This window comes from Sarcophilus harrisii, chromosome 3, assembly GCF_902635505.1.
Source record: "Sarcophilus harrisii chromosome 3, mSarHar1.11, whole genome shotgun sequence".
Lineage (NCBI taxonomy): Eukaryota > Metazoa > Chordata > Mammalia > Dasyuromorphia > Dasyuridae > Sarcophilus > Sarcophilus harrisii.
This window is the reverse complement of record NC_045428.1, coordinates 585,675,040-585,800,251: the sequence shown is the minus strand read 5'-3', so window position 1 is coordinate 585,800,251 and position 125,212 is coordinate 585,675,040. Positions and strand designations below refer to the sequence as shown.

At 39.7% G+C, this 125,212-nt stretch overlaps 1 protein-coding gene across 1 annotated transcript; it reads right to left on the bottom strand.

Moving 5' to 3' along the window:
- Positions 1–4,632: 4,632 nt before the first annotated feature.
- Positions 4,633–123,638, bottom strand: CFAP74 (cilia and flagella associated protein 74). Its single transcript, XM_031961569.1, is given in 41 exon segments — positions 4,633–4,755; positions 4,806–4,904; positions 6,595–6,729; positions 8,239–8,363; positions 8,842–8,977; positions 9,965–10,119; positions 11,198–11,327; positions 15,724–15,879; positions 17,042–17,161; positions 18,173–18,228; positions 18,443–18,552; positions 20,189–20,323; positions 21,414–21,551; positions 26,965–27,062; positions 27,891–28,167; positions 29,442–29,575; positions 30,400–30,573; positions 33,325–33,412; positions 46,664–46,792; positions 55,285–55,406; positions 56,416–56,538; positions 57,788–57,885; positions 59,814–59,961; positions 70,110–70,274; positions 72,396–72,485; positions 73,271–73,337; positions 78,102–78,220; positions 79,981–80,154; positions 89,629–89,781; positions 90,467–90,686; positions 93,337–93,494; positions 94,647–94,749; positions 95,589–95,699; positions 99,977–100,150; positions 105,631–105,735; positions 106,821–106,919; positions 108,659–108,802; positions 110,724–110,805; positions 114,658–114,783; positions 123,173–123,242; positions 123,348–123,638. Coding segments are annotated over 39 exon segments (5,046 nt in total). The 5' UTR covers positions 114,731–114,783; positions 123,173–123,242; positions 123,348–123,638.
- Positions 123,639–125,212: the final 1,574 nt, after the last annotated feature.

The following is a 125,212-nucleotide window of genomic DNA, read 5'->3' as shown; positions in this document are numbered from 1 at the left end:
TGAGTCTGAGAAGCAACTTGCTCAGGTGTTTCTAAGGCAAGATTTGAACCTGAGTTTTTTCCTTAAGTTCAGTGTTTTCTCCCCAAGGTTGAGCTTCCTCTTGGAAGATTCCAAGGATTGCTCTGTCCTGCAGTGGCCAGAGCCCAGTTGAGATGAGAGCACATAAATTTGGGGTGGGCAAAAGTTTCGGCTTTGCGTTGGACCCAGCAGTGTGCCTTTCTGAGACAGTGAGATGCAAAAGAAGCCAGAGAGAACAGCGGGTAAGGGGAGCCAGAGTGGGGCTTTGGCAAAATTTGGTTGTCAATAGGAGGAAAGGAAAAGCAACTCAGAGGAGAAGGTGTATCACTGAACTGGTCAACGATAGGGTCAGTCAAGTGTGGTCAAAGTTAGGGTGACCCATTGGTGGGATGCTGGGAAGGATGAGTAGGTTAGGAAGGGCGAGACAGAGGGCTCGAGATGGGACAGGAGGATATCTAAAATTCAGAATCATGGAGCATACTTAATGCTGGGATGTAGGAGGTGACCAGACTCTGGGGTGTGTGACTATGACTCCCTTGCTCAAGAAAACTCAGTGGCTCCCTAATAAGCCCTAGGATCAAAACTCATTTTTTCCCATTGGTGTTTAAAGTCCTTCACAGTCTGACTCTAGGATACTTTCCCAGGTTTGTTACACATTTACTTCCCTTTTAGTACTGAGTTTCATCCAGACTAACCCACCTGCAGTCCCTTGAAAGTGTTTTCTCTCTCTCTCTCTCTCTCTCTCCTCATTTCCCCCCAAAGTTCCTTGTTTCTCTCTGGTCCTAATTTACCCGGACCTGATTTGTTGTTTAAGAATGGGATGGAGAAAATGTTAATATTGCCGACTAAACCTAAGAGTATATCCTGAGCACACTGTCCCTCCCACCTTCCCCCTGACCCCGGAGAGGTGGCTGTTAAAATGTACTGCCACACATAGGGAAATATCTTCCCCTAGTGCACCATCTGGACTCCTCTTTGCCTCAGGATCATAGATTTAGTGTTGGAAGAGACCTCTGAAGGCCCCCCCGTTCAATTCCCTCATTTTACTCATTTACAGTAAACTGAGGTTCAGAAAGGCTGAGGTCACAAAGGTAGGATCAGTTTAAAAGACTTCCAGTAAAAATCCTTATTATTAAAGTACTTTGGGGGAGCTTCTGCTAGGGACACCAAGATTTAAAGAACCAGAAGGCCAGACTGCTGGGGGCCAAGTGCTCCAGGCTCCCCTAAACTCAGGAGATTCTTCAAGTCCCTCTAGGTCTGCCGACTCTGGGAAAGACTTTCCCAGGCACACATCATACCTGGGAGATCCCACGTTCCTGCAGATGCACTCTGGTCCATAGTTCCCCTCTTACCCCCATCTGTCACAGGTAGGGTGAAGGGGGGGCCCTGGGTGTGAGTTACCTCTGGGGGCACAGCTGTACATCCACAGTGTGACCTGTGTAAGCCTTGGACAGAACGCCCATTCACGGGGCCTCAGCACCTGGGGAAGCTTTCCCCAGGAAGTCCCTTCTGTAACTTACCCTTCAGGTTCAGGTTGCACCTTGAGACCAGAGAGGGAGGGAGAGGGGCTGGGTGGGGAAAGCCACAACCAGGCGAGAGTCGGGGAACTCCCTGGAGCCCGGGCAATCCTGGGGCTTCTGGTTTCCTTTTGGTGAAAGGGGGTGCCAGAGCCCATAAAGACAACTAACAATTTTTTCTAGATACCATGTGCTGCAATGAACAGAGTCCTGCTCTCAGGTGATGTGACCTTGGACATCACTTCTCTGGGACTCAGTTTCCCCATTCATCAATGGAGAGGGTGGGATTGATTGTCTCTTTCAGCTGAAAATCCTAAGGATTATTATTTTTTTTAATTTTGTTAATCCTAGGGATTATTAATCCTGATTTAAAGGTCAAAAAGGGGGATTCCCAAAGCCAGGTCTTAAGGCCAGGGTCTCCTGCCTCTATACTTAGGAACTCTAAGGCTTCCTCCCTAAACCCTCACAAGGCCTTTTCATACCAGAGGCTGTTCTGTTGGTTTTCCCAGCACGAGGAAGATTTGCCTCATGTGACACAGCTAGTCCATGGCAAAGCCAGGGTTCAGATGGAAGGCTCCTGTCACTCCAGATGCGGAGTGCTTTCACGGGCCCCAAGGTTCCACCTCTAAGAAGGAATGGAGCTCATTACTTTCTGCCTCAGGTTGGTTTAAGGTGCCCCCCAGTTGGAGCCTGCAGGCTCGTATTGGACAAAGCCCCCTCCCTCCTTCCTGGGTTCCCAGCACTAGAGTGGGCCCAGGTCAGCTCTCTGGGACTTCTGCAGGGCAGCCAGTTGGGGTAAGGGATTCAATCCTTGATTTCATCTTATAACCATTTGCCTGTGAAAATCACTGTTTTAGGGACTGACAAAAAATGCAGCCCTGCCTTCAGGTTACAGAGCTAATAAAAGGGAGAGATGGGACTTCTGGGTCCTGGGGGCTCCGGATATCATTAAAAAGAATTTAGGAAGGTTCTCCAGGCCCTAGAAACAGCCGTGTGTGCTGGGCTGATGGCAGGGGGGAGCGGGGAGAGGCTTGCATTCCAAGCCAATCTCGCTGGAGGACTTTTCCTACCCAATGGAAAATTAAACAGTTTCATAGCCAGGTATCTGTCCGGTGACGATGCTCTGGAAGCTGGAGATAAGTGTTTGTGTGTTTTTCCGGGGTTGGGCCCTAGCTGTTGGTAATCTGATCTCCCTTTGCTCCGAGGTGGGGCTCAGGCAGCCCAGCTCAGTGGAGTTGCAGCCCTGGGGTGGAGTGGGGGGAATGGCGCAGGGCGCTCCCAAGGGGGAGTGCTCGATGGATGCTTAGGGTGGGACTAGGGCCCAGTCCAGGAAGCCCACAGCCCTGAGGTGGAGCAGGGGGAGTGGTGCAGGGTGCTCCTGAGAGCTGCTTGGGCTAGGGTTTCTGCTGGAGGGAGCCCAGGAATGACCCACAAAGCTCACACCTACATCATTGTAAAGCTGAGTCTTTTCACAGGGACTTCTTGTCTGTATCAAGTTCTTTGCATGTTATTTCCCAGCCTTAGAATGTCCCTTGAGGGCAGGGATCCTGTTTTGTAAATTTTGTCTCATTTGATCCTCATAACCACCCTGGGAAGTTGAAGCTTTTATTATTCCCATTTTATGGGTGGAAAAACTGAGGCTGAGAGAGGCTAAATAACTTAGTGTTTAGTAAGTTTAATGTGTTTACTCATAGACCTCTAGAGGCTCACCTGCAGGGTGCTGAGGTAGGATTTGAATTCAGGTCTGACTCCAAATCCAGCTCTAGCCTCCTAGCAGCCTCTAGTGGCAAATCGGTCAACTAGCATTTAACTAAACATCCTGCTGTCGGTCAGCTAGGTGGGTCAGTGGGTAGAGAGCTGGGCTTGGAGTCCTTTCTGATGCAAATCTGATCTCAGACACTTCCTTGCTGGTGACCCCGTTGGTCTCAGGTCCTCCTCTGTAAAGTGGCCTGGAGAAGGAAACGGCCAAGAGTTCTCGGATCGCTGCTGTCATGGAGAGTCAGGCAGGACTGAATAATGACGAAGAGATCCAAGCAAACAAGACAAATGGGAAAGGGTTTCACAGGGAAGGCACTGAGGTTAAAGAGGCAGGGAGGAAGAGGGAGAAAATTCAAGTGCAGTGACAGCCTTGGAGTCATGAGACGAACGGAATAATTATTCAGAGGGCTTTAAAAGTCCAAGGATTTTCTATTTGATCCCGGAGGTGATGGGGAGCCATGGAAGTTTATTGAGTGAGGAACCGGGGGTGTGAGCTGGTCAGACTTGGGACAGCTGAGTGGAAGTCGGATTTGAATGCTTATTAAGTCCCATAAAGCCTGAGTTCCCAACTCTCAAATATTTCCTACTTGCTGACTTTGCAGTCATGTCCACCTCTTCATGACTCCATTTGGGTTTGAGCAGCCATTTCCTTCTCCAGATCATTTTACAGATGAGGAAACTGAGGCAGCCAGTGTCACCCAGCTACTAAGTGAGACTGGATTTGAATACAGGTCTTTTTGACTTCAGGTCTAGCACTCTAAGCACTTAGCCAATCAGCTGCCCCATTTCTCCCTCAGCATCTGATCTCTGCAGGTCCAGTTTTGGTCCCTGTTCTCCTGGGCTCTGGATTATTCATTCATTCATTGCCATTTCACCTAATTTGCTCATTTCACCTGGGGGTAATTGGTTTCCTTGACCATTGATCCGGTGGCAGCTTTGGGTGTCCTTGAGGTTGCCCCTTTGGGAAGTGGGCATCGCCTGGGATGGGAGGGGTCTGCTCAGTGGGAATTATCCGTCCACTCTACCAAGACCAAACTTCCAGAAAATCCTGCTGGAAAGCTGGATGCCCAGCCGAGTTTTGGGCTCTCCCTCTCCCCAATACTGCCCAAAGCTCCAATACAGAAGGACACATCAAATCATGGGAAAATCTGTGGCCATTTTATTTTATTTTTTTAATGAAGGCTCTGATCTCCATAGAAACGCCATAGCAAAAAACATAGTAAACTGGAGGGGGGAGGGGGGGGAAGGTAATGGTGGGGCTGGACTGAATTGCTTTTTCTGATCAGCAGCTCCTGCTCTAGGGACGGTGTCCTCCTGGGAGCCTCTGAAGCTGCATTTGTCACAAAAACTGATCGTGGGAAGGACTCTGGTGGGCAACTAAGTCCAGCAGGACAGGTCCAGAGCTCCTCTGAGCACACTTCTGGCTGACGAGGGCCCTAGTCCCCAGTCCCATGCCGATGACCTTGAGGGGAATCATCAACGGTATTCCTATTTGAACAAATTATCCAGAACCTACTCTGATACCACATGGACAATGAAGACGATCCTGTAGATCTCCCTCACGTCTCCCCGGAGCGTCAGGAAGGTGGTGAGCACCAGTGGCTTGTCAGGCTGCAATAAAAGCAGTAAGAAGAGTTAAATTTGGGCTCCAGTTCTGGGGAACGCAGCAGCTGGACTGGGGGGCACCAAAGAATATTCCTCTAATAATAATTCCAAATCCGGACTAAGGAGTGCAATGGAGAAGCCATCTTCAGCCCTACTCATAAGCAGAGCCTTTTTTTTTTTTAGAATCTGTGTCCTTCCCCCTGTTCCTTCCCAATCCTTTTCTCCAGAAGGACACAGATTCTGACATGCTGGAATCAAAGCTTGGCCTTCATGTTTCCGTACGAGAGCATTCCCAAACCGGGACGGATCACCTGGATCTTTACTCAGGCCCTCCTACATGGGCTAAGAGGATCCCATCAGCTGGGATGTGCTCAGGTACTTATAGCCTAACAAGAGGGATTGTATCAAGTCTGATACAAACACTATTACTTGGAACCTATAGTTTAAAGCAAATCATAATATTTATAAAATATATAACATATATTTAATATTCATATTAATTAAATAATATTTAATGTGATATGTATAAATAAATATTTACATGCTAATCTGGACATGAGCCTTAGTTAACTTAATCTGAGTCTGTTTCTTTATCAGAAAGATGGGGACTTTAAATTCTTGAAAGATGGCTTAGCCTTAAAGGGTAGCTGTGAAAAAAGTATTTTCTGAACCTTAAAGTTTAAAGAAATGTGGTGTTTATTAATAATAATAATCATTATTATTAATTATTATTAGATACAAGTTCTGGAATTAAAGCTAATGGCTTGTAGACTATTGAGTCCAACCCTCAGATTTTGCAGATTAGGAAACTGAGGGCCAGAATCGGACTGGTCACATAGGAAGTGAGTGGTAGCGAGGCTGGGATTTGGCTCCTGGATTCTGGCCGACTCCCCTCCCTTGGGGATTTCCCTTTCAACTGGTTCAGCCTGTGTTGTGGGGTTACTGGATCCTTCTCCTTGGCTGGATGCGGTACAGGGAATCCTCCTCCTGCCTCGCCTGGGTGTCAGTGCGGGGCGCTCTGGGCCCGGGCCGGAGCCTTTCAGAGTCCAGGCTGAGAGCCCTTGGCTCGGCTCTCGGACAATGACCACCCGGGGCAGCCGCTCACCTCTGGCCCAGTTACGAGCATCTTTTGTGTCTGAAAGGAGGATGTGCTTACATTCTGAACTGAGTTCAAATGGGGCAAAGGCCGCTTTGGGTCTGACTGGCTCAGGCAAGGAGTCTCCACAAGCTGGGAGGGAGAAAAAGGAGGAAAGAAAAAGGGGAGGGAGGAGAGGAGGCGGAAGGGAGAAGAGGAAGAAACTGGGAAGGAAAGGAGGAAGGAAATGGGAGAGGGGAAGAAAGGAGGGGAGGGGAGATGAAGGAGAAGGAAAAGAAGGAAGGAGAAGTAGGGAGAATGGAAAGAGGGTGAGGAGGGAGAAGAGCAAAGAAAGTGAAAGCAGGGGAAAAAGGAAGGAGGGGAGAGAGAAAAAAGAAGGGTTGAAGGGAGGAGAGAAGAAAGGGAGTGGAAGGAGGAAAGAGAAGAGAAGGGCGGGGACCTGAGGGAAAGGAAGGAGAGAAGAAAAAAGAAGGGGAGGGAGGAGGGAAGGAAAGCAGGGGAGCTGCCTGAACTGGCTCATGGATAAATATAGAAACCCCTCCTGAGGACGACATGCTTTGGAATGAAAGGAGCCCAGCCCTGGAAGCAGGTTAGACATACATCAAAATCGGCCGTGGGCACCCAGGACACGGTGATGGTCTTGGTCTGGCCGCGATCCACGGTTCCTTTGTAGGGCTCCACCGTAAAGCCCTTCTGCTGAAGCAGCTGGATGTTTTCCATGCTGAACTCGATGTTCTGGAGAAGCAAGAAGGAGTCTCATCTCCAAGGGATCCTCGTTCCTTAGACCCAGGGTCAGCCCAGTCCCCAGGGGGGGCCCCCCAGTGCCCAGGGGTTGGGCCCCAGGGTTGCCTCCTTATCCTCAGGGGTTGGTCCCTTGTCCCCAGAGGTTGGCCTTGTCCCAGCGGTTGGTCCCCAGGCCCCAGAGGTCGACCTTATCCTCAGGGGTTGGTCCCTTGTCCCCAGGGGTTGGCCCTTGTCCCAGAGGTTGGTCCCCGGGCCCCAGGGGTAGGCCTGGTCCCCAGGGCAGCACTGTAATTCCCCATTGCTACCCCCCATCCTGTAGTTCTGGAAAAGGGGCTCGGACATTTTTTCCCATGGGGACAGCTGCTGTTTTCTTCACGAGTCCAATAGAATCAATCCCTGGAGCCCTTGAAGCCTGGTTTGCCCTCCCCTCCCTTCAGCCTCTTGTAGCCCCTTCCTCTTCAGGAAGTTTCCCTGGGTGAGACTAGTTCTGTTCCACCCATGATTATTGAGCCCCTGCAAGGCCCAGGGCCTGGGGACACAAGGTGGTAGCCAGGACAGTCTCTGCCCTCTGGAGGCTTCGGCTTCGGCAGAGTGAGACAGCAGCACAGGCCTGGAGAGTGCAAGGGCCCAAGCTATGGACTCCAAGAAAGGGGAGGGAGGGAGCACTAGATGGAGGGATGGAGGACTACCTGGAAGGAGGAACATTACCATGGGAAGGGAGTACCACTACAGGGAGGGAGCACCATCACAGGGAGAGAGCACCACCACAGGGAGAGAGCATCACATGGAAGAAGGGAGTACTGCCTGAAGTGAGGGAACACTACCTCAAAGAAGGGAGCACTGCCTGGAAGGAAGGAGCATTACCATGGGGAAGGAGCACTGCATGCAGGGAGAGAGCATCACTAGGGGGAGAGAACATTATCATGGAGAGGGAGCACTGGCATGGAAGCAGGGAGCACTACCATGGGGGCCGGTTGTCCAGGAAGGTCTCACAGAAAGACCACACCTGAGCTGAGTGGAAGGAGACACAAGTCCTGCTCTGGGAGTGGGAGCGTGGGCTGTCTTGGGGAGGAACCAAGCTAAGAGCCAAGCAGCCTTCACAGCTGAGCTATCCCATGTGTGTGTGTGTTTTGGGGGGTCTCTTTTGTCTAAAACCTGTGGCAGTTTAGGGTAAAAACCTATAGAATTGGGGCTCTTAACCAGGGTCTGTGAATCTCCATAGGGAAAGGGAGACGTATATTTTCACCCACTTAAAATGAGTATTTCCTTCAGTTATGAATGTAGGCAACACACCCGAGAAGGGGTCTGTGCAGACTATCCTTAGGAGTGGGGGACACATCCTAGAATTTCTTCAGAGAACCTGTCCCTTCTTAAAATCTTATTCCTTCTGGAAGGCTTGGTGGGGAAAGGGGACCCTGAGAGCCGGGGAGCTCTGGGGGGCCTGAGAGTTGGGGAGCTCTGGGGGGCCCCGGGAGCTGGGGAGCTCTGGGGGGCCCTTACCTTTTTCTGAGTGGGCTGGGTGGTACGGATGCAGCCCACTTGCAGTTCTCGGGTGGCCGGAGTGAATGCAGAGTCCTGCTGCATGTACTCAAGGGTCAGGATAAGTGCCTTCATCTCTTCTGTATCTGCAGGGGGCACAGTGACCGGTCCCCTGGTTTCTCCTTCACCAAGGGCATGGAGGGGCATCCCCAGCCCCTGCCTGTTGGGCAGTGGGGAGGTGAATGGGGATGGAGAGGGCAGGCCCTGGGCCCCAGGCCCTGACCCCTTTGCGACCCCTAGATCAGAAGCCTGGGAAAAGGGCAGGGAAACCTTTCTCCACCTGGCAGGGGGAGGGCAGCCGGGCAGTGCCAGCTCTTTCAGAGAGCAGGAAACCTGAGGCCGCCTTGGCGGTTACAAAGTGTTTACCAGGGCGCATTATTTCCTGCTACCGGGTGAGTGGGGGACGGGCCTGGATCCTAGATTTCCAAGGGCCTGGGGCAGGCTAGGGAGGAGGGAAGGGCGAGGACTGGGAGGATGTCCTCCCTGGCTCCCAGAGCCTGGCTGCCGTCTGGAAGAGGCCCTCCCACGGGTGCCCGCAGGCCCAGTCCCTGCCCAGCCACTCACCTTCCCTTTTTTCCTCCTCAGACACCAAGGGGATTATGGCCAGGGACTCCACGGTCACATCCAGGGGGTCCCCTCCTTCCACAAACATCATGTGCTCCCGTGCAGCCCCTTTCAAGAGGATCTGATGGGAGATTCTCTGGGACAAGATAAAGGGCAGGGATCTCTCACTGGGGGGCCCCGTCTCAATTCTCCCACCTTCCCCAGTCAAAGGGGTCCCAGCGCTAGCCCACCTGGCAGGACTGGGCCGTTCCCCCGGGAGAGGCCCCCTGACCCAAGTTGGGGAGCCGAGATTCACGGACATGTTCTCTCTACTGGGAAAGCAATCTGGACACTGTGTGCCCCTAGAGAGAGCCAAATCTGGGGGGTCAACAGGGAAACCTTCAGAGGCCCCGGGGGAATCAAGGATGATGGGTCTGAGAGATGGGGGGAGGAGGGAGGAGGGGAACCAGGGAAATAAAAGGGGGGGAGGACTAAGGGCGTCATCCCTTAAAGGTCCAGAAGGTGCCATTGCTGCCCTGGGATGAGGAGAGGGAGAGCTCCAAAACCCAGGTGAGGCTGGCTCTCTACTGGGGAAGGAGAAGTGGGGTGCTGGGGGCTGAGTCTGGGAACTTGGGGAATCTCAGGGCTTCTCCTAGTCCCAGTGCCGGGGGCTTAGGATTGTGTTCTTGGGGGATGGCACCCTCTGGAGTTCAGGCAAGCAGGGCGTCCGAGGGTCCGCAGGGAGGCCAGATTTTATATGTCACTCGGAGGCTGGCAAATCTCATTGCAGATAGTATCTCCCTGGGCAGCCCTGTGAAGTAGGTGCTATTCCAAACCCTACTTTACAGCTGAGGAAACAGGCTGAACCACAGCTCCAAAGCCCCTGAAATAGCCCCTGAACCCAGCTTTTCCTGCTCTGTCCATGGCACCAATTAGTTACAATTCACCACACCATCCGACTGACCCAGTGGCCAAGCGAGCAAGGACACTGCCCTGTGGAGGAAGCAGGGAGGGAACTCGGGGACCCTGCTTTCCTTTGGTTTCCACCTTCTTTGGTGCCCTTGAGGCACCAAGGGAGCCATCTGGGAAATAGCAGGGCTGCCACGGAGTCTGTCGGGCAGGATGGCTGCCCTGGCAGAGGTACCTTATTGAACAGCACCACCTGCATCCTGTCAGAATAGTAAAGGCTCTCGTGGTCTGGGCTGAAGGTCAAGGTGAAGTCCTGAATCTTGCCCGCTTCCATGATTCCATCTGTTGGGGACACGCTGAACACACAATGGCCGTTGTAGTTCTGGGTACCTGTGGGGACAGGGGAATCGCATCAGAGCATCCACATGAAAACCCACTCAGAGGAAATGCCCCTTTTCTTTTCCTCTCCCTACTATCCTCTCATCATTACTAATTTTTTAAATAATAGCTTTTTATTTTCAAACATGCAAAGATAGTTTTCAACATTCATCCTTGCAAAGTCTTGAGTTCCAAAATTTCTCCCTTCCTTCCCTCATCCCCTCTTTTAGACGGCAAGTAATCCAATAGGTTAAACATATTATTTTTTTAAATACTAACTTTTTATTTTCAAAATATATGCAAAGATAGTTTTCAACACTCATCCTTGCAAAATCCTGGGTTCCAAATTTTCTCCCTCCTTTCTCCCACCTCCTCCCCTAGGCAGAAGTCATCTAATAGAGGTTCAATTATTAGTTTTCCCCCCACTGCATCTTGGGATTTCTTTTCAGTTTATCAACTGTGATGGCTCAATTGCTAGGTCTGTTTGCTCCCCATTTTTAGTTCCATGAAAGAAAATGTCTATTTTTGTTCTCAGGGAATACAATTGATTTATTCATCTTTCATCATAATAAAATCATAGTAGAGGAAACAATTCCTGCCCAACTTTAAACTTCTCAGAGAAGCATAGCTTTTGCTCTAGAGAGCTAGAAGGTATCTAGTCCAAACAAGTCCTTTTTATTTTTCAGAGGGAGCAACTGAGTCCCAGTTCACCTATGGGTTACCATGATCCACCCAAGATCTTGCAGGTAGATTTCACCAAGGTCTCCTAGATGATAACTAATTTTACTAGTTTAGACTAGACTAAACTAGACTGCCTCGGAGCAGAGACAGAATCTTAGACCTTCCTCTTTCAGAAGAACAGAAGATGCTGAAAGGAGAATGGGTTTGCCCAAAATTATAAGTTCAGTTAGAGTCAAGGCCTGGGCTAGAAGCCACATTTATTGACTCTGATCAAGTGGTCATTTCTCCTACCACCACTCCTCCCTACTACCCTCCCAGACAGGACTTCCAAATTGATCCAAACTTTCCCTTTCTGGAAGCAAATGGCTCTTAAGGAGATGGGATGCTCCTGGCTCGAATCAATATTTACCAATGATATTGGTCTTTCTTTCCTTGTTACCGATGAAACCCGGCATCTGCAGCTGCTCCTTATTTCTCATGAGGGAGAGGCTGTCCAGAACGATGGAATATTTGATAGGGAGCGTCGAGCTGTTCTGAAGCTTTAAGAAAACAGATGTTAGATTTGATTTTTCCACATGTCTAGATCACATAGTAGGGCAGAAGCCCCCCAGAAAAATCACCCATCATCTCTAAATGACTGTCAGGGCAGAAGGAGCAACTGGGAGAATCTCTTTTCCTCTGGCTGGTCCAGTGGAGAAGCAGGACGCTGGGAGGGATATCTAGGTAACATTTGTGAATGATTAAAACATTTTGAAGGTTTTATAATTTTATTTATTTATTTTTAGCAGAGTATAGCTGCCGTGCCAGCCATATCTGATTCCACACAATCTTGGATAGACTATTGTCTAAAAATATTTCAGTCTTAATGTTTTTCCCACTATCCCTCCCCTCTCACCCACAAGTTCTCCTTCCCTTTGATTAAAGCAACCAGATATCTACAGATCAAAAATCTAGCTGGGTCAGATCCATGCTGCAAGGTCATTTTTATGTTAGAGAATAAAATAGGACAGCTTAAAATGCTGGGTTAAAGCTCTCTCCAGGAGGACTACTTCCAGCATTATTCATTCAAACACTTAAGTGAGCACCAAATGTGCATTATGACATACCTATCTTTGAAATGCTTACAGGCTAGAGACATTTATCTGCATGAAACAGTTCAAAAATTTTACACAGCTACTGCATCTCCTCATTCCTTAGTGATATAATCTGTTCTTACTATTTCTTTGTAGATGACTTCCAAACTCTATGTATTTATTATGTATTATATACATATGTATGTGTGTATGTATTTATCCATCTATTGATTTATGTATTTTATCTATTCAGCCATTCATCTATCCATCTGTCTAACCATCCATCTATCCATTCATTAATCTATCAATGTATCTATCTATCCATCTACCAATCTATGTCTTTTTCTATCTAACCATCTATTCATCTATCTATTTATCTATCTATCAATCTATGTATTCTTCTATCTAGTCATTCATCTATCTATCCATCTATCAATCAATCTATGTATTCTTCTGTCTAGTCATCCATCCATCTAACCATTAAGCAATGTATCTATTCATCTATCAATCTATGTATTATATCTAGTCATCCATCTCTCTCTCTCTCTCTCTCTTTCTCTTTGTGTCTATCATCTATCTATTCATCTATCCATTTATGCACTCATCCATCCATCTATTCATCCATGTATGTATGTATCCATCCATTAATCTATCTATCCATCCTACCTACCTACCTATGGACTGATCTATCCTGAACTCCAATCCTGAACAACCAATGAAATTTACCACTAAAAGTATTATTAGTAAACCCAACCCACCTAAAGTGGAATCCATCATTTCCCATTTACTTGACTTTTCTCCAAGTTTCTCTTTTCTTATTGCAGACAGTAAATTTACAACAGACTCACCCTTTCTTCATATATTTATTTGCCAGTTGTCACGCTCTGTTGATACTATCTCAACAAGTCCCAAACACCATCCCTTCTCTCCATTTCCATGACCATCATCCTAATCCAGGTCCTTCTAGGTCCTTGCCTGGATTATAGGAATAGCCTCCTAAATTATTTCTGTTTCTAGTAAATTCCCTTGACATTTCTTTCTCATGTTATTATCGTCCAGTCGTTTTTTAGTCTGTTCTGACTCCTTGTGACCCCATTTGGTATTTTCTTGGCAGAGATACTGGAATGGTTTGCCATTTCCTTCTCCAGCTCATTTTACAGATTTTTCATTGTTTTCTCTTTTTTTTCAGGTTATACATGTACAATAATTTTTAAATACACATTTCTTTATGAATCATGTTGGGAAAGAAAAATTGGAACAAAAGGGAAAAACCACAAGAGAAAAAAAAAACAGAAGAAAAAGAAAAAAAGTGAAAATAACATATATTGATTTACATTCGGGCTCCGTAGTTCTCTGGCTGCAGATGGCATTTTCTATTCAAAGTTTATTGGGATTGCCTTGGATCACTGAACTCTGAGAAAAACCAAGTCTTTCATGGTTAATCGTCACATAATCTTGCTATTACTATGCACAATGGTTCTGCTTGTTTTGAGCTCATTTTTTACATCATTTACATCATTACAGATGAGGGAACCAAGATACACAGGGTGAAGTAACTTGCCCAGAGTCAAACAGCTAGTAAGTGCCTGAGGCCAGATTTGGATTCAGTTTTTTCTGACTCCTGGTCTGGCACCTTATCCACTTTGCCACCTAGCTGCCCTATACAGTTGCCAAAATAAACTGCTTAAGGCACATGTATGACATGTCATTTCCATTTTCCAAAATCTTGATTGTCTCCTTACTGCCTCTCAGATTCAACATAAACCAATCTGGCATTGTAGGCTCTGCCCAACCTGGCTCTATCCTTCTTGTTTTCTTCTAGTCTTCTTTTACTCCTGTTCCTGTGTAATACTCCTATATTCCAACCAAACTGCTACTCCTGAATTTGGAATTGTATCTCCTGTTTCTGTGCATTCACACAATGTCTGCCCTCTCCTCTGCTCTGTCTGTGAGAATCTTTAGCTTTATTTGAGGTTTGACTCAGGACCATCCCCTAGGGAAAGTCTTCCTGGATCTCCCAGTTGCTGGTGGTCTTTCCTGCCTCAAATTACCTTGAGTTATGTGTATGAATACATATATGTATGCAGGTGTTATATATAAATGTATGTGTGCACAATGAGTTGTAGAGATTTCCCTTTTTATCTTGATATATTCAAATACTTGGTGATTTGAATTATTGACTAGAAATGATTGTTTTGCGGATCACTGAGTATCAACACTTAAAGGGTGCTAAAATAAATGTTATGTAATTAAACAGTTTAAAAGAAATGAATATTTAAAATAAATAATTTTTATTTATTTAATTTAATTATATATGATATATAATTTATATTATTTATTATATAAATAGATATTATTTAAAATAAATAAAATAAATGATGTAGAGAAGGAAGAGATTGTTCTGGGCTTTCCTTTCTCTTCTCTCTCCCCATCATAGAAAAAGCAATATGGTGGAATCTACCACTTGGATGAACTGGGAATGACCAAATTATCTCCCAGGATTACCAGGTCTTAGCATCCATTCTGCCATGACTTCTTCTAGACCCACAAAGACTGTGCTCTGACCTGGTACACACCTTAAGGACCTCTGGGCCTTGCCGGCCACCTTGGTTCTGAACCCTTAGGCCAGGAGTCCTCAAACTACAGCCATAGGCCAGATGCATCAGCTGAGGACGTTTATCCCCCTCACCCAGGGCTATGAAATTTTTTTATTAAAGGCCCACAAAACAAAGTTTTTGTTTTTACTATAGTCTGGCCCTCCAACAGTCTGAGGGACAGTGAACTGGCCCCCTATTTAAAAAGTTTGAGGACCCCTGTCTTAGGCCTTCTAGATCTTATCATGCTGTTTGTCCTTAGGGTCAACTCTTCTCTAATTAGAGTGGAACCTCCTTGAGAGTAAGAATAATCTCTTTTTCTTCTTCTATTTATATTTTATATAATAGCAAATAGCTACTTCAAAGAAAGCTTAATAAATGATTTCTCATTTGTTCGTCAGAGAAAGCTTTGTGACGGAGGTGAGACAGCTGGGTCTTCAAGGAGGAAAAGGTGAAGAAGAAAAAGTTGGGGCCAAGGAAAGATCCCAGATAGTAGAGGCCGGATCTCTTTTCTTCCCCTAAACTCCTCTTTCTAACTAATGCTCGTAGCATGAAACCCAACATGCCAGCATTGGCTTTTTAATTTTTATTTTTATTTTACCATCTTGATTATTCTCTGGTCATCTTACATAGCTATCTATCTTTTTGCTCTAGAACAGTAATTGAACTGCTGTTGGATATCACATATAAGATCCATAACCTTTAAAAAAAATACATATACTTCAATCACCATATTTCATATAATTGGTTTCCTTTGAATTGTACATGTCTCTTTTTTAAAAAGCTTTTCATTTTCAAAACATATGCACAGATAATTTTTCAAAATTGATTTTCCCCTCCTTCCCCTCACTCACTCCCCTAGATGGCAAGCAGAATTGTCTGTCTCATACATTTGAAAAAATTATTGTGATGGAATCTATAAGCTCATCAGACTCTCCAAGGAGTGTGTAAGCCCCCAAGAAACCATTAAGATCCTACGGTTTAGGGAGTAAGTTCTTGGGAATACTGACGACTTGTGCTTTTTTTTTTTTGGCCTGGTCACAGGGATAGGTCCAAGTCCCAAGGACAGGATCCATAAAAACTCAGATTTCTGGACTTGTATCTTCTGAAGATTTAGAGACTAATCAGACTATGGCTGGCCTTGAAGAGGCTTACATTTCAGAGGGAATCCTTCTGAAGATTTAGGTAGACTAATAAGACTATGGCTGGTCCTAAAAAGGCTTGTAATTCAGAGGAAATTCAAAATAATTGAGCTACAGCTAACTTACTTTAAATGTCGTTGTGGCACTCTCTCCGGCAATAACATATCCCATATTCAGGACATCTCCTTCAATAGAGCAGGTAATTGTGGATGCTACTCCTTTGCCCAGCATCCTCAGAGTCAGGGTCCCTTTCTTTGAAATGATTTCCAGGTTTTCCAAGAACTAAAAAAAAAAAAAGGGGGTGGGATAATAATAGGTTGAAAAAGTGAGTGCGCAGTAGAAGGAAAGCATTGGCTTAGATGGGGCTAAGATTATTTTCAATTTTAAATGTCTGAATCTTAGGTTTGAAATGAAAATATGAAGAATTTTTCAAAATGGCTTGTCTTGATTTTTTTTTCAGTCATCAAATTATATAATGAGAGAGAGAGAGAGAAAAGGGAAGGGAGGGAGGGAGAGAGAGAGAGAAGGAGGGAGGGAAGAAGCAGGAGAGAGAGAGAGAGAGAGAGGGAGGGGGGAGGGGGAGGAGGAGGAGGAGGAGGGAGGGAGGGAGAGCACCTTCTGACTCTCTCATTTGTTATTTAATAGGAATCTGGTGCACCAGAATGCCCTGGCTACATATGATGGGGAAACATAAAGGCCCCAGAGGGTGACAAGCCACCAATAAGAATTAGTCCACAGCATACTCTCTAGGGAAGGAAAGACGATGAAAGGTGGGTCTTCACAGAGCACCAAGTCCTCAGGCCCCTTCTACTCTGCCAGGCTCCCACACCAGCCCCTGCCCCAGGTCCCCTTCTCGAGCTGCAGAAGGTTAACAGGAATGACTCAAGGTCAGTGCTACAAAAAGAGATTTTTCTTGTTTTCCCTGAGGCAATTGGGGTTAAGTGACTTGCCCAGGGTCACACAGCCAGGAAGTGTTAAGTGTCTGAGGCTGGATTTGAACTTGGGTCCTCCTGACTCCAGAGTTGGTACTCTACCCACTGCACCATTTAACTGCCCCAAGAAGAGATTTTTTTTCTATGAAAGCACAGGATGAATCTCATGGCCTACTTCTTGGTGGCCCACAGATTTCCCCAGGGCCTGGGATTCTGACAAAGCCTTCCTTTCCAAGCTGGGCTGCCCCATATGTCTCCCCTGCAGCAGGAGCATGGGGTTTTTAGAGGCTAGTAGGGTTAAAAAAAATCAGAAGGTCCCACTGTGGATTTATTAAACATTTCCCCTTGTCTTCCACAGAAGGACCAGACTCTGCAGTCCTCCAGCAAAATGGGCTTGTCCTCCTCCCCACTGATCTCGTTGCCTGAACTTTCTCTTTACTTCTGAGTGAGATGTCAGGGCTAAAACAGGCTGGAGGTCGGCTGGGATTGGCCCCTTAACCGTGAGGGCTCACCGTGTTACTCTCTCGGGGAGAGAACGATACCACAATGTCCTGGCTCTCATTGGGCTGAAGGCCACGACAGGGACACAGTAGTATGAAGGGGCCATAGGGATTCAGAAGAGAGAACTGCAGCTGGGGAGAGAGTGGTCAAGGAGACGGAATAATAATAATAATAATAATTGATGATGATGATGATAGTGGTGGTGATGATGGGGATGGGGGTGAAGACGGTGATGGGGTCAGGGATGGTGGTGGTGATGATGATGATGGTGATGAAGATGATGGTGATGGTAGTGATGATGGTGATGTGGGAGTGGTGATGATGATAATGATGATGATGATGGTGATGGTGGCAGTGGTGAAGAAGATGATGATGATAGGGGTGGTGATGAAGATGATGGTGATGGTAGTGATGATGATGATAGCAACCAGCATTTATATAGAGCTCTGAGGTACATTAAGTGCTTTACATGTAATTTCATTTGATCTTCATCACTACAGCCATGGTAGGCAGGTGCGATCACTGCCCTCTTTTTCAGATGAGGAATCTAAGGGCAGGGGGGAGGGAATAAACATTTATGTAGTGCCTGCTATGTGCCAGACCCTGAACCAAGCATTTTTATAACCACTTCGATAGGGAGGCTATTATTACACTCATTTTACAGTTAAGAAGGTTGAGGCAGAAGGAATTTAAGTGATTTGTTCAGTGGTCCACAGTTAGTATCTATGTCTAGATTTGAACTCCAGTCTTCCTGACTCCAAGTCACCAAACTTCTACCACCTAGTACATGAGGGTCCTTAGCCCAAGGATGAAACAGAGCAAATACTGGATTCCTCCAACTTCCACAGGTTTCTTGCAGCTTAATGCATTAAAAGAAAAAATACAGGTCACAGCCAAGGAAAGGAAGCTCATAGGAGCACAGATTTCGAGCAAAGACTCCTCGGTGGTCCCCTCGCTTGGCGGAGGAAGTAACAGGTGTGAAGAAGTTGGGGGATTCCCCCAAAATCCCAAGTGGCAGAGGAAGGATTGGAGCCTACTCCCCAAAGCCTGATCTACAATCCCTTTCTCAAACAGATGAACAAGATGGGCCAGCGGCCGGATCGTGTTGGGGGCACCCGAGCAGCGGTTCTGTGGAAGGATACGTCCAGGTATTCTGAGCAAACGTTCTGGATTGTGATCCTTTTGATCCCCCTGTGCCCTGAAACAAACAAACAAACAAACACCAGGTGGTACAGGACCTGTGGGCCAAGGCAAGGCAAATTTATTCTGTGAGATTGGGGGTGATTAGAAAAATTTCAGGTGAAAAGGAACCATGCATTTATCAATGCAAATGATGTACTGGGGGAGCAGATTGAAGAAGGGGGAAAGGGCAGAGGTCATAAGAAATTGAGAGCCCCAGGGTCAGATCTTACCAACTGCAATGTCTCCGAAGTTGAACAAGGTTTTCCCATCGTCTGAAGCAACTATGACGGAGGGATTCACCGATGGACAATATAATTCCAGGTACAGTATGTTATAAGGACTAGGAAATTAAGAGAAAGAAAATCAGAGAGGGAGGGAGGGAGGGAGGGAGAGAGAGAGAGAGAGAGAGAGACACAGAGAGAGAGACAGAGACAGAGACAAAGAGACAGAGAAAGAGAGAGAGAGACAGAGACAGAGAGAGACAAAGACAGGGAGAGACAAAGATAGAGACAGAGAGACAAAGACAGAGAGAAAAGAACTTTACCCAGGAGAAGAAACAGCATATTTACCATCAAATTTTCTGTTAGGAAATCAGGGTTTGACATTGGGGAATGGAGACCAGTCTTGGAGAAAGGGCAGGGGATTTAGTATGGAAAGAAGATGCTGATCAATGGGAAAAGTGAGGGTCGTTGGGAGCAGAACTGGAGTCACTCCTCACTCTTACTACCAAGGCAAAGTGCCATGTAGATGGTCTCCAAGAAGCCCAGGGTGTTGGGTAGCCCCCAAGGGAACACCGACAACTCTCTGAGATCAGTTCATTTGGAGATAGGATGCAAAAGGTGGGAGAGCAAGATCCTAGCACTGAGAAGTAACAATCTCATGAAATCCAAAAGACCAATTTCTCTTTTGCACAGAATCTCCCCTGCTCTCTGTGGATGAGCAAATGATCTTCCCTCATTAGGTCTCCTGGAAATTAGCAGAGCAATTGTGACCACCCTTGGAATAAGGGACCACACAAGAAAAATTTAAAAGGACATGGGACAGTGAAATCATGTGGAAACATGATTATTTTCTGCCAGACCCTCAGCCTTTCCTTGGCATCCCTTAACTTTATAAGAATGGCTGGGCATTCTCTGATAAGGCCTCATTTTTCAAATATAGAGAGAAATGAGTCAAATTTATTAAAAAATAAGAGCCATGCCCCAGTTGATAAATGATCAAAAGAAATGATCTATGCCCTAAAGGCTATAAATTAATGCATACCCTTTGATCTAACAATACTACTACTAGGCATGATTCCCAAATTTTAAAAAAGAAAGAGAACCTATATGCACAAAAATATTTATAGCATCTTTCTTCTCAGAGCAAAAAAAATTGGAAATTAAGGTGATGTCCATCGATTGGAGAATGGCCGAATAAATTGTCATATGGGATTAAAGTAGAATCTTATCATTCTATGGTAAATGATGAGCAGGATGCTCTCAGAAAAAACCTGGAAAGTCCTCCATGAACTTAAGCAAAATGAAATATACTGTATATGAACAGCAATGGTCTGGGATATCTAACTATAAATGACTTGAGTCTCAATAGTACAATGATCCATGACTACACTGAAGGATTTGTGATGAAAAATCCTATCCATACCCAGAGAAGAAACTGATTATATCTGAATACAGGTTGAAGCACTCTCTCTCTCTCTCTCTCTCTCTCTCTCTCTCTCTCTCTCTCTCTCTTCTCACTTTGGTTGATTTTTTTTTGGGGGGGGAGTTATTTTTTTTTCATAAGATAATTTTTGTGGAAATGTTTTGTATAACTTCTTAATGGGAACTGAGGGTGAGGATAATGGAAAGAATCTGGGATTCAAAAGTTTTTTGAAAAATTAAAAAATTAATGTTTTAAATGTAACTGCAGAAAATAAGAAATTTAAGAAATGAGAATGATTGGGCATCCCACCCTGCATGAGCAGGGTTTCCTACCTGAAGTACATTAATTCTGTTTCTTTCTTTTCTTTAATATCTCCACTGGCAACAACACATGGTATGACATATTTCTTAAACTCTTCTTGAAAATCCTTAGACAAGGTGGCTTTGGCAATTGCATATTCTTCTGAACTAGAACAAAACAATCCCGACATATAAGAGACTCCCCAGCAGTCATGAAGAATATCCCCTGTAATAGCTCGCATTTAGAGAGTCCATGGCCCAGAGTGATCAGTACTGGAGCATAGCAGGGATGGGTACCTGTGTTTATCTTCCCTGACTCTTGTGTCCATGACAACAGAATGGCCTAGGCTCTGGTATCACTTTATTAATGCTCATTCCAAAAGTTCAGGGTCATGATAGAGGGAAAAAAGGTAGAGAGAGACATGTGGAAAAAAGAGACAGACTATTATTACACTCAGGGTGATATTCCTCACAAATTATTTGAGGGGGACATATAGTAGTTTGTGATGACTATTTAGAAAATTGTCCACTAGGGACAACAAGGAGTCTTTGGAGATTTGGGGGCGTTCCATTATTGAGCATGAGGAAAAATTATTTTGGTAGCTGTATAGAGCATGAATTGCATATGAGAAACAGAAGACTGAAGAATATTTAGGCTGTTACAATAACCCAGGGGGGAGATGGTGAGGGATTGAACCAGAGGGATGACTGAGTGAAGAGAGCAGAATCAATGAAAAAGCAGTTGTGAAAGTGAAATTGAAAAGATTTCGCCCCTGATTGGATAGAGGAGAGTAAAGGGAAAGGTGGTGGTGGTGGGGGGTCAAGGATAACTTCAAGGGTCTGTGAAACATCTCCTGTCAACTGTGAGGGACCTGGCTCTTTTCAACAACGTGGTGATTCAAGACAATTCCAACAAGCTGGGGATGGAGAGTGCTATCACATCCAGAGAGAGAATTACAGAGATTGAATGTGGATCAAAGCATAGTTAATTCTCTCCACTTTTTGTTGTTGTTTGTTTGCTTGTTTTTTTTTTTTTCTTTCTCATGTTTTTCCTTCTGCTTATCTGATTTTTCTTGGGCAGCATATGAGGTTGCCCAGCACTGATTAGCATCAATAATGCTCTTTTCTTGAATCCACGCCAACGGGGAGAGGGAAGGTATGGTTGGTTCCTTTTTATATCTGTTGCCAGACCATGTAGAGTAATGCTTTGCTCTAATATTTGTTGAATTAAATGGAAACGACCCTTTGGGGAACTTACTCTGTCTTAATTTTTTCAGGTTTGCGGCGTTCCTTTTTGTGAGGAGAGCGGGGTTTGAGCCACCTGACAGCTGCCTTGATGGGAGCGGTGGACAGCATCCTCAGTGCCCCTTTCTTTGCGGATGTATCCTTTTTGGACTGTGAAAAAAAATAAGACAATGAGAAAAAGCCCTCTTCTTTCTGTTTATAAGTAGAGCAAGTGCAAATGCAAAGGAGCTGTAAGGATGAGTGGCAAGAGATTGAGAAGCAAAGTTGGAAGTCACTACAGCCCTAAGGAGGAAGACAGAGTCATTTAGTCTCCAGCAGCTTTCCAGGTTCCATGAAAGGCCCTCACTCTGGGACAGCTGGGTGGTGCAGTGGACAGAGCATTGGCCCTTAAGTCAGTCACAAGTTCAAATTCAGCTGGAACACTTACTAGCTTGTGTGACCCTAGCAAGTCACTTAACCCCAATTGACTCAAAAAGTTTAAAATAATGTTCCCAAATCCTGAAGTATCTCGACACAAATGGGCCAGTCTCATTCCAAACTGACAAGTTCAATGATGACTTAGCCTTTTTAATTGCAAACACATTAAATACTTATATCCAGAAGTCTTACCGATTGGGAATCTGATTTTATCTGTTATGGTGTAATGGACAGGAAAAAAAAAAGTTGTTCAGTTGTGACCCTGTTTTCTCAGCAGAGATATTAGAGTGGTTTTGTTATTTCCTTTTCCAGCTCATTTTATAGATGAGGAAACAGAAGTCAAAAGATAATTAACTTTCCTAAAGTCTTATAGCTAATAAGTGTGGGAGACTGAATTTGAACTCAAAACTTCCTGACTCCAGGTTTAGCGAGCTATTCATTGTGCCATGTGGCTGCCCTCAATTTGGAACAAGAAGAACTCATAACATATTAATGTGATATGTGGATAGTCTTATACCCACCCCCCTTCCCAATTTGGTTCTTTGCTTGCTTATACTCCTAATAGGAACCACTCATTGCAATCATATATTAAAAAAGTTGCCTAGCACCAACTTAGATTCCTAATAAGCCCTAGAGCTCTTCTCTTTAAAAATAACCTTGTCTCAATTCCTCATTTCTCCTTTCTACCAAGGGCACCCCTGGATTTTTTTTAAAGCACTTGGGTTCCCAACTTGGAACAAACCTTTATTGTTCCCTCTTCCCAATCCAAATTTCTAATTAGTTCTGAATAAATATATAAAAATATCTATAATATATAATTATATATTTATATAAATATACATAATTTTATATAATATTATATATTTATATATAAATATCTAAAAATAATTTTGCCTCTGCAGCATCTTTTGTTTTTGTTCCCTTTTCTCCAACCTTCTCTCTAGCTCAGGCCCACACAATTTCTTGTCCAGACTTACACCAGCCTCCTAATTGGTCTTCCTACCTCAAGTCTGCCTCCCCAACCAACTTATTCTCTAACGTTTCTAAAATGATGCTTTTTCTTCTTTTTAAAATTTTAATTTTTTAAATTATGTATTTAATTCATTTTTTACATATATCCATATGAATCATGTTGGGAGAAAAAAAAACAGAAAAGAGAAAAACCCCCAAAAAAGAAAAAAAAGGAAGAAAAAAATAGGTGAAAATAATATGCTTTGATTTAGTCTCCATAGTTCTCTTCCTGCATGTGGATGGAATTATCCATCCAAAGTTTATTGGAATTGCCTTGGATCACTGAATTGCCAAACAGAGCCAAGTCTGTCATAGTTGATCATCACACAATCTTGTTGCAGTGAACAATGTTTTCCTGGTTCTGCTCGCTTCACTCAGCATCAGTTCATGTAAGACATTTCTAAAATCAGCCTGCTCAAATAATATTCTTTAATTGCAGATGTGACCATCTAACTCACAGGCTCCCAAAATTCCCAGAGTTTTCCATTACCTCTAGGATCAAAAACTCTTTCGGGAAGTATTTAAAGCCCTTGAAAATCTGTCTCTGCTCTACCAGGCTTGTTTATATATGACTCCCACTTATGTGCTTGATATTTTAGCCAAACTGGTCTTCTTGCTGTGACTCACAAATAAAATTCTCTGCCCTCTCTGCCCCTTTGCCTGCCTGTGCCCCCTGCCTGAATGCATTATTCCTTTCAGACCCAAGTCTCCCCCCTGGGAGCGGGGAGAAGGGAGAAAATTATCTTTCCCTTCTGTAAACTACTTGATGTCATCACAGAAAATACAAGTTAATGTTTTAAAGGAAATGTAAAGACATATTCCTATTATATCCTTACAAAGTATGAATATTTCCCTGATGGAATTGGAAGGGTCATCACTGGCTGGCTCTGATTCTGGTAGCTTTTAAAAAGTGAAGCTTGCTGTGAATGACTTGGCTATTTTCAGCAATATAATAATCCAATACTCTAAAGGACTTAGGATGAAAAATGCTATCTGTACCCAGTTTGAATACAGATTTTATTTTTTAAACTTTATTTTTCTTAAGGATTTTTTGGGGGCTTGTGGGAGAGTGAAGTTTTCTTTCGAAACATGACTTTTATGGTTTTTCACAACTTCACATGTGCTTTCTTTCTTTTGTTTTTTAATTGAAACTTTTTATTTTCATGGATAATTTTTCAACATTACCCCTTGTAAAACCTTGTGTTTCAATTTCCCTCTCCCTTCTTCCCTGGATGGCAAGCAATCCAATATCCAATGTATGTTAAAAATAGTAGAAATATCCCATGTGTCTTCTCAATGGGATTGGAGGGGGGTGAGAGGAAGGGGGAGAATTTGGAACTCAAAGTTTTAAAAACAAATGCAAAAAAATTTGTTTACATGTAACTGGGGTAGGGGGAAAGATGTCCTATAGGAGGTACCATGTCAGAGCCTCGAATCCCTTTCAAAGCCACTTCCTACATAAGGCCTCTTAGTATCTGCAGCTCCCAATTCCTCTGAAGTAACCTGTATACATCCTAAATACTTTTATAATTTTTGTATGACTTTTGCCATATTGAAAGTCCCTTCCTTCAGGATGGGGACTCCTGGTTTTTTTCTCTGAATAAATACTTGTTGATTGATTTGGATAAAACTTGTAGTGATTCCCTATGGACTAAAGATTAAATTAGGCAAATTCTTAGCCTGGCGTTCGGGGCTTTCCACAGCCTGGTCCCTTTCCCAGCCTTATTATATAGAATTCTACCTTGATGTCGATAAAACAGAACTCTAAGCCTCCCGCTTAGCCTCCCATTTCCGCAGGCCGAGGCTCATACCAGAAATACCCCCTCTTTTCCTGGTTTGGTCTCCCCTTCAAGGCTCCGCTCAGATGTCCCCTTTGCTGTGAAGTCCTCTCTAATTGTCTCTTATGAAAGGGAGCTTCCCTTCCTCAAGTTATCCTGGACTACTTTGCTTGGACTTTTCCTTTAGTCCCATCACACCCTATTCTCTCTCTTGTTTTTTCTTCTCCCTCTTCTTCTTCCTTTTTTCTTTTTTTGCTGTTCCCTTTTTATTTTCTTTTTTTCTGTCTCCTTGTTTTTTGTTTTTTTCTTTTTTTGTTTTGCTTGTTTCTTCTTTTTTTCTGTCTTTTCTTTCTTTTTTGTTTTTCTTTTTTCTTTTCATTTTTGTTTCTTTTTCTTTTTTTTTTTCCTTTCTTTTATTTTTGTTTTTCTTGTCTTGTTTTTTGTCTTTGGGGGAATCAGATAGAAGAGACTTTAAAAAAAAATGTTAACAACAAGGAGAAAGGGGCCCCGAAAATCCTTTAAAAGCATTAAACACATTAACCTGTTAGGGGGAGGGGGAAAAACTTGGAGCACAAAATCTCGCACAAATGAACGTGGAAAACTCTTTTAGCTGCATCTGGAGAGACAAAGTACTAGTGAAAAAACCGAGAGAAACAGGAGGGGCCGTGAACGAGGCTCCGTTTTCTGCCTGGTCCTTTCTTTGCCGTTTTCCTTCTCTGAGGTGTCCCCTTATGGAAGAGGACCTGAGGGAGCGGGGTTAGGTGACCTCCCAGGGGCACCAGCCAGGAAGTGTCTGAGGCTGGATTTGAACTCGGGGCCCCGCGCGCCCCCCCCCACCCCCCCCCCGCGCTCTGGCGCCCCCGCGTCTCTTTCACGCCGGGAACAGCCTGAGCCTCAAGGCAAGGGCGGGGGGCAGGCAGGGGCCCTCCTCTTCCGGTGGGACAGGCGGCCGGGCGGCGCAGTGGGGCCCTCCGGCGGCCCAGGGTGGGGCCCGTGGGTCCAGCCCATTTTCCCCTCTGGCTAGGGCTAAGTGCCTCCTGGTGGCTCCAGAAACACTCTGGTTCCAAACCACCCCTTCCCTGTCTCCCTTCCCCTTCCCCTCTCTCTCCTCCTCTCCCTCCTTTCCTCTCTTCCCTCTTCCCTTCCTTTTTTCTTTTACTTCTTCCTCCCTCCAATCCCCGCTTCTTTCTCTCCCTCCATCCTTTCCTTCTTTTCTCCGTCTCTTCCTCCCTTCCTCTCTCCTCCCCTCTCTTCTTTCTACCTTTCCTTCCTCCTTTCCTCCAGTCAAACCCTTCATTCCCTTCCTTACCCCCTCCTTCCCTCCCTTCCTCTATCTCTCCTTTTCCCCTCCCTTTCTCCTTTCCTTCCTTCCTCCAATCTGCCCCTCCTTCTCTCCCTTCTTTTCTCCTTCCCTTCCTTCCCCTCAAAGAGCTTACATTTAGCCAATCAAGAAATATTTATTAAGGACCCACAAGAATAAGCAAAAGTCCGTTTCTTCTCTTGAGGAGTTCCTAGAATACACAAGTGCTCACGGAATGTGGAGATTATTATGGAATTTATATCATTCTGTACATTTGATATATTTATCATTTATTATATATATAATTTATATTATATCATTTTATTTATATATACATTTATATTATATTATATAATTTATATTATAAATTATTACATTTATTTATAAATATATAATTTTATTATAGTATATTAATAACTTATATTAAGTGTATATATCTATCATTTGTCTTTCTCCACTCACCCATGCATCCATCCATCTATCCATCTATCCACCCACCTACCTATATCTGTCTGTCCATCCATCCGTCCATCTATCTATCCATCTATTCGGATATCCACCCACCTACCTATATCTGTCCATTTGTCCATTTCCCATCCATCTTCAAGTCAATAACTGATAATGCAACTCTGGGTTTAAGTCAAAAAACTTCCGCATTTCTGTGTGACTCTGGAACTTTTAAACCCTTTTTCTATTTCTTAGCCTGTAAAATAAGCTGGAAAAATGAAATCCTCCAATTCTCAAGAAAACCTCAAAGAATCCAAAAGGATCAAGTTTAAATATATATATATATATTAATTATATATATAATTTACCACACACACACACACACACACATTATAATTTTATATAAAAAATTGGTTGTATATAATTGTAAGGGAAATATATAATTTTTTTATTGAAACTTCCAAATAGTAAATACCCAACCCCAGTCTTTAGTTATAAAAAAACCAAATAAAAATTTTTGGGTTTAATTATAATAAACCGGCCTTTTGGGTTTTAATTTCATTTTTGTTTGACGCCTTTTTTTTTGGTTTGCTTTTGGTTTTTACCGGTTTGTTTTTACTCCCAGCTTTCTGTTCCTCATTTTCACGACTTCTGTTTTGATTGTTGTCTCTGAAATCTCCGGTTTGAAAATCACTTCAATCATGCATTTCTGGGAAAGATACAGAAAGAGCAGAAGTTTGTGCTCAGAGGGCAGTCACAAGGAAGGTAAGCGTCTTTAAAAAGCTTTTTTCTTCTTTAAACTAAAAATATGAATGGGAACATCAGAGCCCATCTCAGTTTTCTGCCTTCCTGCTGTAAAAAAGAGCTCAGAGCCTGGTGGGCACTTTTAATCCCTAACTATTTTGAGATGGGATGATTCATTGAGCAAAACAAGTGACTTCCAGGGGCATGAACTATAAAAATGCTTCCACTTTCCCCTCTGTCACTTTCTTGAGGACGATAATCACACTGACGCTAGATTATTCTCCTTTTTGTCCATAGAACAAACAAAAGTTTTAGAATTAAGAAAAACATATTGTCAAGTATTTGTAATAATATAAACAAGATGCTTACAAACGTTCAATAAAAATTATCTCTTTAAAAAAATTAGGAAAACCAAGTCCCAGAAGGTTAGAAAGCCAGATATGGAGTCAAAGGAGTTATATCACTCTTCAGAGATGACTCATTGTACGGGGTTGGATGAGTTTGCTCTCTCAGAACCTCAGTTTCCTGATCTGTAAAATGGGGAGATTAATGCCCTGCTGCTTGTCGGTTTACTGACTTTGCACATTGTAAAGCTAGCCCATTTGATCCTGGGATCAGATGCTTGGTTGTAGCACTTAGCTTAGTGTTTGTTATGAATCAAGAATAACGTTCATTCATCACATTTATTCCCATTCTCTTTTGAGAATTGGGGAGCAAAAGGGTGAAAAACAGATCGGTTCTTATGCCCAAGCTGAAAAGTCCCTCTTTTTTCTTCTCTAGGGTCCCCACTCACCTTTCCCGGCCACACGGTTCCAACAGAGGGTATGATCATGAGGGGGGCCTTGTCTGGCAAAATGAACTCAAAAGACGTGGGTCCCACCGGCGCGATATCTCCAGTACCAATGCGGGGGACGGCGTGGGTCAGGGAATTCATATTGGTGTGGGAATTGATCACATACAGGGTAGCTGCCGACATGTCAAACAAAGGAGTGGCTCTGAACTTGATTCGGTAGTGAGACAGCTCCAGAGGGGGGTGGACGCCAATGGCTTTGATGGACAGTGGAAATTCTCTGGAAGGCAAACAGAGATCAGGGTGACTTTCCAAGTCAGCTTTCCTGAGGTGGACCCGAGAGCAGTCCCTCCCTTCTTAAACTGGGTCTACTCTTCCGAGATGCCATGGTACGAAACCAGACCTGTGGGCAGAGATGGTGAAAATGTCACCAGAGAGAATGGAAAGATGCTTTTCTTATAAATAGGAGAGAATCCAAATAGCAAGAGAGAGAAAGGGGAAAGTGATTAAAAAAGAAAAGAAAAGAAAAAAGGCAAAGATTATTGCCTTTTAAAACATTTTCTTTATCTAATATTTCCCCCAGTTACATACAAAACCATTTTTTCTATTTGTTTTTGATTATTGAGTTCTAGTTCTCTCCCTACTCCCCACCCACCATTAAGAAACCACATGGGAAGTTGTGCAAAACATTTCCATAAAAGTCAAGTTGTGAAAGAAAACACAGATCTCCACCCTAACGAAAATAAGAAAAATTATTTTTTCTGAAACAAATGACACTTCTATGAAAATTTTCATTTACACAAAAACCTATGGTGGCTCCCGGTTCTCTTCCTTTCCCAATATTCCTTCTTTTTTATTTTATTTTTGTTTCTTTTTGGGAGGCAATTTGGGTCAAGTGACTCGTATCAATTAAAAATTAAGTTAAGAATAGAGAGAGAAATGAGAATGCAAAAGTTATTTCTAAGCCAGCAATGTCTAGATACCCCGTGTTGCCAGCAAGTTCAGGACTCGAATCCTAATGATATTTGATCGAGCAAGATGGAACGGAGCACCCAGGGCTGCCTGAGATACTCCTGGAGGAATAATGAGAGGGGGAGAAGGACACCACCTCTTCTGCCCACCAGGTTCTTTTTCACCGAGCCCTGTATTTTCTTTCTTGCTCAGAAGGAAACTTGAGTTACCACCTTTTCTTCAGCTGTCTTGGCAACTGGGATGGAGGCTCCAATGGGATTTAAACACAGAGTCCATTTAAAAGGTCAGAGGACGTGATGGCCCAGTCATCTGCAATATACTATTTCTCTCGTTGGAGGTGGGCAGCTGCCAAGGGCAGATTGCTCATCCACTCCCCCAAAGGTTCACTTAATCTGGGGTAAGGTCTACTGGACATCAGTGCTCTGAAGGCCTTAATGTTCAAGCCCAGGCCAGATGGCTCTCCCTATGGATCATGGCCATTTTAAATGCTAAGAGTGTAAAACGAGGGTGGTACAGGCCCCAGGGATGCACTTGGGAGCCTGCCCACCTTCTAGGGTTCCTCTAAGGAGGTTCCCACCTTACCTGTTAATTTCTGAAATGCAATTCAGTTGGAAGTCATATTCCTTTGCTCTGATGGGTTTAAAAATGACATCGAGAGGCAAAGATTGCAATGGTCGTATAACTCCAAACCCATCATTGGGCTGAATTTCCACAAACTTGAAAGAAAAAAAGGACATTTAATAAATGAAAGAAAGCTGCCAATGATCCTTCTTCTTCTTCCTCCCCTTCCCTCCTTTGCTTTTTCTCCTTCCCCCCTCACTCCCTGGTCCTAAACAGCACCCATCTTAGACAGGAGATGGGATGAGGTGTGAGGGGTATAGGGATAGGAATATGTGTTACCCCAGGGGATCTTGGGGAGGCATTTAACTCAACCCCTTTATTTTTACAAAGGAGGAGTCTGAGGAATTAAGTGATCAAGGTCACCCGGGTAGTTCAGTAGCAAACTGGGGAGCCCTGTTTCCTTCATCACACTCCCTTGGGATTTAAAATAAACCCTCCCCCTGAAAAAACTAAAAAGCTAGCCTAGGGGCAATTAGATGGCACAGTGGGTAGAGAAGTCAGGAGGACCTGAGTTCAAATCCAGCCTCAGACATTTAACACTTCTAGTTGTATGACCCTGGGCAAGTTACTTAACCCCAATTACTTCAGCAAAAAACAAAATAAATAAGTAAATAAATAAACAAACAAACAAATAAATAAATGGATAAATAAATGAATAAACAAATAAATAAATAGGAATAAATCAATGAATAAAGAGATAGATAAATAAGTAAACAGATAAATGAATAAATGAATGAATAAGATAAAATAAAAAAGCTAGCCCAGCCTGTTGCAGCATCCTCATTCTTGGGTACAGAACACCACCAGCTAGCAATTCCTGAGGCAGCTTTTGGGAGCCACCAAAGGAGGGAAGCTTTAGGTACAAGGGTAGCCCAATAACATGACATCTGAGTGATTAGGCTAGCCAGGAGACAGGTACCTTTGGGACACTGATAAATCCAAACTCTTGAGGGAGGAGAGATTTATTCGTGAGAGTAATGGTGGTATAAACTGCTTCATAGATAGTGACGTATCCAAAATTCAGTTCTTTGGGTTCAATTTCCAAATCCGATGTTGTGACGATGGCATGGACGGTGAATTTCACAGGCCTTTTCTGAAAAGGAAGAAGGATACGTGGGAAAGGGAAAGAGCAGCTTCCTTCCATCAGGCACCTTCTGTTAATTTAACTCAATGTTTTTTCACTGAGGATTATTGTTAGTTTTGTTATTGTTGTTAATGGGAGCCATTGGAGGGAAAGATTATAAATACACATAAAAATAAATGATTTTATTTTTGAAAACCCAAAGAGAATGGGAAATGTCTGCCATTCCAAAGTATCTAGGATCTTCTCAGTGAGAGCATTCCCTTCAATACAGAGATCATGTCCATCCACACTTGCCCCTCTGCTTGACTCTTGTCCACTTCATCCCACGTGTTTGCCCACAGGGGGTTCCTGCCCAGTAACTTGTGGCCTTTCTCATGGAAGATGCTGATGATGTTCTCTGCTGATCCCTCACTCCCAGACCCAACCTCCAGAGATTAAATGAAAGGAAGGGTAGTATCTCATGGGAAATGTCACACAATCTGGGGACTGGACTGTGTAAGATTTGGCCAGTTCTAAGAGTTGGAGAGAAATGAGGGGATGTTGTAGAATCTAGGAAGGGGAAAACCAAAGGACAATGGTAGCTGAGGTGGATGGTAGCACCAGGGAAGCAATTCTCCTTTCTAGGGCCATGGGGAGAAGATGGGAATTCAGTGATGATGTTATCCGAAAGGTCACTTTCCATTCTGGCAGCTCATTTGCGTGACTGATTGGACAGTGAAGAATGTGGCAGAACTCTACTGTCCATAACTCAACTCTCTCCACAAACCGGAGTTTTTCGCTAACAAGGTTATCATTTGTTATTTCCTTTTTTTGTCATCCCCTTTATACCAGAGGTTCTTAACATTGGGGGTGGTGGTAAGGAAGAGTGATTTGTAAATTTGCATGGGAAAAAACAAATGAGATCTTTGTTTTTTAATAACCTTCTTTGTAATCTGTTTTATTTTATTTTATGCATCTAAAAATATGGTTCTGAGAAGGCGTTCACAGGCTTTGTCGGACTGTCCATGAAGACCACGACACAAAGAAGGTTAAGGACGCCTCTTTTATTCTCTCTCCATAAAACTTTGGACACCTAAGAGGTATATATGCTAGATGCCTTTAGCTGGGAGAAGGCATTTGGTGGTTATATTATATTAGTTAATTATAATTATTAGTGTAATATCAACAATAATATAATATATAATACAGTAATGTAACATAATAATTAATATATTAATAATACATAACATTAATTATATGATATATAAGTTGGAAGTTCTCACTTCTAGCTCTGTGTGTGGGTGTATATTCCCTAGGGGTATATATTCCCTAGGGACTTAGCAAGTTACTGTTTAGTCTTATGTATGGTTCTATAACTCTTCAAACAAGCATAACTTCAAACTTGAATTTGGGATTCACTTTCTTTTCCCCTAGAAGAAGCAGAGTTGGGGCTCTCAAGATTTGAGAGCATGATTACAGATCCCTAAAACTCTGACCTTTAGCTGGGAAGAGAGTGTAAGACTATATGGTTCTTTCTTCAGGTTTCTTTTGGGTTTCTGGACCCGTACGATACATAACGACACTTAGAGATCACATTTCTTTAAAGTACTATACACCAGGGAGTCTTAACTTTTTTTTTTTTTTCATATCGTGGACTCCTTTGAAAGTGAAACATACTCATACATAAGACATTAAAGTTTCTCAGAATTAACAAGTAGAAATAACTGGAAAAAACATGTAGGAAGCTACAGAACTCAGACAGCAGAAGATTTACACGTGAAAAACCAAGCAGTGGTTTCAATGATCAGGAATCAAGAAGAAAAGAGACAAAAAATAAAAGACCGGGAGAAGATAGCACTGAAATGAAACATGTCCTGCTTCATTTTTATATATAGACTTTGCTTAATTAGCTTTCATGTTAAATATATGTATTATATTGTGAGATGTTTTTTTTCCTGTGAAAGTTTAATAAAAGAATCAGGGTCAAAAAAAAAAAGTGAAGCTTATTGACCCCTTTTTCAAAATGATGTTTTCATTATTCAAAATAATACAATATAAATATTCAAAATGAAATTATGAAGGAAGCCACTTCTGTGAAATACAGCTATAAAACTACTTTTAAGAATCTCTCCTTTCTACTCTTTTTCCCAGGTCAGTCTCCCATGTAGTAGAATGTTCATGCCCACCATGTCTCTCTCTCCATTGACCTTTTTCTCATTCCCACTTTCTGCGTCTTGGAGTTATTGTGTTCCATCTCTAGGAGAATACTGGCAGGAAAAAGATTTTCCCCCTTCCAGGCTTTGTACTATTCCAGAGGCAATCCAATTATTCCCCCCACTTTCTGTTCTGGGGCCAGCTCATTTTCCACTTGCAGTATCTGTCCACAATAATGATAAATGAACTATGGGTAGTCCATTCAATTAAGTACCGTGGCTTGGACAATAGGCGTACTTTATTCTCTCTCTGTCTCTCTCTCTGTCTCTCTCTCTGTCTCTCTCTCTCTCTCTCTCTCTCTCTCTCTCTCTGTCTCTCCTTAGATCAAACTTTTGTAAGTGACTATTAATTGATCCCAGGTTATATAAACATCAAAGGTGGATGAAGAGCCCTGAGAAGAGTTCATTCAGCAAGCCCTCCCAAACACCCACAAACCCTGTTTATTAAAACAGTAATGGGAGAATGGTTACTCTTACCAGCTCTGATCAAAGATCAGCCTAGATTCACATATGTTTGAGCCTTGGACCTGTAATTTAGCTGACAACATCAATCGATTGTGTCACTGACCTGATCAGCGACTCTTATTGTCATGGGGGCTTCCAGGACTCTAGTCTCTGGGTCAAAATACTCTCCTGCATCTTCTGGAAGAGAGAGTCTGAAAGAGAAGGGAAAAGAACTTTAACACATCTTTTCTTTATGTTTATCAACATATTAGTAATATATGTATATTATATAGCTAGTGGTTATCGACATGTTATTTTATAAATATATGTGCATAAATATATTGTAGATACATATATATGGCTAGTGGTTATCAACTTATTAGTTTTATATATATAGGCATATACCTATTATATATATGACTAGTAGTTATAAATATATTAATTTTATATATATATGTGCATATACATATTTTCTATATGGCTAGTGGTTATCAACATATTTGTTTTATATATGTATGTGCAAATACATAATATATATTTTATATATATATATATATATTATATATAGCTAGTGGTTATGAAATCACAGGACATTAGAAACATGTTAGAGTAGATATATTATGAAAAAAAAATTCTGTTTAGAACTTCCCCATCGCACTCCCCACCTCCACAGGCTGTGATATTGCTAAAGAGCTTGGCAAGTGCATTCATTCTGTGGGTTTTTGAGATCAATGAAGATCCAGTTCTTGTCAGGTAAGACTATGGTCCAAGGAGACTGGTAGCCTTCTGATAGTTACAGGTATCAGTTATTCACAAAGTTTTGTTGGAATTAAATATTTCTAATTCAAATCATAATCAAGAGGCAGCTAAGTGGATAGAGTTCAAACTTTTGACCCAGGACAAATGATTTTACTCTTTGACTGCCTCAGTTTCTTCAACTGTAAAATAGGGATTAAAAATAGCACCTGTTTTGTAGGATTGTTGTGAAGATCCAATGAGATAATCTTTGTATAGCACTTTTCACGATTCCTGGACACAGTAGGTGTTTAATAAATGCTTATTTCCTTTCTTTACCCCATTCCCCATTGAGGATACAGTAAATAAGGTTTGGGGAGAATCCTTTCATGACCACTAGAATATAATTTATCTGTGATACGTTTTCATTGTTAACTATGGTATGAGGCTTTCTTAAATCAAGGTTCATTTGGACATGATTTGAGAGATCAGTTGGTCAATAACTATTTATTATATGTCAGGTGTTATGCTAAGTGCTGCAGATACAAAGAAAGGGAAAAAACTCAGTAGTCTGCCTCAGGGAGCTTCCATCTAATGGAGGAAACATGAAAAACTATCTATATATGAGATATACAAGGTAAGTGGAAAGCAATTTCAGAGGAAAGGAGTTGGGGGTGGAGGGTGGGAGAGATCAGAGATTCCAGAATCCAGGGAATCCAGGAGGCAGGAATAAGAAGAGAGAGTATCTTAGACGTGGAACACAGCTAGAGATGGAGCATCCTCTGTAAAGCTGGTATGATTGGATTACAGAGCACATGGTGTAAGAAGGTTGGAAAAGGCTTTAAAATGCAAGCAGAGGCTTTGATATTTGGAGGTAATGGGTTGCCATAGCATTTACTGAGAGGTAGAAGCATCCAAACGGTCAAAGCTGAGCTTTAGGAAGGTCCCTCTGGCAACTGAATGAAGGGTGGATTGGAGTGGGGATGGGTCAAAGAGAAGGAGGGAATTGGTCCAAGGGGCAGGTGATGAAGGCCAGAGTCAGGCAGTGGGTGAATGAGCAGAGAGAAGGGGATGTAGATGAGCAATATTTAAGGCTAGGGATGACAAGATTTGATGACAATTTGATTCTGGGGGTGACTGAGAATAAAGGGTGGGGGTCACAAACCTTGGTGAGGAGGAGGATGGTCATAGTCTGAACAGTTATAAAAAATTGGGAAGAGGGAAGGTTCCTAGTAATGACTTCTCTTATGGACATGTCGAGATTGAGATGCTTACTGGACATCCAATGCCTGGAAGATGTCCAAGAGGTGGTGATGGAACAGGAGATTTCAGGAAAGAGCTTAGGGATAGACATGTAGATAGATCTGAGAGTCTTGTTCATAAAAATGATAATTGAATACAGGGGAACTAATGAGATAATCAAGTGAATAGTGGAGAGTCAGGATTGTTCAACTGGAATCCATCCATGAAAGCCCAAGGGGACTGTGGATCCATTTCAGGAAATCTGTGAGCTCCGATGGGAAAAGGAGGGAAGCATTTATAGAGCACCTACTATATACCAGGCACTATACTAAGTGGTTTACAAATGAAATTAGCTGACATCTGTCATGCCCACAAAGCCAGAGGAAGGTCCTCTCCATCACACAGTTTTTCTATCAGCAAATGCACAATCTCATAATACTTTCATCCAATTCTCTCGTGAGTCATGGCAAATTAAGCACGTAAAGAAAAATAATACAGCCGTATCTCACTTCAGGAAGGACACATAATCTTGAGCAGCTGCTTGTAAAAATAATTTAATTATATAATTAGTGTGGCTCTAATTATGTCTTAATAAAATTGAGCTTGCTATTTAAAGGCATCCTACAAAGAATCCCTTTGAAAAAGGAACAATCAACTAATGACTTACCTATGATGTAAATCTAAATTTTCATCGGTTTAAAACTGAGCCCCTTTTCCAAGTCTTTTGCTGGGAAGTGCCCTTGTTGGGTTGGGCAGCCTCAGTAACAAGTCAGGGAAATGGGCTTTTATTTGACAAGTCTCCAAAGAGAAGGACAGAATAAAGGAGTTGGGGAAAGACATTTAAAGACCATGATAACCAGGAGATCAAGAATTTGTTCCCTTTAGTTAGGGACTTGGGGCTCTGTCCTTGTGGCACAGATTCCTCCAACTGCTAGTATGCTTAGTGACTGATTCAATCAATTTAAGGACAATTGTTAGTACAATCTGAGCTTTAAGGAGAGGTTGTTCTCCCTTGCTGGCAAAGTTTCATACTCCAATTTAAATCCTTGAGTTTGTTTAGTGCTGCAAAGGGGCAGGACCAAGGAAGTCATCTACTGAGCATCATTTTCCCAAAATGCTGCCATCCACCAATCCCTAAAACACTCTTGTCAGGTCCCTGAATAAATCCAGTTGTTTTTGTCTTTCTCAGGGAGCCAGATGATCACAGGAAAGACTATTTATTGACCAAAAGCCAAGATAGCAGCAAATGCTGGCTGGAAATGACTGATTTTTCTAAACTAACCATCTGGTGGCAACTGAACCTGAATAACCAAACAGAGACTTTGTATCTCAGAAAAATTGAGTAAATGAGGCTCTGGGGTTTAAAAAGGGGGACAATTATAATCCTCAAATGAGAAATTTTGTTCCTCTAGGAGTCTAAGTTTGCTTCTCAGACACTCATAAATATTTCTGATGATTTTTCCGGATTTAAAGTCTGTAGTGGCCAAAAATATCAATCCTGATCATGGAGTCTGCCATGCACCAATCCCATCCTTCCCCATCTCACACCCCTGAATAAACCTAAGTCTGATTCTGTCTCCTCTCAGATAAATGGAACTGAATACTCCTCCCGATCAGTTTTGTCAAGGGCACCTGGGTGGCAGTGGATAGAGCCTACAGCCTGAAATCAGAAAAATTCAAATTTGATTTCAGATACTTCCTGGCTGTGTGATCCAGGGAAATGCACTTCATCCTATTGGTTTCCTAGCAAAAGCACTCTAGTATCTCTACCAAAAAAACTTCCAAATGGGGTCACAAAAAGTCGGACATGAGTGCAATGACTGAGTAATAATAACAATTTTGTCAATGAACAAATAAGAAAATTTATTAATTGCCTACTGTATGTGCAAAACACTGTCAAGAAAAATCAAAAGAAAAATAAGTCAATGGAATTGAATGGCTAGAAGGAAACTGTTCTTAAAAAAAAAAAAAGTCCTCATGATAAAAGTTTAAACTTCCTATGTTCACCTGAGGCAGAAGTTAGATAGTAAATGAACAAAAAGACTGAGCCATGTGTTCTTTCTTTTCAGTGTCTTTTGTTAAATATCAGTCTCTTTGAGTTAAGAACACACAAAGGCCACCCTACCAAGTTGGGTCTACCCAAGATCAATGGCGTCCTTTCTCACCGCAGACCATATTGTTTCTTTGTATATAACACAATGACATTTCAAAGAATTGTAGATACATCACCACCGGGGGTCTCGGAAATCATTTGGTCTAATGCCCTCATTTTGAAGTCTAAAAGGGGAGCAGTTCATCACTGGTCTTAGTGAAATGCTTGGTACACAGTAGGCCCTTAATAAATACTTGTTGCCTGAATGGCTGACATGGATAGTGAGTAGCTGAACTGGGGTTCAGCCCTCAAACTGCCGATCCAAGATCCAAGACTCTTTCTTCTAAGTGAATCCCATTTTTCAAAGATTTTTGGCTCTGCCCCCAGCAATCCCATTTACACATTTCCAGCGCGCTCAACACAGGCGTTCACTTGAAATACCGATGTCCCTATTTATAACCCCCAGAACTGAAAGCAGTGGGAGTAAGTCTCCCCCACACCAATTTCCACAGTGATTTGACTCCCACTGCCTGATTTCTATGGAAGCTGAAGGCAACTCTCAAAGCTTTATAACTAACTGCATTCAGACTGTTTGATTCCCTCAGCCCCTTGAATGGGATGTCTTTGAAACTGGGACAGTCGCTGTTCATTATTCCACTGGAAACCATTTCCAAGAATAATCATCGAGGTAAAATTCTGGATGAGACTATGACTCTAGTTGGGCGCCCCAGACTGAAATCTTGTTTCTGAGGAGGTTTCTTTCATTTCCAACAATCTTTTCCTTTGAGTTCTAGTGAACCTTCCCATAGTCCCTATCCAAGAAAGGAAATGAATTTTGGAGCCTATTACTATGAAGATGTCAATAATAAATACAAAAGAGATTCAGAAATTTCAATAGGGTGATATACAATTGTTCCTTTCACACTGAAACTTTCATCATTATGATTTCTATATATCACAAGTTGGCATAAGAAATCAAATGGGAATTTTGGGGGAGTTTTGCAAGCTGAGGATGGCATACAAAGGCCAAACAGAAAAAGTTTAGAAACTCAGAAAGGCACAAAATATATACATATTATTGTAAAAATGAACATATTTTATCTTTTAATACCATAATAATTCAGATTTCTTATGGTATGAAGGGAGGACCAGAAAATCTTATATGGATATTCTAGATTGCAGGGGTGCTATACCGCTAATTCCCATGATATGGAAGGGATTGCTATAATGATTGGCTAAATATTCCTTGTACCTCTTTTTTTTAATTGAAGTTTTTTATTTTCAAAACATATGCAAAGGGGCAGCTAGTTGGTGCAATGGATCCTAAAGTTCAAATCTGGCCTCAGACACTTAACACTTTCTGAGTGACTCTGGGTAAGTCACTTAACCCCAATTGTCTCAGCTAAAAAAAGAAAAATAGAAAAAAAAAAAGCAAGGATAATTCTTCAACATCGATCCTTGCAAAACCTCGTGTTTCAATATTCCCCCCTCCTCCTCATGGCAAGTAATCCAATATATGTTAAATTCAACATAGGCATATATTTTTATACAATTATCTTGCTGCACAAGAAGAATCAGATCAAAATGGGAAAAAATGAGAAAGAAAATAAAATTTCAAGCAAACTACAACAAAAAGAGTGAAAATACTATGTTGTGATCCATACTCGATTCCCACAGACCTCTCTCTGGGTGTCGATGGCTCTCATCATGACATGATCATTGAAACTGGCTTGAATCAATTCATTGTTGAAGAGAGCCACATCCATCAAAATTGATCACTGTATAATACTGTTGTTGCCATGTACAATGATCTAGTCCTGCTCATTTCATTTAGCATCAGTTCATGTAAAATCTCTCCAGGTATCTCTGAAATCAGTCTGCTGATTGTTTTTTTATAAAACAATAATATTCCATAACATTCATATACAATAATTTATTCAGCCATTCCCCACCTGAGGGGCATCCACTCAGTTTCCAGTTTCTTGCCACTATGAAAAGGGCTGCCACAAACATTTGCCCATGTGGGTCCCTTTCCCTCCTTGAAGATCTCTTTGGGATACAGGCCCAGTAGGAACACTACTGGATCAAAGGGTATACACAGTTGGTTAGCCCTTTGGGCATATTTTCAAATTGCTCTCCAGAATGACTGGATCCATTCACAATTCCACCTATTAGTGTCCCAGTTTTCCTATGTCCCCTCTAACATTCATCATTATTTTTTCCTGTCATCTTAGCCAATCTGAAAGTTGTATAATAGTACCTCAGAATTATCTTAATTTGCATTTCTCTGATCAATAGTGATTTAAAGCACCTTTTCATATGACTAGAAATGGCTTCAATTTCTTCATCTGAAAATTGTCTGTTCACATCCTTTGGCCATTTATCAATTGTAGAATGTCTTGAATCCTTATAAATTTGAGTCAATTCCATATAAATTTTAGAAATGAGGCCTTTATCAGAACCCTTGAATGTAAAAATGTTTTCCCAGTTTATTGCTTTTCTTTTAATCTTGTCTACATTAGTTTTGTTTGAACAAAACCTTTTTAACTTAATATAATCAAAATTATCTATTTTGTGTTCAATAATGAACTCCAGTTCTTCTTTGGCCACAAATTCTTTCCTTCTTAACAGATCAGAGAGGTGGATTATCCTTTGTTCTTCTAATTTGCTTATAATATCATTCTTTATGTCTAAATCATGAACCCATTTCAACCTTATCTTGGTATACGGTGTTAGGTGTGTGTCAATGCTTGGTTTCTACTATATTAATTTCCAATTTTCCCAGCAGTTTTTGTCAAATATTGAGTTTTTATCCCAAAAGCTGGGTCTTTGGGTTTGTCAAACACTAGATTACTATAGTCATTGACTATTTTGTCCTGTGAACCTAACCTATTTCACTGATTGACTACTCTATTACTTACCCAGTATCAAATGGTTTTGATGACCACTGCTTTATAATATAGTTTTAAGTTCTGGCACAGCTAGGCCATCTTCATTTGCTTTTTTAAATTAATTCTCTTGAAATTCTTGATCTTTTGTTCTTTCAGATGAACTTAGTTATTTTTTCTAAATCTGTAAAATAATTTCTTGGAGTTTGATTGGTATGTCACTAAATAAGTAGATTACTTTAGGTAGTATTATCATTTTTATTATATTATCTCATCCTACCTATAAACACTTGATATTTTCCCAGTTGTTTAGATCTGACTTTGTGTGGAAAGCGTTTTGTAGTTGTGTTCATATAGTTCCTGACTTTACCTTGGCAGATAGACTCCCAAATATTTTATATTATGACAGTTATTTTAACTGGAATTTCTCTTTGTATCTGTTGCTGCTGGACTTTGTTGGTAACATATAAAAATGCTGATGATTTCTGTGATTTATTTTATATCCTGCAACTTTGCTAAAGTTGTGAATTGTTTCTAGTAGTTTTTTAGTTGATTCTCTAGGGTTCTCTAAGTATACCATCATATCATCTGCAAAGAGTGATAATTTGGTTTCTTCATTACCTACCTCAATTCTTTTAATCTTTTTTTCTTCTCTTATTGCCAAAGATAACATTTCTAATACAATATTGATCAGTAACAATGATAGTGGGCAACCTTGTTTCACCCCTGATCTTAATGATTCCCTGTACCTCTTGACAAGCTTCTCATACTCCATGGGAATGAGTCAGTCCATAAGGATTTATTATTATACTTTGCTCTAGGCACTGCGCTAAGCCCTGGAGTTACAAAGAAGAAAAAACAAAAACAAAAAACAGACACTAGCTGTGTGACTCTGGGCAAGTCACTTAACCCTGCCTGGCTCAGTTTTCTCATCTGTAAAATGAGCTGGAGAAGGAAATGACCATGAAAACCCTAATGGGTCATGGAGAGTCAGTCAAGTGAGAACTACATTACAAAGAATTGAGAAATGAGTGGGAGGTGAGGAAATGGAGGCAGTGAGCCCAGAGGATTTTCTCCAGGAATTTGGCTTCTAAAAGGAAGAAGAATCTTAGGGAAATAGAGTGAGGATATATAAGAGGCAGAACAAAGCTTTGGAAAGAGGAGGGAGATTTTTCCAGATTCAATTCTCTCTTCAGAAGTTCTAATTTCCAGTCAAATTGGGCTATGCTGTTGAAGGGAGCCCTGAAACTCTAAAACTCCTTGGAAGAGAGATCCTCCTTGGACCCTGAGTCTGTGGGACCCCACCCGAGGGAAACAAGATAAACGGCTTCATTCTGTTATCTAGGTGGGACCAGTTGAGTCAGGAGTTGGAGATTCCAATCCTATTCAGTTGAAGATTTTCTATTCAATTCTACCTCAAACTTTACCCACCAGCCTCACTGGGAGGGGAAGCAGGCCTTCACTTGTAGCCAAAGGCTTTTATTATGAAAACAGCAATTTTAGACCCAATCCTTGCAGAGGAGCTAATATGCCAAGGAAACTCTCTCTCTTCCTGGGCTATTAGAAAACTCTGCCCACTGGGATGATATTCTCTCTCTCTCTCTTTTTTAATAGTCTTTTATTTACAGGTTATATGTATGGGTAACTTTACAGCATTAACAATTGCCAAACCTCTTGTTCCAATTTTTCACCTCTTATCCCCCCACCCCCTCCCCCAGATGGCAGGATGACCAGTAGATGTTAAATATATTAAAATATAAATCAGATACACAATAAGTATACATGACCAAACCGTTATTTTGTTGCACAAAAAGAATCAGACTCTGAAATATTGTACAATTAGCTTGTGAAGGAAATCAAAAATGCAGGTGGGCATAAATATAGGGATTGGGAATTCAATGTAATGGTTTTTAGTCACCTCCCAGAGTTCTTTCTCTGGGAGTAGCTGGTTCAGTTCATTACTGCTCCATTGGAAATGATTTGGTTGATCTCATTGCTAAGGATGGCCAGGTCCATCAGAACTGGTCATCATCTAGTATTGTTGTTGAAGTATATAATGATCTCCTGGTCCTGCTCATTTCACTCAGCATCAGTTTGTGTAAGTCTCTCTAGGCCTTTCTGAAATCATCCTGCTGGTCATTTCTTACAGAACAATAATATTCCATAATATTCATATACCACAATTTTGGGATGATATTCTCTTCCAGCATTACCCTCTCTTTATCTCCCTCACCTATTTCCCTAACCAGACATTATGCCTCTCTATTGGGATTTCTCTACTAGAAACTTTACTCCTCTGCCAGGACTCCTCCACTACTTTACTCTCCTATTGGGACCTTACTTTATATCTCTCTGTCAGGACCTTGCCACTAAGGAATTCAGCCATTCTATTCATTCATAGCAAAGACTGACTTCCCAATGGCAGTAATAAACCTCTCTTTATCAGTCTAGCTTTTTGGATTTATATATTCCTTTGCGAAGGACCTCTGTGCCACCAGAAGGGGGTTCCCACAACTCCCTGCCTTGCACTGAATCCTAAGGGGATTTAGGGGAGCCAAAACCCCTGAATCTGGAACCTGCCACTAATCTCATCATCTAACTTCCTGAGCACCAGGAACCCTAATTTCCTCATTTGGTTCCCTGACTGGGAATCAAGAGGAGACTATCCTGAATCCAGACATCATCACTAGGATGAAACATGAACATGTGTGTCCGACGATTGGCACATAGTGTGCACATAATGCTTGATGAATTGCACTGCATGGCATTTATGGACTGAGAAAATGCATGATGAGAAACAGAATTTAGTAATGCTTTTAAAGCATAATCGCAACTATTTTACACATTTCAACCAATAAATCAACCAGTATTTATTTGGTACCTTTTAAATGTTAGGAGAGCCAGCCGTGGTGCATAAAGCACCTGGAGTCTGTAAGATGAGTTTTGATCCAGCCATAGACACTTATTAACTATATGACCCTGAGCAAGTCCCTTAACCTTTTGTGCCTCAGTTTCCTCATCTGGAAAACGAGTCAGAAAAGGAAACGGCAAACCGCTCCCGTACGCCCGCCAAGAAAACTTCAAATGCGGTCATGAAGAATCGGACACGACTGCAAATGACTGAACAACAATGACATGAAGTGCTAGACACTGTGGCTAGAAGTACAGAGAATGAAACAATCACTTGCATTCCAATGAGGGAGACCAAAAATTCGCATATAAATATAAAGTAACTAAATACAAAAACATAAAAAGTCAACAAATATGTTAGTTTGGGAGACAGGGCCCCAGTAGCGGGGGAGAGGGGAGCTCAGGAAAGGCTTCTTGCAGAATATGGTGCTGGAGCTGTCTCTTATAATAGAAAGAGAGGGATTCTGTAAGAAAGAGGTGGTAAGAAGGGAGTGGGTTAGGTATATCGGATGGTCAGTAAAAAATTGTGCAGGTAGGAAATGAGGGCTATGTGAAGAGGTAATAGTAATGAGAGAGAGAGAGAGACTGAGATGGACAGAAAAGAAGGAGAGAGAAAACAAGAAAGAAGAGGAGAGGGAGACACAGGGATAGAGAGATTTACAGAGAGATACAGCCAGAGAGAGAGAGATACAGAGAGAACACACACACACACACACACACACACACACAGAGAGAGAGAGAGAGAGAGAGAGAGAGAGAAAGGCAGACACAGAGACAGATAGACAGCGAGAAAGACACACAAATAGACAGACAGACAGACAGAGAGAGAGACAGAGAGAAAGACAGAGAAACACAGAGAAAGAGATTATTGAGTGTACAGATATTATGTTTGCTAAATAATGAAGATATAGGGGCTCCTTTTTGCAAAACTCTTCCTCTCTTCCCTCCCCTCAGATGACTCGGGCTGATTTATTTGGAAACATGGTCTAGATGATCTCAAGGTTTCTTCTAGTTTTTCATGATCTAGTTTTCATGATCATGAGGTTTACCTATTTCTTTTAAGAGTTCTGAATGATAAGAAACAAAGATAGGTAATCAATATGGTAATCAAAGGAAAACTGGACTATTTTCCCTCTATTTTCCTCTATTAAAAAAAATCTTTTTTTGATCTCAGGGATTCAGCACTTGCTTAGTTAACATTTTGCTAGAGAATTTATGGGTGGGTCAACCTGATAGACATGGATTCTGCAGGAGAAATTCAATCTAGCACTTAACTCTAATAATATTTGTTGATACCTGTGGAGTGCAGAAGGATCATGATGGGTGAGGCAAGATCAAGGTCAAAGAACCAGAAACTACCATCCTTGCCCCTCTGGGGAATGGAGAGATTAAAAAAAAAAAAGCACATACACAAAAGAATGATGGACACTTAGAAATGTATTTAAAAAACACTACAAAATGAATTAAAAGGTATTTTTCTTCTTAGGACATGTGATTATGTATATTCTCCCAAGAATTCTTTTTCTTTTAAAATTACTATTTTTTTGTTTGTGGCAGCCCTTTTTGTAGGGGCTAAAAACTGGACACTGAGTGGCTGCTCATCAGTTGGGGGATGGCTGAATAAGTTATGGTCTATGGATGTTATGGAATATTACTGTTCTGTAAGAAATGATCAGCAGGATGATTTCAGAAAGGCCTAGAGAGACTGACAAGAATTGATGCTGAGTGAAATGAGCAGAACTAGGACATCATTGTACACGACAACAAGAAGACTATAAGAAATTCAATTCTGATGGACATGGCTCTCTTTAACAATGAGATGATTCAGACCAGTTCCAATGATCTTGTGATGGAGAGAGCAATATACACCCGGAGAGAGGACTGTGGGAACTGAGTGTGGATCACAACATAGCATTCTCACTCTTTCTGTTGATGTTTGCTTGAATTCTGTTTTCTTTCTCAGGTTCTTTTTTCCTCCTTGATCTGATTTTTCTTGTGCAGCAAGATAACTGTATAAATATGTGTACATATATTGGACTTAATGTATAGTTTAACATATTTAACATATATGGAATTACCTGCCATCTAGGGGAGAGGGTGGGGGGAAGCAGGGAAAAATTTGGAATAGAAAGTTTTGCAAGGGTCAATGTTGAAAAATTACCCAAGCACATGTTTTGTAAATAAAAAGCTTTAATAAAAAAATTAATATATGTAATTTATGCAGACATTCCCCAACTGATGAACATCCACTCAATTTTCAGTTCCCTATCACTACCAAAAAGGGCTGCCACAAACAATTTTACACATGTGGGTCCTTTTCTCTTTTTCAAGTATTTTTTCTGACACTAAAAAATAGACTATTTCCTAACACCAGACTATCTGTGCAAGGGTCCAAAGATAAGTATTGGCAGAGCAGTACAGCATCTCTTTAAAGATAGTTAAAGAGCCACAAGACCTAGAAGCTATATCAACCCAAATTTACAGTGAGCTAGAAGTTTAAATGTATATATTTCTAGGATCCATATACTTAACAAAGGATTGCTGAATTGATCTGAGCACAAGATGGCCCAGGATGATACACTACCAATAATAATGACAGCTTACTTATATAAATTTTCCTGGCTTACAAGACTTTGTCCCACTAAAATGTATTTTGTTGTTGCTGTTGTTGTTGTCTGTTTTTTTTCTTTTTTTGTCCTATCTGATAATTTGTGACCTCGTTTAGGATTTAAGAAATATTGGAGCAGGGCAGCTAGGTGGTGTAGTGGATAGTGCACCAGCCCTGAAGTCAGGAGGACTCAAGTTCAAATCTGACCTCAAACACTTAACACTTCCTGGCTGTGTGACCCTGGGCAAGTCACTTAACTCCAATTGCCTCAGCAAAAAAAAAAAAAAAAAAAAAAAAAAAAAAGAAATATTGGAATGCGGTTTGCCATTTCCTTTTCCATCTCATTTTACAGATAAGGGAACTGAGGCATACAGGGTGAAGTAGCTTTCCCAGGGTCACACAGCTAATAAATGTCTGAGGCTGGATTTGAACTCCCGAAGAGGATGAGACTTGCTCAAATGCAGCTGGAAAGGCCCCAGTAGCAGCAGGCAGAATATGCCCAAAGGTGACCCTGAGAGTGCAGCTTTATTTCAAAAGCAGGGGCTGTACAATGCCTTATCTGCGCAGGAGGAGCTGGACCACCTATCCCTATATGCCTTCTTGCTCCTTCTTCTGTAGTCAAGCAGAAAAAGAAGGTCCTTGAAACATCCATCCAATAACAGCAGGAATATTGATTCCCCAGCCCCTTGACAAAAGTGGAATATCCCACTTGCCCCTTCTGGACATTTTGCTCCGGGGACATTCTCCAAGGGGCCCCAGCAGTGGGTTTCCGCTCAGGTTTGAGGCCCTCCTGCTTCCCTGCAGGAAGAGTACCGCAGCCTTTAAAGGCAGCTCGGGCCCACATCTGCCTTGGCCTTTAGATTCACGATTGATCAAAGGGAAGAAGGGTACCCCCAGGTATGCTGGAGCAGAGACTCATTTGTCCTGAGAAACCATTAGGGATGGCGGCTGGACCAGTCAAAAAAAGGCTTGTGCTAAGGCGACTTACTTGGGCAAGAACTTGAGCTGGACACTGAAGGAAGACTGAGCTTGGATGTAACCTGTTTCTGGGAGGAGTTCGATGTGTTTCTGCAGTTCTGGGCACACTTCAAACTTCAGCCGCAAAGCAGCTTTGGATCTGAAAGGAGAGCAAGGGCAGAAGCTTACTCTTGGGCTCCGGACTTGGATTCATCCCCTCCTTCCAAAGAGGAATGAGTGTGGGAAGAGTTTCCCCTCTGGGGGAAGGAGAGGTGTGTTTGGTTCTAGGGATGTGATGATGATGATGATGAAGAAGAAGAAGAAGAAGAAGGAGGAGGAGGAGGAGGAGGAGGAGGAGGAGGAGGAGGAGAAAGAGACAGAGACACACACACAGAGAACAAGAATGAGAGAGAATGAGAAACACACAAGAAATGGAGATAGAGAAACAGAGAAAGATAGAGATACACAGAGAGACACACACAGAGAAAGAAGAGAGACAGAGACAGAAACACACAGAAAGAGAGAAGAAAAAGAAACAGAGACAGAGACAAAGAGAGAGACATGCAGAGAGGTGAGGTGAGGAAAGTATCTTCAACTATCTGGGAGGAGACCAAGATAGAAGGGGAGCTATGTGGGGTGAGAGCTCCCATAGGAACCCTTATACTCAGAGCTATTAATAACTTGAAGGAATTAAATATGTCTTTGGGATTAATAGTCACTCATTCAAGTGTACTTTTCTTTTTTAAAATAAGTCTTTTTTTTCTCCCCTGTTCAAAGGTATTTAATACCTTTAAGGGGGAAACTGGTCTCAGGATGCACTGATGGGGGAAGGGTTTTCCCAACTCTTAGGGGTTTGAATTAAGAGTACAAACATTCTCTAGAAGTATACTTGAATCCTTCCTGTCACGAGACAATTTCTATCATAAAGGTTCTCAAAAGTTGCCTATACTTTGAGGCATTTCGGTGTTTCAAGAAATAAATTTCAGACACGAGCAGCCACACGATGAACCTTCATGCCTTCTATAGGCCTAGCACCTATTATTTAGCCATTAAAAGGTCACCCTTTAAAATCCAGCTTCCTTAAGTTTTACCCTCACCATAGTGCCCTTGAAATAACTCATGAGACAAAAACAAAAATAGAGCAAAACAGCCCCAATCAGTGTAATTTTCTGGGAAGAACAAAGCCCCTATTTTGGAATTATCAGTTCTCAAATTATATTACAGAGCAGTAATTATCACAATGATCTGGTATTGGATAAAAAAATAGAAAAACTGTTCAGTAGAATAGATTGGATAAGCAAGACTCAGAAGGGAATGCAGAGTGGCAGCCTAGGCTTTGATAAATCCCAGAAGAACATAAAGTACTTTGGGAAATAAACTTTTTATTCAACTATAACTGCTAAAAAAACCTCATGGTGATCAGGAGAGAATTAACTTTAGACCAAGAGTTTATGCCATATACATAATAAACTCCAAATGGACAAAGGATAATGTTACAATATTAAAAATTAAGAGGGAATGAATTAGGAAGAATTAATAAACCATTGTAATGTAGCAAATAGTATAAAAGACAAAAACTGACAACTTTTATTTTGGAAAAATAAAAGGCATTTTACAAGTAAAATAAATATAGCTAGAATTTAAAGAAAAGATAAGGTATGGGGAAAAAAAATCTTTGGATGAAACTTCTTTGACAAAAGGCTGATTTAAGATCCTCAAGGAATTGATACAAATCTCTAAGAACAATTTCCCAGTAAATAAATGGCCAAAGGATATGGACAAATTCATGAGAGAAGTAAAATAAGGAATCAACTCAAAATTGCAAGATATATCTGAGATATCAACTTTGCCATCAAACTGACAAAGATAATAAAAGATGGAAATATTAACTTTGAGGCATTAGTGGGATGTAGAAAACAGACACACACTAATTCATAACTGTTGCAACTGTGTATTGATCCAACAATTTTGGCAAATAATTTGGAATTCTGAAAGAAATGTAACAATTATGTTTTTATCCTTTGACCTAATGATCTCATTCTGGGGCTTATAACTCCTAAGGAGATAACTGATAGTAAGAGAAACATGTCTATGAAAAATATGCATAATTTTGGCAAAGAATTTGGAATTTTGCAAAGAAATGTTACAATCACATTTTTATCCTTTGACCCAATGATCTCATTCTAGGGCTTATAACTCCCCAGGAGATAACTGATAGTAAAAGAAACATTTCGATCTATGAAAATAGGCATAATTTTGGCAAATAATTTGGAATTCTGCAAGAAATGTTACAATCATGTTTTTATCCTTTGACCCAATGATTCCATTCTGGGGCTTATAACTCCTAAGAAGATAACTGGTAGCAAGAGAAATATTTCTATCTATGAAAATACTCATAGCAGCAGTGTTTATAAAAGCAATAGAAAATAAGTCTAGCAACTGGAGAAATTGTGGTGTGTGAATGTAATGAAATATTACTGTACCAAAAGCAGTAACAAAAGGGAAGAAATTCAAGGAAACAGAAGATGATTTATGAAATGACACAAAATGAACAAAAGAACAAGATATGAAATTATTGTAACTATGCAAATGAGGAAATTCTAAGTGACAACAGAACTCAGACAAAAACATAATGTGCTACCTTTTAAATCACATATGCATTCCTTTAATGAGTGGAAAACTACTAAAATGTTAGGTTTTATGTTGTTGTTCAGTTGGGTCTAACTCTCCATGATTCAATTTGGGGTTTTCTTGACAAAGAGATGGAATGATTTGCCATTTTCTTCTCTGGTTCATTTTATAGATGAGGAAACTGAGGCAAACAGGATGAAGTGACTTGCCCAGAGTCACAGCTAAGAAGTGTTCAGAAAGATTAATCTTCCTCACTCTGAGCCTGGCGCTCTATCCGCTATGGCGCTCCTTAGCTACCCCTAGGTAATATGTACTCAGTTGTAATCACTTTTATGTTATTTAAATATTGTCAGGGATTATCCATTACAGAAGTAATTAAGAAGGATGCTAGAAACTTTTATGGAGAAAATGTGGCTAGTGGGAAGAGCTCTGGATCTAGTGTTAGAGCGCCTGGCTTCAGATCCCACCAGTGCTATGGCTTGTGTCCCAGATGCTCAGTTACTCCCCAAGGGCAAAAATGCTCATTTGTCCTTGAGGATTTTATCTTCTCTCTTTGGAATAGTCTTCTTGGACTGATTTGATAATCTAAGAGCAATTACCTCTATCTCTTGGTAAAACCATAAAATGGGACTGATAATGCATCCCACTTAAACCACATATGCCTATGTATACATACAGCTACTAATATTTTCCAAACCTTGTTATTATTGCTGTGTTGACTTGGCGTAGTGAACTGGATTCTTTGATTACAACTAATAATTTCTTTTGAACTGTGTCATTCAGACATATCACCCAAGGCTCCTTTTTAAAATTTTTAATGGATCCTGAAATGAAAATATCATGGCTACATGGAAATGTGGTATCTAAAATCAATGTTTCCTGTAGTTATTAGAGAATGCTTTTATGTTTGCTTTGCTTTAAATCAAATTCAAATTGGCTTCCCAAAGCAAATGATAAGAGTGAATTTAGCTATCATGTGAATTAATTAACTATACTGCTTTGGGGGGAAAAATGGTTAAAAAAACCCACAACTCCAGTTTCTTAGTTTTCTGACTTATTCAGGAGAAACACAGATCATCTACCAAAGCAATGAGACACAGAATCACAGAAACTCAGAATTGAAAAGGGTCTCACAGGTCACTTGATCTGACCTAGATCTGAACAGAATCAGCTAAATTCCTGGAGGTTACGCACTCATTTTTGTGTCTGAAGTCCCAGCACAGTTCCTGGCACATTGGAAGTGCTTAATGTTTGCCCAGTTTAATTTAACTGATGAGTAATTCTCAACAATATCCAGCCTTTGCTCAATCACTCACAGTCAAGTCAGTACCAAAAGTAGACACAGTGCTAAGTGCTAGGGATTCAAGAAGAAGCAAAAGAAAATTCTTCCCCTCAAGGAGTGATTGGATGGGGACCTCTTGCCTTCTGAGGGAACCCACTCTTTTTTGGATAGCTTCTAACTGTTATTGAGTTTTTCTTTATATTGAACTGAAATTTATTCTCTCCCCCATCCATTGTTTCTGATCTTCCCCTCTGGGACCAAGGATATAATTCTTCTTCCAGGATGTGCCATAGCAATTTCTGAATCTCCCCTCTCCACCCCGTATTCTACTAAACCTATGCCAGGGTTAAACCTCCTTAGTTATGGCAACTGATGTTCAGACAGCAGAGTCTTGGACCAGTGTCTCCCTCATTGGAATTCCATCTGGCGCATCAATATTCTATCTCAGGCCGCCATTTTGAAACATTCAAATTTCTTCAAATTCTAATTTAAATGTCCAATGACATTTCACTGGTCTCTAGGAGTTGGTAGTTTCTCTGAAGGATGGGAATCCACTCAACAAAGCTGTTGAATTTACATGTTCACATGTAAACCTGTGGAAAAATGAAAGCTACCACACATCATCACCTTGGGTCCCTGAGTTTGGCTTCTGGAGGTTATAAATTGGCATCTTTTCCTCCTTAGATGAATATTCAAGTACATCAGAATGGCCCATTCTTAACAATAACCATGGTGCTCTGGGCACTGAGATCTGGTTTCCTTTTTCAGACAAAGATGTCTAGGGTATATCACATAAATGACAAAGAAATTCCATTTTGAGTAAAAGGACTTTAAAGAATTCTAGCTCTGGAATTGGAAGGGACCCCAGAAACCATCTAGTCCAACTCCCTCATTTGTCAGATGAGAAAATTGAGGCAGAGGGATGTGAAGTGATTTGGCAATTATTTTGCCTCGCTAAGAAATGCATTGAAGGGAGTTAGTTAGCAGAGTGGAAAGAGTACCTGCCCTGAACAGAAACATGATGTATAAAGCATGATGTGATCCTTGTCACTTGACCCTGCTTATCTAAAGTTTCCTCATCTATAAAATGAGCAGGAGAAGAAAATGGCAAACCACTTTTAATATCTTTGCCAAGAAAACTCCAAATGGGTCACGAACAGAGTGAGACATGACTGAGTGACTAAACAACAAAAAATACAGTCATGTTGTGGTCTCCAGCTTTTTAGTTTTGAGGGTTTGTGAGTAGCTGGGAAACTTCCTGCCCTAGGGGAAAAAAAACATTTTATCACTGATCAACAAACATTTATTAAACATCCAGAATATTGTATGAAAGAGAAAGATAGCTCCCCTCTTTTAAAAAAGTGAAAAATAACCTCCCAAAGGGGAAAAAATGGTTCCCCCACTCCCCTTCTCAGTTCTCCTGCGCGGGAGGAAGGCTGCTGGAGGCTGTATCCAGAGAGATGGGAGCCTGTGTAATTATCGATATGAACTCATATTTTCCTCTGGAACAAAAATAAATACTGTGGCTGCTGAAAACGCTTTGAGAATGCCAACTTGAATCCAATTTTAGTTCTTCAGCATTACCTTTCAAAAAAGATGGGTTGTGGAAGTACTTTGGCTTGCAAAGACACTCGACTTTTTCTTTCAGGTTTTTACAGATAATGCCCACCATAGTTTGTCTTTCCACAAGGTAGTGTGGAGGCATTTTACAAGCATTTCTGTTAGGTTACTTAACTTACACAACATATTGTAATTCACTTCATTTTTTCCTCTATTATTATTATTATTTTTGCTGAGACAAAATGACTCTTTATGACCCTATTTGGGTTTTTCTTGGCAAAGATACTGGAATGGATTGCCAGTTTCTTCTCCAGCTCATTTTACAGATGAGGAAACTGAGGCAGACAGGGTGAAGTGACTTGTCTAGGATCATCCAACTAGTAAGTGTCTGAGGTCAGATTTAACTCAGGAAGATTAGTCTTCTTGACTCCAGATGGCCACACTACTTATCTACCCTGTAACACAGGGATAGGAATACTTAAATGGTTATGATTTAGTCGTTTTCAGTTGTGCTGACTCTTCACTTTTCAAGATCCCCTATGGATTTTTTTTTTTTTTTTGGCAAACATACTGGAATGGTTTGCTATTTACTTTTCCAGCTCATTTTACAGATGAGCAAATTGAGAACAAGATTACATGATTTGCCTGGAGTCACATGACTAGGATGTGGCCGAATCTGTATTTGAACTCAGTTCTTCCTGATTCCAGATCTGAGGTTCTGTGGACTTTGCCACCTAGTTGGCTCATTAGAGTCATTAAGGAAGGAACCTATACAGTTAAGCTATTATTTGAAATTATATACTTTCTTAAGGACTTGGTCACTATTTGAAAAAAAGTGGAAACTGTATTTAGAGCTAGTTAAAAGTCATACAAAAAAAAATCATGCTTCTTTAGAGTTAGCCAGCCCTCAGTTTTTATGCCCAAATAATAATCAATCAGCTTCCAGGTCTGGAAAAACTTCAGAGCTGCTGCCAAAGATTAGAGGTATCTTTGGAGAACCAAAGTATTCTGCCACTGAGGAGATTGAAAAGGATGCATTTCCACCAGTGGTATTAGTCTGCAACTGGATAAGGTGACAACATCCACGGGATGGATAAATAGAATGCAAACCACCCCTTACTTGGGGCGGCTAGATGGTGCTGTGGAATTAAAAAGACTCATTTTGCTGCATTCCAATCTGGCCACAGATACTTACTAGCTGTGAGATCCTGGGCAAGTCACTTTACCCTATTTTCCTCAGTTTCCTCATCTGTAAAATGAACTGGAGAAGGAAATGCCATACCACTCCAGGATCTTTGCTAAGAAAACTCCAAATGGGGTCATGGACAAGACCGAAAAACAATTCAACAATAACAAAGCTACTTAGTAGGGATAGCTTCACTTGTGTATTTATGCCTTAGTATCTGGTATATAGTGAGCACTTAATAAATATGTGTTGATTTAACTGATGGATGGGAAATTCTGATTTATCTCCTCTCCCTTTTCCTCCTCCCGCTCCTAACGTACGTAGAATGGTACATTTCCTTTCAAAAAATAAATTTGGTAGGTTTTGTTCACATATCAGTTATGTTTTCTAATATTAGCTCTCCTTTCTTCCTCTCTTACATATCCATTCCTTCTAACAAAGAAGAAAAAATATTAAAAAAATAGTCAGCATTGAAAAATTCTTACATTATATGCAGTGATCCATACTTCCCACCCCCTACCTCTGCAAAGAAGCTGGGACTGTGTTTTTCTTTTTGGGGGAGAATAATGATCATTGTTTTGATTGTTTTTCAGTCATGTATAACTCTTCATGACCCCTGTGGGGTTTTCTTGTCAGAGATACAGGAGCACTTTGCCCTTTCCTTTACCCAGCTCATTTTTACAGATGAGGAAACTGAGGCAAGCAGTATTAAATGATTTACCCAGTATATGAGGCTGGATTTTGAACTCAGGAAGATGTCTTCCTGACTCCAGTACCAGCACTATCTGCACTATGGCACCATCTAGCTGCCTTATACACACACTGGAGATTGTCCAAAAAAAAAAATCATCTCATTTGAGCTATTCATTATATTTTTTTCCCTCTTGATCCTCCCTTCCATATGTAAGTAGGCAGCAATTTTTTAAAATGTAGATTTTCTTATAGCAAGTGAACATGTTTTGTTTCAGGATTGTTGTTTTGTTTTTGGTTAACATTATTGGAGAGGAATATATCTTTCACATCACCCAAGTGGAATGTTTATTCCTTGCAGACTTGGTAGATTTTAGTTTTACCACTTCCAAGCCCACAATGGGCACTGAAGCAATTGTTGAATTGAACCTCATGAAAGTCATTAAGTAAAACTTTCTAACCACTCTGATATATACTAGCATTATTAGTATTACTAATTTTGCCTGAAAAAATATAGAGACAATTGTGAATACCCATCAAGTGGAGAATAACTGAAGAAATTTGAATGTTGAATTAAAGAGAGATATTGAATCCTCAGAAACAGTTAAATGTGAGTTAAAAACCAGGCCTTAAACCAAAACCATTCTGATTCTAATTGGCCACCAGTAGGTTTTAGGCCAGGCCTCATTTGGTCATTGGATCCTGATTGATTTAGATTGAATGTAAATCCCAATTATTTCTGCTTTGATCAGAAACCCTGAGGGTCTTCCCCTCCCAGATTCATTCATTCATAAATTTATTTATTTAGATTTTTTTAGACGAGGTGAAAGAGGAGATTATTTGCCTTAATTTCTATCCTTAATTATGGAATGGATCAAAATGAGATTTGTTGAAGACCTTAGCTTAAAAAGCTGCATCCCAGGGCTATTTCCAGTCATCCTGATCTATATCTGGCCACTGGACCCAGATGACTCTGAAGGGGAAAGTGAGGCAGGTGACCTTGCACTTAAATCCAATTCATTTGCCTGTCACGGCATTATATTTCTGATGTCATGTTCTCTTGGAGAACGAAGGACAAATAACAACAACTTGATAAATATTTGTTAACTATTGACTGCCTCCTGTTCCATGTATCCCAAGGCAGAGAGCACAAAAATATATTTACAATAGAAACATTGGACTCATACAGAATAAGTTTCATTTCATTTGGCCTGGCTGCCTGACTTCCTTCAAACCCAAGACATGGGATGGAGATGAACATCTATGGGAGTGGATTCCATTCCTTCCCTGATGGGTGGCTCACCTGGTTTGAATGATGACAGCATCTTGATACAATCGATCATACATGCAGATCTTCAGATCCACATTTGGTTTTGGAACCCAGACAGGGACAATAATAGCAACCCCAACGGCTGTGAAACATAACTAGATTCGAAAACATAAAATCAACAAAATGTATATCATGAGTCAGTAAATTTATTAAATCCACTTATTAATCATCATCAAATGAAAGGAATTTCCATGGGCTCTTCTTCCGAATCCCTCAGAGTTCTTCCTCAGTCTACCCTTTCCTCCAATAATCTCCTTAGCATTGGAGCTGACCTGGCTGATGATGGAAAGGTGAATACCTCAAATGCTCATCACCAGGCAAATCCCAGGACTCCACCCAACCTTGCCTTGACCATTAGGCAGGAGTAGAACTACCTGGCTTCTAGTTTACTCTCAGCTCCACCTCCATCCCTCAATCTAATTTCTATGTCTTATTTATCAAATCAACTTTACTATTGCTACTTTTGCAGGGTATAATCAATCTCTTGTCTTAAAATAAGTCACTGACTGCACCTCAGTAAAAGCTTCCTTTCCTAGTCACATTTTTCTTTCCCTCAAACAAGTGATATTTGAATGCTTTCATTTGAAGCATCTGTGCCCCACCTTTCTGTTGTGCCTTCTGGAATACTTGTTCCATTATTAACAACTCCACGCTAAAACTGTATCTTTCCACCAGCATGACCTTTGTAGCTATTTTGTATATAATTTTCTATCTGCATTATCAGGGAATTTTATTTTTATAAACTCAGTGCCTTGAGTGAGATCATTAAGCAGAGTATGAGAGTAAGCGACATGGTCAGATCTGTGCAAAAGGAAAATCATTGACAGTGATGTGGAAGATGGAGACACTTGAGGTGGAGGACCAAGTAGGAGAATATTGCAATGGTCCTGTTGCTTCTCATCTATTTTATGAGGTTTCTGAACATCCTATGACTTAGTTCCTTCCCACTGATTTTACTCCTCACCTCCTAGCTCCATCACTTCCTCCTCTCTATGTTCCCTCACTCCTGCCTCCCACCTCCCACATCCTGGACCATGAGCTGTCCATTCTGCAGAAAAGAATCCTTTGTGTGTGAAGAACACCACAGGGAATAGTGTCACTTACCGGAGGGCAATCGGGGTTCTTGAACGTGAGTTGAAACCTGGCTTCTGAAGATCCTGGGATTACTGGGGTGAAGATTATGGGAATTTTGACAGAGCCGAAGGGCTCAATTTCACTGGTTGTTATCTATGCAGAAAGAGAAGTCCAAGAGGAGTTAACCAGTCTTGGGAGAAGCGGGCTTCCTTTCTTAGAGCTTAGCACAATACCTGGAGTATGTTGTTATTCCATTTTTATCTGACTCTTCATGACCATCCGGAGTTATCTTGGCCAAGAATACAGGAATGGTTTGCCACTTCCTTCTCCAGCTCATTTGACAGATGAGGAAATTGAGGCAAACAGGGTAAAGTGACACAGCTAGTTAAGTATCTGCAGCCAGATTTGAATTCAGGAAGATGAACTTTCCTCACTGCAGGTCTAACACTCTACTGTATCACCTTGCAGCCCATTTTTTTTAAGTAAATAAAAGAAAATACATATGATAATAAAGGAAGGAGAAAGGAAGAGAACATATATGAATTATGCATTTTGCAAACATTATTTCATTTGATCCTCATGACAACCCTGGGAGAGAGAGCTATGACTATTTACAACTGAGGAAATTGAAACAGAAATTAAATGATCTGCCCAGAATCACATAGCTAAGTGTCTGAGGCTGCATTTGAACTCAGGACTTTCTGAAATTATATTTGTAATAAGGATCTGGACATGTTGCATATGGAAATACAATGATCAATTTCAGATTCACATTTCCTTGATTCCGATACCATGCAAACTATATGATTTCTCTGCTGTCCTCAAGGTCAAATACGACCAAACTTATATTGTATGGATGTCTTTGGACCATTGCAATAGAAAGAGACCTCCTCCAGATTCTGGAAGCCAGGACCCTATCAGCACCCAAGGAATTGGGCTAGGATCAGACTCACTTTGGGAATATAAGGAATCAAATGCCTTTTTCTTGTTTAAAACTTGGTCAAAGTTAATGAGGCAGCTAGATGATTCAGCGGATAGAACACCTGGCTTAGAGTTAGGAAGACATGAATTCAGATCCAGCCCCAGACAATAGCTTGTGACCCTGAGCAAATCACATAATCTGCTTGCCTCAGTTTCCTCCTCTGTCAAATGAACTGGAGAAGGAAATAGTAAACCCCTAGCTGTGTGACTTTGAGCACTGTCTGCCTCAGAAAGGGTAAAGCATTCCAGTATCTCTGCCAAGAAAACCCTAAGTGGGATCATGGAGAGTCAGACACAACTGAAATGACCAAACAATTAAGTTGTTAGCAATGAAATGATCTTGCATTAACAGTGGGGATGATAAAGGATATATTATCAGTTTTGCAAAAAATGGGGGCTCTGAGCTTGGGTTGCTCTTTACCTCTCCCAGTTTGATTTCTGTTTGGTCTTCATAGTTAATGTCTGTTCCTTCATATGCATGCTCGTTGATTGTACTGATGTTTTGTTCTTGTTTTGGTTCTGGAAACAGAGACAGAAGGACTGAGATGCTGGAAGGCAGAGACCCCAGCTTCTCCCCTCATGACTAGAGCAATATTATAACACAGTACAACACTGGGCACGTGGCTGGTGTGCTTATGGTAGACTGGTTGTATTGGAGGTAAATCTAAAAATGTTCTCTTACTGTCCTAATGAATAAAAGGGGAAAGCTAGAAGCTGGAACTGAGACTCTGCTGTGCTCATGGGGGTCTGAGTCATATGTCTATTGCTTTCTTCTGAACTGACCCCTTCTCAGTATACAGTATATTAAGCTTGCTTCTAGCACAGACTGAAGCAGGTTTAGGAATTAGGGACCTAGAAAAAGTCTGAAGTTCTGTCATTTCAAACATTTCAAATATATGTGAACAAAGCCTCAAAGAAAAATGTAACTCAGGCAAGGATTCAACTAGAATTTTCAGAAAAGATGAAAGAGAGTTAAAAATGTTTTATCAATGAAATGAGAGCACTTGAAGAAAAAGGAGAGATATGGAAAGGAAATTAATTAACAGCTTAGCATGATGATGTACAAAACCTTGCCTGAGCAACAAACTCCATGAAAATTAGAATAGATCAAATAGAAGCTAATGACTCCGTGAAATGATAAGAAATTTATTTTAAAAATCAAACTACTGGAAGAAAATAGAAGAAAATGTAAGGTATCTCATAGCAAAAACAATTGATCTGGAATTTTAAAAAGGATGGAAGAGAAAACATTTAAAACTTGTTGGATTACATAAACACAATGATCCAAAATTAAGAGATTGAATATCATATTTCAAAAAATTATAAAAAAACCTCTAATTACAGAAATGCAAAAATATTTAAAAGAATTCCAATTAAGGAGGGACAAAAATACTTATAGATTTTCCTGAGGTAGCAAAGAATGGGAATCAGAAGGGATGGCCATCATTTAGGGAAAGGCTGAACAAGTTACAGTATATAAATTTGATGGAGTATTATTGTGCCCTAAGAAATGATGAAGGAAGTGATTTCAGTGGAAAGTCTCATTCATAAGAATAGATGCAGAATGAAGGAACAGAGTCAGCAGAACATTTTATAAAATAAAAACACTATGGCAAAAATAAACAACTTTGAAAGACTTAGGAACTCTGGTTATATTATGAACATCCATGATTCCAGAGGACTCAGGATGAACCATATATCTACCTTCTGACAGAGAGATAAAGCACTCAAGAGTGCAGAATAAGATATACTTTTCTGGACATAATCAGTGTGTTTTAGTAGACTATTGTGTATGGATCAGGAGTTTTGTTTTTCTTTCATTCTCAGTTGAGGGTGGGATGAATACAAGGGAGAAAAGATGCACTTTTGCCAATTGAAAGAAATGTAATTAAAAATGAAATTAGACAAGGGTCCTTGAAATATTCCACACTGGTTAGAAATGGGTTGAATCCCTCTCTGCTTTCAATTTATCCCAATCCCATATCAATCAGGCACTGGGTAAGAAGAGAAACAAAGGGAATGTTCCAAGAAAGAACCACCTGAAAGAAAATTTGATGACTCTATAGACCGTGGCACTGAAAGGAAATCTTGGGAAGCCTCTGAGTCTCTTCTTAGAATGTTTTTTAAATGTATTAGATAAAATGCACAAGATTACAAAGGAAAATGCAAGTCCCAAAAGTCTTAGTGTAAGCTAGTATATATAGCTTCCGTAGTATAAATAATGAACTGTTATTTATTATTTGCATATTATGATTTTAAACATTACTACTTAAACTATTAAAGCTTAGAATTCCACTAAGACTTTTGTGATGTATTCTATTGAGATATAATGATCAAAATACATTTTTTTAACAAATTCATGGACCCTGGGTTAAATTTTTCTAGTCTGGGATTTACTGAGCCGAGGACTTAGTCGCAATGCATACTCCACATAACGATGGTCTTACCTTCAGAGAGGTTCTCGGAGGCTTTAGGGCTTGCACTTGGAATGATATCTAGGGAGGGAGGACAATAGGTCTCACTTTGGGTATTATCCAGGAAGCTGGGGATCATTTTCTCTTCCATAATTCTATCATCCATTGAATATAAAGTGCTCTAAAAGGTAGATCGATAAAAACAAAAACAACAACTTCACTTGGTTTTAAATATATAATTATATGTTCAACTGAATGTAAATACTTTGTGAATAGTGATTCTTTTCATTCTTTGTTGTTAATAGTGTCTCACACAACACATGACACACAGTAGGCACGTAATGCTTGGTGATTGACTGTTAGAACATTGTCATTTTTAGGGTTTCATATTCAGCCTGAAGACCCATGACTGTAGGACACGAAGCCAAGGGACAGGCTTTGTTGGTCTAAAGGACTGCTTAGCCTGTGTGGAACTAGTAATGTGCATGTTATTTCCCCCATTAGGAGAGCTCCTTGGGGGTAGGGGTGATTTTGCCTGTCTTTACATGTCCAGTGCTTAGTGTTGTGCCCGCTCCAAAGGAAGTGCTTAATAAACGCTTGTTGACTGACCGACCAATTAGCTAATGAAATAATTTGCTATTTAATTGATGCCCTGTAGGAGGCAGCATCAGGATGTTCACTAAACAGACCCTTTCATCATCCATTATTTGATTTAAATTTATTAATTGATTTCTTTTTAAAAAAATATATTTATTTTTAACATTTAAAAATATTTTGAGTTTGAGTTCCTCTTGCCTGCCCTTCCCATACTTGTTGAGAAGGCAAAGGAATATTAGCATCAATTATATATGTGAAATTGGGCAAAACCTATTTCCATATGAGTCATGTTGTTGTTTTTTATTTTTTTTTAAAAAGCAAGAAAAAAAAAAGAAAATGAGAAAGTTATACTTCAATCTGCACTCAGATTCCATTAGTTTCCTCTTTGGAGATAAATAGAATTTTTCATCACAATTCCTTCAAATTGTCTTGGATTACTTCAATGATTAGAACAGCCAAATCATAATTGATCACTGTACAAAAATTTCTGTTACTGTGTATGGTGTTCTTTTAATTCTGTTTTCTTCACTTTGCATCAGTTCATATAAGTCTTCCCATATAAGAATTCAGAACTATCGTTCTTGTCATTTCTTAGAGCACAATAGTATTCCATCACAAACATATGCCAGTTTGTTCAGCTTTCCCAGCTGATGGGCATCTCCTCAGTTTAGTTCTTTGCCACCAGAAAAAGAGCTGCTATAAATATTGTACATATGTGATATTTATATTTCCTTTTCCTTTGATATCTTTGGGATACAGACCTAGTAGTGGTATTGCTGGGTCAAAGGATATACACATTTTTACAGCTCTTTGGGCATAGTTCCACAATGCTCTCAGAATGGCTGGATCTGTTCACAATTCCATCAGCAGTACATTAGTAATCCAATTTTGCCACAACTTTGACAGCATGTCATTTTCCTTTTCTCTCATGTTAGCCAATCTGATAGATGTGAGATAGTACCTCAGAGTTGTTTTAATTTGTATTTTTTCCATCTAAGTTTAGGTCGTTTTGATTTCTTCTTCTGAAAATTACCTTTATATTGCTGGACCATTCATCAGTTGGAGAATGACTCAGATTTTTGTAAATTGGACTCAATTCCCTATATATTTGAGAAATGAGACCTTTTTTAGAGAAACTTGCTGTAATTCCCCCTTACCTCAGCTTCTTGCTATTTTTCTAATTTTGGCTGCATTCATTTTCTTTGAATAAAAGCTTTTTTAATATAAATAAAATTATCCATTTAATTTCCTGTGATCTTTTTTATCTTTTGTTGAGACATAACATCCTTTTTTCTCCATAGATATAATTAGGTAAAGTTTCCCATGATTCTCTAATTTGCTTATGATATCACCTTTTATGTCTAAATCATATACTCATTTTGACCTCATCTTGATATATGGTGTGAGATATTGGTCAGTAACTAATTTCTGCCAAAACTGCTTTCCAGTTTTCCTAGAAATTTTTGTCAAATAATTATTTTTTACCCCCAAACCCTTGATCTTTGGGTTTATCAAACATTAGGTTACTATGCTCATTTACTACTATGCATTATGTACCTAATCTATTCCACTAATCTACTCTGTTTCTTAGCAAGACCATATTGTTTTGATTATTTGTTTATGATAGAATTTGAAAACTAGTACTATGACACCACTTTTCCTATTTTTTCCTTTGATTCCCTTGGTATTCTTGACCACTTGTTCTTCCAAATGACTTTTATTATAATTTTTCTAATCCTATAATTTTTGGTAATTTGAGTGAAATGATAGCAAATAAATTAGGTAGAACTGTTATCTTTATTATATTGGCTTGACCTGCTAGTATTTCAATTAATGTTTGTCCAATTATATAGATTTTTCATCTGCATGAAAAACGTTTTGTAATCATGTTCATATAATTCTTGGGTTTATTTTGGCAGGTAGGCTCCCAAGCATTTTAACTTATCTGCAATTATTATATATATATTTTTTATTTTTTGCTGAGGCAGTTGGGATTAAGTGACTTGCCCAGAGTCACACAGTTAGGAAATGTTAAGTGTCTGAGGTCACATTTGAACTCAGGTCCTCCTGACTTCAGAACTGGTGCTCTATCCACTACACCAACTAGCTGCCCCCTCTGCAGTAACTGTAAGTGGCATTTCTCTTTTTCATGATTTATGTGTGTTTGTTTAATGCCCTGAAACTTTACAAAATTATTGTTTCAATTATTTTTTAAGTTTCTCTTAAGCATCTTATCATATTATCTACAAAGAATGATAGTTTTGCTTTCTTGCTGCCTCTTCTAATTTTTTTCCTTTTTCTTGTGTTATTTCTATAGGTAACATTTCTAGTATAATATTGAATAACAGCGCTGAAATTGAACATTTTGCTTCACTCCTGAGGGAATCCCCATTATAGATGTTTGTTGATGGTTTTATAATTATATAATTTTAATTTATAATTTTAAGCAAAGCTCCATTTATTCCAATCCTTTCTAGTATCTCTTTAATTAGGAATGATTGTTGCATTTTGTCAAAAGCTTTTTCTGCATTTAATGAGATAATTATATGATTTTTGTTATTGATATGGTCAATTATACTGATAATTTTCCTAATATTAAATCAACTCTGCATTCTTGGTATAAATCTCAACTAGTCAATGTATGATCTTTCCCGTAATCTCCTTGCTGCTATTTTATTTGTGTTTTTGCATCAATATAAGGAAAATTGGTCTATAGTTTTCTTTCTCTGTTTTTGCTCTTCCTGGTTTGAGGTATCAGCACCTTATTTATGTCATCAGAGGAATTTGGTAAGATCCTTTTTATTTTTTTTGCCTGTTTTCTCAAATAGTTTATATAGTATTGGAATTTTTCTTCAAATAGTTGATAGAATTCACTTATGAATTTATCTGGGGACTTGGGAAATTTTTCTTAGTGAGCTCATTGATTCAATTTCTTTTTCTAAAATGGGGTTATTTAAACATTTAATTTTTTTCTTATGTCATTCTGCTTTATTTAAAAATATTCATCCATTTCACTTAGATTGTCAGACACACTGGCATATAATTGGTCAAAATAGCTCTTAATTGCTTCAATTTCATCTTCATTGGTGATGTATTCACCCTTTTCATTTTTTATACCAGTATTTTGGTTTTCTTCTCCTTTTTCTTCATCCTCATCCTTATCCTCATCATCAAATTAACTAATGGTTTACCTCTAATTTTGCTTCATAAAAGCGACTTCTAGGTTTAGTAGTTCAGTGTTGTTTTTTTACTTTCAATTTTATTAATCTCTCCTTTGATTTTCAAGATTTCCATTTTGGTGTTTAATTGGTGACTTTTAATTTGTCTTTCTAGTTTGTTTGTTTATTTGCATGCCTAATTTATTGATCTTCACTTTCTCTATTTTGATAATGTAAGCATTTAAAGATAACTTTTCCCCTAAGCACTGCTTTAGCTGCGTCCCACATATTTTGTTATGTTTTCTCATTGCTGTCAATCTCTTTAGTGAAATTATTAGTTTCCATGATTTGTTTTTTAACTTACTCATACTTTAAGATTAGATTTAATTTCCAATTATTTTTATTCTGTTTCCATAACCCTTTATATGGGATCTAATTTTATTACATTACGGTCTGAAAAGAATGCATTTAATATTTCTGCTTTTCTACATTTGTTTCTGGGGTTTTATGCCCTAATATATGGTCAGTTTTCTGTGAAGGTGCTATGTGCAGCCGAGAAGAAGGTGTACTCCTTTCTATTGTCTTTTCAGTTTTCTCCAGAGGTCTAGCATATCTGACTTATCTGGAATGCTATTTGTCTATTAAATTTCTTTCTTATTTATCTTATTTATACATTTATCTAGTTCTGATAGGAGTAAGTTGAGGTCCCATAGTAGCATAATTTTACTGTTTATCTTCCCGTAACTCATTTAACTTTTCCTTTAGGAATTTGGATGCTATGCATTTGGCACTTATATGGTTGATATCCATTTTACTTCATTGTCTAATGGTACCTTTTTAGCAAAATGCACTTTCCCAGATTCTCTCTTTTAATTAGGTCTATTTTTGCATTAACTTTTTCTGAAATCATGATTGCTACCCCTGCCTTTTTTTTTTTTAAACTTCAGCTGAACCATAATAGATTCTGTTTCAATCCCTTATTTTTATTCTGTATGTTTTTCTGTTTCAAGTGTGTTTTTTTGTAAACAACATGTTGTTAGATTCTGGTTTCTAATCTATTCTGCTATCTACATTCATTTTATATTTAAGTTCATCCCATTCCTATTTAAAGCTATGGTTACTATGAATTTTCCTCCATCCTATTATTACTGCATATCCTCCCACTCCATTCACCTCTCTTTATTCTGTCCTTCTCTAATAGGCTGTTTTGCTTCTGGCAACTGCCTTTAATATTTTCCAGGAATTCTTGTTGGGCTTCTCTCCAATTTACATTTTCCTCTTTGAGGCTTTGCTTTTGACTATTATGACACTGCTGTCTTTTTCAGAGTTTGTGTCTTAATCTTCACTCACCATAGCAGATTTTTATGGTTATGTTCTTTTTTTGTTGTTTGCTCATTTTTCTAGCTTGTTTCTTGACTTTTAACTTTATGTTAAAGTTGAGCTCTGTATCATGTTTTTATGTTGCTGTTTTCAGAATTAGTTCTAGGGATCTGTAAGTTTTTGGTGCTTCCACGGTGGAATGATCCAAGGGGAGGTATGGTTATTGCTCTCCTGACTGTATTCTGGACCTTAATTTCTTGCAGGTGAGAATCCTAGTGCTTTCTGCCTTGGAATTGAGACTAGAGCTTCTGATCCCTTTTAAGAGACTATAAGCAGCACTATTTTTCCACCCTGGAACTGTGACTGGAGTGACTTCCCTGTGGCTGCACAGCTTTCAGCCCTGAGACTGTGTCCTGGAAATGTATATGGACAGTGCACCAGGGTCCTACATTCAGGGTCAGCAGGGTCATCTCTTTCTGACCAATTGTCTGAACTGAGAGCTCCCAAAGGTGTTCTTTCTGCTGGACAAGAGCCTCTGTTGTTGCTTCTCCTTCCCAGCTTGATGCACTCCAAGCTGCCCCCCCACCCCAGTGTCATAAAACTCTTTCCCTAAATTGTCTTAGGCTGGGAAAAAAAACCCAAACATTTCCCTCCAACTTTTTGTTGGCTCTGCTGTTCCAGGATTCTATTTGAGGTGATATTTTAAATTTTATGGACAGGAATATTGGGAGAGTTCAGCTGAGTCCCTGCCTGTCCAAACTGTTCTACTTTTACCCAAAAATCCTTTGTGAATTTACAGCTGTTACTTAAGACTGCTTCTAATAGGTTCCTTCTCCATTCCTCATTTCATAACCTTAGGCTAAGAAAGCACTTAGATTCTGTCTAAAAGTCATATTTTCAAAAATACTTAACCAAAAATATTGGATCTATTCAATTTCCTTCAAACCTGAAGACCATGCTAAGGCTTATTATCTAGCTGTAGGCCTCTTTTCTTAAGTGTACATACTATATTTTCCTTATTCTTCTGGTTCACCATAGATTTGGGAGTCAATTTCAAGAAATTTCTTTTCAGGTGCCCTTTTAAAGGGCACCTGAAAAGAAATTTCTTGAAAGGAGAAGGTATTATAATTCCATTATAAGAATAAGGTATTATAATTCTAACTCTATCCTACAAAAATAAAATCATAAGACCAAGCCAAAAAATAAAAGTAAATAAAATATTACAGATGATACTTAGCAGGGTTATCTTATATTCCTAGAAGATTCTTTAATGGAAGAAACTTCCTATCTCTTCTAGTGCTGAGCATAGTTCTCTGTATACAGGAAGTGCTTAAGAAATTTTTGTTGTTGTTTGAAGGAAGGTTCCATATAACCCCAAATACTTAAGAGTAGTACTTTTCCTGAGAACAATACAAATTCCTTAATATCAATTAAAGCTAAAATTGTGGCCCATAAATACAGTGGTATATTATTATGCTATAGTAATAAGGAACAAGAAATATGGTGTGTACAGAGAAGTATGGAAAGATTTAAATGAATCAATGCAAAGTGAGGTAAGCAGAACTAGTAAAACAATATAAATGATGATTACAACCCTATTAAAGGAAAAAATATAACAATAAAATAATAACAAAAATAATAGAACTGAAGGCTAAGCTAAAATAGATATGAAAAGGTAATTTCCTCTACTTCTTTGTAAAGTGGGAGACCAGGGCTGTAGAACAACCAATATAACATCAGATTTTTTTTTTTTTAATATGTTGGTTAGTTTTGTGGAACTCTTTTTCCTTTCTCCTTTTTCTTCTTTGTTTTAAGACATGACTTTCTGGGAAGGGACAGTAGAGACACACATTGGGAAATACATGTAATTACAAAATAAAAGATAGCAAAAATTTATTTTAAACATAAATATTTTTGTTATTGGCTATAGCAGAAGCCCACTAGTGGGGCAACACTTTTCACTGTGACTAAATCAGATTAGAATATTTTTGGGAGTTACTCGACAAAATAAATAAAAACACAATAAAACATAGATAGTACCACATTTTAAAATAAATTCAATCTATTACCTTTAGGGTTCTTTATATATGCCTTGGATAGCTAGATGATGCCATAGAGCACAGGGTGCCTGATATAGAGTAAGAAAGATGACTCTTTCTGAGTTCAAATCTGACCTCAGACATTTACTAGCTGTGTGACCCTAGGCAAGTCACTTAATCCTTTCTGCCTCAGTTTCCTCATCTGTAAAAGGAGCTAGAGAAGGAAATGGCAAACTACTCTAATATCTTTGCCAAGAAAACCTCAAAATGGCATGAAGAATCAGCTACAATTGAAATGACTGAGCAATAACAAATACATGACTTAGTGGTCCTTCTGTTTTTATTTGAGTTTGACATCCCTGGGCTAGAGCATACCGTCTTTCTATCCCAAAATTTAGACTTCTCTGCATGGAAGGTTTTTCTTGTTTTTTACACAAAGTCCACAGCGGTGTTTGGTGCAACATACATGAAAAATGGATTTAAGCCCAATGTTCTATTCTCTTTGAGGCAAACGGAATAGCTCTGATCCTCTAAAGTTTGTTACAGCTCATTAAATTTGAATGAAGAAGAAAGGAGATGGAGGATAGAATTTCTGGGGGATGCTCTCTGGCTCAGAAGTGTCAAGCACATGCTGAAAGCCAATTATCCGGGCAGAAACCACATTAAAATGCAATTGGGAAATATTTAAGAAAATTAATAAAAATACACTAGAACATAGATAATGTGAACATGTGGCTTTCTAAGTCAATCTGTACAAGCAGAGAACAAATAAAAATACACTAGAATATAGATAATGTAAACATATGGTTTTCTAAGTCCATCTACAGCAGCAGAAATCCTTATGTATAATTTAGTGTCCCCTGTTTCTATTTGATAATACCACTGCTTTAACATTCTCTGACTTTAGAAAGATCACATTGTCAAAGATGAAAGGAGAAGTAGGACACAAACAAATTAAAAGCTCAGTATGATATTTCCAATAAGGCTGGGAAGACAGATCCTAATCCCATTCAGTTACAACTGTTTCTGCTGCCTTAGGGAAAAGAGAAAGGGCAGGTACTCAGTCCCAGGTAAGTGATTTTCAAATAAAAGAAAAGAACCTAAAGGGAGATAAATAACATCTCCTCCTTGCCCCTCAACTCTGACTGTTGATATTCCAATTGAAAGAGATCCAAGTGGATCTGAATTAAATGAACTTCAGGCTACCCTAGAGAATGAAATTTGTGAGAACCAACCCATAGACCTGAATGCCAGTCAGTCAAAATATATTTAAATATTCATATGAACTGTTTGTACATAATTCAGAGCTTGTACTGATCTGATTAGCCACAGTGGGACATACTGTGCCTTGACTCCCACATAGCAATGTCCTTTTCGAAATTTTGGTCCTCTTCAAAAATGAAGAACAAAAACCAGTGTCAACTAGTGTCAGATATTGTGATAAACTCTGGAGATTCAAAAAAGGCCCTCTCATGAAGTTTACAATCCAATAGACAAACAATAAAGACCAAACAAAGGTAAATTGCAATTAATCAACAGAGGAAGAATCAGGAAAAACTTTTTTCAGAAAGTGGAATTTTCTCTGACACTTGAAAGAAGCCAAGCAATCCAGGAAGTAGAGATGAGAAGGGAAAAAATATCCAAGCATGGCAGCCAACCAGGAAAACCGCATGTAGTTGGGAAATCCAGTTCAAGAAGTCTAATAGCATGTTCGGAATTGGGAACCTGGAAGTCAGCAAAAGAATTGTTAAAGCTGGAAAAGTAGATATGAGAATCATCAGCATATAGATAATATTTGAGTCCATGGAAGCTCATAAGATCACCAAATGAAATAGTACAGAGGGAGAGAAGGAAGAGCCCAGTTACAGCCTTGTTGGAACATCTACAGTTAGAAGGCATAATATGGATAAAGATTTAGCAAAGGAGACTGAGAAAGAGCAGCAAAAGGAGTAGATGGTAGCTAGTTAAGTAGGAGGAGAAGCAGGAGAGAAGAGATGGCGATCTACAGGGTCAGGGAATTCAAGAAGGATGAGGAATAAGATCATTTGATTTGGATATGAAGAGCTCATAGGTAAACTTGGGGAGATCAATTTGAGGTTGGAAGCCAAATTATAGAGAATTAAGAAAGTGAAAGGAGAGAAAAAGAGGCACCTATTGTAGACAAGGCAGAAGAGATCCAAGACAATAATTAATGAAGATAGGATAAAATGAAAAGTTTTTTGGGATGAGAGAGACATGGGCATATTTTTAAGCAAAAGGGAAGCAGTCAATAGGCAGGGAGAGATTGAAGACAGATGAGAGAATGGGGATAATAGAGAAAGCAATTTGGAGAAGATGGGATGGATAGAATGGGATTACTTTTCTTTTCTTTTCTTTTTTATTATTTATTATTTTTGGGGGGAGGGGGGATTACTTGTAAATGTACAGGAATTTAACTTGGCAAGAAAAGGGGCCACTTCTTTAAGTAAAAGAGATGAAAGAGGAAAAATGTTAGAAAGCATCTAAAAGATGTGAGATTCTTTTTCAGTGAAATATGAGACCAAGGTTATAACTGAGAAGATTGGGGGATGGGGGATGGTTATTTGAGAAGTTTGAGGAGTGATGAAAAGGCTTGGAGCAGGTGTTATCATGAGGTGGGATAGTAAATTGACTAGAGAGGTATAAAAGGATTGCCTTGCTGCAGTGAGGGCCCAGTTGAAATTATTTAACAAAAATTTGTAGTGGGTTAAGGCAGTAATTGCGAGTGAAAAGTCATCAAGAAATGAAATGATGAGTTTGGTAAAGAAAGGAGAGGAGAAAGAATTTTTGTGAGACCTTTTCAGAAGGCTGGGCCATCTTTTTGATTCAGGAAGATTAATAATTTTAAAATGGCAGGAGGGGAAAAACCATCCAGTCTTTGGTTAAGATCTACATTTACATTTTCTAGGTATTTGTTATGAACAGAAATTGGAACTTGATTATGCTCATGGAGGTAAATCTCTTGGTCATAGTCACAGCAGACAATTGAGGACTAATACTTTATTTGAGGGTACCAAATTTGATGGCTACAGAGATGAATGAAATGACTATTACAACCAGTCCGTGGTGGATTGTGCCTTACATCTTCAAGTTTAGGAGTAAAAGGACAAGTTATTTGTATAATTTCTTCCTTCCCAAATGGACCAACCTATTTGGAAGATTTTCTAAGTCTACCAAGGCTAGAATGACATACTCACTTCTGTTATGTTGGAGGATCTGATATCCAAATCACATTTATCAACATTTGTGTGAATCTGAAATTTTGTACCCAGGGCTCCGTGGTTTTCCAGGGTGATGGTCCGTGAAACACTCTCTCCTACCACATACGAGCCAAAGTCAATGAGTTCCTTATCCAGGGACAGCTGCAAGGAGATAAACCATAATTACCCCTGCCCCATGATAATCAGTAACATCAATTAAATAAACATCTACCATTTCAAGCAGAAAAACTTACATACTTATTATGTCCAAGAAAATGTTCAAGGATTACAATTATTGTCTGTGGTGTTTAAAGCCAAATTTTTGGAGAATAATTTTGCCACAGGTAGCAACTTGAATATCAGCCTTAATGCTATTTGAAAATAAAATTGGTAGACCCTTATTTGACTGACTCCTTCCTCCTAATTGGAGAGATTCCATTTGCAGAAATTGCAGTGGAAGGTCACTCAAGTCTTCCTTCAAACCTAACACCCACTCATTGCCTTCAAGACCCATTAAGAGGCCTTTTCATGCAGGCTAATCTTGAATGTCTCAGGGAAGGTGGTCCTTCTATTCCACAATATTATTTTTTTTTTTAAATAGCTTCTCTCCAGTTTCCTTGCAGTAAGTGTTTAATTCTTCAAGCAGCATAGTCTGGATTTTTCATAGGGGTATTTCAGCTTCTCTCTCTCCCTCTCATTCCCTCAGTCCCAACTGAAGCCATTCCTTTCTATCCTGAGCATCTAGATCTTTCACAAGCTTTTTTTAAAGCTTTTTATTTGATTTATTTTAAAACATCCATCATTTCTGTAACCACCAAACTTGGTACCCTCAAAGAAAGTATCGCTCCTTAGCCCTTTGCTGTGACTTTAGCCAAGACATTCATCTCAACTCAATGGGTGTTACAACTGTTCCAATTCCTGCACATGACAAATGCTCAATTGGTTCATTTAAGAACTCTTCCACATTACAAAGTATTCTGTGAAATGAAGAATGTGCTAGTAGCTCCAGTGGGCTGGAAAATTACTGGACTGGGGAGAACAAAGAAATGAACGTTCACTCTTCTTCTGGTCTGTTGTATATGTAGTACTCAAAGGCTGAATTAGAGATGATTCATTGATTTTATTGAATCTTTGGCTCCAGATTCCAGTAGGAAATTTTTTTAGTCTTGGGCTATTCATGAATTCTTAGGTATACTTAAGGCTTCCCTTCCTCATACAATCTGAAGGCATACAAATGAGTGTACACATGTGTGTACGTGTATAAACACAAGTCTATATGTACACTATACACACATATGTAACCATTTAAGTTGGGAGAAATGACTCTGGAATGAAGGGCTTGCCAAAGATGACCATAAGACTCAGGAAAAAGATGATTTGATTCTCCTGAGTCCCAGCTGACTGTCATAGGTACTGTAGTGTTGGCCATTGGCCATTGGGATGCCCCAAAAGATGGTGTCTATAGAGATGATGTAGGCAGATACCCCACTGCCCAGGACTGTTTGCTCAACACAGAAAAGCAGCGGGAGAGCTCAGGCTTTCCTTACAACATTCTTCTCCCAAATGGGGAGATTTTGATGGGGTAAAGGTTTGGGGTGGGGATGATAATTCAGAAAATAGTTCTATTTCTTCACTTTCTTTATCAACAGAGTAAGGAATAGATTCCCTATAGACTGTCATGAAGGACCAGGAGGTCGGATTTAAGAATTCCAGGTTTCTGGGAGGAGGCTTAACTTGACCAGTTTTTCAATGATTTGATCATTTTTTTAAAAAATCTGGGGTTGACCTTGTGATTTCAGGGGTATGATGAACTTCCTGAGAACTCCCTTTAGGAAGGCACATGAACAGCAGTCTTTAATTTAACTATTTAGAGACCTGCCTGGGAACACCAGGAGATTAAAGGACATAGCTGTGAATCCAGACCTTGCTGATTCTGCAGCCTGCTTTCCTTTTATTACTCCATGCTGTCTCTTAGTTTGATTGAGGGTCAATCAAGTCCACTCATTAGTAATTTACACCAATGTCTATTCCATAAATACCCATTAAGGAAAGACCTCCATCAGGTTTGAATCAGAGGCAGAATTAGATAGTGGGGGAAAGGACTACTCTAGGCAACAGGTGATGAGGGCTAGTGGCCAGTCAACTTGGTGGATTAGGATATGATCCTCCCTCTCCAGACTCTTCACTCTTGGGTCAGACATTTGTTTCTCCTAATTTCGTGAACATTTCTCAACCAAGAAGATTCTGGGGGAAAAAGTAGATTGTGTAAAATCTTTTACTTACAACACATTTCTTTGTTGTACATTTCAGTGGGATAGAAAATGAACCTGATTGAGCCAAAAATGTGATGTTGCCTCGAAGATCTTTATTTATCTTTAAAAAACAAAACAAAATAAATATAACCATTATAAATTTTTCTCCTTCCCTTTTCTTCCCTCTTTCCCTCCCTCTCCTCTCTCCCTCTTTCTCTTTCTTCTTTTCTTTCCTTCCTTCCTTCCTTCCTTCCTTCCTTCCTTCCTTCCTTCCTTCCTTCCTTCCTTCCTTCCTTCCTTTGTTCCTTCCTTCTTTCCTTCCCTCCCTCCCTCAGGCCTCAGTTTTCTCATCTGTAAAAGGAGAAAGTTAGATTTCCCACTTCTGGACCTATGCCCCTGGGATTCCTATGAAGCAGCAAAGTGTCTGCTGGGGTGGGGGCAACACACAGACCTACCACATGGCCTTCCTTCCCCAGAACGACATCTCCCAGAATCACTTCCTGTACCACTAAGGGACCCAAGATTAACAAAGACAGATCATCACAAATGAGCCTTTGCAAGCTTCTCAAGAGCCTTCGTGGACTGTTCATTCTCATGTTCTCCCACAGCTGTGACCCTGGAAGAAGGTGGGTCAGTGTGATAATGGGATGCTGACCCAGAAGACCATGCAGAGTTAACAAATACCTTCCCCTTCCCTAAACTAGGTGTGGGCAGATCCCGAACCTCAAGCCCCTGCCTGGGTTTATGTTCCTTTTCACCCATCATTACCTATGACGATGAGTCACTCTGCTTTTGTTTCACTCAGCAGAAATCTAGACAGGAAACACTAGTAACTAGAGGAGTGACTTTAGTGGGTTTAGCCCCTGCCGGCTACTTCGAGGAGGTTCTTGGATCAAGAACACTTACCATCGGCTTAAAGATGATGACAACCTCACATGAAATTCCAGCTGACATCGGACCTGGAGGATCAAAGCTGCAAGCACAAGAACAATGAATGTAATTATTAATATGTATGGGACTACCAGCCATCTAGGAGAGGGGGTGGGGGGCAGGATGGGAAAATTTGGAACACAAAGTTTTGCAAGGGTCAATGTTGAAAAATTATCCGTGCATATGTTTTGTAAAGAAAACAGCTTTAATTAAAAAAAAAAAAGTAATTAGACCAATAAGGAAACAGACTTTCCTTTTTGGAGCTTTGGGTCAGAAGTATCCTGGTTACCAAGTTCATTGCTGGGTTTAAAAGAGTCTTTGGAGAAGTAGATAGACCACTTGGTGCTGAAGGCAATTTGTTGTTGTTGAGCCATTTTTCAGTCATGGCTGACTCTTCGTGACCCTATTTGGGGTTTCCTTAGCAAAGATACTCAAGTGATTTGCCATTGTCTTCTCCAGCTTGTTTTGCAGGTGAGGAAACTGAGGCAAACAGGATTCAATGAGTTGCTCAGGGTCACACAGCTAGAAAGTGTCTGAAGTTAGATTTGAACTTTGGAAGATGAGTCTTCCTAATTCCAGGCCCTGTGCTCTATCTTCTGGATTACCTTGTTGCTCTGTTGCTCAATTCAATGGGGCCTTAATAAAAATAGCTAACATTTACAGCATTTATTCTGTTCAAGACTCTGTGCTAAGTGCCTTACAAACATTATTTCACTTGATCCACACAACTTTGGGGACAGGTGCTATTATTATCCCCCTTTTACAGACAAGGAAACTGAGGCAGAGTTAAGTGACTTATCCAGGTTCACATAGTTGGTAAGTATCTGAGACCATATTTGAACTTTCTTTTTCCTAATTTCAGGAATTTCCTTTCTGCTTTGTAGGGCAAAAGGGAGGGACTTGTGCATTAAATGGAGAAGCCCAAGGGAGGTTGGATTAAGGGAATAGCTTGAGGAGACCCTCACTCTGGCACTGGTCTGGTACCTCTGAACTAGTGCTCCCCGAAGCAGTACCGACCCTCCCAAGCAGGACTGGGCAGGGGCAGGGGCAGGGATGCTTCCAGGGAGCTTCCAGCCCTGTGTTTGGGAGCCATGGCCAGAGGAGGAGGAGTTCATGCTGCCCGGGGGATCCTGGATTCGTGCTTCATGGTATGTCTGCTCAGCTTGAGGGCCATGGCAGCTTAGATTAGCTCAGGAGTCTAACAGGGACAGAGCCCTATTCAGGTAGATTTGCCTGGTTTCCCACCTAGAAAACAGAAGCTATTTCTAGCCTACGATGTTCTGAGTACAGAAGTTGCCCAGATATAAAAGAAGAGGGGGTGTTTCAGGGCAGAATTAGGGCATAAAGAAGGAGGTATCTGATGGAAAGAAGGACTGTAACTAGGGAAGACAGCCTTTTGATCAGAGAAAAGCTAGGATGGAAAAAAACCAAAGTTTTTTTTTTTAAAAATAACAATAATGCAAGTCAACTGTGCAAAAGGTGCTTTGTCCAGAGCCAATGTAAAATGAACAGAGCCTCTGTTTCCCTGGAGGAAGGGGAGAAAAAGCCTTTTTCTCCCCTTCCTCCAGGGAAACAGAAACAATCCAATGGAAAAGCATGAGTTTGGGGAGAGTTTGAATAATTCCTTGGCTCATCCTGGTAGTTATGGGACTTTGTGAGGTAGAAATTATGGGTGATTCTGATTCTTTTCCTCCTAGTTCCTACTTGGCAACAGGAAAGGACAAGGTATCATACTTAAAAATTATTACAGAATTAGGCACAGAAATTAATTAATCACCCTCTGGGGCCCTGGGTTTGCTGTTACTTTGGAAGCAGAATTTCGGCCTCTTGAAGGCCCCTATCCATGATCAAGGGCTCTAGTTTATGATTATTCTTCAGCCTCAGGGCCAGCAGGGAACTATTTGGAACAAAAAGTTCCTTGCCAACTTGCTGCTGCTGCATAACAACTTATGCTTATAAGTCATTTTGTATGGCACAAAAACCCAAAGACTTTTTCCAGGAGAACAGGGAATAGGCACGTTGAAAACATTGTTCTCTGAACCATCAGGCAGCTCAGGGGGTCCTATTTGGCCATCTACCCAGTAATAATAATAATAATAAATAGCTGACATTTACACAACACTCATAATACCTACCACTCACATGGCATTTGCTATGTACTAGACACTTTTCTACTATTATCTCATTAGATCTGCATAAATATCCCCATTTTATAGATGAGAAAACTGAGGCATTCAGCCTTGCCTAAAGCCACATAATATCTAAAGCCAGATTTGAATCCAGGTCTTTTTGACTCTAAGCCCGGGACTTTATCCACCTCACCTAATTATATCTAGCCAGTGAGATCCTGTAGATTCAGACAACTTCCTAATTAATTAAAGGATATTCGGTTACAGTTAGAGGACCTTCAGTTCAAATCCTATACTTCCTACCGATGTAATTTGGGGGAGAGTCACATGATCTCTTCAGATCCTGATTTCCTCATCTGTGAAATGAAGGAGTCTGGGAAGCTTTTTCAAGCTCTAAATCTATGACCCTGTGACCTAGACAAAACCCACTCACAATCCATTAACAGCCACCCAAACAACCTCTCTGGGATTGCCCTATAAGCAATCTTTTAAACTTGCTAATTCACATTGGAAGGCTAGGGCCAGACTTCATTTCTCCAGCCCAAGGACAAAATGACTTTTAGCAACATATCACTTTTAATTAGATTTCATTCCAACTAAACAAATGGAATGGATGTCTGTGGAGTACATAGACTTCTTAATAAATGGATGGTGTTTGTACAGCCTTGAAGAGTTGCTGACAGTGGCTGGGGGTCATTTTCTAGCATCCAAGCATAGATGGCTCTGCCCCAGTATTCTCTTAAGTCCAATGAGCTTTGGTTAGACGCAGTGGTTCTCAAAGTCTGGTCCAGAGCATCCTGGGAATCTCTGAAATCCTTTCAGAGAGTCTACAAATTCATACTTAATTTTTATTTTTAATGTGATCAATATCTATAACTATAAACCACATAAACAAAAACTCTTTGGACAGATCCTCAATCATTTTTAATGGGATAAAGATATTGAGAACAAAAGTTTGAGGACCACTGGGTTAGAGACTTCTCTCCAATTGATGAGTTTGGTAACTGATGGAGAAAAGGGATGGGGGGAGGAGGGAATAAAGCAGACATGTTGGATCGGAACCTGGGGGTCCGGAGAAATGATTCGATCACATTCCCTCCCTCAGAGGAAGGACAGAGCTCGCTGACCTTGTCCCAGAGTCTCCAGCCTCATTTATATGCCTGAAGAATAACAGCCTGGTTCTCAAGTACAAAGGACAGAGCTCAAAATAGGACTTGGAATGGAAAGGGAAATTCACTGGGATGGGAGCTGCCAGAGAGGGAGTTTTAGACAATGGGCCGTGGCTGGCTCCATGTGGGATTGTTTAGTTCCAACAGGCAGTGGCAGAGGCTGGCGGGGGATCAGCACCATGGCTTCCCGGTGGATGGAGCAGCCAGCATTTTGTAGTGTATTGTGGCTTAGCGAACTGGCAGATGGTGCTGGGCGATGAGAAGGAATCTTTGAAGGATGAGACCAGCAAATGGGAGATATGATTCTTGATTTGAGTCGACAGCCTTGAATGCTAACTCACTGAGCTCAAATCGAGGTCTGCTGACTAGCCCATGATGAGAAGTGCCTCTGAGTATTTGGGGGGGCCAATCTAATCTCTGAATTCTGAGCTTGGATCTTGTCACCAATGACAGTTAGTTACTATTACCCATTTGTCAGTAATCTGCTGACTTGATCAGGGATGGCTTTAGGCAGAAGTATCAACACTCTGGTGGAGAGCCTTTCTCCTCTTATGGCCCTTTTCCCACCTCTGGCACCCAAGATCTTCATGATTCCCAGGCACCACCTCTGCTCCCCACGCAAAACAATTGCTGAGCAATACATTAAGATATTTAGTCAAAGGAATACAGATATAGGTGAGCCACTGTGTGGATGCATCTCCAAGGAGAGCAGAGTTACGTCGAGGGTGGGGGGGACATAGAATATTGTCAATAAGTGCAACATGAAGCAGGAAGTGAAAAGGATCCTAAGAAAGAATTGGGAGTTCACTCCCAACATCTAAACTGATTTGAGCTGTGTCCTCTCAGCATCTGGGGAGCTAATAGACTAGTCTGAATGTGGCCTAAGGAATAAAGTATTAGGAGGTGGGAATGATTCCCTCTCAGATAACATTTTTTAGTGGGAGACTCTGTCTTAAGTTAGAAGAGTAACTAAAAGAAAAAAAGTTAGAAGAGTGACTGATCTAAGTATTTCATATATTGCCAATATAAGTATAATTCAATCTAATGAATTGGTGCAGAGGTGCATTATTCAAGGAGCGTAAAGCACCATTAGGGATTAAGGTCAGCATTCTGGAGCAACAATCTTCTCTGCAGATAGAAGGCACTGATTTCTTCCTAAATTCACTGTCAGTTTACTCTTCCAGGAATACCACCTTTTCTGGGAATAGTAGACGGGAGATCCAAATGCCTTCCAGAGCTCGGAGCAAGCAAGGACCTCAGTCAATTCTTGAATCAACTCTATATGCTTTAGTTTAAAAAAGAAAATATATTTGGGACACTGGATTTCCTTTGGGTTTGATTAAAAGTTCATTAAATGTCTAAGGGTGGGGGTCAATGTATGTTAAGCTGACTTAGTGAATTTGAATTGGATTAGAAAACTCAGAGAATGCTGAAATCCCAGGTCTACGAGACATGTGACTAAGTCTCCAAATTTGTGTTCAGAATCAATCCTTAGCTCTGTGCACTTACAGGATAGTAATGAAATCCTTGAGATGATCCTCGACTCCCACCAGCTTGCAGTAGTTAATAGTGAAAGATGCGTTGATTAATGTCATCTTTTTTTTATATGTTTTACCAACATCAAAATCCTAGAAATATCAAAGAATAAGACTCTTCAAAAAAGAGTTGGCATTGGTTTCATAGATTTGTCATAGAAGAAATTAAACAAAACATAGATTGCTTAATTTCTTAGCTCAGATATACACAAAGTGACATCTTCCTTTCATTGACCATTTTTGTTTGAGAGTTTTGTTCAATTACAATAATCACAAGCCTCTCAACAATTTATGCTGTAAATGATTACCAAATCAATTTCTTTTTTAAAAATTCAAATTTATTTTATAATTTACTCTGAATTCTGTTTCTCCCACCTCCTTCCCTTTTTCCCAATCAATTTCAATTTAACTAATATTGATAAAGCAATGATTAAGTCCAAGGCATTATGCTAGGCACCAAGAACAGAAAACTAAAACAAGATAGTCCCCACCCTTTAAACTGTTCATTCTCACTTGTGTTATAAGTTTTATTTTTATATCTAATTCTATTGTGGGATAAATGGTGAAAAGGGTAAAATATGGAGGAGTGATAGTTTGAAGATGAGGGGGTTCATTTGTAACTTCACAGTAAGAAGTTAGAGATGATGGTATCCAAAATTAGTGCATCAATTAAGTTATTTCCAAGGGAATGTTGGGTTTTTTCCTTCCTTGGAAAGGAAGGAAGGAAGGAAGAAAAAGAAAGGGGGAAGAAAAAGAGAGAAGGGAAAGAAGGAAGAAAAATAATAAAAGAAGGAAGAAAAAGAAAGAAGGAAAGAGAAGAAGGAAGGAAGAAAGAAAGGAAGTGAAAAGGAAGAAATAGAGAAAGAAAAGAAAGGGAAGGAAGGAAGGAAGAAAAAGAAAGGAGGAAGAAAAAGAGAGGAAGGAAAGAAGGAAGGAAAAGAAGGAAGAAAAAGAAAGAAGGAAAGAAGGAAGGAAGGAAGAAAGAAAGGAAGTGGAAAAAAAAGAAATAGAGAAAGAAAAGAAAGGGAAGGAAGAAAGAAGGAAGAAGGGAAAGAGAAGGAAGGAAGAGAGGAAGGAAAAAAGGGAAGAAGACAAGGAAGGAAAAAAAAGGGAAGGTTGGTAAGGAGGGAAAAATGAAACTAACAAGGTCAGTTCCAAAAGAAAATACTTGTTATGAAAAAAACTGCACGTGAATTTAGTGTGTGGACTCCTTGATCCAGAATTTCTAAACAAAAATTCTTCTAACCACTGCTTAATATCAGGGGCTCAGGTTTGCTCAATGATTTTAGAATCAATCCATCAACAAGCATTAATTACAAACCTTCTCCAGATGCCAACCAGCATTCTCTTAAGCACTGAGTATTAAAAAAAAAAAAGGGCAACAGTGGCCACTCAGGGGACATGGTATGTCCTATCTTCCCTTTTAGGATATAAATTCCTAGGCATGTGAACAGTTATCCTGGAGCAACTTTATGACTCCTGTCACATAAGCCAAAACAGTGAGCTCCTGCCTCCATCATCCACCCATCCTGTCTTGTTAAGAGATTATGAAAGTTTAACTTCAGTTCTTAAGAGATATAAAATGTTTTCAGGCTACTATTTCTTTAACTGACCTTAATAAGCAATCTCTGACTTCTCTGAAAGGATTTGTTTCTTTAAAAAAAATCAGACACACTGCAAGATCTCATAAAGGAGGCAGCTAATTTGCCTTATTCATTTCTTCTCATAGTCATCAGAGAACATTAATGAGTCTTTTTTTTTTTAAAGGCAGATCAAAAGATGGAAAATGTTAGATGATCCAAGTAAGTAATTTTTAAATGCTTTTATTTCCCAGGTGCCTTATGAAAACCCACCTTGAAGTGAATAAGATCAGGCTTGCTATAAAAGGGGCAGCCCTTAAATTCACGTCCAGATACTACTTGTTTGTGGATGATACTGCTCCGGAGTTTCTCCAGTGTGTTGGCTAAGATGTCTTGTTCCATCTTTGACCCACCCACAGGCTTGCGTTCCACCTCATCTTTTGGCAGCTTGGAATTTAAATTAAAAAATTTAAAAGTATTAATAATAAATCTATGGCAGGATGTCTCTTCAGAAATAGGAAACAGGCTTTTTAAAAGGTCAAAGATTTGATATGTTAATAAAATACAAAGCCAATATTTAACAGTTGCCAGTGAAAAGAGCAGACACAGGCCCTGGGGCTCATCATCTCTCTTTCTTTAGGTTACAGAACTTCAGATTTGTCTGGTCAAATCCATATTTGAACCACGATTTCCTCACAACATATCTATCAATCTGTCGTGCAAAACTTTCCTTGATGGGAAGGGGCATCTATTGTGCTCCCAAGTTAATTCATTCTATTTAAGATTATTTTTTAGTTTTCAAAAATTTTGAACAGTTTTTTTTTTTTTAATTTTGAGTTCTAACTTCTCTCTCTCCTTTCTGCTTTTCACTCATTCACTGAAAAGGCAAGAAATGTGATGTTAATGAGGAAGATTCTGGGAAGATGGTGGAGTAGGTCAGAAAATACCAAGCTCTCCAAATTTCTCCCACAAACAGAACAAACTTGTGCCTCAGGGCAAACATGAAACAGGGGTCCTCCCGACACAATTCTCCTGTGGGGATTAACCCATGTGAAGTACAAACACCTCTAGGCTAGTTCTACAGAAACACCAAGTGGGGACCTCTGTGGATAACTGGGTTTGGCTGGAGACTCAGTAGGAACCACACAAACTTTCACCTCCTAGACTTTGTGGGGAGTTGGGGATCTGAGTCCCGGCAGCCTGAGGAAACCTTAACTGATTAAGAACAGCTGTGCTGCAGAGACTTGGCTGGGGTTGGGGTCGAGGGGATAAGGGGGAAGGAACCAGCACACTGGGAGTGCAGAAGCAGTGGGGAAGGAATGCTACTGGCTATGGGCACTCGCAAGGGGGGGAAGTTCTTGATTTGGGATTCCAGGTCAGAAGAGAGAGCTGAAGTGAAACTAGAGGCAATACCCCCCCCCCCATGATTAGAAGTGTTTATATTAATATTTCTCATTTTAAAAAATGAATTGGCAAAGAAGAAAGAACCCAATCCTACAAACTTCCTAGACTAGGATCCATCTTCAGAGGAGGGCATTGAGGTAAAAAGGGCTTCTTTTACCCTAAAGAGTAATATTAAATGGCTCCCTGCCCAGAGAGAATTTATAGAAGAACTCAAAAAAGAATTTTAAAATCAAATGAGACAAATTTAGAAAAAAAACTAAAAATAAAGATCCTCCAAGAAAAACAAGATTATAATAAAAAAAAATTAAGCAACTAGAAAAGAAGATAAGAATCTTTAAAATGAAAATAACTCTTTGAAAGTTGAAATTGGGCAAGGGGAAGCCAGTGAAAGTATAAAAAAAACCAAGAAATAACAAAAGAGAATATAAAGAATGAAAAAATAGAACATAATGTGAAACATTATATAAGAAAAACAATAAATCTAGAGAATTAGATTAACAAGACAAAATATGAGAATAATTGGATTATCTGAAAGCTGTGACCAAAAAAACCACCCAACCTTGACAGAATAATGCAAGAAATAATTCAAGAAAATTGTCTTGGTAATAGAACATGTGGGAAAAATAGAAATAGAAAATCACTTCAAAGAAATTCTTTGTGGAAAACCCATAGGAATATTACTACCAAATTTGAAACCCCCAGATCAAAGAGAAAATCTTCCAAGAAAACAAGAAAAAAAAAAAAACACAATTCAAATACACTGGAACTACAATTAGAATTGTACAGGACTTAGCAGCAGCCACAATAAAAGACCATAGGTCCTAGAATCATATATACCGGCAATCAAAAAAACCAGGTCTGTGACAAAAAATATCATATCCAGCAAAATTATCTATAATATTGAATGAAAAAAATGAACATTGAACAAACTTTCAGATTTTCAGGACTTTCAACCAAACCTGAACTCAATAGAAAATTTAGCATATAAGAGCCAATATCAAAGATCAATTTCAAGGAACTTAATATGGACAAATTATTTATTTTTTAAAACATAAATATATATACCATATTTTTAAGATTGACATCAGCAGTTGGATAGCTCAAAAAAAGGACTGGGGCAGAGCTAAGCATGATATGACTCTAAAAAGCAAAATGTCCTAGGAAAGGTAAAAATGGTAATTATGTTATACAAATGAGGTGCACAGAAAAAATAAAATGGGGAGAGTGGGAAGGAAGACACATAGATTAGAAAACCTACTCACATTGGGAATAGGTTAAATAGCCAACATAAAGTATATACCATGAAGATTATAGCACCCTCCAATATCTATCTACAAAGAATTAAGGGGGGGAAGAATGGGTGGAAGGGAAAACAAAGGGTGGGGGAAGAAGACAAGGGAGGGATCCATGGGTAGGAGAGATTAAATAATAGCAAGGGAAATTAAGGTTCAGTATTAAAGCAGAAGAGTTAGCAGGGAAAGTATTAAAGCAGAAGGCTCAGTATTAAAGCAGAAAAGTTAGTTAGGAAAGAAGGAGATATATGCAAACACTACAACAAGGATCAGGAGAAGAATTTATCAGAAAAAAAACGATGGCTAATAATCATTGGTCTTAGACAAAATCAAATTTAAAGATTCAATTAGGAGAGAAATCTGCATTATATGTCACCCATACTAATATTGTTTTAGCTGCATATTTACATATGATAAATACATGTGTTTATACATATATACGTAGATATATATGCATGTTGCTCTCTCTCTATGTGTGTGTGTGTATACGTGTATACATATACATATATAGGTCTGTGGATGGGTGTGACTGTATATGTGGGCAGAGTATGTGTATGGTATATACATATTTGTATATATCTAAATATATCTGTGTTTAACTATAGCCTACTTGGGGAAGGTAGAGGGATGAAAGAGGAAAAAAAAGAATAAAGTATAAAGAGTATGCAGCAGAGAACAAAAGAACAACCTATAAGGAACCAAAGAAAAGATGGATACTCATGAATATAATTTCTTCTACAATTATATATCCGTTCTTGAACTGGTAATTAATTGTTATATATTTTCCCTCCCTGATATTCTGTTAGACACATGACAATGTTCTGTTCTGTTTTCCTTTTCTGTTTTTCTTTTTTCTATTTTTTTAAATAAAAAATTAAGTCATTAAATAAATAAAAAGAAATGGGAAATTAATGATACATGTGAAATTATGCAAAATATATTTCCATGTAAGGATGGCTGCCATTGTTAGATTTTATGTCAAGTAGATTTGTTTCTTTGCAATGTCTACCTTTTGGTCCTTCTGCTCTCAAGGTTCAATGAGAACAAGTCTGATTCTTCCAAATGATGACCTTTCAAATACTTGAAAGATAGCTACCATATTTTCCTCATCACTCCAAACCTAAACCTCATCTCTAGACTAAACATGGACAATTCCTTTATTCTGTTCACACATGATGTGAAGTATAGATTCAGCACAATCCTGGTTGTCTTCTGAAACAATCTCCAGCTTATCGCTGAATCCCAGAACAAACACGATATTCCAATATGGTCCAGCCAGGTAAGAATAATATAGGTTCGTTATCTCCTTGTTTCTGGATCTTATACCTGCCTATCAGCATTTTGGATGTGACATCACAGATTAGATAAACCAGACATAGAAGAGAGGAAAATGTCCATTTTAGACTTTGATAAACACAAGAACAGAAAGAATTGGGTAAAGAATTCTGAACAAGAATCGTGGGGAAGTTTTTTTATGGAAGCCATGGGAAAAATGAGTTAAGATTAGCATCTTATAATGGAGAGATAAAATGTTATGTTGGATGAGATGATTGAGGCTAGTTTCAATGATCTTGTGATGAAGAGAACCATTTGCATCCAGAGAGAGGACTATGGGAACTGAATGTGAATCACAACATAACACTCTCACTCTTTTAGTTGTTATTCACTTGCATTTTGTTTTCTTATTAATTTTCTTTCCTTTTTGATCTGATTTTTCTTGTGCAGCAAGAGAATTGTATAAATATATTTACATATATTGGATTTAACATGTATTTTAACATATATTGGACTATATGATATCTAGGGGAGGGGAGGGGGAAAGGAGGGGAAAATTTGGAACACAAAGTTTTGTAAGGGTCAATGTTGAAAAATTATCCGTGCATATGCTTTGAAAATAGAATACTTTAATAAAAAAAAAAAGAAATATTATGTTGGTAGGAAGATTGAGCAATTGCTTGCATGTGAGGATGAATAAGAAGAGGAAACTAAGGCTAGCTAAGAAATAGCAAATACGTAGGTGGCCAGAAGGGTAGTGTGGGTCGTGACAAAGGAGGGTTGGATGAGGACTAGATTTCAAGGGAAAAACAATAATTACTGAATTTCTATTATTACTATTTCGACCAGATTGATTCTGAGGTACCTACAAGATATTTCTGAGCAAGGTAGAAGCTTTGAAAACAAGCAGCTCAATGAGATGTTGACTTGGACAAGAAGCAAGAAATCTAGAACTACATTGAATGAGCATAAGGAATGTAGACTTGGGAGTCATCTACATGAAATAGATTGTAGAGAGAGAAGGGACTAAAGCCCCTCCCCCCAATCAAATCAAGACGCATTTATTAAGTGCCTAGTGTGTGCCAGGATGTTAAGTGCTGGGGATTCAAAGAAAGATAATAAAGCTGTCAAAGATCTTACAATCGAATGGGATAGGTGACATGTGAACAACTATGGGAAAATAAAAGCGACACAGGATAAATAGGAAGAGGGATTGGGAAAGGCTTCTTGTAGAAGGTAGAATTTTAGATGGGACTTGAAGGAAGCTAGGAAAGCCAGGAGATAGAGCTAAGGAGGAAGAAAATTGCAGGTATGAGGAACTGCATGTGAAAATGCCTAGAATTAGGGTCAGATACCCACTGATCCCACTGCTGAATTTCTATTCAAGTGTTTACTTACAGCAAGACTTCTCTGCATGAAAATATTTGTAACCCAGGTTTCAAGTGTAGACTATTTGCATAAGACTCTCCTCATTAGTGGAGAAAATGATGACTCAATGAAGCATCCCTGTGTGATGGGAAAAGTCTGGGAGCTTTGGGGAGAAGAGACATTTTTCTTTCCTGATTTGAAAAGGACATGATGATTCTGGTCTTTCTTTAAGGAAGAGACCCATAGAAATAGAAAAAATTTTGGTAGCAGATGTGTAGGGAAAAGCAGACATGCCTCTGATTTTCAGCTGGGCTCCCCAGAAGCTTTGGGGAGTTGCCCTTTGAGTGAGATTAAGGCTTCTCTTTCTTGGTTATATTTTAAATATCTCACTCCAAAGGAACAGAGCAAATTCACTCTATGTGATCTAATATCTCTGGTTCCTCTGATTGTTTTTTGCTTAGATAAATGCATTTGCTTTCTTTTTAAAAATTTTTTTAAATGGATTTACTTTCAATTCATTATTGATAGTCTTTTTTGTAACTAGTATTTGGTAAGGAGTTAAGCATGCAGATATAAATTTGGGGTACGTCTTTCCCTCTAAGCAATAGCAACTAAGAAAGAGGCTTGAACCTAAAAAACATCATTTCTTTCGACTAGCAATACTTAGGGAGGTGGATAAGATATAATTATATGCCTATATTTTTACCATGTTTAACATATATCGGATTACTTGCCATCTAGGAGAAGGGGTGGGGAAGGGGAGAAAATTGGAACACAAGGTTTTGCAAGGGTCGATGGTGAAAAATTATCCTTGCACATGTTTTGAAAATAAAAAGCTTCAATAAAAAAAAGAAGATACAATTATAGTCCTTCAGTACCCTTCTTTTTCGCGAAACAACATAATCAACCTCTTATCTCCTTCTGCCCTCTAGGTGGCAAACTAGAATCTTCCTTGGAGAGACAAGATTCCAGAGAGATCTATTCATTCGTTTCTATGAGCCACATTTTCAGAAACCCATATGAACATACACAGAATTTACATGAGTAATCCACATTCCCTACATAGACACAGCAGCATAATTTTATGGAATGGGGGAAAAAACTATTAGCAAACTTGTTCAATGAGCATAGCTGGAAAAATTATGGATATGAATGAATGCTATGGATTATTATTATTATTATTATATTATTATATATATATTATATTATTATTATTATATTATCAGGAATGACAAAAGCAAAGAATTCCCAGAAAGATGAGGAAATTTACAAAAAGCAATACAGGATGAAGAAACAGATGCTGTCTATTTTATCTATTGACAAAATTACTACCACTAATAACAACCATATTTGTTAACATATAACACTGACTATGCTGGAGAAGGAAGTGGCAAAACCTCTCCAGTCCCTTTGCCAAGAAAACCTCCAATGGGGTCACAAAGAGTTAGACATGACTGAAACGACTGAAGAACAATGACAAAAGCACCTACTATGTGCCAGGCATTGTGCAAATCATTTGACAATTATCAACTCCTTTGTTCCTCCTTGGGAGGTAGATGTTATCACTACCCCCATTTTATAGTTAGAGGTTAAAAGGGGTCATTCCAGGTGAAGTGTCTAAGGCTAGATTTTAACTCAGATCTTCTGGACGATAGAACTAGTGTGCTGCTCATTGTGCTACCTAGCTGTCCACAATAATAAATGACAACAAAAATGAAATGCTCTTCCTCCTTACATTTTAGCATCCCTGGCTTCCTTCAAGACTCTTCAAGATGACTTTTTTTTTTTTTTGACATTTCCTGCTCTTTTTCTCTCCACGGGAGGACTTGTTACAAATCTCTCCCTATCTTGGTGGATTCTTCCTGTGCTTATCACCATGTATTTTTTGTTTGTTTGTTTGTTTGCTTTTGTTTTTATTTTTGGTTTTGGTTTGTTTTGTTTTGTTTTTGGCAGAACTCTTTCTAGAGATCTTGACAATAAACATGGGTATCACATCATCACTGGTTTCTATCAGCTTTTCCTAATTGAGGTCATAGTTTCCTTTTGGCTAATCTCTCAGGTGAGAGATAAATTGACCATGAGGCTCTATATAGTCTCCATCTTTTAAAATTGCAAAGTAGGAATCAGCAACATACGCAGTGCTACATATAGACATCACAGGGACTTCTGCTCACACCTCAGGCTTCCCAAAATGTTCAGCTGTGTAACTGACCCTAATTCCAGGCATTTTCACATGCTATTCCCCATACCTGCAAATCCTCTTCCTCCTTAGTTCTATCTCCTCTCTTTCTTAGCTTCCTTCAAGTCCCATCTAAAATTCTGCTTTCTCCAAAAAGCCTTTCTCAATCCCTGTTCCTTTTTCCTATTTATTCTGTTTAGATTTTATTTGCCCATAGTTGTTTGCATAATGTCTATCACATTTAACTGTGAGCTGCTTGAAACCAGAAACTGTCTTTTGTCTTTCTTTGGATCCCTAGCACTTAACAACGTGCATGATACATACTAGGTATGTTTCTTAAATTTTTCTTTTGGTGGGGCATTAGGTCTTTCTCTCTCTATGATTTATTTCTTGTAGATGACTCCCAAATCTACATACATTAAGCTCACTCTTCTCTACTAAGTTTAGTAGTTGTGATTCTAGATTTCTTGCTACTTGTCCAAGTCAACATGTCTTTGAGTTGCTTGTTTTCAAAGCTTCTACCTTGCTTAGGGAATCCTGGCAATGAAATCATCTATAGAGAAATACTTTCCCCATAATCCTTTAGAACTTTCTTGATTCCTGGTTGGTAATGGAGGACTGCATTTACTGAGCAAGATAATCAGCTACCACTAGAATGTGGCTCATTAGTTCTTTCTTTCCAGAGAGAGAGCCAATGTACAGAAGTTCCAGGGGCTTGTTGTATACATCACAGGTTGATTGCCCTTTCCACTGGACATATCAGAGACAAATTTCACATTACTGCCATCTCCTGCCATCTTGAACCAACAGAATCTGTTTCTTACTAAATCAAGTGTCCTTTCTTGGCCCAAGTGTCCAAAGTCATCATGGAGGGCAGTCATGGCACTAAACTAAACTAAACTAAAGTGAACACCTTGAGAGGCACTAGCTGTCACCTGGTACCAAATGTGGATGGGATCATCCATAGTCTGCCATAACATGCCAGGACACAGTTCCAATTTTCCTCATTCTGGAGGGATAATCATATCCTCAGAGCATCTGCATACACTGTTGTCTTCCCAGTCTGGTAACATAGATCAAAGCTTCTTAAGCTATGCGTTACTCCATATTGGTGGGGGGGTCAGAAAAAATTAGGCAACAGTAAAAGGTTTCTTAACACAATGACCAAAAATTAATTTAAAATAAAAAAATGAGGTATTTATGGCAGCACTTGCTTATGTTGTGTTGCAGGACTTCACTGCAGCTTTGGTTCTGAGCATACAACATGCATACTTTGCACTACACATGCTCAAACATTGCCAGAAACACTGTCACTTGGATTTGAAATAGGATCGTGTAAAAATTTCTCAGGCCAAAAAAAAGGATCATGAGTAAAAAAGCTTAATGAGCTTTGATACAGACCAAATTCATAGTTGGCTAGAGCCATCATGAATAAGTAGCTTTCAGTTTGGTGCTGAGCCAAATGTGTCAGTGGATGACTGCCCATCACAGCTAATAAAGGTCCCAGACTGGATTTGAACTGGGTCAGATCTTCCTGTTCCAATGCCCAGCACTCTATCTACTGTGCCCTCTAGCTTGTATGTATCACAAATCTATTTTTTCATTTTTCCCAATACATGCAAAGATAGTTTCCAACATAAACCTCTACAAAACCTTGTGTTTCAAATTTTTCTCCCTCCTCCCTCTTCTACATAGCATGCAATCCAACAGGTTAAACATGAGTAATTCTTACTAAACATATTTCCATATTTGTTGTGCTACACAAGAAAAACCATATCAAAAGGGGAAAAAAAAAAACATGAGAAAGAAAATAAAACAAGCAAGCAAACAACAACAACAAAAGGTGAAAATACTATGTTTTGACCCACATTCAGTCTCCATAGTTCTCTCTCTGGAGGCAGATGGTTCTTTCCATCACAAGTCTATTGGAAATGCCTTGAATCACTTCATTGTTGAAATGTCAAGTCTATCTGTATCACAAATCTTAAGACTGTTTCCCTTTATGTTGAAGGGTAGTAAGTAGTATTTTTTTTTTCCCTGAGGCAATTGGGGTTAAGTGACTTATCACACAGCTAGGAAGTATTAAGTATCTAAGATCACATTTGAACTCAGGTCCTCCTGACTTTAGGGCTGGTGCTCTGTCTACTACGCCACCTTGCTGCCCCAGTAAGTAATATTAAAAAAAAAAAACAACAGAAAAACTTATTCTCTTATTTTTTTCAATGTTGACCTTTCCAGATCCAGATTACGTGTTACTAATAAGCATCCAGAGAGAAATCTTATCAATGTTAAATATGAATTATATAACTAGTTATTTGGAAATCTGGGAGATAGAATCAATTAAAGGCCAGCATGCTAATTTGTAGAATTATGAAATTTAAATAAACAAGTGAAAACTCTTACCTTATAGGGCTTATACTTTTCAGCCCAAAGCCCTAAAATTTCTGGCTCTGTCAGTATTTCCTCATCATAATTATTATTCAAACTGTCATACTCATTGGAGGTGATGCTCAAGGAACGATTATGTTCAGGTGTGTTAGAATCTCTCTTATTTTCCTGTAATGAGAGATGGAAAACACTCAGCTCAGCACATTGGATGGGGCCTTGGAATGATTTTACTATCACATCTTCATTTGACATTGGAATGATAAAAATGTTTCCTTAAAAGCGCATGCAATTATTTTATTGATTTCTTATAGTTCAATACTGCAACTAACATACCTTCAATTCACCTCCCACTAAAAAACAAGGGAATAACTTTTGGGGAATTTTTAAAATAACAAATAACATTAGAAAGCAAAAATGTATGATGTAGCCAAATTAATTACATAGAGAAGGTGAAGAGAAGAGAATAAACATTTATATGGAGTCTATTATGTACCAGACATTATGATAAACAGTTTACAAATATCTCATTTGATTTTTACAATAAACTTGGGAGATAAGTGCTCTTATTATCCCCAATGAGTGTAAGAAAATTAGCGAGGTGGAAGGGAACTTGCTTATGAAAGGCATCGAATGCCAAATAGAACATTTTGTACTTGATTGTGGAGGCAATGGGGAGCCACTGATATTTATTGAATAATTTTTCTGATTCTGTACTCTAGCACCTAGACCAGTGCTTATCACAGCATAGATATTTAATAAATTCCAGTGTTTGATTTCTTGATACACGTCAGACATAAAACCTAGGAAGAAGTGACTTTGCCCAGTTTCTAGTGACAAAGGGCCCTTGGCTTACCTTCTCATGGTGAAGAACTGGGAATGGTTCTTTACAGATCTTCATTAAATTGTTCCAATTTCTTTCCTTGAGGCTGGGGAGCTTCTTGGCTTTAATGATCCATCGCTTCCCATTTTCCAGGTCCAACTGTCTCTGTTTCATTTTTTCATCATAAGCCTCTTCCTTCAGAAGTCGAGCCACAATTTCACATTTTCTTAATTTTTGATCTTCTTCAAAGAGCCTACATTAAAAACATTGACATCAAAGCAAAAGTTTACTTAATTCAATAATATACAATCAACAAACAAGCATTTATTGCCATATACCAGACATGTGCAAGGTACTGGATATGCAAGCACAAAGAATGAAATAATCCCTATTCACAGTAAGCTCACATTCTATGGCAGAAGAGACGAGTATATTAAAATATATATATATATATATATATATATATATATATATATAGAAAAATGTAAAGTTAACAAATATATGTACATAAATGAAAGGTAGTTGAGAAGGTACTAATGTGTGTGTGTGTGTGTGTGTGTGTGTATGTGTGTGTGTGTGTATGACAGAGACAGAGACAGAGAGAAAGAAAGAGAGAATGGGAGAAAAAGAGAAAGAGAGAGAAAGAGAAACAGACACAGAGAGAAAAAGAGATCTGATGCAGAAGCTGCATCTTAAAGGAAAAGAAGCTCTCTGTGAGGCTGAGGTGAGGATGGTGTGCATACTAGGCAATGAGAATGGTCACTGCAAAGATGGGAGATAGAAGATGGACTGTGGTTTGTAAGTAACAGAGAGAAAGCCAAGTTGGCTGGCTTAGAGAATACCAGTTATTGGGTAATGTCCAGTAAGGTTATTTTATATATATATATATTTTATTATATATATAATATATTCTATTAGATATATACTATATTCTATTATATATATATAATAGAATATATATATATATATATAAATATGTATTCTATTCTATTGCCCGATATTAGCTGGGGCAAGAGTGTAAAATGCTTGGAAAGTTCAGCAGAGGCATTTATAGTTTATCCCCAAGATCACAGGAACTCATCAGAATAAAGGAGTCTTGTGTTCAGATCTGGGTGTAAGGAAAATCCCTTTGGCCATGACATATGGGATGGACTGGGGTTGGAAGGAACATTAGGGAGGAAAACCAGTGAGAAGGCTGTTATAATCATCAAGGTGGTAGCTAACTGTGTGAGTGGAAAGAGTCACATGAAGCAAGATGAGAAAATAGAATTAACAAAACTAGACATATGTAGAGTTAAAGAAAGGGAGGAGATTAATACTACTTAGGTCCTTAAGACAAAGCTCTTTGTGTCAAGGATAACTTAATGTAGTGGTTCTCAAGTTTTGTCCAGAGAATCCTGAGAGGGTCTCTGAAACTCTTACTGAAGATCTAGAAATTCAAAATTAGTTTTTACTTCTGATATTGTAAATATCTATAAACATAAAACTACATAAACAAAAACTCTTTGAATAGTTCCTCAATAATTTTAATAGTATAGAAGATATTGAGAACAAAAGTTTGGGAATTGAGAAAAAAGTTGGTTTAATGGAAAGAGCCCAAAATCGGGAATTGAGGATCCTGGTTTCCAAACCAAAGACTATACATAAGAATTGCAATTTAACTTTGAATGGTGGGATTCTGCCTGGTTTTACTTTTCATAAAAACAAACACACAACTCAAAGATTGAGACATTTCTCCTTTTTGTACAAGAATATTCCCTAAGTGAAATAGTTCCTCTTCAGGAGAAAGAGATTATGCAAATTTAGGGTATTATCCTGATCCTTTTCGAAGCTGAAGGAAGCACACAGTATCCCCATATATGGACAGAAAAATCCTGTGGATCTCATCCCAGCATGAACCTAGGACCCCCAAATGAGAGATGGACCTGGGTACTTCATGAAACTAGGCAGGCTAATGTGAAGATTGGTGTCTTGGAGATTATCAGGACTCGAAACTTTATGACAACAGAGCAATAAACAAAACATTTGTCTGTTTTTCTCCTATCCCCAAGTTATACTAATATTTGGTTGTTTTAATATCTCAATAACACAGAGCAGAAGTGGGCCCGTGATCTTAGAGGTTATGACAGCCAAGTTCCAACTCTTGTAGGTGATACTTACTTGGAAAGATTTGAAGTGGGGCAGGCTCGGTGGTCCAGTAGATAGAGCACCAGCCCTAGAGTCAGGAGGACCCAAATTCAAATTGAACCTCAGACACTTATTAGCTGTGTGAACCTGGCTGTGATTCTATTGCCTCCCCAATTTAAAAAAGAAAGAAAGATCATGAGTACTGGTCCCTCTGTCATTCAAGGACCCAGCTAACTTCAGAGAGATTCAAAAGTTGACCACCAGGTGGGAAATGGCTTTTGACCACAGTAACTCACAAGGACCAAATCTTGAGACAGAAAAAGGTTGCGATTTGTTCTAAGATAAGGAAGGAATGTTTATACTGTTAAAATCACTATTGCTACTGAAAGTAAGTTGCACACTGAAGGTCCCTCATTATGGAAGAAAAAAACTGTCCAATACCATCTTCTGATAAAGTAAATCCTAGCCAGGGGATGGGAGAGGGATTGTGTTCTATTCATTTCCTGTATGTAGCAGGTAAGGGAGGTAACCCATCCACACGGCACTGAGTGAGACAGCAGAAGGATAGCCCCATCCAGTGATGGTAAATCATTCTCCAACATTAAAGAGTCACAGAGCGTGCTGACTCATCTTATCAAGCCCAAACTTTAAACTAAAGGAACACCTTTAGGGTCATCGCCCTTAGGACCATGTCTTGCTTGTCTGGTTCCACCATGTTATATCACTCCCATTCCCCTTTTGGTAGGAAGGCTTGGCTTCTGGGTTCCCCTCCTTACCGTCTTCGGATTTCTAGCTCCATATTTTGCTTGTCATGTAAAGTCTGCTTGAGAGCATCCCCTCCCAGGGCTGCTATGATATCCTTTTCAGCTTCATCCTTCTTCATGATCAAGTGATTTCTGGCATTGTCCCAGGCTCTAAGTTTCTGGATACTGTCCTGGGAAACAGAGAAACACATTTAGAATGTGCAAACTGTATCTCCTTGCTTGGAGTTAAACCTCCTGTTACCCAGACTCATTGGTCTGGATCTCTGAGTCCCTTCTGCATACGACTTTAGAATCTGGGCTCTGATGGGCCTAAGTTTCCTCAGGCTCCTTGACCAGAATCCTGTTATCTTATGTTTCAGACTCTGTACCTGTCTGCCTATAACTCATACAACTGCTTATTCCTTTCTACTTTAGCAGACGGCTGAATGCTTGGTCTCTTGCTTCCCTGGATCTATGTGATATCTGTCTATGCTTCCTTCCTTTAGCTGAACTCTCTGAACTTGCTCTCTGGCACCTGTGTTTTTTTCAATAGTCTCTAGTGTCCTGTTATCAAGATGATCTTCTGGTACACTTCCTCATCAAACCTTCCTTATTTCCTGTTGCCACTTATCTAGCCATGACATAACTGAAAAAATTCAGTCGTTTGCTTGGTCTATGGGACTATACAACCGATTTTTTTTTTTAGCTGACTGATCAAATTTCCTGGTTATTTTGGTATTATCTGGGGACGGGTGTGTCGCTTACAAAGAATGGAGGTGGTCTGGATTTCAGGATGTGACTTTCATGCCCGGCACCCACAGTAAGAACTCACTCAAGGCCATTAGGAACTTCTCCAAAGGATGCTGGGATTACACTGTGATGAGCAAATTTTCAGTCTATTTTTAATAAAAATAGTGAATTTCTAGACCCAAGTCTCTAAGAAGGAATTTCTAGTTTCAAGTCTAGAACAAAAAATTTCTAGAGACGATGAAACAATTAAGTAGTATGACTAGTGGACAGGAAACTTAATTAGAAACATGGAAGATTTGAGTTCAAATCCCAGCATTGACACATCTTGATCATGACTGGGCAAGTCCCTTCATTTCTCAGACCATAGGTACCGATCTGTTTTGGTAGAGGGAGTTGCCCCATCTGGGAGTTCCCAATGATGTCCTGTCCTATCCCTAATGGCATTTAACTGATTGTTTTGGTTATGTTTGGGGGATTCTGACACTGTGTTGAGAAACTCTCATATCCTTGGTGGAGAATCTATTCCACAAGAAAACCATGGACTTTACAACTAGGAGAGGGAAGAATGTATGTGCTGGTGGAGGGCATGATACCTGACTCAAAGTGATGTTGTTCTTCAGGGATATCACAGCATCCATTCTTCTCTTCATGTGTTCTTGTGATAGTTTTTCCTCCTGCACTTTTTTATTGCGAACCCTATTGGAAAGAAGCACTTTAAGCAACTAGAGCAGGTATATAATATTAAGCATCTGAAAGGTCAACTATAGGAGGTTGGGGGTGGGGGAGAAGACAGAGGAGATAAGGATCACTTGTTCCAGGGCCATTTTTTAAAAAGAGGGCCAAACACTTAATAAAACTTGAAAGTGTACTTTCCTTTCTCCCATTTTCCTAGAGCACTTTCTCTGGGTATCTCTTAGGTCACTCTCACATCTTGTGTTATATTTATCCATTCCTTTGTTACCTCCCCCCCAAAAGCTGTAAATTCCCTCGGAGTAAGGATTATGCTGTTTCTCATGTTTGTATTCACAGTGATTGACATGGTTCATGGTACACAGTTGGCACTTAATACATGTTATCATGTGTTTTATGCTGGGAGAAAATATTTACTACTTGAGTAGAGATGATCAAAGGTACTATTCTATCCTCTGACCATTACTAAGAAAGTGGATCCAAAATAATTAAGAACTAACATTTCTGTAGCATCTTGAAGTTTGTAAAGCACTCTCCAAAGATTATGTCATGTGATCACGTGGATCACAATAACCCTGGGAGGGAGATTATCCCCGAATTACAGTTGAGGAAACCAAGGCAGACTTGCCCAGGATTATATAGTAGTAAGTGCCTGAGGCTGGATCTGAACACACATCTCCTCAACCCTGAGTCCTATATACTGAGTTTCCCACTCGCTTACTGCTGCTTCCTGAGCCATTTTCAACACTGACAAAAGACACTGCTCAAGGAATCTCATCTCTGATTTTTCTGGGCAGGAACATGAAAAGAAAGGGCCACAGAAGGGATAAAAACACAAGGAATACTTTGCCAAGGTCGTTTTTAGGAACTGGACTGCGATCTTATGATTCTTCTTGGCATCGGAGATCACTTTTTGACGATGGAGTTCATAGTTCTTTTCTCTTTCCATTGCTTTCCTGGTGAAGAAGACCAAGATAAATACATATCACCCCTAAGAGTCTTTACCAGCCATAATCCCACGCAAAACAAGGTCAGTTTTCCCAGACTGCCTTGTCTAGTGCATTTAAGATACACTTAAATTATATATCTTATCAATTGAGTTAGTCCTTCCTTAACTCCTTCCATATTCCTCCCCTTACTGCCCAGACCCAACTCTTGCTCTGAACTTCTGAGACTTTAAAGATTCCCTATCCCAGAAGCACTTTGCTTAATCGCCTATGATTCTGCCAATCTACTTCATATATCTACTTTGTATAATCACTTCACCTCTGCTAATTATTTTCTATTTATTCTGCCTAGCCTATTTATTCTGAGCCTAACTCAATTGATATATATATATATACACACACACATATATGCATACACGCATACATATATATTTGTTGTTGTCTCCCTCATTAGTTTATAATCTAGTTTTATTCTGCCTTCCATATAGCTATATATATATAGGCATACATATATATATATATATATATATATATATTTGTTGTCTCCCTCATTAGTTTATAATCTAATTTTATTCTGTCTTCCATATATCTGTGTGTATTTATATATACATACATATATAATATATATATATTTGTTGTCTCCCTCATTAGTTTTCAATCTTATTCTGCCTTTCATATATCTGTGTATATATATATATATATATATATAGTGCATACATACATATATATATATATTTGTTGTTGTCTCCCTCATTAGTTTATAATCTAATTTTATCCTGCCTTCCATATATCTGTGTGTATATATATATACATATATATATGCATACATACATATATATATATATATTTGTTGTTGTCTCCCTCATTAGATTATAAACCCTTTGAGGGCAGCAATTCTCTTTTGCTTCTTTTTGTAGCCCCAGTGCTTAACACATTGCCTGGCACATAAAAGGTATTTAACAGATGTGTAATGATTGATTTGAAGGTCACCTCCTTTCTTGGATTCTGTCTCCCACAATTTTTAAGGACTACAATTGTGATTTATTTCATCATTATAGGAAACTCCCAAGTGTGGAAAGTTCTTTCACCAATGCAGGTTGGCACTTTCTTTACAGTTTTAATCTGAGAGAGTTGCCCAGGGCACCAAGAAAAGGCAGCTGAGCTTCAAGGCAGGCTCTCATTCTGCCAGCTGTCTTTCAGACATGGATGTAGAAAGAAAAAAAGCTCTGAGACGAGGGAGGCATTGATATACTTGATTGTTTAACAGACTCTACATTCTGCGGGGACTCTTTTTCCACAGAGATGTATCACAGAGCGAGGAGACAACGCACATACGTGATGTCATTACCAAGTTGGCCTTTCAAATGAGAATATCCAAAATGTTTTTTGCTCGTGTTATTTAAATAGTAAAATCTGCTTCAAGACAAATTTTGGCAGATTGTTTCTAAACAGTACATCTCCGTGCTTCCAGTATTATAAAATCTCATGCAATGTATCCACAAATACAAGACTCCTTCCAAAAAATCATTGTCCCAAGTAAAATAGCTGAGGTTTGGGGGAGAAGAAATCAAACTCTGCATATTTCTCCAACTTGAATGACATAGAGCTGATTTAGTTGAGGATGCAGAGCAAGGACGCCCCTTGCTCTTTGCCATCCTCTAATGTGTTGTTGTCTCCCCCAAGATGCCTAAACTCCACTGTTCCAGCTGGTTCCAATTTCTCACCTTGCCCAAAGACGTCTGACACAAGAGACAGAGAAGTAGACACAACTGCCTGAAGCTACTTTTCTTTTTCTTGATTTTAATTCTCTGGCACCCTCAGCAACATTTCTGACTCCCATAATCTCGCTCCTCCCTGACATTCTGGAACTCATCTTGTATGACATCTTTTGAAAAGTTTTTTTTAAAATGGACAGAGCATTTATACTTTTTCCAATTCTTCCTATAGTAAAAATTCTTAGAAAATAATGAAAAAGAGATCAATGGATAAGTTCTAAGAGTGTATTCCATGCCATTGAATCTTTCCAATTCTTCCTACAGTAAAAATCCTTAGAAAACAAAGAAAAAGAGATCAGTGGATAAGTTCCAAGAATGTATTCTATGCCATAGTGGCCCACGGAAGGGAAAGCCCACAGCTAGAAACAAAATGTGTTGCCAGTCACAAGGGACACACAGGCTGATGATGCCTAGGGATGATCTTAGCTGATCTTGCCATGTTAGCTACCGAAATGTAAGCCACTGATTACTTTGTATTTACTTATCAATGTATACACTGTTTCCTCTGTAGTAGAAAGTTGAGGGCAGGACCTCTTTGGGTTTTTTTAAATTTTGTAACAACAATCTTAGTTTTGTCTTTGTAGCACCATGGAATGCCTGCCACACATTAAAAAGTGTGTGACCAATGAAAGGAAGAAAGGGCACCACAGGGGACTGGGTCATGATAAAAATGCTGCTCCTGTGGGTCGATGCTGGTAGGAAGCCTCAATGCTCAGCCTCCCCAACTCCCAATCCACCCAGGCCACTGAGCTCCAATATTTGCTCTTTATTACCCATTACCCTTCACTTCTTCCTATCAGAACCTTTGCCCTAGGTTCTACAACTACTAAGTGGCTTGAAGGTAGGGAGCCTAGTTTTTCTACTGTTTGTAGATGGGAAAAGAGAAAACCTTCAAGCCTGTTTGCAAGAGTGAAGAGGAAGGTGGGAATGGGAGATGAGTTCCTGACATCCCACAGAATAATTGTTATACAATGTATTTAGTTATATAGAAAGAGTAGTGTCTGGACTATATTTTTGATTCTAGCTCGAGGACCATTGAGTCCAACCCCCCTCATTATACAGATAAGCAAACTGAGACTTGGAGAGATGAAGTCAGTTGCCCAAAGCCACAAGTAAGGGTCAGGACTTGAACTCAGCCCTTTAACTTCTGAACCAAAATCTTTTCCATTTTACCATGCTTTCTTCCCATCCTTCCTTTCCAACAAAGATCAAAGAATAGCAGTGGCTTACATTTCTGTAGCTCTTGAAAGCTTTATAAAATATATTCTGCACAATCACTCCAAGAAGATGGAATCTCATTAGAGGCTAGTGAAACAGTTAATAACCCAGGATTCTCCTGGGTTTTTCATTGTATTATTTGGCTGTTTCTTGAGTTTAACATTGTTTTGATGAGAAAAATTAAATTCTAAGTTACAAATAACCTCCCTGATTTTCTTTACTTACTTTACGGGATTTTTTAAAGTCTTAACTAAAACTGAAAATCCTACCTTTTACAGGAAGCTTTCCCTAACTTTTCTTGATTCCAGTGCTTTCACTTTCTTAATCATTTCCTATTTATCTTGCATACAGTTTGCTTTATATCTATTTGTTTGCATAGAGTCTCCCCCATTAGCTCGGAAGCTCCTTCAGGACTTGCACTATCTTTTGCCTCTTTTTGTATCCCTAGTACTTATTATAGTGCCTAGCACATAATAGGCATTTAATGTTTATTGAATGAATGAAAATAATCAATTTTTCCATGAAGTTATAAGTGACTTTAATATTTTCAGCTGATTTTTAAAAACTGGGGGAAAGTTATAACGTATTCCTATATTACCATATAAACTATATATATATATATATATATATATATATATATATATATATATATACACACACACACACACACACACACACATACAACCCCCCCCCCCCAACTAACTAGCTATTATCTCTGGTATTTGTAAGGACAGCAAAAGCTGTAGCATAGAGAATATTTCAAGTACAAAATTGCCACTTACTGAATAAATTCTGCTTTATTAGGATCTGTGACCAAGAATTAATGAGCAAATTAATCATTTGTGGTCTGAAGGCAGGATCGCTGGCTCAGGTTTCACTTGGGATTTCCTAGCCCTGAGTTTGTATACAAGGGACAGTTTGTGTGGGCCCTTCCTTCCTCCTCCACCTTCTGAACTATATGAGCTGGGTCCAGTAGTACACACACTGTAGAGTGACCCAGAGAGTAAAAGAATGGCCCAGGTGGGGATTTAGTAAAAACAGCTCAAATTGACAAAGCTCTGTCACAGGTACAAAGTGTTGTACTTCACATTGAAGTAAGTTGCATAGATCCTCTAATTCCCATTTGACAAGTAGAGAAACTGAGGCTGAGAGGTGAAAACACTTGCCCAGTATCACATATAGCTGAGTCAGGATTCAAACCCAGGGCCCCCGAGGACAGTTCTCCTTTTACCACATCTCACTCCCTTCTCAGATCTCAGAAGAGAGGGAAAAGCCATCTTTGGCTGCACTTACTGGAGCTGGAAGTTTTTAGCGCGTTCTATCCTGAGAGATGCCATCTTTGCCTGAATAAGCCGCTCTTCTGCCTGACTTTGGAGAAATTGTGCTAATTTTTCTTCTTCTAGTTTAAGATTCTCCCGGAGAGCTCTGAATTTCCCTTCTTCGATTTCAATGTGCCACATGTTTTCCCTTTAAAATAAAATGTTAAAAAGGGCGTGTCATAAGTAACAACAAGACTGCGTGATGATCAACTGGGATGGACTTGGCTCTTTTCAACAATGAGATGATTCAAGGCAACTCCAATAGAGTTGGGATAGAAAGTGCCATCCACATACAGAGAGAGAACTCTGGAGACTGAATGTGGATAGAAGCATAATATTTTTATCTTTTATTGTTGTTTGTTTGTTTTTTCTTTCTCATTTTTTTCCTTTTTGATCTGATTTTTCTTACACATTATGACAAATATGGAAATATGTTTAAAAGAATTGCACATAAAGGATTTAACCTACATCAGATTGCTTGTTGTCTTGGGGAGTGGGATGGTAAGGGAAGAAGGGAAAATATTTAGAATACAAAGTTTTACAAAAATGAATGTTGAAAACTATGTATACATATATTTGGAAAAATAAAATACTATTAAGAAACTTTTTTTTTTTAAAGTGTGTGTCATTCCTCTGAGTAAAAGATTTAGCATCAGCTCCCTTGGCTATATCCATTTCATCATCACAATGAAAATAGACCATAGATTCATCCCTTTAAAGTTGGAAAGTGACCTTGGAATTGATTTGATTTGACTCCCCTTATATTTTACAGATGTGAAAACTGAGGCCCACGGAAGACTTAGGACTCTCGAAGGACTGAAGCTAAAAGGGGTTTCAGAGGGCATCTAGTCCAATCCCCTCATTTTATGCATGACAAAACTGAAGTCCAGATGGTCAGCATTCAAATTGAGACTCCAGGAGCTCCTCAGGGTGGATCATTGATCCAAGGTATAGCTCTTCTATCACTTTAGAAGGTGGCTTTTAAGAGCAGAAAGGCCAGAAAGACCCATTTCCCTTCACTGAGCTGGAGATGGATATCTACACTCAGCCTGACTAGTCTGTAGGTGACAAACATACAGCCTACCACCAGATGTGCTCTTAAAATCTGTCCAGCTGTGCAATACCAGCCAGAGCTCACCCCTTGTTGTCACAGCCTTCAAGAATTCTCTTGGGGGGGGGGCGGCAACAGGGTATAATTCCCTGACAGGGAAATTGAAAGAATCCACCTTAAGATAATTCTTACCAAACAAATTTTGAAGATTAGCCCTTGCTTCTGGTGCCCCCACTCTTAGTGTTCTCAATCCAATCACTGTGACCCCACATGCTGTTTGGTAACTACAGTTTGAAGCAATGAATTTTCGCTCAAATCTTTGGACAGCAGAGAGCAGGGGACACTCTTGGGAAACATAGAAACCAAAGACCCAAATCATCTTGGAAGTTTGAGAGGAATGACAGAGGGAAGCAGTAGAGGAGTATGGAGCCCCGGGGAGAAGATCATGGAGGGAAGGCTCCAAGAATCTAGTGTTGGTAACAACTATTTAATATTATAGAGGAAGGTTATTGTTCAGCCTTCATTCTTGAAGATATCAGAGAGGTAAGACCACAACATGCAAGTGAATTGGATTTAAGTGAGGGCTGTGCAAAGTCATCAGGCTCACTTTCTCCTCTCGAACAGTTGGCCAAAGGAAGGAATAAGGGAAAAAAGAAGAAGAGACCCAGTTGCAAAGGTTTCTTGGAGTCTCCCTTTAACTGTAACGTGAGAGAATCTCTCCCAACCCTTTCATGACCAGATGAAGGCATATATCCATTGAGTGCCTAATTATTCATTTTTGGGAGTCTATGAAGCACATAAAATGAAATTATTTTTTACAGGAAGAGCTCAAAATCCGGGCTTGCTTAGAATACCATTTTACCAATTCTTTTTTGCATTTATGTCCCAGAGTTTCGGATACTTGCCGTATAATTAGCTCTAAACAAATGTCTCTTCATTCATTCATCCATTTTTTCAGCTCTAGCATATAGTAAAGCATTCATCCTAGCTTGACTAACTGGGACTAAAAGGTACAGATATATTCCTGGCATTGAAAAGCAGCGTGTTGCTGAAATTGCAGAGGGAAGTCTGGATAGATAGTTTGCAGAGAGTTTTTTTTTTTTTATTGCTGTCACAGCATATACAAATAGCTATAATCATTTCTACACCCTGGATGTATAAATATACATGATTATATACGTGTTTGTTGTTTGTCCTTTGTTTTTGAATAGGACCAATGACATCGTGGGTGACGGCTTAACTTGTGGATGAATTGAAGTGAGGTAGAGTTGCACAAAATTATCAACGTCACACTCTCAGTCACTGAGGTCAGTGGCAAGACAAAAATCAAGATGGCTGGAGATGGTCCAGGATGCAGTGGATGACCTTGGCAACTTTGATGTCTGACTAAGCTCTAAGCTCTCCAGCCTTCAGCTGCCTTCATGGCCATTGGAACAAATTTCTACTCAATCCCCTAGGAGAAGTCTTCACATACTTGGGGTGATACTCCCCAACTCATCAATGGGAATATGGTTTGTTGTTAAACTGGTTTAGTCTGCCTATTAAGAGGGTTTTTTACCAGGATGCAATTGCTGTACATGCCACAGCTTCTTGAAGTCATCAGTGAAAGTTGAGTGACAAATGGTTACCAAAGTTAGAAAAGTGGTCCCTAAAAGGGCCTGGCAAGCCAGAGGCGCTAGTCTTCCCGGACATATACTGTGTGTGTATATATACCTGTGGGTATGCATGTATATGTGTGTATATATATATATATATATTACACACATGCACATAAATATATATCTTATATATATGTATCTTATATCTTTTTAAAAAAAATCTAGACCCATGATTTCACCAGCATATGGAATTCCTATAGGAGGAAATTCCTTTCATCAATGCAGATTGGCACCCATTCCACATCAACAGCCTTGGAGAGGGTAGGTGACCAGGGACCAGGGTCACGAGGTCAGTATCACAAACAGGCTCCCGTATCTCTCCCAAGAAAATCCCAAATGGGGTTACGAAGAGTTAGAAATGATTGACTAAGCAGACTCTGTGTATGGGTGTGTGAAGTAGGGGAAAGAAATGTGATATGAAAGATCCTTCTTTTTCTAGGGAAAACATCTTCCCATCCTCCTTTCTATAGCTATGTTTTCTTTTCAAAGGCTCATAAATCTATGGTTGGAAGGGACCCTTAGACATCATGTAGTTTAATTTTTTCAGAGAAGGAAACAGAGACTCAAGGAATGGAAACAAGTGGCAAAGGAAGAATTTGACTCCAGGCCCAATACTCTTCCTACCGTTTCATATGGTGGTCTCTATTCCCAATAGTCCCCTAAACACACAGTTCTCTCTACTTTTTAGTTGGGTTTTCAATCATGAATGACTCTAGGACCTCTTGTTGGAGTTTTCTAGGCAAAGATACTGGAGCAATTTGTCATTCTCTTCTCCAGCTCATTTTTACAGATGAGGAAACTGAGACAAACAGTGAAGTGACTTGCCCAGGGTCACACAACGAGTAACTTTCTGAGGCTGGATTTGAACTCGGGGAGATGAGTCTTCCTGACTCCTAACTCAGCACTCTATCCGTTATGGTGCCCTCTAGTGGTTCATCCCTCCTATTGTGCTTTAGCCAAGTCCTCCCTGTATTCTAAATGTTATATTGAAAGATGGGCTATAAATAACTTTTAAAACTCCTTGTATTAACCTGCTAGGTAGTTTGGTTTGAGATAAAATAGACTTACCAAGAGTACACAATATCAGCAGAGGCCTTAAATAGCATTTTGTTTCTCACTAAGGGCTCGACACAATTTTTACAGTATTGGGTTTTTAATCTGTCCTCTTATTTGGGGATGGGGAGGGAAAGCAGGAGGTGCTGGAAGCCTCTCATTTGTTCTCCTGTCATCCTTTCTCCATTTGCCCCCACTGTTCCCCTCCCCCAGGCCCAATAGATAGTTCTTACTAAAACACATCAACCACACAAGGCTGTTTGGCTGGGCCCACAAAGTAATCTGATTTTATAGTTTTCCCCTAAGTTCTCTTAAAGCAATGAACTAGAAACATTCCTTCAGGAAATGTGCTAAACATTTTACAGAACAGAACTGTAAGAAGGGAAAATTAAGTTTAATACTTTAGAGGAAGAATAAAAAAAAATCGGCAAACTGAAAAGCTCCATGAACCAAAGTAGAGGGTTGTCCTTTTAACCTTTACATCAGCTCTGAGGGTTCAATTAGTTTTCTGTTGTCAGCTAACTTTGTTGTTGTTAAATCATATAGATGTGATCCTATCTGGGGTTTTCTTGGCAAAGAAACTAGTGGCTTATAGTTTCCTTCTCTAGCTCATTTTACAGATGAATAAACTGAGGCAAACAGGGTGAAGTGGCTTGTCCAGGCTCACAGATAATGGTTTGTCACTTCCTTTTGTAGCTCGTTTTTTTTTTAATTATAGCTTTTTATTTACAAGATATATGCATGGGAAATTTTTCAGCATTGACGGTTGCAAATCCTTTTGTTCCAACTTTTCCCCTCCTTTCCCCCACTCCTTCCCCTAGATGGCAGGTTGACCAATACATGTTAAATATGTTAAAGTTAGATACAATATATGTATACATGTCCATACAGTTATTTTACTGTACAAAGAGAATCAGACTTTGAAATAGTGTACAATTAGTCTGTCAAGGAAATCAAAAATGCAGGCAGACAAAAATAGAGGGATTGGGAATTCTATGTAGTGGTTCATAGTCATCTCCCAGAGTTCTTTCCCTGGATATAGCTGGTTCAATTCATTACTGCCTAGCTTGTTTTTACAGATGAGTAAAATGAAGCAAGCAGGGTGAAGTGGCTTGTCCAGAATTATTAAATTCTTCACTCCTACTATCCATTATTATACTCACCTTTCCCCTAATCTACAACGTCGCCCTCCCACACAAACCTAGCAACTTCCCATTTCTGTGTAAGAACACAGTATTTTGTCATTTCCTTTTCTGGCTCATTTTACAGATGAGTAAACTGAGGCAAACAGGGTGAAGTGGCTTGCCCAAGCTAACACAGATAATGGTTAGCCCCTTCCTTCTCTAGCTCATTTTACAGATGAATAAACTGAGGCAAACAGGATTGATTGATTTGTCCAGGGTCACTCAGCTAATAAGTGTTTGAAGCTGGATTTGCATTCAAGATGAGTCTCTCCTAACTCCTGGCCTGGCACTCTCTGTCCTATGGGGCCCACTAGCTGTACCATTAGCTAGCATTTACATTGAGCCTTGAGGTTTATCGAGCACTTCATAGACAGTGTCTCATTTGAATCTCACAACAACTCTGGGAAACAGGTGCTATTATTAGCCTCATTTTACAGATGAGGATATGGAGGCTCAGAGATATTAAAGGATTTGCTCAGGACCTGACAAATGTCTGGAGGAAGATTTAAGCTTGGGTTTTCCTGGCTTGAAGACCAGCGTTCCCATTTATAAATTCTTATTTTTTTCTCCTTCAAATGAATTAATAAGGGACTTTAGCCCTCAGGAGTGTGCAGCCCTGTTTAATAAGTGAACATTACAATGAACCCCAAGCCCTTCCATCCCATCGCATTTCTGAACTTACTCGTTTTCTTTTAGAATCGAAGAAATCTTCATCTCCAGGTCTTTCTCATGCTCCTGTTCAGTGCACAGACGTTGGTACATGGCTTGTAGACGAAACACAGCTGCACTGGGGTGGGCAAATCAGAGGGAGGAAGGAAGATGTTGGGAACGCTGAATGGGAAAATCTCGCAGGCTCCCCAAGCCTTTGGGCTGAGACCCACGTTTGAAACGTTTCCTGATTTATGTTACCATAATGGCTTTCGGTGAGATCCCCCAGTTTCTAGGTCCCAGCAAAGACACCTATTAGACTGCACCATCCCTTTACAAAGTCACAGAACTTCACAAGTAGATGGGGTCTTCGCAATCCGCTAATCTACCTCCTTTATTTTACAGACTTGGAAATGGGTAGTCAGAGAGGGCAGTGACCTTCTCCCAATTGAATGGTATTTTTCTACTCTTTTCGCATCAAGAGAATAAATACCCCCTCAGGAACTGGTTCTAATTTAAAAGTATATTCATATGAATATTTAACAAAATATTAAAGTGTAATCCAAAAAAAAGTATATTCATAAATCAGTTGTTTGGAAATCTGGGATCTTGACCTTCTTGATCCAGGTTTGGGGTTTTTTCCATGACCCTGAGCTGCCCTGCTAAATTAAAATTCCCCTACAAGTGCACTTGTTCTTTTTGTGGATAAATGGTCATCATAAGGATGAGATCCATTCCCATTACACCTCCTGGGAGCTGCCATGCTCCAGCTATTTTGGGGGCCAGTGGTCTCGTGATAATCCCAAAGTCCCCCCCAGAAGAACACAACTAGGTTATCAGCAACACACATATATACACCAACATGTGCAGACACAATGCACATATGTACATATACACATACATGCACAGACTGTGCATGAGCACACATGCATCCAGGCACGCAATGCACCCCTACTATAAATATACATACATATGTGTGTTCATATGTGCACGTATGTAAGCATGTACACAAGGGGAAACACACTGTGTGCAGACATGTCTCTGCAATGCACATGTATGTGTATACATGCACATGCACATAGATGCAGATAAATCCATGTTTTATTTCTTTGGATGCTTCTGTGCCTCTCCCACAGAAAGAACAAGCTGCTGTTTGGAGAATCCTCCACATCCCCCACTCCTTCCCGGGGAGGGCAGGCAGTACAGGTCAGTAGCTCTACGCACCTGTTGTGGGCCTCTTTCTCCATCTGTATTTCAGCCTCCACTTGGGCTTTCTGTTTCTGAATTGACTCTATCCGCTGCAAACACGCATCTAGATCCTCCCTGGAATGGAAGGAAAGCTTTTAGCTAGATGCGTGGTCTTCTTCTTCCTCTTTTGGAAAGACAGGACTCTTAGGAAGGGGAGGAAAGGCAGGGAGGGGCCATTTCTACTTGCACACGGGTGCAAGACCTGAATTTGGGGTAGCCCTGAAGTCACTTAACCCCAACTGCCTCAGCAAAAATAAGTAAATAAACAAATAAAAAGAAAGACCTGAATTCAAATTTGCCTCTGATACTTTACTGTCTATGTGACTTTTTTTCCTTCCTCCCTTTCTACCTTCATCACATGATTATCCCTAGCACTTGGCCCAGAATTAAGTACATAAGAAGTGCTCCTTCCTTTCTTTCTCTCTTCTTCCTTCCCCTTTCTTTTCCCTTCTTCCTTCATTTCCTTCATCAAATGGCTATCCTAAGCACTTAACATAGTGGTAAGCACACATAGATGCTAGATAAATAAAGACTCCTTCCTTCCCCCCCTCCCTTCTTTCTCTCTTTTCTTTCTTTTTTTCCTTCCTTTCCTTCTCCCTCCCTTCTGCCTTCCTTCCTTCCTTCCTTTCTTCCTTCCTTCCTTCCTTCCTTCCTTCCTTCCTTCCTTCCTTCCTTTCTTCCTTCCTTCCTTCCTTTCCTCTCTCTTCTCTTTCCCCCTCCTTGATCTCTTGGCCCCTGTGGGGGCTATGAACAAGGAGGATCCCAAATCAAACAATTACAAAGAGAAAAGCTCTTCCCAGAGCTGCATGGCCCAGAAACTCTCTTTTATGTGTCTTCTCGCCCCAGAGCATGCGTGTGGAGGGGGGCTCTTAGGGTCCTGCCAAACTAGAGAGAACGAGCTTGATCTTTCCAGTCACTCCTTTTCACTTGCTGATTTAGAAATAAAATTTTAACACCTTCTTTGAGATTTGTACGCTAGTATCACTTTCAAGTCATTTGCTTCATGATTCCCAGGGAAATATCAAAGAATCAATCCCCACCAACGCAGCCCATGGAGCGGCTTCTTCAGAGCCCCCCTAATCATTGCTATACTAGGGATTTTTTTTTTGTCTCTAGGCACGTATCCCTAGCAACGATCAGTACTCAGCATCCCTTTATACTATTCTTAATGGACTAATTAGACCTTCTGAATATGACAAGGAGGGGAAGGTTTAAACGAATTGAGCTTTGGGTTGCTGGGAAGGGGGTTGGAGGTTTTATCTTATCTTCCTTTTTTAGAGACCTCCTGATAAGTAGAAAATTCTTCCAGTTTGAGGAACTGATGAAAGAAGAAAGGTATATGTGGTAGGATGGGGAAGTATGAGGGGAGAAGTAAAAAGGAACTATGTTATGGAGCTTATAGATGCAACACAAAAAATGGAGAGAAAGAAAGGAAGGGAGGGAAAGAGAGGGAGAGAAAAGGGGGGAGGGAGGGAGAGAGAGAGAGAGAAAGAGGAAAAGGGAGAAGGAGAGGGAGAGGGAGATCAAATCCACAATTCTACAAACTCTTATTTTCACCTCCCCAAAGTCATCCCCTATCCCTCAAAGGAATATGTCACCACAGGAGCTCATCATTCCTTGGGAACTTGTAGCTGAATCTCTGCTGGGAAAAAATCTTGCAATATTGTCTCATCCCTACACACTGACTGTCTCCATTGGGACACTGTTGAGAAAGGCAGGTGGAGTTGAGTCCTCTAAAGCCCTCTGGGTGCTCAGGGCAGACTTTTCCAGTTCAGTTCCTTCCTTAAGTTTTTCCCCCACTAAAACATACTCACTTGGTTTTCATAAGAAAGAATTTCTTTTCATCATGTATTTTATCCAAGTTGCTTATATTTCTTCGCAGGCGCAATGTGCGAACTCTGTCTTTGTAAGTCATTTTTTTCTTCCTGTGGCTTGGTACCCTCTTTTTCTTATATTTCCTTAAAATGAAAGAAAAATATCTTCAGTTATGGGCAATAAGTTGGGCATGGTTAGCGATGTTGGAGATTCACATGCTTGAGAAGGAAATCAGATTATGAATCTGTCATTTGCTGTCTGTGGGCCCTAGGGCAAACCATTCCTGCTCTTGGCTTCCATTTTCTCATCCATAAACTAAAAGGGAGATCTTAGAACTCCCTTCGACTTCTAAAAACCATGAACCAATGAATTCTATAGTCAGGGATGTCCATTGGCTAAATCCCCATGGATTAATTTATCATCAGCTAATAGTGAGGCAGGAGAAGGGCAGTATTTTTCAAACATCCCAAACTCTACAACCCTCTCCCACCCTAATGCATTTCTACTTCTAGAATTCTAGGAAAAGATTACATCAGATTACAATCTATAACATCAGATTTGATCATTAGAATATATCATGAGTAAAATCCTCTCTTCCCACAATTCGTTTGTCACATCGTTTTTTAAAAAAATGAACTTAGCTTAAGAAAAAACAATCAAATACATTAGTAATGGAAGAGGAATCAGGAAATGTGAATTTTAGTCTTATGTCCCCCCATTCATCTTTCCCTAGTCAATGAATCTCTAAATTTCAGTTTCTTCCTCTAGAAAATAGATATAATAAAGTCTAGGGTAGGTAGGTGGCCCAGAGAATAGAGTACCAGGCCTGGAGTCAGGAAAATTTCACCTTGAGTTCAAAAGTGGCCTCAGACATTTATAAGCTGTGTGACTCTGGACAATCACTTAACCGTGTTTAAGTCAAACCATGTTTGCCTCAGTTTCCTCATCTGTAAAATGAGCTGGAGAAGAAAATAACAAACCACTCCAGAATTGGACAATCTTATAAAGGACTGTACAATAACAATAACAATATAAGAGCCTTCCTTTAGATGTTTTACAGTCATTGGGAGATTCAAATAAAATAAAAGATATGAATACTATGCAAACTTAAATGGCATTATTTTCATTATCCCTAAATAAGTATAATATTCCCTTTACCAAAGGAGCAGCCTCTTAGTTGATGAGTCCAAAGTAAATAATTTTAATCATAAAGACATGTTACATAAAATGTGCAAAAAGTTCACCTGTTTCTTTACACACACTACCTCATTTCAGTCTCACAATCACTCTTTGAAGGTGCTACAGACATCCTAATTTATAGCTAAGACTAGGAGGCTCAGAGCAGCTACAAGATTTGTGTGCATAGTCACACAACCAGAATTAGGAAAGGGATTGAATCCCTGATTTCAAATCTAACACTTTTCCACTGTTAGCCTTCCCCAGAAAAATCAATAATCAGTCTCCCAATGGGCACAGAATGCCCAGGTTAATGTTACTAGATAATGTTATATTCCATGATCTTCAGAGTATCATAAACCAAATCACATTCTCTTCCCCTTCCCCACCCCCCAAAAAGGAGAATGTATTGAGTGCTGTGTTGTTAAATATTTTATAACCAGCTTTAATTTGAACTGAGTTATTGACATTTTCTCCATCGTTTTCTTAAGTCTAGGCAATCAACAAACCAGTAAGTAAAGCTTTGATCTGTAATGAATGCTGATTTCTAAGATGTAAATATTTGTTGTGGTTTATTTGGATCTGACTCTTTATAACTCCATTTGGGGTTTTCTTGGTAGAGACACTGGAGTGGTTTGCCATTCTCTTCTCCAGCTCATTGTACAGATAAATTGAAGCAAACAGGATGATGTGACTTGCCTACTGTCTAGTAAGTGTCTGAAGCCAGGTTCCGGACTCCAAGACCCGTGTTTTATTCAGTATGTCACCTAACTGCCCAAGGTATAAATGCTCCCTCTGAAAATTCAATAACTGGCAAGCTAACTCAGCATACTTCTGGTACACTGTAACAACAACAATAACAACAGTAATTAAAAGATAAGCAGTTACCATCCAAAGTCAAAGGAGGCATTCTTGTCAACCTTCTGGTGAATCTTTCTTTCATTTTTACTCTTTAACTCACCAAATCCATCTGTTTTTAGAAATGAAAATATATTAAAATATGAAACTCCAGTATCTAATCTTATTCAACAGACATATATTAAGTGCCTACTGAATGCAGAGCTCTGTGCTAGAAGATGGGAGCCCATACTTAAATTATGAAATATACAATTCACTGGTTGGGAGAGGATGTGTCCACAAATAGTTTATAAAACAAATTAAATACATAGGAGAGATCAAAGAAAGTACCCTGTGAGGTTAAAAGATAGGGTAGAAAAGGGAAGGCTTCATGGTGGAGGTGGCTGATGAATTAATTCATCCCAGGAAGGAAAAGCCTTCAATCAAACGATCAACCAGTGGCAAAGAGAGGGAAGTCACTTCTGACATGGGGGAAGGAAACATGGCAGTATGGCATTTGGGGAGGTGGAAGACTGACAGATCAGAATGCTAAAACCTCAAAGAAATGACATTTTAAAAGCTTCATTCCTCTGTATGATAAAAATCCCTTGTCTCTGGGTACAAATGAGTGCCATTTTCCACTTGGGAATGGCAGTTCCAGGACAGCAGGTGAATCAGTTCCAATCAGTTTCTTGATGAAAGAAAAAGAGTGCTCTCTTTCCAAGGCACCATGAAAAATCCGGACCTATAATATGTATAATGATTGCCCAGCTGTGGCTGTCTTCCTCGTACTCATGTGGTCTTTGTAATCAATTTGATTAGTTCTCCTGAAAATATGGCATGAGAAAGATGTCATTCCACTTCTCCCATCATTACACAGCTGCTGTGGACTAATAAAATACATACACTTAGAAGTAGTTTCTGTTAGAAAGGTCTGCCAGTCCACTGATGATTTGGGCAGACAGCATAAGAAAAACCTTTTCCACTACTGGCGTTCATGAATAAATATTGTTTTTTCACACAACTTGCAAAATAAAAATATATGGACATATTTTTATTAAATATTTCTGAGGAGAGACAGCATAGTCTCTTCATGGAAAGGGAGTGGATAGAAGCCAGGTTTTGCAACTGGACCTACCTGTGTTCAAATTCTTCTTCTTACATGTACTGGCTGTGGACTAGCCAAAGCTTGTTACTGTGGGTTGTGACCCTTTATGGAGTCTTATAACTGAATGTGGAGGTCGTGAAATTAAGCTTTATTATCAGGAAGTGTTTGATTTGTATAACTCCTTTATATTTCTATATATCTGGGTTTGTATAAAAAGAGGTTGCAAGTGGAAAGTTTTTTTTTTTTTTAAATAATGGCTTTTTTATTTTTCAAAAATTGTCCAATAAGTTGAAAAGGGGTTATGACCTTTACTGGTGGGGAGGGGTACCCATGTCCATATTACATAAATCCAAAACACTGAAGTGTTCATTGTAATCTAGAAGGAAAAAATACATACTGGATTGGAAGCCTTGGGTCCAAATCTGCGTTTTACTATTTACTGTTTCTGTGACCTTGGACAAGTTACTTCTCCCTAGACTTAAGTTCCCTCTTCTGCCAAATGACAGGTTTGGACTAAATTACCTTTAAGGTCTCCTCCAGCTATAATATTATGTGATTCTCCTTTTTGAGTGTGGGATGCACACAGAGGATTTCAGTGAGTATATAGCATCCTCTATCTCTACATAAAGTGGGGATAGGGAAGATACAGAGATAGCCCCAGGGTTAAAGTAGGCTGTGGCTCACCATTCCCAGCTATCTATTATGCAAAGGCTGACTGAAGGCCTATAATGAGCAATGATGATCAGAGAGAGAGAGAAAAAAAAAACAGTATTAGGGTTAGAATAGCTTGCATTTATACAAATATATATTCTCAAAAAAGCCAAGTTAATAGCTATTCTGATCAATGCTATGATCCAAGATATTTCAAAAAGACTCATGATAGAAAATGCTATCTACCTTCAGAGAGAGAACTGATGAATTCTGAGAGCAGATTAATCATTTTCTCATTTTGTTTTTTTGGGCTTTTTTGGTGATTTGGTCAATATGGAAATATGTTTTCCATGATTTCATGTGTATAACTGATATCATACTGCTTGTCTTCTCAGTGGGAGAGGGGCTGGAGAGTGGGAGAGTATTTGGAACTTAGATTTTTTTTTAAAAAAACTAAACGAATAATAAAATTTTAAAAGAAAGCCAAGTTGAAATGTTGACTTCGTGAGTAGAATGAAGAGAACATTGCACACAGCAACAAGAAGATTATGTGATGACCAACTCTTTTCAACAATGAGGTGATTCAGGTCAGTTCCAATAGACTTGTAATGGAAAAAGCCATCTGCATCTAGAGAGAGAACCGTGAGAGCTGAATGTGGACTACAACATAGTATTTTCACCTTTTTGTTATTGTTTGCTGGCTTTTTCTTTCTCATTTTTTTTCCTTTTTGTTCTGATTTTTCTCTTCAGCATGATAATTGTGGAAATATATATATATATATACAAGAATTGCACATGTTTAGCATATTTTGGATTACTTGCTGTCTAGGGGAGGGGTGAGGGGAAGGAGGAAGAAAAATTTGGAACGTGAGGTTTTGCAAGAGTGAATGTTGAAAACTATCTCTGCATATATTTTGAGAATAAAAAGCTATTATTAAAAAAAAGAAATGTTGACTTCAAATTGTTAGTGAAGCCTGCCTCCCATCTCGTGGAAAAGAAAAGCGGTGGGCTCTGGGCATATAATGAGTAGCTGTGTGACCCTGAGAAACTTACTTAAAAAAAAATCTTCCTAGAGGCAGTTACAGCCCTGAAGTCAAAAGAACCTGAGTTCAAATCTGGACTCAGATACTAAACACTTAATAGCTGTGTGGCCCTTGGCAAGTCACTTAACCTCAACTGCATCAGCAATAAATAAATAAATAAATCTTCTTGTGCCTCAGTTTCCTTATTTGTAAAATGAGGGACTTGGATCCAGCATTACAGACCTGTCTGGCTAATCGATTGATTTAATGGCTTTGTCATATGAGAAAGTTCTAGGGGATGGACAAGGATGAAGAGAGAAGAAAGTTAGTGGGATACAATAATGATATTTAAAAAACAACATCAATAAGGCCTTTAAAAAAATAGAACTAAAGAGCCATAACTAGATGATCTCTGAGGTTCCTTCCAATTCCCAGTTTATAAAACCTATAAATTACCTCTGCATTTGAGGACCAGACTCTTAGCTTAACCTGAATTTTACCGGAAATTCTGTCTATCCCTTAGATAGCCTAACCTAATTCTTGTTTGCAATGATTTTTAAAAACCAAATGGATTAGCTAAAGCATTGTTATAAAAATAGAAGACCCGACAGAGAAAGGGAAACCCCCTCCCCCACTGCTACATTACCCAACATCCAACATCCAAGTCCAGAGGTGAATGAATTCTCAGTTTTGAGTGACAAGTGGTATATTCACTCAATTCAACTCAATACCTGGTGCAGGAATCAAAGTTATGTTCCTTATTGACCAGTAGGTAGCACAATAGGGAAGAGTACCAGATTAGGGGTATCAATTTTCTTATCTGTGAAATGGGGATAATGATACCTAGAGTATCAATTTCACAGGGTTGCTATGTAGCAACTCAGGCACCACATCCTAAGAGAACCTTTTATTAATTTTTACAGGGGACAGATAGATGGCACAGAGTGCTGGACTTGGAGTCAGGAATACTTGAGTGTGACTCCAGACAAGCTACTTACGCTTCCTATACTTCACTTTCAAATGGGGGTTGGGAAGGGTCAGACTCAACAGTCTCTAAAATCCCTGTGACTTTATAATTTACTTTGGAAAATTGGAAAATGGTCCAAGTATTATGGCCACATCTTCTCCAACAGCACGAGTAACACACTTATCGATATGCATGTTTCGTTTCAATTTATAATTAGTAAAACATTTTAGACTCCACCTCTCTTGAATTCTTCCAGATTTGAAATGGTTTCTGTTAACTCATCTTTGTTCTGAAAACGGAAATCAGCCATCTGTTCCTCTGGGAATAATCCAGTACCTTCTGTGTTGGTAAGGCAGAAATAAACTAGGAAAGAAGAAAAAAAATGAATATTTAGTACATCTTTCTCATGCCATATTTTCAGGAGCACTAATCAAATTGATTACAAAGACCACATGAGTACGAGGAAGAGAGCCACAGCTGGGCAATCATTATACATATTATAGGTCCGGATTTTTCATGGTGCCTTGGAAAGAGAGCACTCTTTTTCTTTCATCAAGAAACTGATTGGAACTGATTCACCTGCTGTCCTGGAACTGGCAATAGGGTAGCATGATTTTTACAAATGTTTGGGATATGTTAAGAAATTAAAAGAGAGTCTTCAGCTGAAGACTCAACGGGTAACAGTCCTTTATTAAGAAACTTTACATATCTGTTTCATTTAAAACAAGGATGTCAAAACACACTATAAGAGAAGCTCCTTTGAATAAAAAGAAAACAGCATTTAAAAATTCATCAGATTCAAAAAGTTCCATTAATTTATCACTGTTGTTAGAGAAAAATCTACTGAGTGATGATCTTCATGATAAATGTTTATATTCAAAGCTTACATATGGGATGGGATAGAAGAGGGCTGGTTCTCAATGGTGGCCTCTAAACCATAAAGGAAAGATGTTGAATTCATCTTTGAGATAATATCAATCCTTTCAAGGCTCCATTCAAATTGAGTTTCTCTTCCCCTTCTACGATAGGTGATTTGTTGAATATTAACTTCCCATGTTTCGGTATTTTCCCAAGACTTTAAATGGTTAATCTACTTGGTCCTGTTCTGTTTAGTATACAGGCTGTGCATAAATCAAGGCAATCCCACAGAATCTTGAAACACAAGAACCAAAGTAAACATGATGACAAATGGTTTGAAAAAATACGACTAATTAATATAGCAAGTGAAGGAGAGAGATCCAAGATCTGTTATTTACATTAAAAACCCACATGTAATTTCTTTTTTATGAGTGGTAATCAAAATTAAGATACTTGCCCAGAGTCACACCGCTAACAAGTGTCAAGTATCTGAAGCTGGATTTGAATTCAGGTCCTTTTGACTCCAAGGCTGGTGCTATTCCTGCATCATTTAACTGACTCCCACATACACCATCATAGCTTATTCTCTACCTATTCTATAGGGTTGTTGCCAAGGAAAGCTCTTTGTAAACCCTGAAACATTCTACAAGTGTGAGTTATGACTATTACTGCTTGTGCTTGCCTATTCCCATTTGTTTGCCATTCACTTTGACAGCTACTTTAGTCTAGTGTTAGCAGGGCTTCTACTTTATCTTGGAGCTTAATTTGCCAAGACTTCCATTACAATGGTTGCACTGTTCTTTCTAGCTCTGATATATATTTTTTTGAATATCATAATTCAGCCATGGCAAGGAATCATTTTGCTGGTGATTTGAGATGCATCTTAAAAACGTTCCCCAATATCAAATTGTCCCTCTCATACTTTTCATGTTAAGGTGGCTAAATCAAACCATTCGGCTCACATATTTTTCCCTTAAAAAGATCCCCTCTAAAAATAGTAAATAGCGATGACAATAATGCCATTCATTAAGAAAAAACCTTTAAATTTCTAAAATGATCCTTTAACAAACCCATGTGATCAGTATTGTAATTTTTATTATCTCTATTTTATAAATGAGGAAATTATGACGAAAGTATTTAAGTATGTTGACCATAGTATGGTAACATATCAGTAATTTTTTTAGCAACAAATATTTATTTATTAAATACTTAATCTGTAGATGAAACACAAACATCTGTGTCTGACACTTAAAGCCTTCTACAAACTGATCCAACCTACCTTTCCAGACTTATTCCACAATGCTACTTCTTATGAACTCTCCAGTGTGGTCAAACTGGTTTGCTCACAGAGTTCTGTAACAAGTGTAGGCTCTCTAGTTACTTTCCTGACTCCCAGTCACCCTGGTAGGCCGGCGTCCCCAAAGCTCAAAGGACAACTTCTTATTGCTTCAGAATCTAGTACGGAAGGGCTGGAATGTTTTTTCCCCTAGTGCTATTTACACATGAGCCCCCACTGGTGTGTTTCCTCCATGATTATGATTTGATATCAAATAATCAGCTACACTTTATTCACTTTTAGAAGGGGGCAGTTGTTAAGATGGTATAGTGATGACAGCTGATACAAATCAATCCACCAAAGGTCTATTGCCACACTCTCCCCTAGGAATATACAGAATTTAAGAAAAAGTAGTCTCAAGCTCAAAGAGCACATTTATCAGAGGTCTCTTGGTTGCTAGAAATCCTTTTCTCCTTCATGTGAAGTATTCACAAATACCCATTAGGTACAATGTAGCTTTTCTGTTGGACTTATAGAGTTATGAAACTATCTTTCCTCAGTGTACCCGGCTTGTCCGTCGTTTCCAATACAGCTACTACTGGCAATCATTGTTCCAGATATATGTCAAAGGGACCCATGTTCTTCAATGCCAAACAAAGAGTCCAAATCTTATGGATCCTCCAAAGCTCACAATATCCTTCTTTGGCCAAGAAGGACATGACTGAGGTTGGGATTCTTCTTTTCTTCCTCAAGTGATTCCTTCCCTTTGGCTTGGTCCTCTCTCCTCTGAGGCACTTCTATGGTCTGCTATTTTATTTTATTTTACAAACCCCACAAGATATGACAGAGTCCCTTGAACCAGTACCAACATATTTCCTGGGCAGGTCACATCAGTTCATCCAGTGGCCTTCAAGGATCTCTAAAGAAATCAAGGACTTTTATACTTTAGATGGGATGACTTGATAGATTGCATCAACCAACCCCCTGCTTTATATTCCATTCCATTATCAGTCTCCATGCTTCGGTATGGTTTTTCCCCCATCGTGTGTGTTACACACTCCTTTCTCATCTCTATCTCTTAGAATCTCTATATTTTTTCAAAGTGTCCTACCTGAAACTGTACTCATTCCCCTACAGCTGCTAATTCCCTGTCCCATTAAACAAATCTGTTTCTATTTATTTGTACATGTTTGTATTTTTTATGTTGTTTCTTCTGAAAGAATGTAAACTCCTTGCATGTCTGTTTCATGTTTATCTTTGCATCCCCATATTTATCAATCAGTAAACATTTATTAAGCGCCTACTATTTACCAGGTCAAGCAGCTGCCGATAGAACATTAGGTTTGGAATCAAGAGCAATTGAATTCAAATTCAATTTCAGAAACTTTCCAGCTCTGTGACTTAACCCTCGTGAAGGAAATGGCAAACCACTCTGGTATCTTTGTCCAGAAAACCCCATGGACAGAAAGATCCCTAGAGTCACAAAGAGTAAAACATAGACGACTATTGCCAAGCACTGTGGTAAGTGCTTTACAAATATCTCATTTAATCTTCAGAACACCCTGGAAGGTCTCAGGTACCATTATTCTTCCCATTTTTCTGTTGAGGAAACTGAGGCAAACTGCTGTTAAGTGACATGCCCAGGAGTACATAGCTAGTGTCTGACACTGAATTTGAATTCAGGTCTTCATGACTCTGGGTCCGATGCACTCTTTCTGCAGCTGCCTGGCTGCTGTGAGACAAGTGGAGGGAGTGTTCAGGAGAAAGACTCTTGAGTTCTGTTTCTGATATGTGGAGTTACAGTTGCCCATCAGATACTCAGATAATTAGATTTATGTCATGTGTATCTGCATTTTTTATACTTACTTCTCCACATATATGTAGTTTCTTCTAAAAGAACATCATTTTCCTGAAGGCAAGCACTATTTTGTTTGTGTTCTATGTTCCTAGCACTTACCACAATGCTCGGTAAACAATAGGCACTTAATGCATGTAGATGAATAGGTTTCTCCTAGGCAGGTGACAAAACCATCCTTCTGGGAGTGACATTTCTGTAAGTAATTTGATGGCTTGTCATGGATGCTGAACAGTCACACAAAGTCCTTCTTACTTGAGGGTGATAAAAAGATTGACAGAGATCATAGAATCATAACCATAGATTTAAAGCCAGAAGAGAGCTTACAAGCATCCTTATATTACAGATGAGGAAACTGAGCCTCAGAAAGGTTGGATTGTTTGCCAAGGAGTATATCATCAGTCAATCAATCAATAAACATTTATTAAGAGCACCTTAAGGAGAAGCTAGGTGATGCAGTGGATAGAGCACCAACCCTGAAATCAGGAGGACCTGAATTCAAATCTGGCCTCAAACATTTAACACTCCCCTCACTGTGTGACCTTGGGCAAATCACTTAATCCCAGTTGCCTCAAATAAATAAATAATTTTTTAAAAAAGGGGACAGCTAAGTAGTGCAGTGGATAGAGCACCAGCCCTAAAGTCAGGAGGACCTGAATTCAAAACTGGTCTCAGACCCTTAACACTTGCTAGCTGTGTGGTCCTGGGAAAGTCACTTAACCCCAATTGCCTCAGCCAAAAAAAAGGGGGGGGGAAGGAGCACCTCCTATTTACTAGGTGCTATGCTAAACTCTCTGGCTCAAGGACCTCACAGTTTAATGGGGAAAATATTAAGTAACACAATATGTAAGAAGAAGCTACAAAAAGAATAAATAGGAAATAAGAGGGGTAGGGAAGGCTTCCAAAAAAAAAAAAAAAAAGTAAACTGGAGGCATCTGCAATCAATAGCAGATGAGAGAGTGCATTTCAGGCACGGGGACAGCCAGAGAGTATGCTGGGAGCCTGGAGAGAGAATATTTTGTTGATGGAATAGTCAAAGATAACAGCTATTTTTGTATTACTTAATATTTTGTATTATTATGTACTTTGCACAATGTCTGGCACATAATAGGAGCTTAATAAATGCTTATTATTTTAACTAATGATCAGTTAAGTGTTAGGAGTGGGATCTGTATCAGGTTTTCCAGACTCCAAGTCTGGAACTCTAGCCATTACGTCATCCTGCCTCATCCCTACTACCTCAATCCTTCCTCTCCAGAGTTCTCTGTTTTTTTCTGTTGAGAACCCCCTGCACCCTTAGAGACATCCAGGTTCACAATTTGCTTCCTCTCTAACATTTTCCTGAACCTCAAAAAACCACCCCCACCACTCCAAAGCTGTTGCAATTCTCACTTCTCAGCACATCATGCATCCATCTTCTCTCCTCCCCACTCACATTGTCCCCATTCACATTCAGGGTTGCATCACCGCGAGTCTGGACTATTGCAACCGCTTCTGGGTTCCCCTCCCTCTAATCCATCCTCCACATATCCATTCTGAGATTCAGGCTAGTCTGTGATTTTTGTGGTCCAAGAGATGTGCTAACTCTTTATATGACATTTTTAGGATGGCAATTCCATGAGTTTCTGAGTGATGTGTTTTGTCACAGAAATTTACAATCTGCAGAGATTTAGGCATCTTGGGGTATTCTGTCTACATGTTTTGATTTATAAGGTTGTGCATAAAATTTCTCTTTTAAAAAACCTTCTTCTAAGCCTTTATTGTTGTTTAGTCATTCGATAATATCTGATTCTTTGTGACCCCATTTGTGACCTAACCCCTCCATCTGGGGTTTTCTTGGCAAAGATACTGAAGTGGTTTGCTATTTCCTTCTCTAGTTCATTTTTCAGACAAGGAAACTAAGGCAAACAGGGTTAATAGGCAAATAGTTCTGCCTATGGTAATATAGCTAGGAAGTGCCTGAAACTGGATTGGAACTCAGATCACCTTAACTCTGGCCCAGTACTCTATCCACTGTATCTTCTCTTCTCCCTTACTAGGTAACTCTTGGTGACATGATCGGTCTCTGCCTTGTGATTCTTTCCTTTTTCCTTTCCCTTTTCCCTTCCCTTCTCTTTTCCCTTCCCTTCCTTTCCCCTTTCCCTTCTTTTCCCTTCTCTTTCATTTCTCCTTCCTCTCCTTGCCTTTCTTCCCCTTCCTTTTTCTCCCTTTCCCGTCCCTACTCCTTTTCTTCCCCTTCCTTTCACTTCCTTTCTCCTCCCTTCCCTTCTTTTTCCTTTCCTTCCCTCTTTCCTTCCTTCCTTGCTTCATCTTCCTTCGTTCCTTTTCTTCCTCCCTCTATCCTTTTTCCTTCCTTTCTCCCTCCCTCCCTTCCTTTCCTCCATCTCTTCCTTTCTACCTTTCCTTCCTCCCTCTCTCTCTCCCTCTCTCTTTCCTCCTCTCTCTCCCTCCCTTCCCCTCTCCCTTTCCTTTCTTCCTTTTCCACTTTCTCCCTCTCTTTTTCTCCTACTTCCCTTTTCTAACCTTGGTTTTCATATTTTCTTTTTCTTACTTCTCCCTTCCTTATACCTTAGATCCCTTAGTCTCTTTCCTTTCTCCAGTCTTGCTTTAAATCCCTGGTGTGGTCCCTCAAACTTCAGAGACTACAATTATCTGGCCTAGACCATAAGGCCAGAGTACCCCCATATACAACCTTATCCTAACTCTCAAGAAATTCATTCTCTTCAGTCTGTTGCTCCCTGTTAATGTAACAACCTTGAGCAGGTCATATGTTCTCAGGGCATGAATTTCCTCATTTCTAATATGTAAAGACTAGTTTAGATGATTTTAAAATTCCTTACAGCTGAAAATCCCATTATCTGGATGGCAGAAGGAAAATAAACCCCTAAGCAGGATACATGGAATGGTGGGGTATATGAAAGAGACAAGACCAGGAAAGTGTTGGGAAAAATATCAGGGACTGTTTTGTATTATCCAAAATGGGCCTTGATGGTTGGGAGGGAGTAGTGAGAAAGTAAAGATATAGTTCATTTCTTGCACACAAAAAGACATAAGCAAGAAGAGAGAGGAGATGGTAGAAGATAAGTTAAGAAAGGAGGCAAAGAAAGGAACCCACTTTCATCATAATTATATGGAAAAAAACAGTAATAATAGCTAACATTTATAGAGCACTTACTATGTGCCAGAGCCTGTGTTAAGAGCTTTACAAAATCTCATTTGATCCTCATAACAACCTTGGGAGGTGCTATCACCATTTGATGGTGGAGGAAACTGAGGCAGACAGAGGTTAACAGAGGCATACAGTTATGTCAATGTCTAAAGCAAGGTTTGAACTCAGATCTTTGAAATTGAAGGTCCACTGCTTCGATCACTGAGTCACTTAGTGTTTATGACTAGGAAGGGAGGTTTTGAAAAATTCTGAAAGCCAGTATTAAGTGTTTATACTTTAGGTGCAGCTAGATGGCGCAGTAGATAAGAGTGCTGGCCCTGAAAACTTCAGTGACCCTCCAAATAAAGTATAAACTTTTTTCCCCCCTGAGGCAATTGGGGTTAAGTGACTTGCCCAGCATCACATAGCTAGGAAATGTTAAGTGTCTGAGACCAGATTTGCACGTTCAAACCCAAAAAGTTTATACTTTATTTGGAGGATCACTGAAGTTTTCTTAAAAGTGCTCTGGATTGGACCCATGTGACAGGAAAATTACTGGGGACAATGATGTGGAATTGGAGAAATCTGGAAGCAGGAGGAACAATTGAGGTGGCGGCATGACAGAGCAGGGAATGAGTCTTAAAGGTCTCAAAATGAGATAAACTAGACTCTGGTTACAAGAACAGAGAGGAGGGATCCCACTAGCTGCTTAAATGATCATCAAGTAAGCAAATGCAAAGGAAAAATGAGGTAAGGAGAGAAAAGTCTTTTGTGATCTTATTTGGATTTTTTTTTTGGCAGAGGCATCAGAATGGTTTGCATTTTCTTCCCCAGCTCTTTTTTCAAATGAGGAAATTGAGGCAAACAGGATGAAATAACTTCTTTACCAGCTTCTTAAATTATAGGAAGAGCTAGGTAGTACAGTAGATAAGAGTGATGGGCCTGGAGTTAGGAAGAATGAGTTCCAATCCAGCCTCAGATGCTTTCTTGGATAAGTCACTTCATCCTGTTTGCCTCAGTTTCCCCATTTGTCAAATGAGCTGGAGAAGGAAATGGCAAACCACTCCAATATCTCTAAATGGGGTCATGAAAAATTGGACACAACTGATCAATAATAACCCAATGTCAAAGCTTCATCTGTGTTTGTGCTTTTCTGGGCTGAAGGATCCCAGGTTGAGTAGCCTAGTGAAATGACCCTGTGATCAGGAGTCAGAGAGTGAGAGCTCGTAGAATTAGCTGGATTCGAATAATCACTGCCCTTTACTTCTTAAGTGTCTGTGGCCAAATCATTTAGCTTCCCCGGCTTCTGTAAAATGGGAATGATTACCCTCGAGGCTTACATCCAAGAGTTGTTATGAGGTTGAACTCATTATATCATAGATTGTAAAGTGCTTTTTAAAAAGTGCCACCTCTCTGTGCCTCAGTTTCTCCATCTGCAAAACCGGAACACCTACAGCTTACTTCACAGGGAAGCTCAACCGGAATCATAGAGGTCGCATTCTCGTTTAACTAAAGTGCCTCGATTTCCCCGTCTGTAAAACGAGAGGCTTAGGCTCGATGACCCTCTCAGTCCCTCCCGGATCTATATCCGTGGATCCATCCCCGCCACACCCACCTGGCACAGCACCTGAGGATCCTTGCAAGGGAGCCGAGCTGAAGGCCACGTGTGACAGCTGTGCCCGTGACTGCAGCCAAAGAAAGGACAGTTACGCAGAGTCCACGGGATAAGGGGGGACCCACGGGAGCGCCCCGGAGCCCGCCGCAGAAGCCAGAGGGAGCGAGACACTTACCTGGCCCACGCTCACAAGTTGCCGGCCGGCCCTAGTTTGTTGTAGGCGGAGCCATGGCAACGGAAGGCTCCACCAGCCATAGAGGAGGTGGGGGTAGGCGGGGAGAGGGGGGAGACAGAAAAGTCTCCCCTTTTTAGGCCAATGGCACCTTCCACCCAGGGTCCTGAGTCCTGCTGGCAGAGACTACGCTCCGGGGCTTGGGGGCGGAGCGAGGATCGTGAGCTCCAGCTGGAGCTCCCACTCCCCCATTGCCACCCTTATTCCTGTCCTCCTCCTCCAAGGGAAAGGGGCGTCCTGGGCGTCGATGACTTCAGTGTTTTGTGGCTCTGACGTAGAGTGTCCGGGAATGACCTCAAAGTATCTGATGTGACCCAGTCGCATCCTCCTGTGATGTCCCGGTGTGGATCTTTGTGGGGGCAGGGAATCACGGGAGCCACAGAGAAACGAGGGCTCCCGGAGAGTTTAAATGAGAACATTAGCTTCTTGAGAAGAGGGAATTCATTCTTTATACTTGCTTCTCCACTTTTGTCTGGTGTTTAATAAATGTTTGTGGGCTAATTGAATAATAATATAGAGAGCCTCAGTTTCCTCATCTGTAGAAGAAGCATCATAATAGTGTTCATTACAGAATTGTGAAGATCAAAAGAATAACATATGTAAAATCTGTGCAAACTTGAAATTTCTTCATACATATCTATCATATATCACCTATTATTGTTATTTATGTAATGCCTTGAATAATCATATAGAGAGCCTCAGTTTCCTCATCTGTAGAATAAGCATTGTAATAATGTTCATTACAGAATTGTGAAGATCAAAAAAAAAACATGTAAAATCTGTGCAAACTTGAAATTACTTCATACATATCTATCATACACCACCTATTACTGTTCTTTATATAGTGGCTTAAAGTCTATAAAACACTTTACATATATTGATGCTGAAAGTAGATGTTATTATTTTCAGATGAGGAAATATGACTTGTTCAAAGTCACACAGCTAGTAAATGACAGAACTGCGATTCAATCTAAGTTCTGAGACTCTAAAAACCCTTGAGGTTGCACCCAGAAGGGGTACGAAACATCTATTTATTTAGCCCTAATCACTCCCTCTAACTCTAGACACACGTCAATTAGTCAACCAGATAGCAAGCATTTATTTAAGCACTTACTATGTGCCAGGCACTGTGCTAAATTTACACTGCCAACTGCCCATTGGATTTCTCCAAATGGTATTTGGTTAGCACCTCAAACAACATGTTCAAAATAGATCCCATCTCTATACTTAGTTCTTTCCCAATTTTCAATTGGTTTTGATTCAATAAGCATTTATTGAGTACCTATAATGTGCCAGACACTAGTCAATATCCTAGGAATAGGAAAACAAAATAAATCAGTCTCTGTACTCAAAAGAACTTCTATTCTCTTGAGGAAAGACAGCAGAGATGGAGATAATTATATTCAAAATAAGTCCAAATTAATGCAAAAGAATTTGAAAGGGGCCTGAGTTGTGAAAGAACCTGAGCTGAGATTTGGAGTCAGGGAGGAAAGTAGTCTACAGGGAACGATGTGCAATATAGAGCACGTGTAAGGTGAATTTAGATGGAAAGGGTTTGGAGTCGGGTTGTGAAGGGCAGCAGTCAGCACAGCGGGCTGGAAAGGATGCAGAGTTCAAAAGTAGAGGGATTTGGTTCAGATTTTTGGCTTTACCCTTTGTTACTTGGATACATCACTTAACCTCTTCTGGCCTCAGTTTCCTCAACTGTCAAAGGGACCTTAGAGGCCAGTTGTCTAAATCTTTGTATTTTATCCTAGAAGTGATAGGGAGCCATTGGAGCTTCTTAAGTTGAGTTATGCTTTGGTCAG